At 36.6% G+C, this 144,179-nt stretch overlaps 1 protein-coding gene across 1 annotated transcript; it reads right to left on the bottom strand.

Annotated features, from left to right (window-relative positions):
- Window positions 1-60,845: 60,845 nt before the first annotated feature.
- ARSJ (arylsulfatase family member J) lies at window positions 60,846-128,170 on the bottom strand. The gene is made up of 2 exons (XM_010981099.3): window positions 126,571-128,170; window positions 60,846-63,049 (listed from the first exon to the last, which is right to left on the bottom strand). Exons 1-2 carry the CDS (start codon window positions 126,966-126,968, stop codon window positions 61,651-61,653), a joined length of 1,797 nt encoding a protein of 598 aa, XP_010979401.3. The 5' UTR covers window positions 126,969-128,170; the 3' UTR covers window positions 60,846-61,650.
- Window positions 128,171-144,179: the final 16,009 nt, after the last annotated feature.

The following is a 144,179-nucleotide window of genomic DNA, read 5'->3' as shown; positions in this document are numbered from 1 at the left end:
CTCCAATCACATGTTGAAGACTTGGGCTTCTCCACCCCTACTTTCTAGTCTGAGTTGCCTCTCCACTTTCTCAATCAGGTCCCTCCCTTTCCATGGCTTCTGAATCATCTTGTTTCTAGGAGCAGAAAAATTCAGCCTTCAAGGCGACTTCCAAATCTTTCTGTCACACACAGTGACTACTGGCTTCATTCTTTGGGTCTTTGGCTTTTTGGCTCATGGGGGCTATGGGTTAGGGAAAATACCCTCAGAGTACTATTTAGAAATAGAGGGAGAGAAAATACTCAGGATATACAAAAATAAATACCTTGAAGAATAGTCCTACCATATTCATAAAGCAGATAGGTAGACATCTGGTACAGAAGGAGGAACAGTGATTAGGTACAAGAAAGGGATGAAGTTCAAAGCATCCAGTCAGAGATGAGCCAGTCCATGGGACTGCAAGGTCAGGATGGTAGCAAGATGGATCCATTCTATATAACTACATAACTACATGAATATAGGAAGTTCTAATATGCCTTCTGGGTATCCTAGTGGTTTCCTGTGTCAGGAACAAATCCTATTAGACTTCCTTAGATAGAGCAAGAAGAGCAGGCGACTGAGAATATATAGCAGAGATAGGAGAATGAGGCGATTCAGCTGAAACACTTAGTGAAGATTTTTAAAGATCACATGGTCCCAGATCTTGTCTAAGGCTTTTGAAATTATGACCTTTGATGCTGGATTAAAAGTAAGCTCCTATCTCACAACACTTTGGAAGAGAGAAGACATGATAATTGTACTCAAATAATTAAAGGATTGTAATAATATTCAGAAACACCAGGGCTACTGTTCAAGACTCCAGAGGACAAAGGTAGAATTTTATTCAATAGACATTTTCTGACAGTGGAAGCTGTCAAACTAGAATAGGTTACCATGTCAGGTACCTTGTGGCAAGATTCACGGGCTACATGGCCTTTCGTCAGTGATGACCAGAAATTCATGCATCAATCAGAGGCTTCAAATGAACTCTAATTTTCTTTCCTTCTCCACAACTTCTAGGTTGAACATTCCCAATCAAAAAACAAAACAAACAAAAAACTAACAAACAAACAAAAAACCAAAACAACAAAAACCCCCTTAGGAGGACAGTGGTTTTAAAATACTTTTATGTGAAATAAAATGTTTTTATAAGCATAACCAAGAAATATTTAAGAAGAAATAACACAATTGAAAATTGCATAGTTTCATTTCAAGTTTTATATTGCTATGATGGATTTTTCTGGCTTTACATTGCACATGGTATGCCTTAGGAAAGGAGTTGGGAGTTGAATTAGAAAATAGATTATTTGTTTTTAGCATTTAATGTTTCAAATGATGTTTTGTTGAAATTTGCAGAAGTTCAGTTCTCAACTCCATTATAAGCCAAAAATTCAATTTACCATTTTACACAACATAGACATCATGTTTTTTTTGGCATGAAACATGATTATTGTAGGTAATGCAGAAAAACTTGGAAATGATTGCCTCTCATCTCTCCAATGTTGGCTGTTAAGAGATCCAGCAAATACTCTTTAATTAAGATAGACTCTCCTAAACAAATGCCTTTCTGCCTGAGTTATAGCTTCTGGAAGGTGAATAATTGAACATAGCTACTGATGACTAATGTATATCACTATATATACCAAGCATATCATAAAAATGTCAAATGAAGTTTTACCAACTGTTCATTTCTATGATTTATATGATATATTTTTAAAGATATGCTTCATGTCTGAGTTCCTTGTTCATATTCATTCAAGCAGTAGTTGATCTCCTACTATGTGCAAAGCACTGTGTCAGTTACTCTGGGAAATACAAAGATGTATAAAGTAAGGCATTTTCCTCCCTAGTGGTTGCAGTATTAGAGCAGGAAATAAGACAATCATGCAGAACTAGAATTTATTGTAGTATCAGATGAGCACATTAATAGTGGTATAAACCAAATATTCAGGCAGTCAGAAGAGGATCAGGCCTCTTCTGACTGGGGAGACCCAATTGGGCTTCATGGAGGTGGTAACATTTGACTGAAGCTCTCAATGATGAGTAGGACTTCATAAGTAGAGATGGGTATTAGATTTTTATGGAATGACATGAAAAAAGGCAGAGGAGAGAAATGTTCAAGAAACATTTATTAGTTCAGCTTAGTTGCATTTTTCACAAAGGAGTAGTATAAAATACGTCTAGGAGTAGATCTAGCATATGCTTGCAGCTTCAGACAAGGTGTTTAGACTTGTGTTTAGAAGAACAGGATGACTGAAATAGTGCTTTAAGAGGCTCAGTCTGGGAACAGTGTTCAGGGGGAGAGAAGTGAGGCAGAGTGAACTTTTAGGAAGCTACTGTAAGAGTACGAACATGAGGAAAATGGCAGCAGGAATGGAATGGAAGCTCTGGGTAGGAAAGATAGTGGGAAGAATGAATCTACAGAATTTAGTGTATGGGGTTGGGAGCAATGGAAGGAAGTTGGAGACATTTAGAATAATTCTCAGGCTTTAAGTGTGGGCTGTTAACAAAACATTAATAAATTAATAGAAATAGTGAAGAGAGGACAAAATGTTGGCTTTGGGTTTTTGAATTTAGATGTCTTGATTTTGAGATGCTGATAGTGTATCCATAAGAACAAATTTAAAGCATAGAAATAAGGCGACCAGGCTCTGAAATAAAACACACCAGGGCTTGACTGCTTTCCCTACCTAACCATAAATTGGGTAAGTTACTTTATCTCCCTGAGCTTCAGGTTTCTCGTCTGTAAAGTGGGGATAACTTTTGCACCTATTCATAGGTTTGTATGTGGGTAAAATAATTTATGTAAAAATCTTTCCATGGTGCTTGATAGAGTGTGGCTCAACAACGGCTAGTTATTTTTGCTCATAATCTTGTTGTTAGTTGGCAGGAGGAAATGTGTATCTAGAAATTGTGAGAGAAGCAAGCACTACAAGTATCATTTTATGTCGTCTGTGAAGCATGGCTGGTTGGTGCCATTTTAATGGATGAAAACAGATCATCAACCCTTAGGAAAGTAACCACAGTTAAGAGATGGGAAAGAAGAGGATTCATTAAAAGTATCAGAGAAAAAGTAACAGGAGATATCAAAGAGAAAACTCTCAAAAAGTCGTGGAATCCTAAACAGGTACATTTCAAAAAGAACTGGTAAGCAGAGTCTGATTTTGCTAAAATCTTAAGAAGATGTGGGTGGATAGAAGGCTATTGAATTATTTAGGTCATCAGTACCCAATTCAAAGGCATTTATCAGAGGAGTATGTTTTTGGATTTTGGCCTTTGGCAAGACTGCCTACAAACTGTATTTAATTGGTGCCCTCACATTCCATAGCATTGATTATGCCTGTCTTTCACCAACTTGTACCTAGAAGTCTTAAACATCTTAGTTAAGCCATATTGAGACTTTCTAAAGCCATCTACAAACCTTCCAATGCTATCAGAAACTCTTCAACAGTAACCTTCATTCCTTTGTTTGTTTAAAATTAATGTAATACTCATACTTTGAAGTGGATTGCCACTTTCTACTTTTAATGCATTTTTGCTTAGACTAGTTAATTTTATCCTTACAACTACCTAATCAGTTAGGTTGGGCAAGTGTCATATTTCCCCATTTCATATGTAAGGAATCTAAACTTTCAAAATGTTGAAAAGTGAATAATAAAGAGTTGGGGCATGAATATAATACTTAGTCAAGAATTTGCACCGAAACATACATTGGTGCATTCCTTCTTAATTAGCCCTCTTTCCTTCTTGGAAATCTTTCCTGGTGTTCTCATTTAACAACATCCTTTCTTCCTTCTAACATTATTCTTTTACTTTTCATTCCTCCTCTTATTTTTTATGAATACCTTCCATTGATAGCTCATGTTACTAATCATTTCAGGCCAGAGACGTGAGTCCAGGCTATATTTTTTATTTTACGTGAAGGAGGAATGATGAACTCTCTATACAAACCTGATTTGGCTCTGATAAAGAAAAGACAGAAAGATAAAGGTGGGGAAAAAAAACCCAACTTCATGATTAGGGGTTTAGCAAAAGCACTAGATAGTCTTGGTTGTCATGGAGACCACCACAGCCACTGCTTTATATGCAGATAATGTGCAGGAAGGGTAGACAGGAAGATTAGCTACAGATACAGTTCTTGAATACTGAAATGGTAGCAATAAAAAAAGCTACTGGCCTCAGGAAGTAGAGAGAACTAACACAGGTCACAGCAGGAGGAAAGTCAGAACCACACACTGAGGTAAAGGCTTTGGCTGGGAAGCCTAGACAGGCAATGTCTATAAAAGAGCTTGTATGGTAGCCATTAGTGCTACTTCCCAAGTATTTCTTGCTCTCTTTCTCCAAAGTACATGATAAGACTAACACTTCTGGCACCTTTGTGTGTGGGAGGAGCCACATGACTAGTTCTGGCCAATAAGCTCTGAGCAGAAGTAATGTGTCATTTCCAGGCCTAACATTTAACTGCTGGTACCAGACCCTCCACAGCTCTATTTGCCTTCTAGCTAGTGATTGGCAACCTCTACTGGCTTGACTTCCAGAGTAACTATGATGAGGTGAGCATCTCTGTTTACCCAAAGTGGGCATGCAGTGTGAGGAAGTTATGAGCCTTTGTTATTTAAAACCACTACAATTATTTTTAAATTATTTTAATTTTGATTAATTAACTTACGCATTTATTTATTTAACTGCAGTGTTACCTAGCCTGTCCTAACTAATACAGCTCATGAATGGTAAGGGTAATATTGGCAGGCTATATGTGAGAAGACTTTCCAGTTATTTATTGTTGTATAATAAACCACTCCCAAAACTTAGTGGCATAAAATAATAAGTATTTTATTAAGCCCATGGATTCTGTGGGGTAGGAATTCGAAAGGCAAAGTGGGGTTGGCTTTTTCTGCCCCACAATGGCTGGGATGACTAGGATGGCTGGGGGTTGGAATCATCCAGTGGCTTCTGCACTCACCTGCCTGGCACTTGGGCAGGATGGCTGAAGGACTGGTTAGGCAGGGTCTGTCCGTAAGAGCATCTACATGTGACCTCTTCATGTGGCTTGGGCTTTTCATAGCATGGCAGCCAGAATTTGAGAGGAAGCATCCTGAGAATGAGCATCATCCCAGAAGGCCTGTGGGGAAGCTTTGTGGCCTTTTATTACACATGGTGTCAGACCTGTGCACTCTGTTAGCTATGAGAGAGTCATAGGAACAACCATGAATCCAGTGGCAGGGGGTGGGAAGGAGGTATGGAATTAGACTTTGCTTCTCCAACAGAAGAGTAGCTAAGAATTTGTTGTCATTTGTAACATCATCACGGGAGGGTAAAGAAAAGCTTTCATTATCATGGAAGGGAACAGATGTGCAATGTGGTCAAATCACAGTCCGTTTTGTAAGAACAAGATCTTACCTCTGTACAGTGTTCTGCAGCGTGTAATACACTTTCACATGCCTTGCCTCATGTGAACCTCCCAACAATCCCATGCTGTAATGCAGGACTGTTATTTTTATCCCTGGAGTATAAGAAATTCTGAGAGAGATCTGAAGTAACTTAATACTATACCACTTAATGGATAGCTATTTAAATCTATCTTCTAATATTTCAAACTATACGCTACACCTTATTCTGAATTAAACAAATATTGAATGCTTACTAGATATGCACTCTCTTTGGTGCTGTGAACATGCAAAGACAAGTAAACTATCTTTGTAAGCTAGTGGAGAGGACAAACTGGACACAGAAAATAAGACAAAAAGGGTGACAGTAAGAGTCCAACGACAAGGACTATAGAGGACGGGGCACTCAGTTCAGACTGTGAGGGAGTAGTATTTAAAGTGAGCCTTGAAGAATGAGAAATATTGAGATTGGTAGAAAGGGGTGGCCAAACCTCTCCAGCATGAGCAAAGGCACAAAGCCTCAGTATACACGTTCAGGGCTCCAGAAGAAGAAAGTGGGGCTGGAGTATAAAGCAAAAAAAAAAAAAAAAAAAAAAAGAAAGAAATGAGGGAATCTAACATTGCACATTAGTCAGTTCTCCTTAAATTGTCTCAAGCCTACCTATGATATCTTTATTTTGAGAGTTGTGCAACAGAAAATATGATATATTTCTCATTATACATCACTTTCCATCTCTGGAGCTTAACTCATCATCATTAACCTCTCCATGGCCTCCTAAAGTTCTTCAGAGTCATCTCTCAGTGGAAGGCTTCACTCTCACTGACTGCTACTCTCTTTGGTTACCAACTGTTTGTCCTGCTGACACAGTCCTTATTAGTCCTTTACCTCTTCATATAGACTACAGCAGAAGTTAATAATAATGTAGGTGGTCTTAAATTTTTCCATAAACCCTTCTTGAAGGAATAAGAGGTAATTATTACTAGAACAGATAGAGAATTATTAGCTGATATTATCGAATCACTCCTACTATGATCTAACTCTAAAATAACATTTAAAAAAATGAAGCAAATTGTTTCTAGGCTGGTTTCCACAAGGATATTTTTCTGTTCAATTCTTAACACCCTTCTCTAGGCTACTCCCTCTTGCCTCACCCTTAGCTTCTGCTCTCCTCTCCCCTCTCTCAAATTACTCAAAATCCATTACCTACTTGTCTATTTCCTGTCTTCTACCGTTAAATGCTCTTCTGGTTACAACAACAGGCATTAAAAGCTTTGCACTTACAGAAAAATATTATCTCACCAGGATTTTGCTGTGGTACTTTTCATGACCACTAGGAGACAGTGAGCATGAAATGATTAAATAGAAATGACTTTGAACTACTGTTGCTAAGAGTATTCAATGTATTTCATTTAAAGTATAATGGCACTGAGCCTATGGATCTGATTGCATTTTATGCTCCAAACAGGAAATTACTTTCTCACCTGAAGGCTTTGTTTAAACCCTTGTGAATTTCCCATAGCAGGAAAAAGAATATTGGTCCTGCAGAGAGAATGTAACAATTAAAGCAGAAGACACTGATCTTTGTCCAAAGAACAAGGGCTCACATCACATGGCCAGCATGTTAGAGCATATGTGACAAGCAAAAACCCTTCTGCAGAAATCAACTGATTATGAGAAAATCAACAGATACAGTATCTAACAATAATAGCAGCTAAATAAATATCTGTTAAGAGAAACAGCAATACTAGAAGGTATTTTGGGCAAGTACATAAGCATAATTAAAATTTATTAATAAGAGCCTGAAGGAACAAAAAAAAAAATCAGGTACTCTGGACCCAACTTAGTAGGACAGTGAACTGCAGGTGACTCATAGAAATAGAATTCAGCCTAGCAGCAAAAGTTTTTAAAAAAATCATCAAATCCTTTAGGAGAATGTACTAATATATCCTGTATGTAGAAGTATATATAAGGTTGCGTATTAAACTTGGTGTATTTCTCATTACAGAGTAGGGGTTTAGTTAATTTAAATAAACATTTTGGTCACTTTCATTAAGTTCACAACGAAAAACTCATTGTTTAACATGGATTCCTAAATGCAATGACTCATATTTGGCTATTGGAATTAAGATTCTGGTGCTTTGACTGGCAAAACCAGGAGAGAGGTAGGTAACAGAATTAGGTCTTTATGTTGAATTTCATTCTGTTAAATTAGGGAATAATTTGAGGTTTAGAGAGCTCAGGCAGCTTGACCAATGTTACCCACACATGTAGAGGAAGAACCAGTCTCCAGGCATAAGATTGCCTGGTTCTAATGTACAGGCTGTTTCCATTATTCACTGCTGTTTCAAGTCTTACGAAGTACCTCATACCTTAACCTTGAGCCTATTCAGTGTATAAGGCATTATTCACCATAATTTTCCTAGTAGATGGAAGCAGAATTCTTGTATTTGCTGACTAATTATTTTTGTTCTGGACATTGGCCTCTTTTGATCTTTAGTTTTATTGTAAATACCACACTATGTTTTAAAAAATGTATACACTTATGATGAGAGGCATTTACAAATGCTCAAAATACAACTCTTCACTTTAATATCTAAGGAGAAATATGCAACTCTTATCTATCAGCATTCTTAGAACTTTATTGTCTGGCTAAGTTTAAAGTCTTTTGCTGAATGTCTGACTGAGAATGACATTCAGCAGAAGTATTAAAGATGGTGATAAATGTAATAAATTCTACCTCTGAAAGGTCATTTTGGTTCAAAGGAGAGCATCTTAGCTTATGATTACATAATTATCCCAAAATGTATCTGCAAGAATGAATAGGCAACTACTGCTCCCTTTTAAGAGTTATGACTTTGGCAAAATGCATAACTTTCAGGGACTCTCAGGATCTAAAAGAAAATTATTCTTTAGAACTGAGGGCATTAATAATGTCTAGTTGGAAAGATATTTTCAACAGTTAGCACTTTTAGAATAGGCATTAGCTTAAATGTTTTTAAACTATTCACACAAAAGAAAATATATGTCAAATGCTCAAAGCAATGGTTTTTCTTTAACAGAGGCTTGCATTAGGGAAATGATACAGACTAAAAGACGGTACGCAAAAATAAACTAACCAATTGCCTTAGGGTCTATAGCCTCTCTTCCATCCTTGGCAGCACCTAATTTTATGCAGCTATCTTTAATATTAAGTCAACTACTCACTCTTTTCCACAAATGTGCAAGAAAGCCATATGGTAAATAGTTTTTAAGGCATTTTTGAACTCTTGGGCCAAATTCTTGACAGACTACTCTTGTAATAGTCCCAAGAGCACCAAAGTGTGTCTGCTGTTTTCCAGGGCAATCGGCTTATTAGCAGCAGGGCTGACATGACCAATTTAAGACAATTTTAAGCCAGCCCTGACTGAAATGGGCACAACTGGATTACCTTACTGAATTTTACACAGCTAATTCAAAATACAGTTTAATGACTTAAGGACAAAACATCCCATCTTGTTAAGCATTGCAGTTGGGCACCATTGACTTAGGAATAGTACCATTCAAGGGCAGTCAAATGTGTGTATGTATATCAAGGGAAAGCATTAAGACACTATGATAAAGATCAACAAGTTGTTTTTAAGTCTACATATGTTGCAGACATGTGTTTATATCACTAAATATATTTTGGTTAAAGGTTTTTATATTCATTGAAATATACATAGTAAAAATATAATTCATATACCTATATGTAACTTTAATTAAAAGTGTTGATAAATAGCATCACATTGTATTATAATTTGGACCAGAAGGAACACTGGTCCTCTGTGCTATAGAATAATGGGAAGAGGGAAGAAGCTGGGGCCAGGGCTGAGGAAATTAACCTGGCTTTATGGCTGGGCTCCCGGCAAAGGGATGGCCAGCATCCAATATATAGTGTCCAAAGTGTGATGAAGGCAGCTTGAGATTCTTGCCTGATAGAACAAGGCAGGAAGGGTTTGGAAGAAGAGCAGTAGTCAGTATAGGGTAGATGGCTGCATCATGGTTCCAGATGGTCTCTCCCTAAGCCAGGATTATAGCAAGCAAGATGCCGCCAGGACTCCCAGGTTCTAGTCTCAGCAGGAGATAGTGCTGTTAAAGGCCAGAAAATCGTAGTTGCTATTACGGTGTGTGGGCTTTGGAATCAGCTAGACCTGGATTATAATCCTGGTGCTCCCACTTACTCATGTTTTGTAACCTCTTTCGACTTAACCTCTCTAAACCACAGTTGTATCATTGGTAAAATAGAGCTAATAATATTTACTTCAAACAATTTTTTTTTGAGGATTAAATGATGTATGGTAGAATCTAATGGTTAAGAATGCAGGAATTTAGAATGCAAAGATAAAAGGTGTAGGTTTGGAGCTGGACTCGAGTTTGGATGCTAGCTTGTGTTTGGGGGCAATTTATTTAACTCTCTTGGCCTCAGTTTGCTCATGTCTATGGAAAGAATGCTAAGTGAAACTATCTCTTAGGGCTTGTTGTTAGAACAGTGCCTGGTATGTAATAGTAATCAATAAAGTTAATTATAGTTATTTATAATATTATACCAACATATAAAAGTTCTTTTTTAATTGTTGCTATTATTCTTGTTAATAAAGCCAGTCATATAGATAGCTAAACACGGTGGGGAGGAGGAGAAAGCTGTGATATTCCATCTAGGTTGGTTGTAAAGCCACCAGCCTCATCGCAGATACGTTGGTGGAGTCTGTGTTGTTCATGTGCCATTTGCCATCATCAAGAATGAGTCAGCATCTGAATAGCGAAGCCCTTTGCTAAATAAAATGCTCAGCAAGGTGCGGGAAGGGAGGAAGCACAGACCACATGGGCAGTATTACAGTTTTGAGAAGAAAACCACATGTGTCTGCTTAGAATTTTGTTACATCTTTCTCAGAATTATTGTTTAATTCCTGGCTTGTTCTGTTCTGCTAAAAGGCTCCTGAAGATGTGTCAAAATAAGTCACTGCTCACCAGGACCATCACTTCAATTGCATTTTTCGAATTTACACTAAAGAACATTACTAGACACTCAGTTTCTCAATATCCTAGTTTCCTTACCTATAAAATGGAGGGGTTGGATAAGAAAATTATATAATAACCTTTCAATTCATAAATTATATGATTCTGTGATCAAATACTACATTTGGCTTTCCTTAGAATGCCACCTTCAGAGACTAGGACATATCATAGTTGTAACCACATTTTAATAAAGTCCTTATGGAAGTCCATGTAACTAAAAACTTTTGGATTAGGTCCAAGGTCATTAAACTAAGTTCCGTGATAGAGTGGCTCCATTCCGTAGAGATTTTCGTTTATAACATATGTACTTTAAATGAAGTAATTTATAATAAACTAAAGCCTGAGGGAGATCTATTTTTCAATATGCTCTGTCTTGCCATTTTCTCTCAGACGGTGAAATTGCCTATAAAGGAAGTTGATGTTGACACATCTCAATTCCTATTGGAAGCGTCTCACTTCACCCTATTCTTTCAGTCTTATAGCTGTTCTGAATTCTGTGTCAGGCAAATTCTGAAGTACTCTCGACTTTGTAAATATCATATGTCTCAATAACAGCATTACTCCTTCAAAAGCATTTTGGTTCTTTCTCCTATGATGTATTAGGTCATGATAACAACAGCTGATGTCTCCTGAGTGCGTGGTATGTGCCAAGCTCTGTGCTCAGTGAAATATAGTGCATTTTCTCATTTTATCCTCATGGGAACTCTGAGAAGCAGGGCTATCATTACTCTCATTTTATAGAAGAGCAAATCAAGGCTTTGAAAGGTGGAGTATCTTGCTCCAGGTCACATGAGTGGTAAAGTCAGGACCTCAGCTACCAAGTTCATGTTCTTAATCACAGCTTTCTAGGTGAGCATGAAGGAGAAGCTGACAATGAAAATGTCAAAAGGTTCTAAATGTAGATGTGTGAACTTCACTAACAGAAAAACCTCAAAATTTTCAACTATACTTTATTTGAGCATTGTAGATGTCTCGTAGAACTTGGGGATTCTTTCTTATGGCAAGTATGTTGCTTTATTTAAGTTTGTTCACTGCATTTTTTTCTCAGATGGAGCTTAAATCTATGTTTATCAAAACTAATAATTCATCCATGTTTCAGAAAGTTTGGCAATTATTCCTACTTGGAGATGGCTTATTCAACTTCCCTGGAGGATCTTTGCCTTTTATGCTCTTGAAAAATAAATTATTTTGAGTTCCCTCTGTCCTCAAAGAGCTATTATTACTAACTGAATCCTTATCATCACAAATAGGCCAAAGGGTAAGAGGCTTTTATTGATATTGTTCATTAAAATATTCATAACTAGGAATTTAAGACGTATTCCCTGTTGAATGTAATCAAGCTATTATTGCATGTGTGTCTTTTACTTACTTATTTTTCTTAAAAGTAATTTCCCAAAGTATAGGAAGTATTAGACTTTATATGCATACTTTTGTTTTGGTATCGGATGGAGGATGGGAAGAGGGTACATGATAGAAGCTCCACCTCCCCCCAAGATACACTGTCAATTAATTATTTAGCCAATAATTGAGGTATGGTATAAGGTATTGGGGTAGATACATGGAAATAAAAGAACAACTGGTCTCTAAGGCAACAGGATATATATTTAAAAGAATAAAGTGCAACTTATGAAGTCTCAAAAGAATACCAACAATACTAAATGCTTTAGAGAGAGGAACTTGTATAGGGTTGTTATGGAAGATTTAACAGAACAGTTAAAGAGTTGATTTTGTCCATGAAGGATTAACAGGAATTTGATGCAGGGAAAGATACAATGAACTAAAACCACAGGCAGGACTGTGACATCAAGACATGCTCAGGACAGTGACAGTCCTCTTGGCTCAAGGAGAATGTGTAAGGGTAAAGTTAGAGAAAAAAAATGAGAAGTGTAGCTTGCATTCAGATAGTAAAGAAGTGTGAATGATAATCTAAGAAGCCGGCTCTTGGCCAATAACTCTAGATCAATTCTAATGTGGGTGGGGGTTTCTCATTATATCAAGCAATTTTTTAATACCAGCAGGGTGCTCTACAATTTAACTCAATTCTGGCACTATTTATCTGAAGAACATGTCAGATCCCACAGGATGAGAGCTCAGTCCTACAAGACTGCCCCCTTTCTCCACTTCAGATGCCAGTTGCAAATCCAAGTTGACATCTGTGCTTCTAACTGACCAGCTACAGATTGGAGATTCTAATTATCCCCTCTTGGGTTTGATTAATTTTCTAGAATGGCTCACAAACTTCAGAAACATTTTACTTACTACATTACCAGTTTATTATAAAAGGATATATAACTCAGGAACAGCCAGATGGAAGAGATGCATAGGGCAAGAATGGGGAATGGTCACAGAGCTCCCATGTCCTCTCCAAGTGTGCCACTCTCCTCACATCTCCATGTGTTCACCAACCCGGAAGCTCTCTGAACCCCCTCCATTTGAGATTTTATGAAGACTTCATTACATAGCCATGGCTGATTAAATCATTGGCAATTGTTGATTGAGTCGATCATTAGCCTCTCTCCCTTCCTAGGGAATCGGGGCAGTGGGTGCTGGAAATTTCACCCTCTATTTATAGTCGGTTCTCCTGGCAACCAGTCCCCACCCTCAGGTACTTTTCAAAAGTCACCTCATTAACATCCACTTGGATATGGTTGAAAGGGGTTTGTTATGAATGTGAAGACATCTTTACTGCTGTCATCATTTAGGAAATTTCCTTGGGTTTTAGTTCTGTGCTAGGAATAGTGTGAAAGATCAAATATACATATTTTTATTATAAAGCACAATAGCAAAGGCATCAAAGAGGCACTGATAATTGGAAAGTGGACAACTAACATGATGCTGTTTAGGGATAACTTTATAAAAAAGGTAAAATCATGATTCTCCTACAAGATATAAAATAAACATATATTAAAGATTTTATTTAACTCATAATAAGAGAAGTAGATAGATGTTCAAAAGAGGATCCAAAGAACAGAAAGACATAAATTGATCAGGAATATTGAAATAAATGCAAAAATGGAGACAGAACTGTTTTCTCAGTTGGGGAGGGGGTGTGCTGTCTCTCCACCGGACAGAATTCATTGGCATGTCTATAGGCAAGATTTATTTTTCATTTTAATTAGCTATTTCCAACTTCTAAAATTGTAAGAATCAAAAAACCCAGAAGAGTGTTTAGTGTGTGCAGGCTGAATTCCAAAAAAGACTAAGGGTTTTTACAGGGATGCTTGGGATGTTTATAGTGTCAGTGGTAAGAGAGGAAGGTATGTGAAAGTAAACAAGTTGTCTGGATGTCATTTCATTATCAATCAGGAAATTACGAGGGAGAATGAACAATCCAGGATTAATCTGAGTTTCTAACTTGTATTGCTGGGTGAACAATACTATCATTGACAGAATTTTTAAAATTATAAGATCAGTTTTATGCAAGTTGACTCTGAAGTGTCATTTAAATGGAAATATCTGACTGCATGACTGCATCCTTTTTATTTCCTTCCTGCAGTGGGAATTGCCTGTTCTACTGTCCTTTACTATTATACTTTCCTTAGGAACTTAAACCCTGCTAGAATGGTGAGCCCTTTGGAGAGGTAAGTAGAGTGAGGTAAAAGAAAGTCTATTACACACTAATGTGTAGGATCTTATCATTGGATAATGCATTTTCTTTCTAGAAAGGCCCTGACATGGAACTATATTTCCTTGCAGGTAAGATCTTCCTTTTAGAGGCTAAAGCTATCAGATTACTGTGTTAAAGAAAGAACAAGGTCCAGATGAAATGTGCCTCAGGGCTGGTGAATGTTTGGGTTGGAAAATAGCAAATATTATTGTGTGTTTTTTGTGTGCATGACACTGTGCTATGCACTTTCCAGGCCTTAATTCTTATTATCCTCACAGGATTCATTTGGGGTTGGTGATATTATTTCCCCCATTTACCAAGGAGGAAACTAAGAGAGTTTAAGTTACTTGCCAGCGCTCACAGATCTAGTAACGTCAGAACCGGGACAGAGCTCAGACCTGTGATTCCAGGTACCACACAGATTCCACCCAATCCCACTACCACTGATAGGAGGGAAATCTTTGTAATGATGGCTCTTGAAGGAAAGGCAGACTAAGGATGAGGGTCATAGTGAGAAGTCTCACTCAGAAATTTGAGGGTACTGAGTGTCTGGGGACAAGGAAATGGAGGTGCACAATGAAAGAAAGATTACTTCAAGCAGAGCATCGGGGGGTTTGAATTCAAGAGAAAAAGGATATGACATTTGATTTTAGGATCATGTCTTTGCAGATTATTATTATTATTATTATTATTATTATTTGCTGAGAATTCGTCTAATGATTAGGAGTGTGGGCTATGAAACACCACCCACATGTTCACAAATGTCTCTGCCTCTTACTGAGCTGTTCACTCCTGGGTGGTGTGCTCCCTCTGCTCTCAACTGTACAAGGGGACAGCAGGGGGTGGGGAGCGGTGATAGCTTTATAGCATTTCTGTGAGGAATAAGTGACTTAAATTGTAAAGCACTTAGAACAATGCCTGGAACTTAGTAAGCATTCAAAGAATATTTGTTTTTATAATTATGAATAATTATATTAATAAGGCAATTCACTTTCTACAGCATTTGAATACATTGTGGTTGCCTCAGTCAGGGTTCTCTAGAGAAAAAGAATGGATGCATAGGATGTGTGTATGTAAAGATATTTATTTTAAGGATTGGACTCAGAATTGTGAAGGCTTAGTGAGCCCGAAATTCTATGGGGGGAGGTTTGGCAGGCTGGAGACTTGGGAAAGAGTTGCAGAATGTGTTTAAAGTTGGTCAGGCTGGAGACCCAGGAAGAACTAATATTGCAGTTGAAGTCCAGTTCCTTCTTGTCTGAGAGGTAAGAATTTTGTTCTTTTCAAGGACTTTAACTGATTGGTGAGGTCCACCTACATTATGGAAGACAATCTGCTTTACTCAAAGTCCACCAATTTAAATGTTAATTTTGTCCAATAACACCCTCAAAGAGACGTCTAGAATAATGTTTGACCAATGTCTCAGTCAGTTCAGGCTGTTATAACAAAATACCATGGACTGATGGCTTAAACAACAGAAATCTATTTCTCATAGTTCTGGAGGCTGGGAAGTCCAAAATCAAGGTCCTGGCAGATTCAGTGTCTGCTGAAGGTCCTTTTTCAGGTTTGCAGATAGCTGCCTTCTTGCTGTGTTCCGACATTGTGGGGAGAGGGAGGGGGAGAGGGAGGAAGAGGGAGAAAGAGAAGGAAAGAGAGAGAAAGAGAGAGCTTTCATCTCTTCCTCTTCTTGTAAGGACACCAATCCCATCATGGAAGCTCCATCTTCATTACTTAATTAATAAACCTAATTACTTCTCAAAGACCCCACCTCTTAATACCATCACACTAGGGGTAGGTTTTCAACACATGACTTTGGGGGGGATACAAATATTTAGTCTGTAGCAACCAAATATCTGGACACCATGGCCCAGCTAAGTTGAGACACAAAATTACCCATCACAGTGGTAAATCACCCTAGCCTTTGCATCACAGGGTTTGCTTACTTGGTCCACTGATTTAGTACCATAGAAAAAGGTACTTATAACTGGATGCCATAAGTTAACCATTAATTGATAGAGTAAGTATCTTTCATTCTTTTGTCTCATATGATTTTAAAAGGTTATTTCCTCACCTCTTCAATATTTAACAAGTGGGGCCAGATATTGAACCTGAGGTCCAGGCTTCTGGGGAGGAATTCAAGAGCATCCTCCTTAAAATGCATGCATACCTATAGTCAATGCTCATTCCTTTAAAGTAATTCATAATGAGCCCACCAAGGAGTAAAAGCAAATGAAGCTAATGGAAATTTATTCAGATTAGATTTTAACTTTTCATAAAATCTTGTGTAAAATCTTCCTTCTTTATACAACATTCGAAGAGCACCAAGCCAAGAGGTTATATGATGCTAGCATTGCAGCCATTTAAAAATTTCTTTTGTAAGATTTCTCATTTTTTTCAACCAGGCTCTTTCATGAAATAGCTGTTCTCATTCTTCGACAGAGCCCCTGTTACATACACCATGGAAATGCCGCAGGAGAAGACATGCATCTGTTTATCTATTAATTATCCCAAGTCCTTATTGAGTGGCTCATTCTTCTTTCAGGGATCTCTGGAGTGTATCTCTGTTGCAGCCAGAATGCTGGTTCTGTGAGTGCAGTTTGTTGGTATTTGTCTTACAATGACAGTCTCAGGCAAGAAATTATTTTCTTGTCTAAGATTATTAATAAAAGCGCTTATGATCGAGTTTGTAGTTCAGCTGAAGTCCGATAGTGTGGTTATTTTCTTCCTTATCACCTGGTTGGACGTTCCTTTTCCTGGGCTGTTGTCTTGATGCTAATTTTAAACATCTTTTTCTTTTCGAAGTGTTTTAAATTGTCAAATTAATATCTGCTCACTGTAACTAGTGAAACAATGGCAAAAGTATTAAGGAAGAGCTAACAATTTCCTTCCACTTCCCTGAGGAGACCAGTGCAAATAGCTTGATGTGCATCTTTTTAATCTTTTTCTAAGTTTATAGAAACATACACATAGACACACACACACACACACACACACACACACACACTCTCTCTCTCTCTCTTTAAGTGTTGCTTGTTTTTGTAAGTGGCATCACAGGCATTAATCTGCAAATTGTCTTTCTTTATTTAATGATATGCTATGGACATCCTTCAAGGTCAACAGACATTTTTTCCCTTTTTAAAATAGCTACTGTTTTAACCTGGGTTGATCCCCAAAGTCTGAGATAAGGGCTTGCCTGCAGGCAGTTTATTCTGGAACGTGATCCCAAGGACCAGGAGTGGAAGACTGAAAGGAATGAAACAGAGGAGGAAGAAAAGTCAACCAGTGGTTTGTTTTCAACCTAGTCAGAACCGTGGGAAGCTGGGACTTGTGAGGAGCAGTGTAGAGTGCATGTCAGAATTGTCTGCCCCAGAGACAAAAGAGAAGCCATCTTTATGCTGGTTCCCACTCCCTAGTGGTCAGGATATGCTCTGTGCCCTTTTCAATTTCAGGTTTTCACCTGTGTTGGAATGGCTGTGTTCCTACAAATATCTCAAGTGTTGAGGATAAAAACTCTGGGCACAAAGCAAGAAATATGCAATGCAGCTGAAGGAAGGTGCTGTCAATTATGCCTGCAAGCAAGTGGTTGCTACAGCAACAGCTGGAGTAAAATGTGGACTGAGAAGATGTGAGATGATACCCAGGAGATACCTAAAACTAATGCATAATGGTTCATAGTGGATATGTACCATATTTATTTAAGTATGCACAGTTGGATAGATATTTGTGTTGTTTCCAGTTTTATTATTTGCCACCACCATGTTGCACTGAACATCCTTATACATATATTCTTATTAGATGGTGCTTTTAGGTCTATATAATATATTCCCCGAAGTGGAATTGCTAGCTCAAAGTTCTTTTTATCTGTTAACTCATTCATTCCTTCCACAGCATAATCAGTATTATGGTCCTCATTCTCATTTGTCAATAAATTAGGAGCACATAGGAGTCTAGGAAATGAAGGCAGTTAGAATTTTTTATTGAGTACTGAAAGATTAGATTCCAAAAAGTTCTTGGACTCTAAAAAAGAAAAGATTTTAATATTATTAAATCAATGTGTTTTTATTTCTTTAACCTGCGCATCATGTTTCCTTGCAGCCATTTAAGCATCATATTTCCAAGGAAGGGAGGAAAGTGAGTTCTACTTCCCCAGAGAAGAGGCTTTGACCTAGCAGAACTGTTTTCACACAAGAAAGGGAAGTGGAAGGCCTGACTCTTGCTGGCTCTCTTCCCTGAAAGTCACCACTGGGGTGGGTTCAGGGGAATGACCCTTAGCTGAGAGCTGCAAGGTTGACTGCTTGAGTTGTAGCTTTTTGCAGCCCCTGTCCTTGATAAGAGAATCCATCTTCATGAACCCAGCTTACGCACTAGAACACAGGATGAAAACCAGCTATCAGGCAGACACAGGAATGGGCAAGTTCTAGGGCAGGGCTAGATTACAGAAGTCTTCAGACAACAAAATACCTCAATTTGCCGGAGTAGCCCTCAGTCGAAATATCTGCAATTCTTGAAGGAAACTCAGTATCATGTTCATTTTTGTGACCCTGGTGCTAAGGAGATGCTTTTCTAAGCACAGAAGAAGAAGCGCTTATGTTGAGGTAGAACTAAGAACAAACCAGCCACAATGTGAAGGTCCCTTATGAGAATCTAAAGATCTTCCAGTCAGTTCAATTTAACCTTGACTCTGCCTGTTCTTTGAGTCAGTCATATTAATCCTAAGGATAAGAGCCTCACAGATGGATAACACAAGGTTCCTTGACTCAATGAACTGAATGTCTAATGAGTATAATCAATGCATAAACAACTAACTTGAACATGATTGGTATGTTGTATTAGTTTCTCATTGCTGTTGAAACAAATTACCACATTTAATGGCAACACAGTTTATTTTCTCACAATTTCTTTGGGTCAGAAGTCCAGGTGAGCTCAGCTGGGTTCTTTGTTTAAGACTTCATGAGGCTAACATAAAGATTTTGGCTGAGCTCTCGGGGAAAATCTGCTTCCAAACTTATTCAAGTTGTTGGCTGAATTCACTTCCTCGTGTTTGTAGGATTGTCTCTGGTTTTTTGCTAGTTGTCATCCAAGGGCCACTCTTTGCTCTTGAGCTGCCTGCATTCTTTCTCTTGTTTTCCACGTGGCCCCTTTCATTAATGGTGGACCAAGTCCCTTTCAAGTTTTCAATCTCTGATTTCCCCTTTTCTCACACATTTCTGACTCTAGCCAGAGAAAGATTTCTGCTTTTTAAGGGCTCTAGTATCTCTGCTTTTTAAGGGCGCCTGTGATTAGATTGGGCCCACCTGCATAATCCCAGAAAACCTCTTTAAGGTCCGCAATTTTATCAGCAAAATCTCTTTTGCCATGTAAATATATTTACCCAGGTTTCAGGGATTAAGGTATGGTAATCTTTGAGGTTCATTCTGCCCACTCTAATATAATAATAGTATGAACAAAGAGTTAATGGGAACACAGAGGAAGGACATGGTAATTCTGTCAGGCAAAAGAGGTGGTGCAGAGAAAGATCCCATCACGGAAGTAACATTTGAATTGTGTTTCTAAGGAAGAATGTGATTTCACCAGAAAGTGGGTACATAAAGGTTATTTCAGGCAAATGCAAAATCAGGAAGACATAAAAACACTTGGTCATGTTTAGGACTGGTAAATAGTCTAGTAGATCTAAAATATGTCTGAGTTTAAATCCTACTGTACTGCATGTCCGCCTGCTTAGACAAATCCCACTTAGCCTTGGTTTCTTCTGTGAAATTAGAGTAGTTAGTCACAGTATTTATTTCACAGAGTGTGAGGATTAAATAAGCTAAAATACCAAAAGCATATAACATAGTGTCTTGCACATTGCACATGCAAATCAAAGACTAACAGTATTCACCTTCCTGTTATTATTATTAATAGAGCTAGAGTGAATTGGGAAAGAGTGGAGATGTGGCAGGAGTGAGTGAGTCTGAACATGTGGGCTGGGGTCAGAGTGCAATGCCAGAATGGGACCATATCAATCACTGTTCTTTTTGAGCCGTTTTTCTCTTCCTGTTTCTCTGGCATTGCTCTTCTGTGGGTTTTATTTTACTTTTGAAGATCTCATCTTACTTTTCTTCAGTGGGTTATACTCTGAGTCCTCCAGACTTCTTCTGACACTGTGTCCTTTCTCTAGAAGGTTTAGCCTATTTCCATGGTTTTAATGACTTTATCTCTGGCCCCAACTTCTCCCCTGAACTGAGACCTGCACTTGGATATTTCAACCTAAACACCACCAACTCACCCAAACTCTTCTTGTGTCTTGACCACTCCCTGCCCTTGCCCCGACTCTGCACCCCCATTACCACCATCCCCACAACATATCCAAGGACTATTCATGTTCCAGGGTTCTCTGTCTTGGTTCTTGATATCAACATTCCCAACAATAAAAAATGATTGCAACAAACAGGTCCTGGAATACTGTTTTATTCTTATTGAAATGTTTTATTCTTAGGCACTTTGCATATGCCATTCCCTTTACTTGATATACCCATCCCAAGCACAGACATCCTTCCACTCTGAAGCTCTTAAACTAAGTGATCACTCCCTCCTCCATGCTGTTTCTGTACCTTTTGCACACTCTTGTGGGTGCATATATATTGCATTGCATTGTAAATAGCTATCAATATGTTTGACCCTCTAGAAGTTCACTGTGGGAAACTTAAGAATCCATGCCTTTTCATCTTTGTGTTCATTGTACTTAATAGACTCCATGGCTTTTAGTAGTAGATACCAAAAAATGATTGTTGAAATGGCTTTGAGTTTATCTTACAGGCAACAAGTCAATTTTTAAGTCAATGAATGACCTTATCAGATAAGCATTTCAGCATGATACTTCTGGCAGTTGTGTAGGATGGATTGGTGGGAAATGAGACAGGTGGCAGTGAATCTATTCAGGAGGTTTCTTTATAATCCAAATGAGAGATAAAGTTCCAGCAGTGATGGTGGAAATCAGAAAGAAGGAACATATTTGAAAGATTATTACAGGCAGGATTTCCATGACTTAACTGAGAAACTGGAAGATGAGGATATGAGAGGATTACAGGACAATGCTATGGTTTGGGACTGACCAAGTGAAACAAATATTGAGTTAGAGGGAAGGCTTTGTTCATGGAGCAAAAAGACTAGGTTTGGTTTTCAACATGTCAAGATAGAGGTGCTGAGGGACATTCTGGGAGAAATATCCAATAGAAAATTAGAGACAGAGGTTAGGTATATATTTTGTGTATTTTAAAACATTCTTCCAAAAATCTATGTTGATTCAGAGTGTTTAAACAAATTTATGAAGCATTTCTTCTATTTTATTTTCTAAAATAGAAGCCTTTATCTCCTCCTAGACTATCTAGGCATGCATGGTGAGAATCAGTAGAACTAAGCTGACAAGGTGTTGGCACCTCCTTGCCTCTCCTTCATTCTGACCTCCTCAGTGAGGAGGAACACACACACACCACTGGTCACCATGGAAGCAATGGATACACAGAGGTGGAGAACCGGACTTGCTTAAGGTCCTGTGGGAAATAACAGTGGAACTTAACTACATTTCCTGACTCCTCAAATGTTTATCTCAAGAGAGCATTAGACAAATATAGTTTGAATTTCTCAAAAGATGTTGAAGAATTTATCTCGTCTCTCCCACCTAAGATCCAGCCATAATGATCCTTGAAGTGCTGTCTTAACAACATTGTTTCCAGAGAATATTAGGCTGTTGTGAAAACCTGGGACATTCATCCTTCAGTTTGTTCGGATTCTTGTGATTACAGACAAGACATTTAGGGCCACCTGTCCTCAGTAACCTCTAATGCAATGGAAGAGGCTAAGTGGTACATGTTTCCCTGAACAGGAAGGAAAAGGGAATCATGAGGGATGTAGCAAGAAGCAGAATCATTTCCCTGCGGAGTATGATTGCATCATGTGGGTTTTGTGCCTGCTTAATGTCTCCAAATATGGATCTAATCATACTGTGATAGCATGTTCATACTTACCAGGGCACTAAGAACGAGTGAAAGCTTTCTCACCAGCAAGGCATCTTATTTACCTAGCGCTTACTGGCTGCATAGAAACCACAGACAGTAAATCTCTCTTGAATGTTTGTGAGATTTCTCCTTAAAATGCAGGAAATGTAGCCCTCTTACAGACTGCAAGCAATTCTAAACTCTTTTTCCTATGAGATTTCTATTTAAACTCTTTGTGCCAAAATGCAATTTATTTTGAGTACTCTTGAGTTTTGGGGGGCTTTGATGAGTTTAATGATTGTTTGGCTGTCATTTTTCACATCAATACCATGAGCTTTAGAGGCAAGTTCTTTATTATGGCCTACCGCTCCAGCTCCCTCCCTGGCTGACTGACAGGTGGACATGAGGCCTTAAAAAAACTGACTTTGAATGTCATAAGTACAATATAGTTAATTTACTGTGCTCTACGGTGGATATCAGAAATAGAAATGATAAGTTCATCAAAGTGTTGGCAGCTGCCTGTCCCCCTCATTTGGGTCTCTCAGAGAGGAGAGGCACCCATGTCTATCAAGGATGGCTGTGGACACAACAGACACAGCAGCACAAAGATGGTTCCACACACACACAGATGGCGGGTGGGGTGCACTGCAAAATAACGCATCACCTAGATTGTGGCAGTTGTAGATGAAAGCTTGTATGAGAGAAGTGAGGGGATTATTAATGTAGGAGTGCTGGAGGCTGGCATTCTTCATTTGTTATCTGACTAATGGCTTTGAGCTGGGTGTACTTTTTCCCCAGCTTTATTGAGATATAATTGACAAATAAAAATTGTGTATATGCAATGTGTTGTTTTGATGCATACACTGTGAAATGGTTACCACAATGAAGCTACATTTCCATCACCTTACATAGTTATCATTTTTGCAGTAAAAACGTTTAAGATCTACTCTCTTAGCAAATTTCAGTGTACAATACAGTGTTATTAAATATAATCACTATGCCATACATTAGATCTCCAGAACTTTTCCATCCTGCGTAACTGAAACCTTGTACCCTTTGACCAACATCTCCCCATTTCCCCTACTCCCCAGCCCTGGCATCCAGATTCTACTCTGCTTCTAAGAGTTTGACTTTTTTAGATTCCACAGGTAAGATCATACCATTTTTGTCTTTCCATGCCTGACTCGTTTCACTTAGCTTACTGCCCTCCAGTTTCACCCATGTTGTCCCAAATGGAAAGATTTCACTCTTTTTAAAGGTTGAATAATATTCCACATACCACATTTTCTTTATCCATTCATCCATATATGGACACTTAGGTTGATTTTACATCTTTGCTATTGTGGATAATGCTGCAAAAAAACATGGGAGTGCAGACATATCTCTTTGAGATACTGATTTTATTTCTTTTGGATATATACCCAGAAGTGGGATTGCTCAGTCATGTGGCAGTTCCATTTTTAAGTTTTTGTGGAACTTCCATACCATTTTTTATAATGGCTGTATCAGTCTACATTCTCACTAACAGTGCACAAGAGTTCATGAGCTGGATGTACTTTGTTCCAGCAGAAAATCTTGGTTTTAGTGAGAAAGAGAGTGAAGATCAGACTCCCAGGGCTAGTTTGACTCTAAACTTGAAGGGGGAGTGGCAAGAGGGAGGCCAGGTGGTCCTAGAGTCTCCAGTATTGTCTGATGATTTCCTAGGTTAGGAGAGATGGTATTGATTTGAGACAAAATCCCTAGCTCACAGTGAGGAGTGTACCTTGGCCTGAGCCATCACTGGAATCCAAGGACCAGCACCCATTCAGTTGAGGAGGGAGATGTCCTCCCATGTGACGGAGTAAGCCCAGTGGAACAGCAACATCCACAACATCCTCACTACAAACTACAAACTGCAAAATGGAAAAACAGAGTCAGTTTCAGAAAAAGATAATTATGTACCAGGCCATAGCATCCCGATTTAGATATTCTTGTTAACAAAAAATAAAAAAGGCAATTATGAAGTTCGTCATGTGGTAACTGGGGGAAATCTCCCTGTTCAGCTCTTGTATTCTTCAGGACAATTTGGTTTCCACTTGGCTACCCAAAGAGAATTGCTCGGCTGCTATAGTAACTGTGTCCCTGGATATATGGCAGTTGACAAAAACACTCTTTTTATGCTGATTTTTGTGCTTAGAAATGTAGGCTGGGCTGGTGGGATGGATAAAATTACAAGCTGGATATAAAATTGCTGTAAGACAATGTTATAACATTCCTCTCCTTATCTCACGCCTCACATCACATTTATCACCAAATCCTGTCAACTTCATCACGCCCACCCTGATCTAAGCCATCACCATTTCTCACCGGGATTTTGCAGTAGCCCCCAAATTGGTTTGTTTCTCCTTTTGTCTTTATTCCTTCTACTCTCTAAACAGCTGTCAGATTGATCCTTTGAAAATATAATTCAGATTACTTTATTTCTTTGATTTAAATCCCCCAATGGTACGTTAGTCTGCTCTTGCTTCAAAAAGGTCACTTAACAAACCACCCTGACCCTCAGGAGTTTACAAGAAGAAGTGTTCATTTTTCTTGTCCACAGGTCAGCTGGGGTGGCTCTGCTTCAAGCTCCAGAATGGATTCTGGTTGCTCCATGACTTTTATTCTGGGCCTTGGCTGAAGAGGCAATGACTTCCTGGAGCCTACTCTTCTAATGGTAATCAGGGGAGCCCCAGGAGCCAAGATAACCCATCTGAAAACACTTAAGGCCTCTGCTTGTGTCACGTTTGCTAACAATCCATTGACCAAAACAAGCCACATGCATCAATGGTGGGAGGAAACATTCTCTACACACGTGGAAGGAAGGGTACCACAAGAAACTATCGCCAAGGGTGTGAGTGTATAATCCTATTATGAGCGAGTGAAAAATTGGGACCAACAATCAAATCTCCCCAGAATAGCATCCCATGGCACTCAGCAAAAGCCCAAAACGACAGCCCTTACCACAGCTTACAACAACCTGTATGATCTGGTGTCTGGCTACCTTTCTGAAGTAATTTCCTACCACTTTTCTCCTTTCTCTCTTTGTTGCAGATGCTCTGCTCCTTTTTTAATTCCTTGAACCATCAAGCATATGCTTGCCCCAAGACGTTTGCATCCATTATTCCTTCTGCCTGAGATCCTCCCCACACCCTTGCGCCCCTCCCTCAACTTCCCCTCATCCTGGGCTCTGCTCAAATGTCCTTTCCTAAGAAAAGCTTTCCCCAGCCACACTGTTTAACGTAGTAGCACTTGCCAAACTCTTTCTTTCTTAACCTGCCTAATTCTCTTTTCATAGCATTTAGCACAACCTATCATGTACTCTAAACTATTTATTGGATTTTTTTCTGTCTCTTCCATAAGTTCTGGGAAGACAGGGACACAGAAATCCCTCCATAGATTTTTACATTTAAACTTCTTGCACAGATGGAAAATACTGATCTGAGAGTAATTTTTGACTTGTATTTTCCCTTCCAAGTAGTTCTCGTCAGGTTTTTGAAATTGAAGGCGGCTCGGGGATTTTGTATGAGCTTCCATTAATCACTGCTTGAGTCCATGCGCTTTGGAGTATTCGTGCATTTGTACCAGGTATTGGCCAACTTTGAATATTGGGTGCCACGTTTCCAACTCCTGCTTTTGGGGGTTTTTACTTTTTTTTTTTGAGGTGTGGAGGTTCCCTGTGAATATAGTGTGTGTCTATTTGAGTATACAGTTGGTATTACTCTCCAGGTCTGGGGGTTTAACTGAGAGTAAGTAATCCAGTCCTTGGGAGAAGTATTGAACCAGCCACTTTCAGAAACCAGCTCTCTTTAACAAGAGGTGCATGGGAGAGCTGTAGATGGCCGCAGGCCCAGTTCCTACTGGGCCCGTCCAGCAACAGCATGCACCCCATGGGTGGATAAGCCTCCCCATATGTGTGCCAAACCTACAGTATCCTGTACCTACTCTGCGGGCCAGGCCTAACCCAAAATCATTTGCAAGGAGATGGCATGTGTGGGAGAAGCATTGGAGTCATTTCCAAAAAAAGAGCTCCTTATCAGGGTATAATCTGAGATAAAGTCAGGAAGAAGAACTGTGATTTGGAGTACAGGGAGTGAAGCCAAAAGTCTAGAAATGGGATGGCAGCCAATTGATGTGTCAGGCTTAACAGCAAGGGAAGCAGGGAACAAGTAAGGTTAATCATGGGATAACAAGAAAAAGAGCAAGGTACAGCGGGGTAGTTCTGAGAGTCACTCTGTGACAGCATCATGCAGGCCATGGCGTTCCTTTCAGGCACAGCTTGTAACTGAGCTGGACCAGGCGTATCAGGTTGTGTGCTCTGTATTTTTATAGAGATTATGGTTCAATTAATTAATTTATTTTTAATCACCATTATTATTTAGTAGAAAAGCATAATTCAAAAGTTAGTGTGTGTAGGTTCCGGTGTTTGAAGGAGTCTGAGTTGCAAAATACAAAATTCAAAAGTGTGTTTAAAAGTTCTACCTCAAGTCACATGGTCCATGAACACTTAGTCCTAATACACAGGACTGATGCTACTTCAATTAAAGGTGAAAGAGAAAGGAAGTGAGAATAGATAATTGGGTTTGTTTCTGAACCCCAGTTTTTTCTTTTGGAACGCTAACAATGTATTTAGATCCTAATCGAGGTGACATTTAATGTAATATACATTGATAAATTATTAAAGTATGTACACGGTTTAAGTAAAACATTTTTGTACATAACCAATAAATATTTCAGTGTCTTTCTATTTTAATTTATCTTCACCATCATTGAATCTTTATTTGTAGCTTTAGCTCAGTATGCTGAGATAAAGGACAAACGTTTGAAAATTATATTTACAACGTTAAAGATAATGGTAAGCAAAGAACCTATTCATGTAGTTGTTTGGGGCATCAGGTAGTTTTAAATAAACACTGGATAAAATTGTGCTTCACTAATTCAGGCTGATTTACTCAGTTTTTTCTCTTTGTGGAAATCACATAGCCTAGGGAAAAATCTATCTGAGACACTGATAAGGCACACTTTCTAGGATTGTTTAGGGTTCATAAAATTACTACTTTTACTCTGCCTGATAGCATTTTATTTCTATTAGGTTCCTTTTCTATATTTTCTCTCTAAATTAGTTTTAGGCAGTGGACACTTTCATATCAACTGTTTTAAATAATATAAGTACTTCCTTGCTTATTCATGTTAAGTCTTTATCGTGGTGCCTGGCACAAAATTCTCTAACATTAGTGTCTATACTCTTCCCAGACCTACACATTTCCTTGTCATTTTCCATGTTCCCTCATTCAAAAAATATTTATTGAGTGCCAGACAGGCTCATAAAAAACTGTACAATAATGAACCAGTGGGTTGTGCTATTGAAGAGTCAAAGCCAAGATTCTGACCAAATACTATGGTCCATTTTTATTTCCTAGTACATCTAACAGAATTGTATGTTTTCAGTTTTAGTTTTCAATGGTTCTGTAAGCAAAAGCTCCTATTAATTTCCCAAATCCTGACTAATTTTCTTAAAATAAAAAGTTATTCATTATTCATTTATACTCACATACAACTAATTTTTCATTATATATCATTAATTTATAACAGTGTTACTGTATTAGTTATTTATGACTGTGTCACAAATCATCCCTAACCCCTCACAGCTTGAAACAAAGTGTTTACTATCTGACAAAGTTTCTGAGGTCTGGAATTCAGAAGCACCTTAGCTAGGTGGTTCTGGCTCAGGACTTCTCACCAGGTTATAGACAAAGTGTCTGAAGGTTTGACTGGGCTGGAGGATCTGCTTCCCAGATGCATCTATCTCATGACTTTTGGCAGGAGACCCCTCTGTAGGGCTGCTTGATGTAGCATCTAGCTTCTCTCAGAATTAGCAATCCAAGAGCCAGAGAGCAAGGGGCAAAGCCACCATAGCCTATTCTTAGTGATTAAGTCCAGCCCACACTCATAGTAAGGAGAATTAGTCTTTACCCTTCAAAATGAGAAGTGTTGTCTATGAATTTGTGAACATATCTTAAAACTACCACAAATCATAGAATCATTAAAGCTATCTGAGTCATTCTCCTACTTTCGCAAATCAGGAAACTGAGTCCCAGAGATGTGATGGCATGCAAAAGCTCTTATCCTTCATACTTCTGCCTTATATAGAATTGAATCCTTTCTTTTCCTACCTGAGGTTTTTGAACATTTTGGCTTCTGGCTTTTGTTGATGTTCCTTCTGTCCCTTTCACTGCTTTCCATCTCATAAATAAATATTAATAGATGCTTACCTATAAATTCTTCATAAGTAAAGAACACTTATTACTCACATTTTTATCCCTAATGCCTGGCACAGAGCCTGACACATAGTAGAAACTCAAATGTGTATCAATTTGTACTAAGCTGGTCAATATTTGCTCACCTTCCACTGGCATGCCATTTAAGTTGCTGTGCTATTGTTTGAAGTCTTAGGTTTAAAATAGCCAGAGGATATTTCTTAATTCCATTTTACAGTCCTTAAGTAAAGGATGTGTACATTTGATCATGGCAATGTTGAGGCAGATTGCAGCAATAGTCGAGAAAAATGTTCCTTGCCTGCCATTATTCTGCTAATTCTGTAGTAGGAGATGAAAAGGTATCTTTGTGAAAGGGAATGAAAATATTTAATGGGTTCATTAATGGCTATAGAATTTAAATTGGTAACATTAAATAGAATCTGATTATCTGAAAGATGGAATCAGCTACTTCTCAGATGTCAGGCTTTGCTAACAGCTAGTGTAAACACCACCATAACAGTAACTCGATCAGGGTACAAATTTTATTCAACAAATGAATATGAATGAATGAGTGGTGAAGGAAAGACATTGTGTTTCATTCCCTATTCTTCATACCAGAGTGGAGGAAAGTCATGGAAGTACCATCCCAGTGTTGAAATAAGTCTACATGTAAGAAGTAAATCTTCTCATCTGCTGCTGGCTGATTCCATCCATCCTGTTGCTTTCAGGGGGCACAGTGCATCTCCAAATCGGGTCTCTGAGTCTATTAGGGGATTAGAAGCAATTGGGGCTGGACTCCCACTGTAGCTCTGTCTCACTCTGTTCTCTCTAGTGACATAGTTTCTAATTGCTATGGGCTCTTCACTAATGTATTCATTTAGTCATCATTTGTTAAGCACTGTATACATGATAGACGTTGTACTAAGGACCTTACAAACTTAAAAACTATAAATCAGATATATTCTATGGTACTAAAGATCTAATAATAACATCTACTTGTTTAGTGTTTTCCAAAGGCCAAGCTAATTTATGCATCTGACCTTCATTCATTGACATTGGCAGGGTAGATATTAAACTCATTTTACAGATGAGGAAAGTTAAGACTAAGAGCATTTAAAGGATTTGTACTCAAGGATTGTAGACCAGGAAGTGTCAAATCTGAGCTCAAACTCAGGTAGCCCAATCTTACATAGAACCTGTTTTCTGTACACAAGGCACAGCCCCTAGCCCAGAGCTGATGTTCAAAAATGTCCACTGATTTGAAAACGAGGGCACAATTACTAAAATTCAAGGATGTTTATAGTTCTGGATGAATGTTGCAAACAAATGTTTCTTTGGATACCAAGTATAAAATGTGAGCTCAGTTACATCTCAGGATAATCTATTCAGGCCTCAGAAAAGGAATATGGGAAAAAAGTTTCTGTGGGCCAGTACTGTCTCTTAAGAATCTTTTTTTGTTTGTTTGTTTTAAACACTTAAAAAATATGCATTTGGTATAGTTAAAAATGTATTTAGTCCCACCATCACCTATATTGCTACTTTCTTTTCCTTTTATTCACCATCTTATTTTGCCTACTTTCCCTCATTGTTTTGGTCTCAGTTCTAAAAGGGAAGAGAAAATTAACTTAAAAAAAAAAGGGTGTAAGATGTAAAATTTCTTCAGATGCTTCTTACCTTTGTTAAAAAAGAAACAACAGGCCCGAAAATGGAGTCTCCTGTGCTAAGCCCCACATCCGCAAACCAAAATTTACTATCTAAGCTAGTTTCAGCCTCTCCTAGAAATGGGACCTTTAACCAGGCAATCTGGAATTACCTGGTCAGCACTAATGAGGTAACCTGCCTGTTGGCCCCTGCCTTCCCACAAAGGAAGGCAACCTTGTCTGAAACAATCCACTCTTTGCCAGAAGCTTCCTTTTTCCACCCCTCTTCTACCTATAAAACCTTCCATTTTGTATAGCTCCTCAAAGCTCCTGTCTGTTTGTTAGATGGAATGCTATCTGATTTATTTTGAATAAAGCCAATTAGATCTTTAAATTTACTCAGTTCGAATTTTCTTTTTAACACCTGGTGGCTATTCATGTCTTATTTATGTAAGAATATCAGGTCTGTGGGAAACCATGTTCTCAAGTATGTTTGATTAAATGAGCTACTCACTTTATGGATATATGAGAAAGTAATAGTGTTAAATCCAACACATATATTTGTATTACATAAAGTTTAAACCTATAATTTCTCTAGTCCAGTTTCAGCTTTACTTTTTTTTTTTTTTAATGCTATTTTCCCTGGAGAAGTAGAAATGGCACCTCAAGGCCAAAGGGGAAATTACTTCACAGAAGCTATGTAACTTAATTGGATTTATTTTTAATAATGTGTGACATGAAAAGGTTAATTTGAAATGTTAAGAAGCAGTAAATTCCTTGGAGAATTCACTAAAAATTAGCTTTACTTTACACATTATTTTGCTAGACTATGTTTCTTGCCTGAGGGTCATTTGGTACTGAAGCCCAAACTAGCAAGTATAAAATAATGAGAAGAAATAATATCACATAAAAAAGACAAAATTTCACATTTAAGTGCCTTTTATAATATAAATTAAAGCACCACTTAAAATATTTTTTCATTATCTTCTGTTTTTTTAGTATATCCTCTAAGTTTCAGAGCATTTTTAAAATTCAGTGCCCTGAAACTTACATAATTTAGTTAGTAATCTGACAAAAGACAAGATAATTAGATTTAACATAAGAACAATTTTTACTTGCTTTTCTTTCATTATAGTGAGTTCCTTTTTGATTTGCTTTTTGGATTATTCCTAAATATAGTTTTGAAATATTTCCTTTAGTACATTTAAGTCTATGTTTTGAAGCTGATAAAATAAACTGAGAAATGTTTAACACTCCTGGTCAGAATTTAAATATTTTATATTAGTATTCCAATAAAGTGAAACAAAATAATTATCTTTTATGGTAGACAATTCACTAGCTATTGACCCAGTAATAAGTCAACTTGTAATTAAAATAGTTTCAAGATCATAACTTCAATATTATTTATTAATTCATTCACCTGTCGAATATTAAATGTTTTAGTTCCTTCCAAAATACACAGTTTATACTAATTATCAGTATAAACTCTACTAATATCTAAAGCAAGTATTAGCAGTATCAGATAGGACTACGATTTAGGCTAATGTTTTTGTATTGCAAGAATTTCCTCCAGAATTCAAATTCAAGCAAATTCCTTTAATAAAATAAATCTCTTCACAGCTACCTATAAGAGTGAAAAATACGAGCTGCAGACTCCCTTTAAGTACAAAGGGAAAACAGGGCGATTCAGATCTAACCCGGAAAAGCCAAGATGGAGGATTGCTTAGGGCAAATAACACGTTAGTATTAGTAGTAGTTAGGTAGGGTTAGCCTGCTGAATGCAAACACAGATTCCAACTCCACCACTGGTGTAACTGGGCAACTCAGTTAACCTCTCTCAACGTGTTTCCTTTTTGGGGAACACCAACCCTCCCAGAGCATTGTTTGGAGGCCTAAACAGAGTAAAACTGTCTTTGTTGATCCATTCATTTTTCACTTGGTAAATATTTATTGCATGCCTTTATATTAGGCACTAGACTCCCATATACTAGTGGATGAAGCAGACAAGGACTCTCCTTTTAGGAATTTTATCATAGTGGAGGAGAATGCTATGTGACTAGTATTGGCTCACTGTTGTGGATGGTTATTAAACATCCCTAGAAAAAAATAGGCAAAAATATTTAGGGAAGTTCCAAGGGATAGAAGCATTTCTAGTTTTCACCAGATTTCTGTGCTAAGTTCAAACATTGTTTCCATTTAAGTTTTATTGACTGGGTTTATATTATTATACTCATGTTCTTTGGAGATTCGAAGTGAAGAAAAGACTCTGGGTTATTGATAATTATTCTCCAAATGTAGGAGCAGCATGATGCACTGGCAGGCGTCAGATCAAGAGTGAGGAAATACGATTTTGATCAATTTTTCTAAAACTATTGCAATGATAATTCACTTAATCTCCTTGTGACTTGAATTCTGCAGTTGCTAAATGAACGGCCTGGCCATGGTCTTTTAAAGAAAATCATATCAACAAATATTTATTCTGTGTGCAAAATATGTTACAACATTCTACAGGTTATAGAGAGAGAAGGAAAGATAGTTGAAAGAGAGTTTTCAATCCATCTAGTATTCAAAAGATGATAAGACTTAAAATGAGGCTGAAATAGAAGATATCATATGACAGGAAATGCTTAATTGCTAAAAGAATGATGCATATAATATGTTCTATAGGACATAAGACGGGAAAAATACTAATTTAGACTATAAAGAGCAGGGAAAAATTTATAATAAATAGGAGACGGCACTGATTTTTGAAAGGTGGGCATTTAAATAGATGAAGAATGTCCAACTGGAGAGAACTTCTAAAGACATTTGAGGGTCTATAATCCCCTTTAGGAACTAGCGAAAAAATTATCATCATCTAGACTAAATGGATGGACAGGACATGTTTTCTTAAACAGTGACTAATCTCTCTCTAAAAAGTTCCATTTAGTATGCCTTTAGGAATTCCTTACATGCTACTAACAAAAGGACACAAGCATACACAGAAACGCATACATACCATGTCATTCCCTGTCAGATACTTAGCAGTGAACGATGCCTTAGTTCAGCACTTTTTGTTTGCTGGCTGGTAACTGCCAACTTACTAAAGTCCATTCCTTATTTATAAATGAAATTGTGATCTCCTAAATGTTCTCCACAAGTAGTTAGGAGTATGAATGTTGAAACTGGACTGACTATTTTTACATTCTCGTCTCACCATCTACAACGTGTTTGACTTTGGGCAAGCTACTTAATCTCTCTGCCCCTTAGTTTTCACTTTAATAAAATGAGGATAATAATAGTATCCATTACACAGGGTTGTTGGAAAAAAATTAGTTAACATAAAAGTATCTTAAAGGGAGCCTGGCATGCAGTAAGTTTTATATGCATGTGAGCTACTTATAAACACACACACACACACATAAAAGCATTTACAGATCAAAACCACAATGAGGTATCACGTCACACAGATCTGCATGGCAATCATCAAAAAGTTAACAAATAATAAAATCTGGAGAGGTGTGGAAAAAAGGGAGCCATTGTGCACTGTTGCTGGAATGTAAACTGATATAACCACTATGAAAAACAGTATGGAGGTTCCTTTAAAAACTTAGAGCTACCATATGATCCAACAATCCCACTCCTGGACATTTATCTGGAGAAGATGAAAACTCTAATTCAAATAGATACATGTACCCCAATGTTCATAGCAGCACTACTTTTTATTTTTTAGGTATGTAGTGGTATCTCACTGGGGTTTTAATTTGCATTTCCCTAATCACTTATGATGTTGAGCTTCTTCTCATATCATAGCAGCACTGTTTACAATAGTCAAGATGTAGAAACAACTCAAGTGCTCATCAACAGATGATTGGCTTAAGAAGATGTGGTATATAAATATACAATGGAATATTAGTCATAAGAAAGAATGAAATTTTGCATTTGTAGCAACATGGGTGGATATAGATAATGTCATACTAAGTGAGGTAAGTCAGAGAGAGAAAGCTAAATATTGTATCACTTGCATGTAGAATCTAAAAAATAGTACACGTGAGTCTATGTTGCAAGATAGAAACAGACTCACAGATGTGCGTTACCAAAGGGGAGGTGGAGGGAGGAATAAATCAGGAGTATAGGATTAACAGATACAAACTACTATACATAAAATAGACAAGCAACAAGGATTTACTGTATAGCACAGAGAACTATATTCAATATCTTGTAATAACCTATAATGAAAAAGAATCTGAAAGAAAAAAATATATATAACTGAATCACTTTGCTGTATACCTGAAACTAACACAATATTGTAAATCAACTATATTTCAATAAAATACAAATATTTATATACTTAAATATATAAAACAAATACATTAGCATATATATGACAGTTGCTAGCACCCTTTATATATATAAATTTGTTTATACATGTAAAGAATGCTAGCACCAGAAATTAACACAACATTGTAAACCAACTATACGTCAGTAAGAAAATAAAATAGATAAATAAATAAAAAGACAAAGAAAAAAAGAATGCTAGCAACTGTTAAATTATAACACTGTAATTGTTATGTTTAATAATAATTTTCAGTTATAGAATGATCATTATTGAAGACCTAATATTAACACTTAGTGATAGAGATAAAAATGAAAACTAGAAGCTCTGCAATACTGCATTAGAAAAAGATAAAATTGAAATGTGCTCAGAAACACTTTCAATATTGGCCTTGTAAACCACAGCATGGTTTACATTTCTTGTCAAAGCTGCAGTGTTTCTCAAAGTCAACTCTAGAGCCATCGGAATCACTTAATATGCAGATAACCTCAGGAGGCAGTGTAAACTGATGGAATCTCTGGCTTTGTTCATCTAGAAATGTTAAAATTTCATTGGTTTGGGTGAACTCTGCCGTCTTTAGCAGCTCCTTCTCTCCTATTTACACTTGCCTAGATTAAATGAGGCTACAGACTTTTAAAAAAGTAGGTGCTTTTGCTTAGCAGGTTTGGGTTCACTATGTAAAGTGAGAAAGAAGTCAAGCATGCATTATAAATGCATTTGGCTACTAATGTGCGAAGCAAAATTTCATATTTTATTTATAATTTGTTGTGATGAACGACCTGATTCAAAATACAAATATAGGCACAGAACCACTGTTCATAAAATGACATCTGATTTTTTATGACATTTTGATTCTATGAAAGAGGACTGGTATTATTTGGGAAATGTTCTTTTTTTTTTTTAATTGTTTTTTAAAATACTGAAGCCTAGTGTGAATGAAAATACTGCAACCATATCAGTAAATAAAGAATGCTGAAACCAAGGAATCAGCGGCTGCCGCCACCCCCCAGTGAGGACAGGCCTGCAGCCCGGCCTCAGCAGCCACTCACAATGGTGCCCTCTGAGGGAACTCAGAATAAGAAAGGACAAAATAATGGCCCTAGATAGCTAGAGGCTTATCAAAGGAATGAATTCAATGAGCCCAGACGTTTGCTTCCTCCCATACAAAGAAAAGCACTAAATTCTTTAACTTGAGATGCCTGGTTTTCTTTAGATAACATGTAATCTTTTATTGTTCCAACTACCTGGTCTTTGTTGTAAAGCTCCTATTTATCTTAGCTCCTCCCCTACCTCTTCGGAGCAGTCCCGCAGAGTGATCTGAAAGGCTGTCATCCCAGCTCCAGTCGTCACGCCAAATAAAACATAACTCTCAACTTTAAGGCTGCGCATTTATTTCAGTTGACACTAGGTAAAAATCTACTTAGTGTATTGGTCAACTTTAGTTATTATTTATATTCTTTCTGACTGTCTGTGCTCCCTCTGGTGGATAATATTACATTAGGAAATTCTCCATTTATTTCTCCCTTTATCTCCCCAGACCCTATATATCCAACACAATAATACCAAACCTGACAAATTTAAAACTCTGCAGCTAAGTGATACATTCATGTTCCTTTTATTATATAGTATTGTATGAGTGTAGAATTTCCCCCATCATACTGAAAGCTAAATGAATGATAGCACAATTAACTATCCCAATTTATGGCAATGACAAAAAGTTTTTCAAGCTCATGAGACAACTGACAAATCATGAATATACCAGAATATTTCTTCACAAAAATACTTAGAATATATTTGTTCTACTTCAAAGAATCCAATAAAACAATTAATTTGACTTTATCTCTCATTTTTAGTATGCAAGGAGTACTTTGAGAATCATACAATTCTCTGCTAGTACTAGCCAAAAGGAATGCCCTGGCTTTCCTGTTTAACACACTTTTCAATTTTAAATAAAGCAGACTAAAAAGCTATAGGATCCAAGCTCTTAAATTACCAAGAATAAACTCACTCAGAATTCTACAATTTCATGAGTAAATATCCTTATTTTTTAAAACAATGTAAAAAAAAAACCCAATGTTTTCTTCCTGGCCCACCATTAACAACCATGCAAATAATTTTTCAAAAAAGACCTCCAGTATAATCTTGTTTTCAGCCTGAATAAAATGAGTGATAGTAACATTCATAAATCCAAGAATTAGTCCTTAGAATAAAATTCTTCAGCTATATAATTAGTCTAGAACAGCAGTGGAATTTTAGAGCCCTGTCGGTTCCTTTAAGCCATCTCCTCGCAACCCACAAACGCACACCTGATTTGAAAACCAGTGGTCTAGACTAGAGAATCTATTTTTTTTCTGTCCCTAAATCACTTTTTATGCAAATTCATAACTGAAGTTGTTAAAGACTTTGTTAAAGACTTAGTTAAAAACTAGATGTGTCAAAAACAGTCTATGTTCTTAAATCTCTTAAATTTTGGGATTAAGATTTTAAATGGTGAGTGCACCATTCACATATATAACCCTAGACGTTATTTTGACAATTGGGGCGAAAAAGTAATACTTTCTGCCCATTATTCTCCATATTGATTACCCCTACCATTGCCTCATTTGAACTTCGCATAAAAGTTAATACCAAAATCCTTAATTTTATTTGTGTAGCTATAATGGCTTTCCATTCGCACAATTAACCTGTTACCAAACATCAAAGAGAGTTTGTTCTGAGTTTGCTCCTTAGGGTCTCCTCAGTGATAAGAGAAGCATGAACATCCTGAATACAAGCAGACTAAAAATGAGATTTCTTTGCAAAGCCTCCGTGCTTCCTGCTGCTTTTCACTACCAGATCATTCCCTGGAATAAGTCCCTTCAGTTTAGCTGTACAGCTCATAATATTTTTGTTCTCCAGAATCACAGGTCTTGGGCTGGAGGTTGAGAAAGATTGGTGGGTGGAAATGTTATGCATCTGAATGAACACATCCTTCTTAGCTCATTCTCAATAGATATGGCTCCAACTACATACCTCCTCATCCATCTCTCCATTCATCAAACATCCAGTGAATATCTAATATTTGAATTTGTGTGCTAGGATTACAAAGTCAAAAAAAAAAAGTGGTGAGAGGGATTTTTTCCCATGAAAAGTCTGAATACTGGTATAGGAAACATAATTACAAAAATGGGAGGAGAACTTCACAGGAGCATGGAGTTCTGAAATTTCACAGTGACCCAATTGTGGCACAGATTAGCAGCCAGAGAAGGGCCAATTACTCACTAAAAATCAGTGGCATGAATAAATATATCATATATTATTCTGCAATTATAGCCAGTGTAAGACGTAAAATAGAAAAAATAAGATTTTTATTTTGCAGTGAATGAGACAATAATATTTATTTGCTGGAAATGCAGTATATACCAAGAATTCTGAAGAAAATAATTTGAAAACTCTTAGCACAAAATAATTCAGTAAAAGGGTCAGGTATATGAGAGATATGAAAAACAATAGCTTTCCAGTAAATTATTATCACCTAGCAGATATAATGAATGAAAAGTATTTCATTCCAAATAGCAACAAAATACTACAAAGGGACATATCCTAAGAAGAAATATGATCCACATTAAGGAAATTATGAAACTTTATTGAAAAACAGGAAAAATTCTAATGTGTATAAACATAAAATTTTCCTTGTGAGAATATTTTAATGATGTCATTTCTTCTCAAATTAATGTTTATACTTCTAGGACTCTAAGTGAAAATAAATAGTAGGCTCATTTTAGGACTTTGAAATAAAGATTTGAATATTTATTTGGAATGATTAAAAAAAAGAAAGCCGAGAGAAGCTAAACTTTTTTCTTTCTTCCTTTAAGAGTGGAAAAATCTTGCCCTCATAATTAATAGATTTTAAAAATATATTATAAAACTAGAAATAATGCTATTCATTGCCTTAAGAATTGGTAGATAAATTAAGCAGACCATAGTATATGTATGGAGGGGTGTGTGTGTGTATATAAAAAATATACAAAATATCTTGTAATAGCCTATAATGAAAAAGAATAGGAAAAGGAAAAAAAATATATATATATATATCTGAATCACTATACTGCACACCAGAAACTAGCACAATATTGTAAATTGACTATACTACATTTCAAAAAAAATCATTCACTATATTCCCAATGCTGTACACTATATTCCCGTGACTTGTTTAGTTTATTTTATAACTGGAACTTTGTACCTCCTGATCCCCGTCACCTATTTCCCTCAACTGCTACACTGAGAAGACTTTTTCATGTGTGGTTTCTTTTCCTATCTTTAAAATTAAGGTTAACCTGTATATTTAATTTTTAATCAATCACTTTACATTATTTTACCCTAGGAGATTATACATGTGTGTGTATGTGTGTGGTGCAGAGAGGGAGAGCAAGAATGAGAGTTAGAGGGGATGAGAGAGAAGGAGAGAGAGAGAGAGAGAGTGAGTGAAAGAGAGAGAGAGAGGAAGGGAGAAAGAGAGAAAAAGAGACAAGAGGGAATAGGCATTCCTTGGGGAAAAAAAGGGCTTGAATTAAGGCACTTTGTTGCCTGGCTATCTTTTGACCTACTACAGCTTTTTCTAAACAGTAATTGGAATAGGAGCATCTATGTGCAGTGGATTACTTGCAAAGATGGTCGCCCCAAATTCCTTTCATCCCTGTACATGTATTCCCCTCCTTCCATCAAGAGGTGAAGTCTGTCTCCCTTAGTCCTTGAATCTGGGCTGGTCCCGTGACTTGCTTTGACCAGTAGACTGTGGACGTGATTTAGTTGACTTCTGGGCCTAGGTCTGAAGAGACTGCATCTTCTGTTTTTTCACTCTTTTAGAAGCTGGTTGTCATGTAAAGAATTTTAACTATCTGGCTAGAAAAAGATGGGAGATAGAGCAGGGCCTTGGAGGATGAGAAACTGTGAAGTAATGGAGAGAGACGCAGTTAATCTCCAGTCATTCTGAGTGCCTCGCTGCGTGCCAATTTTGTGGCTGAAGCTCTCGTGGACCCTCCAGCCCCAGCTGATTTGCCCCTGCTAACATCACCTGGTGCAGAGACCAGCTACCCCTAGTGAAACTTATCCAAAAGGCAGAGTTGTCAGCCAGTTTGTTGCTGTCTCAAGCCTTTAAGTATTGGGATAATTTGTTATGCAGCACAGAGTTAACTGAAACACTATATGCTAACGATGAGAGGGGCTTCTGAGGCATACAGCCACGGCCATGACCCTTTTTCTTCCTCCAACCCCCACTTTTTTCTCCTTCCTGAAATATGACAGCTACAGATGCAGCAGCCACCATATGACCACAAGGTGACAAGTATAAGGATGAAGCCCTATATGTTAAGAACAGCAAGAAGAAAGATGGGAAGAGCTGATGGCATCCTTGAACTACTATACCTGCCTTACATCGGCTTATAGCTAAAATTCTTGCAGTCGAATAATTGCTTACATGTTTAAATGTTAAACTTAGCTGTTAGGTTTACTGTCCCTTCCAGCTGAATGTAATTTAAACTGACTCAGCAGGCTTTTAAATTTTTGGTAAAATTTAAAGTCATGAAAAAAAAAAAACCCATGATGTAACTGTATGTGGCTGAATTAGGTTTCAAATATAGCTCTCCTAACAATAAGAAAAGTCTATCTCTCTTTATCCAGCCATCTCTCATCTATCAAAATGAATTAAAAAAAAAGATGCAATATCTCAAAATTCACTTTAACTTTTTATAATGAATGGTCCATTCACTTAATCACTTAATTAACCTTACTGAACTTTGTTTTCTTCAGCCATAAAATAGGATTAAGCAGCGTAGCTACCATGCACTGTTGCTGAGAGGTAGAGAAAATGTGTGTAAGATGCTTAGGCTTGTGTTTACACTAAGTACAGAATAAATGTTAGCTATAATTATTTCCATGAAGTTTTCATTTTCATTGGTCTAGTTTTGGTTTCTTCCATTTTCGACAGTAAGAATAATTAATTTTATAATCAGAAAACAAAACAAAACAAAAAGAGTCTTGTAGAAAAAGCTCTGGATGGTACTTACACAATATTGAGCTCCAACAGAAATATAAAGTTCCATGGAGCAGAGGTTGAATTTCAAAGAGGCTGAGTTTGTGGCTTGGAAATATTTATTCACTGCTTGAAATATTTATTAGTATTATTTAAATATTTTGTTTAATATTTAATGGCAAAAATACATCTTTATGGCAACATGGATCTTTATTTTACACTCATCTATGTATCCTTGATTAAACCTGTATACTTTAAAATTGCCTCAAAACCCCATCCAGTAAAACTGCAGTGTTTCTAGGTAGGTATTCACAAAACATCAAGTTGAACTTGTCTAAGATTTTTCTTTTTCTGAACATATGGCAAAGAGGTGGGAGCTTACACTTTTAGTTACTTACACTCACTGGATTTGCCTGGGCTGATATATTTCTGGAACTTTAATATTACTCAAAATAAAGTAGAGAAAACAGCACAAGGAATTTGATTTTTTCTGACTAGTGGTTGATTGCCAGTGTTGATGGAAGTCTGGCAATTATAGCAATAGAGTCTGATGGCTTTGGATTCTTGAATTTTAAGTTAACTTGAAGGTGGGTGCTCCACTTTCTGTTCTGCTACTGACTGGCTGCCTATAATTATCACATTGTCCTGGTTTTTTAATGTGTAAAATTGGGTTATAATGCTGACTTTTTCTTTGTTTTTCTCTCTTTCAGAGTATCACTATTTTCTAGATTCTTTATAGTAGAGTATAACAATGCATATAATATATCCAGATAAAATTAAACTAGGTAACTAAGAAAATCACCACAAGGGAATACTGAAATGAGAGAAAATGGAACTAGGAGTAGTAAAATGTTTGCCAAGAGATACTGTGTGCTTGTTGGATATGGGCCATGATTTTGACTGCATGTTCTCTAACAGCCAACAAAAAAGAAAAGAAAATGTATTACACAATGTGGAAGGTCAGTAGATAAAACTGACCTTATCAATAGCCGTAGAAAACCCAGAAAAAAACAGTTGCTCTGGAGATAATATGCTCCCCAAAACTTCTCTGCAGGAGATACAATAACACTGTCATAGGGCAATTTCATATAAAATTCTTCAAAATAGACCAACGAGAGTACACCAAAGCACAATTCTCTGTGATCAATCTAGATGGGACTGCAACACTATAAATTCGGGTATAAGCTTTCTGATGGAAGCACCTGGAGACATGGAAGGGTGGCACAACTTTTAAGCAGTCTTCAATCGACCACATTTCTTTCAAATGAGCCTTGTTAAGAACTGGATTGTATTCACAACACACTGCCAGTTACATTTCAAGTTAATTGCCAGTTAAGTTTCAACAGAGCTGGCAAGGAGAACTGACATTCTCTTGTGCAAGTTGAGCTTAGCGAGGACCGTGCCAGAACAGAGAGCCGCTTTACCTCTTTGTGCAGATGGGCTGAGGAGTCACCTGTGGGCAAGGCCAGATCTCCTCATGAATAAGAGCCATGGGATGAGGTTGTCCAAAAGGATGGAAAAAAGTTAAAATGAAATAGTAAGTGACAAAACAGACATTTAATTAGATGAAGTCTAAAAAAAAAAAAAAAAGCAAAGATAAGGTATAATTTTAAGGCAAGAGAATTTATCCCAAAGACAAAATATAAATTTTAAAATATGGAAGAAGCAATTTTAAGAAAATGAAGCCTGAAAATAAATAGATGCCAAAGAAGAAAGGTCTAAACAGTGTAAAGTTAAGAAAGAGATTATTAAGACTAAAAAGTAGTTTTTAAGACTATAAAATAAGTTAAATTATGTTTATTTAAAATATAGGGATAAGCTTTTAAGTTAAAGAAAAATAAGAGGTAGAAGATCTAAAATATAAAAATGAATTAGAATAAAAGTCAGAAGTAAACATTATACAATTATCAATATTATCATATTGATATATCAATATATTATTATTTTTAATAAATTTTAAGTCAATGTTGAGGCGATGAACCACAGAAATCATGTTTTAAGGCAAAAAACTCAGCCATGCTCTAGGCAGGCTAGCAAGAGGAGTCCTTAGTTAAGAAAGATGCTTGGTTGGAGGTGACTTCCCAAGTGGTCAGAAGGTGTGTCCTTCCTGAGAAAGCAGAGCTATGCAAATTCTTCAGCTTATATTTTTAGTAAAGAGCTTCACTCCTGTTATAAACATTCACAATTATAAACAAAATTGTGATACACATTCATGTATCTACATCTTTTCATACATTTTTTGTTTTTTAGGATAAAGTACTGAAAGTTTAGTTGGCTAAAATACATACACATTTAAAAAAGGTTTTTAATGATACATAATGTCAATTTGTCCTCCTGGGGCTGGTAGCAATTTGTATTCAATTAACTGTGCATAAAGCATCAATTTCACTTCCCCCTTCTCTAACACTGTTTTCTTTGGTAATCTGATAGCTAGAAAATATCTTGTCTTAAATTGTGCTTCTTTGTTCCTGAAATTGAACCGATTCTTATGAAAGAAAAATCAGAACTTAATCCTTCCTCTTTCCTCTCTCCGTTAATTTTGATATAAATGTTAGAATACTTCTCACAAGGTAAATAACTTAATTGGCAAATAATTTTGGAGTAGTCACTACATATAAAACATGTTTGCTCGTATTCCTTTTGTTAAACAGGCCTTTACCAAACATCCCGCTTACTGGTTAGTTCTCAAATCTGGCTTGATTCCTACGAATTAGGAAAATGGAAATGATTAATTAGTGACAATAGTTGTTTGAATTCCGAAGGTTATTTGGTAACATAAAACATGCTGACTCGTATGAACTTCCAGCTAGTTTAATTAAAATTTAAAATGAAACAATAAATTAAACTCAAATTGCTCTATTGAACAATCAAAAATAGTTGTCTTTTATGATAATCAAGTTGTATTATCAGTTTTTTTGGTATTTTGGGGTATTATCTGAACTTGAACATTAAAACAAAGTGACATAAAATTAACATGAAATTTAAATTGCAGGTAATACACAATTCAAATTTTATTTTCTAAATATACTTTATGAACTACACATTTATATTCTTGTCTACTGCATACTGAGTTTTTCTTCTTTGGTTTTTAAAATGTTTTCTTATTGCCCATTTAGATGATATTGAATATTCAGAAGATAGGGTCGACATAGAAACTATTCTAAGGTCAGTGAATGGGAAAATTTGATTGGTATATTAAGAAATATTTACATCCCTCACAAAAATAGTTTCAATATTGACAAGGGAAGAGAGATGGCCTCACATTTTAAAATTAGATTTCAGATTGCAACATATACAACGATAGGAAAGATTTAAAATTTCTTAGAGAAAATAAAGATTATAAAATAATTTAGTCAAAATTTTCAAGTAGCTTACACATTCATAGAAATTGTTCAAAATGTACAAAACTATTTGAAAGTCCTAAAAAAAATTCAAAATTGAAATTTCATTAGACACTATTTGAATATTTTTCCCTTGCTTTAATAGAGTTCACTGAGAACAGCTTTCAGTAAGCAAAGAGATATTAAAGTTTAAATCTAAGACTTTAATTTTAGCAAAACAGTTGACTAATTGAGCAGAAAAACCCCTTCCAGCGTCGAATGCCTGAAACAATGGGTTAAATGTTAAAAAAAAAAAGTTTTAAAATCATAGCTGGGGGAGGGTATAGCTCAAGTGGTAGAGCACATGCTTAGCAGACACAGGGTCCTGGGTTCAATCTTCATTACCTCCTCTAAAAATAAATAAACAAACAGACCTAATTACCTCTCTCTGCCCAGTAAAAATAAAATACATAAAAATCACAGCTAAGGTGGTAATAAATTAAGAAAAAACATCAGAGGGCAGAATTGACAAGAAAACACAAATCCAGAATGGTAAGTGAGCACTGGAGTCAGTGTTTGCCTGGAGAACCCCTAACCTGTCAGCAACCTTGGGCCTGGATTGTAAATTCTTATGCACCCACGGAGGTGGGAGGCAAAGCCTGGGTCTGAGTTTCATAGAAGGCTGGGTCAGCAATAGTCTCAAAAATCTGAGACCTCACTTCCCAGAGGACAACACCTGCAGTGACTGAACTTAAGGAGAAATCCCCTTTCAGAGGGAGATGTTGAGAGTACTTGCCCATCTAGCCTTGTGTATTATGATTTTTAGTGTTTTATAATGCTTTGATATCTTGGGGCCTTGCCAATCTGGGAGAGACTGTCCCTCCCAGGGCTACCTAATTCTTAGAGTTAGCAAACAACTTCCCTGTGATCATGCCTTTCATACACAAGCCAAATAATCCCGAGTCCATACCCTCAACTACCTCCTTTGTGTAACTCTCATATACGAAGCCAAAATTCCTCTTGCCCTAAATCATCATAAGACCACAGATATTGGTCATGAATTCACACTACTGTGTGACTGAAAACCCAAGCCAATAATTAAGTTAAAGTGATTCTGGATCAGCAGTGGCCTCAAGAGCCTGGCAAAAGAAAACAGAAATCTGCTATGGGGCAAAGTACTTGAAACACAACTTTCAAACACTTCTCAGAGTTCCAATGAATATCATCTCCCAATAAAATGTCATTTAAAAACATGAAGAAATGAGCCATTAGCAAGGTTAGCAGAAACAAAATACTATGAGCCATACCTGCAAAGCCTGTAGATGTTAAAATAATCAGAAGAATATAAATGAGTACTTTTAAAATTCTTTAAGAGTGAATTAAAAATGTAAACAAAGACCAATATTACTACTAAAGAACCAAACAGAAGTTCTAAAAACTAAAATATAAAATTAGACTCAAAAACCTAATTGATGGATAAAATAACACATTACACAGTTGAGGAAAGAATTACTAAATGGAAGATTGATGCAAAAAAATTACCCAGGATGCGGCAAAGAGAGAGAAGAAAACAAAAATATGAAAGAGATGGCAGAAGGAGAGTGCTCACATACTCCTAATGGTAGTTCCAGAATAATAAAATATTAAGAAAAAATATTTGAAGAGATAATTGCCATTTCAGATACACCAATATCAAATTCAGGAAACTCAGTGAGTCCCAAGGAGGTAAATAAAAACAAATACACAGCTAAACATAGTGAAATCAAGATATTAATGAAAAAGAGGAGATAGTTAAAGTATCAGAGAGTAAAAAAGATTAATCACAAAGGAAGAACAATTGTATTAAAAGTTGATTTCTCAACAGTGGAAACTGAAGTCAGAAAAAAGTGAAATAATACATTGCAAACACTGAGAGAAGATAGTTGGTACCGTAGCATTTCAGATGAGGCAGAACTTTCTTTCACAAATGAAATGTACATGGGTATTTTACACAAGAAAAAGAATTCAAGTTACTGGCTGTTAATATGTAGTCTTGTCTACTTTAGAACATGAATCGTGTAATCAGTTTAAACTCTCCCTTCCCCAGAGTCCAGCCACATGGAATTTGTGCTTAATGATGGGAGTGCAAACAATTCTCTCAGAACCTTGCCCCTCTTTGAGCCTTTAGTGTGCTGGTGTTGAGGCAGTGAGGAAGAAGAGTCAAAATATGTATATACACAACTACCTGTGAATAATTGGCTGATGTTTACTTTGTTCGTTGAAACTGCTCTTCCATTACTTAAACCAAGAATCCTCCATGGGTGGACTGCCCTTCCCTTCCTGTCAGTTGCAGCTACTTCTCTGTGTTAGGCATCCAGATGCTGGTTTTCTCATGGGCAGGTTTTCTGTGGAAAGCTCTAAGGGACTCACCCTTTATAGTTCTGGCTTGGGAAAGTCAGCTGAGGCTGGACCACGTACTACCCCTCATTTCTGCCAGGAGAAGTTTACTTCATTACTTCTTGTGGTTGGGGATTCCTATCCTAGTTTGTAGCTCTCTTAGGGAGTGCTATGTAAATTAACTCAATGTCTAATCGACACCTGTAGTGACTGTGGGAAACACAGATAGCCCACAACACACAGCAGGAGTACAGGCTGTGCCCCCTCGCAGTTTCTCTTCATAAGGTCTCTTGCCCTTCTCTTTTGTCATCAGCAGCTTTACGTCTAGGGCAGCAAGTGCCCCGCTGGTTCAGTTCCTTAGAAACTTTCACAAGACGGATGCTCACCCGTCACAACTTAGTGGAAGGAGTAATGTGTCTGGCATCCTCAACCTTGTAGGATGGGAAAGGATATATTGAAAGCTCCTTCTCATCGACGAGAGGAGTATGGGAAACTGCTCCACCGGCTCTGATTCCTGTAAAAGATGACTTCCAGCCTTCTGTCTCTTCATATGGGGAAGTGGAGGGTTGGGATGGCAGAAGGTTCCAACTGCATTGAAATAGTGCCTCTCAGCAATCCTCTCTGCAAAGTGTTTGGCCCTGATAGTTTTTTGATTTCAGAATTTGACTTTAGAATGTGGATTTTGGACATTAATTCTGGGAAAGTAGGAAAGTATATTTGCACCACTTGGTGTTAGACTGTGGACTCTAAGGCATTAATTCTGGGACTGTAAGAAAGTTTTCCACTGGGACTCTACAACACTGTGTTTTAATAACATAACTTATCATCAAAGACAAACATTGTCCTTTGCCTAAATGTTATGCAAGCATCATTAAAGATCATTGAATTCTCTGAACTATATTAAAAACTAATGTTTGTAGTAAAACAATACAAGTTTTAAAATATGGGCAACTGTGGTTGTTGGCGATAACAGCCAACTATAAATAGCATTAGAAATACACAATGAAAGTAAATTACGTGCAATTAAATATAGATAAGAAAGCATTCTAGTTTGCAGAATTGTCCAGAATGAATAGGATATAGAGCCACGCAATCTGAGAACTTTTCGGGTACTAATTTCCTTTATATATTCAATTTCATACTTCCAAGACTTATTCTGAGTCTTAAACTAACTAAGGCCTGAAGGGAAAACTCATTTTCTATTCTTATTTCTACTCTCTCTATGCTTAGTCAGATTAGCACAATAATAATAAAAAATTTGGATGACCATTTTAATCTAGTTTTAATACAAATTAGTATAAGAAAAAGGCAAGTTCCTTCCACACAGAATATTCAGCCAAAGGTATAATTAAATGAAAAATTGATTCAAGGCCACACTTTCTCATCTGATGGCCAAAGATCAGTTGAGTTTGTTTTTATTTAATGTTTATTTCTTTATAAATTCTTCCTGATTTTATACTAAGTTATTTTCAGACTTTGTCCTTCAAGAAGAACTCAAATCTCTGTCACATCTAGCCTCTTTGAAAGCCATTACATTTCTTTAGAAAAAAAATTAAGAAATCCTAACTTAAAGGTATAACAATAGTCTTATTCACTGATTAGCTTCTTAATAATTAAAAAGCAAAGGGTGGCTGTAATGAATGAAGATTGATTTTGACGTAATGCTCAGCATATATCTACGAAGAAATTTAGCACGCTTGTAGTTGATGTAATTAGGAGAAGTAAAGCTCTTGGAAACACAGCTAAGAAGTTTATGAACTGACTTGTCTGATGCGACACTTAGGCTCTCCAGGGAGAGCTGATCACAAACACCTGCACCATCTGAATGGCTGCTGGCGGAATGAAATTTGGCAATAATTGGTTTAAATAAAGTTTCCATTTACAGTTAAAATAAGGAGCGATACTTTTAATAAATCCACAAAATCACACCCTGGAAAACAGAAATAATTTTTTAAAGTTTCATTTTATGGAAGAAATATATCTTCAAGATACATTCTCAAAACTTCATTTTGGAAATGTCTGTTACCTTATAATCATTCGAAAGCAAACATGGAAAAAGTTTCCCTCATTTACTGATTTAAAAAAATATAATTAACTGGTTAAGATGCATAAGAAAGAATAGGTTCTCTAATCTCTTTCCCAAGCTACCTATTTTAAATTCTTATCATTTATAGAAAAGAACTAACTCTAACGTTTCTCAAGTTGCATTCTTTAGTTTTGAATATATAAGGGGAAAAGGCAGAATATTTTATTGGCAAAAACTATTGTTTCTGATTGTCCCTTCTTTTTGAGAAAACTCCACTGTTGCATATGATTTGTTTCAATATGCTAAAAAAAAATCACTGCTATAAAATTTCACTTTTGTAAACTATTTAACATTTCCATCATTTTGAAAAAGCTAAAATATTATGCTTCATTATGTTATTTGTGAACATACTTTTCTCTTCCAATATTCAATATGCGTTAATGATGCAAGCAGACACTTCTTGGGTTCTCTGGTGTCACTCTTTCTGCCTCTTGAAATCACATGAAATGGTCTAATGCATGATTTAATGTCAACATTATGGCTTCAAATATTCTTCTCTAAAAGAAAACCAGAACTTCTTGAAATACAGATGACGCTACCTTTTAAGATTGGAAAAATAAGAATGGACTTAAAATATCTTAATGTTATCAAAAACAAGGATGCTTTCAGAAATATCTGAGGTAGTATGAAAAAAAAGGAAAAGAGGCTAGTTTGTGAGAGGACTTCCATGGGCCCAGGATATCAACTTTAACATTAAAAAGGAAAAAATGATAATAGTCAATTTAAGCACGTTAATCATGTTAAAAGACACATGATTCTGTGATGAAATGAAGACAGCACAAGTTAAAAAGTGATTATAATCCTCATATAGGCTTCTAATACTTGAATAAAAAGTGCAATATATTAATCTCAACTATTTGAGACAGACACTAAAGTTTTGATCAATGATAGATTTTTAAGATACAGAAGTTGATCCTTCTTTATTTTTTAATGGAGATAAAAATGTTGAGACAAACATACGTAAAAGATGGGAAAATGTCTTGTTTTCAAGGTGGGGAAATGTATTTGAATTAGTTAAGAAAAATAAAATGTCAGTAAATCAAAGGGAAAGAATACAAATCAACAAGACCTTGTAAAAAAAACCCAGGAAAATTAACATGAGGGAAACTGCAGAATGCTTGCATTTTAATGATACAAAAATGAGTCCAACCAAGAACACAGAGGGACTTTGACCCAGTGGCGTGGAAACAAATCGTGCATTTAGGTTGCCTTGGCAACAGGTGTGTCTTCTTATGCTAAGAGATTATAATGAGAAAACCACATGAACATGAAGTAAATCATAAATAGAGGTAGCCCTATCTCCCTTGGAAACAGGGTTGGAAGCGAGTTTGGAACAGGTGTACACCATCAACAAAAGATGAAGTCATGAGAGAGAACATTCGAGTGATGTCCCAGAGGGAGAAGTGGAACCTCTATGCTCACAAGCGTCTGAGAATGGCACAAACCTGTTGTTTTTTCTACTGATTTCAGTTGAAGTCAGGGAAATAAATAAATCATGTACGCACATATGCACATCATTAGAATCACTGCTGGGAAAGAACCTTGCACTGGGAAACTGCGGGAGGTCATTTTTCTGGTTGTCTGTGTAAGGTGGCTTTAGATCCAGACTATTGTAGCAGTCTGGGCTCTGGATGACTCTCCTGGCTCTAATTAACACGTGGAATCTGGATACGTCCCTCACATATAATGATTCCACTTCTATTAGATTTCTTTCAGTAATAGGAAGCATGGTGTCTTCCAAGTCTACCACGTTCCACTGAAGGCAGAACTAATTGCTAGAAAGTTCTTGCTTATATTAAGCTAAAATTTGCCTCTCAGTAATTTCAACCTGTTAGTCCTAGGTTTGCTTTAGAGTCACTTATGACAGTTTCAAAAACACTTTAATCTATTCATGAGCTCCAAGGAGTTTCAGCTAACACTTCTTATAATGTGTTTAACAATGATATGCCTCTTAGCCTGTACTTCTGTTATTAAGAGTAATAAATAATAATAAACTTCTACTATTTATAGTAATAATAATAATATTGTATTATTATTTGTTATTATGCACACATCACTTTATATTTTATAAACAAATAGGAACAACAACTTTCCCTGGGTCTCTCCAGGCTTGAGAGTAAGTATGAGGAATTGAAAGGAGAAGGGAGGATTACCTCATTATTTGATTTCAGACGGTTTATTGTTTGTTGTTCTGTTAACCACCTACAGCCAAAGGATGAAGTGAGACTCAGGTGAGAGTCAGGTGAGACTCATGAGGGATTTGTCAAGTTTAAGGAAATGAGTGACATATATTTTTAAACAGTATAATTTGTGAAAAATCAGTTTTGCCTTTTACTGCCTTGCTTTGATTTAGTCCAAACTTCTCTCTTTTAGGAAATTAAGGCCCTATACAAATGGTTGCTCTAAGAGAACATAGCTCTCCTACAAAGTTCTCATGTTTCTCATCCTGCAAAATAATTTAAAAAACCAAAAAATTAAGGACTTGGATCTTAGTAATACAATTTTGGGGGGTTTTTCCCTCTGTAGAGGATATACACCAGCAATGTGAAGCTTCTATCTATTTTTCTTCCACTTATGTATTAAGACTGGTTTTCTCATTAAGAGAAAGGTAGTAAAGTAAATAAAATGAAGTTATCAATATTTTCTATGAAACAGGCATTTATTCTCTTTTCACACACAATTGTAGGAAGTTCACTCAGTAACACTGGTTTAATTCTTGATTCCTGGAGAATTTCTAAGACAACACATACTGTGAGTGTGAGGTGAGAACTAGGTGAATGGTTTTAATGTGGCAAATTCGATCATATTGCTCATTATTTATTAGGCATATTCATATCTTAAAGGATATGACAAGGTTTTAAAAAGACTTAATAAACAGTAATAGTAGCAATATCAATAATACATTTTGTAAGATAAAGAGATATTAGAACATTTAAACAGTAGCTGAAATCTATAGGTTCAAGTTCCTTCACTCCGTGAAATTAAAAGGTTTTGGAAGTCAGATTTCAGAAATTCATATTTTGCATGTATTTAGTGTGCAAAATACTTTTTAGTGTAAGAGAAAAGACAAGCACTGACAGACGAAATTTTCAAAGATTTACGTGGCAGTATTTCACGAGCATGTGCAGCATCAAAATCAGCTGATGAAATGTCTCAGCTCAACTGGCAGCTTACAAAAAGATTTTAAAGAAAAATGTCAAAAGAGAAAGATGTTTTAAAGGGCAAATAAATTATGAAGTAAATTAGTATTAATAACAAATTATAAGGAAATTAGAATATTTCCATATTGATTTAAAAAACCCCAAGATTTATTTAAAAATTTTAAAGGAAACAAAATAATTCATGGTGGAAAAAATGGCCAAATGATGTTTAGAGAGAAAAGAAGGACTATAATGTATTAATAATCTGAAGTGTATTGAAACTCTAACTTTGTTTTTAATAGGAAGAGCTAGGTGAAATTTAGAGGTAGAATTAGGTAACTCAAAATAGCTATGGTTTCTTTAAAGTTACTAGTCAACTTAAGACAATTTAAAATAATTCAATATAGTAACTAAAATTGCCCTGTAACAGCCTATTAGGTATTTAATAAATGTATCAATGCTCAGAGTTAGTAGGATATAATTTATTAAACTACTTTTTGCTTAGAAGAATTAATGCAGTTTAATAGAAAATGGCGATTCATTTCTTTTGTTCATAAGTACTTAAATCTTACATTAATTTTACTTACAAAAGTGATCATAAACATAAAAATATTGATAATTCAGGCAAATAGAAATAATATAAATATTTAACAATTCATAATCTACAAAGCAGAGCCTTGCTTACAGTTTTATCATGCATAGTAATAATGTGAATCCACTGAAAATTAGTTAATATCCTGCCAGTGTATTACTTTTTCCACTAGGAAATATAGCAAGACAAACTTTTGAGCTGCAAACACATTTCCTTATTTAATAGTAATAGTTGTAATTTGTTCTGGAACCATAATTCAAGCAAACATTATATGATTATGTGATTATAATTAAATATAAAAATATATACAAAGATAGTTGTGAACCTGGTAATAGTAAATAAAGTTATCTATTGTTGAAATATGATCACTACCTTTGACTGTAGGTAAAAAGACAAATTTCAGTCAGTAGTCTTTTTCACTCTTTTTTTAGGTTGGAACTTAAATGGCAATTTGGAACAGCACATCCTAATATGAAAGTTTGCTCAAAGACTTTTTTAAAGATAGGAACACAGAACTAACAGGAGTTAATATTAAATTTCAGGGAGTGGGTTTGCTTAGTTTTTAGAGATATTAAATACATTATGTATTTATTGAAAGTTGAGGAAGGAAAGGTAAGTGTGAGAAGGAGAAAAGAGACAGAGGAGTAGGAAATAAAGAAATGGCAGGAGAAACAGTAGCAGTGGTGGAGTAGGGCAGGGCAGAGAATCAGGACAGGCACTGAAAAGATAAGAACAACAGAAAGGGATCTGAAGGGAATCTATGTTTTCTTAGTCAAGTATTATATAATCAGAAAGCCATACATGCATATATACATGCCTCTTTGTTTATATTTATTAGCAATTTTGGTTAGAATTGAGTTTGAATCATGATTATTAAACATGAATCAATTGTGAATGAAATGCATATACAGATTTAATTGCACTGACCACTCAATATATCATTCACATTGCCTCAGTTTCATGATTTAATTTTAAAGAAGTTGGATTTAAATAATTAAAAATTAGTTACATACAGCTTCAATCAGTTGAAAGAAACCAGTTGGCAAGACGCCTGGTGACAGTCATCTGTGACATGTAATGGGGGAGATGTTTATTTAGGTCCCACTAATTCCCACAGGCTGGTTAACATGGTAGGAAAAAAGATTTAAAATACTGAATGATTATATTAGAACTTTTTTGTTCTGTATTCAACATTAATTTAATGCTTCAGTGTGCAAGACACTTTGCTAGGAATATATCGGTTTTATCACTGGATTTGGGTAAATATCTGGGAGTGGAATTGCTGTGTCATAGGGTAAGCACACAGTAGACATTCCTACTGTCAGCCAAAAGTAAATAATGCAGGAGACTGCAGATAAGAAAAGACTTTATTTGGGGTCTTAATGAAATTGTATAGAAGTCCCCTATATCCTCATCTTTTGAAGTGAAAGGCTTTTGCTTTAGTCTCTCAGGCCTCCCTCTGAGTCTCACATTATGGTTCAAGAGTTAATAATCAGGAAATGTGAACATATAGAAACAAAGAATAGCTGTTGGTTGTGGAAACTGGTAACAATCTAGACTATAAATCAACCACATAGCAGAGTCGCCAAACTCCCAGTTCCCTGAAAGATACAGATAAAGGTCTGACACACATTCCTAAGCTGTTTTTACAAAAACCAAACCCTCAACAGGTGGAAATTGCTGGCCAAAAATATGTAGACCCCTGACCAGTTGAAACTAGAAGATTGATGATGCTCAAAACTTCACCTGAATGTCAACCGATCTGAGAACTGAGCACAAGCTGATTGTGTACCCTGCAGCCACCTCCCTCACACTGCCTTTGAAAACCCTTCCCTGAAAACCACTGGAGAGTTCAGGTCTTTTGAATACAAGCTGCCCATTCTCCTTGCTTGGTGCTTTGCAAATACACACTGTATTTTCTTTCACTACAACCCAGTGTCAGTAGAATGGCCTTGCTGCACTTCAGGTGAGCGGACCCAAGTCTAGGCTCAGGAATGTTAGGAATCGCAGTTAGGGAGACACGGATTCAGGTAACCCTAATGGAAGGAAACTGGTGTAGTCACTGTAGTCAGTAATGGCAATGACAATGACTCTGATCTCTGCTCTAGCAGCTTCATGATTGCTTTTAGGTTGACAATGAAGAAATAGAGACAGTAAAAATGTATCAATTTTGCTGACAAGGATGGCTTCCTGTTTGAAACATGGTTCACTGGAAGAAGCAGAGGAGAACCCCATAGGCTCAGAGGATTTGAGAGAAGTCCACAGAAACAAGTAGTAGACATGTTGAAAGGATTGAAAGACATTTGTTGGCTGAGGACTGGAAGGTAGGATTGGAACAAGCAGCCTAAATATTGCTTTTGGTGTTTGCTCTCTCTTCTAGGCAAAGGAAGAAAGGGTCTAGGCATTCCTGAAATTGGGCTATAGGTGGTAGAGAATGTTAGAAATCTCTGTTGCTCTCCTCTACACTAGATGAGACAGAGCAGGAATCCCCAAAGCTGGGCTTTACATAGGTCAGAAACAGTAGAAGTTACTTTGTTTATTGCTCTATCCTCCAAACAGGAGGGGAAGCATTGATTTAGTTCCCAAAACTAAAACAAGGTTATGGGCATTGCAGCTGTTGAGCTGTTTGAACTTGAAAGAAGATAGAGCTCACTTATTTGTATGGAAACACTTTGTCTGCTTCTCCTGATGGCCCATTCCCCTTCTGCTTGGATTTCGGCTGCCTTAAGGTTTAGGAGTGGTGCTCAGGACTTCTTAACACCAGCAGATAGGGGTAGCTCTATACACCCATCCCTTTCTGCTAGGGAACTTCAGGAGGAGAGGGATTCAAACGTTAATATGTTGGTACAGGTGTCTATGTGCCTAGCGCAAGGGCAGGAAGGGTGTGGGGCTAAGAGATGGATAATAAAGGTGCCAAGAATGTAAAATATGGAGCCATAGTTCTACGTGAGAGGACAGGAAGAAACAGTCTAGCCACAGCCCAGGTGCTGGGAGGTCCACAGGCATGGAGCCAAAGGAAAAAACATAAGGGAAGAATCTCTCCACTGATCCCTCTCACCTCGCCTGTCACTGCAGCCAATTCTCCCAGCACTGAGATAATAGCTTACGCCGGCATCTGTGACTGTAATCTTTGAAATGCTAGTTAACCCTTAGGACTCTGAGCAAAACTTGAAGAAAAGAAAAACAAGTTTAACAAAAAGACTGTACATTTTATTTTTACATATACATGGGCACCGTCCTAGGAAAATAAAGATCCAGAGAAGCAATTAGAGCTGAATGCTTATGTCCTAGGTTGGACAAAAGATGGTAAATTGTGAGGGCATGACAAGGCGGAGGGGTTTGGGCTAGGGTAGTGAGTTGTGGAAAAGTGACTAGAAAGATGAGGGTTAGTTTAACAAGTTACTTTGTAAAGATTTCTCTCAGCCTTGACTTTCTGTCTCTGGTGATAAGAACATCTTTTTTCCTCTTGGTATAGAGAGGGCACCTTTCACCTGGGATTTTTATCTCCTCCTTTCTGGTAGAAAAAAGAAGGTCAAAGTGCTGCTTGATCTGCTGTTTTCAAAGTGCCTTTTACTCACTCAAAACAACCAATATGCCAAGGGGGCATATTTTGGGGTGACATGCTCTGAACCCCTATGTTTTGTTGCTATTAAATCTGAATGTGTAGTAGAAATTAATGTAGGTGTTATATGCTTAAAATTCCCTCCTCCTAGGTGCTAGAGATTGATTATTCCAAGCAGGAAAATCTTAAAATAGAGAAATGTTAGTGGGACATGTATGAGAGACGGGATGGGTCTCCATGACTAGTGAGTTATGCTACCATTTTTGTTGAAAAGGAGCCTCTGGAAGTTCTGGTGATGGTGACATGAGAAGATACAGTTTTAGATTATTAAGTAAAATCAAGGTTTTGTTTTATTTTTTTAACTTTGGTTATAAGAACATTCTTTCTCATAGTTTAGGTGTTCAGTTCAAAGTATTTCCCAGTCATTCACAACTCAAAGCTGAAGAAACTTTAATTCTTAAAGTATTATTTCCAGAGAGATTAATATGTCATTTTGAAAATTGTTTTTAGATTTTTATTCTGAAAGATAAATTTTACTTTTATTTGATTCATTTGATAAGATGCTCTTCACTTATAATTATCACCCAAAGAATTTCTCCAAAGAGTAAATACACAGACATTTTTAATGAGCATATGTTATTTCCTTGAAACTTTTCAGTTGTTGGGATTTATTTTATCCAAAATTGCATAACCCAATTGACAATGAATATTAAAGGATTGTAGCAAATTTTAGAGGAAAGAGATTTCAAATCATAGATATGAAATGGAAAATCAAGTAAATATGGTCAAGTATGACTAAATCTCAAGGACAATATTTTGGTGGCATGTGTTTTATAATGTCATATCTGATCAATGAGTCAATGGACTTCACAAAGAAGTTACAATCACTAAAATGCTTAAGAAAAACTTACCTTTAAAGAAGTAGAATTCTTCCTCTGCCAAGTTGTAGAGCTTTGTAATAAGATACTCAAGGATGTGAGATATAGTCCATTTGGCTTCATAATTCTATGAAGACATAGAGATTTATTTGTTATTTATATATTTCCCTTTTATGGCTTGCTACAAAAATCATTTACAATTTGAGTTCCCATTTCTCCTTTCTGGAAACTCTCAAACTACTGTATTCCGTTATATTCAAAGTAATGTCAGAATAATTTTCTACCCTGTTAAGTAATAAAGATTATATAAATAAAATTTGCTCTCAATTTTGTGTGAGTTTTGCTTGGCTTTTGCTATAACACTCTGTTCCTGTAACTATACATTATTCAAGTTAGTTTTTTCTAATGCCAGAAATTTCTGCTTTTCACATTATTGCTATTATTATGAGGAGTCCTATTAGGGATGACCAGTTCTATTTGTCAACAATGAAATTTCTATACAACATTGGAAAATGGAAACCCAAGTAAATGTAGCTGAACATATGGATATTTGTGATTATTTTATCTATTCACTCAAAATGTATATATACCTATATATATATATAGAGAATGCTGACTGTAAGCCAGGCATTGTTTTATATACTGGCAATACAGATGTAATAGAGCAGACAAACTATTTTCTTAAGAAGCTTATACTCTAGTGGGAGGAGCCAGAGAACAAATAAAATGTGTAAGTAAAATATGAAATATATTAAAGGGTGATAAGTCTATGGAGAAAGATTAAATAGGGAAGCAGAGTGGGGGACAGAAGGGTGTTTGGTTATTTAACTGATGGCTGTGTCTCCCAGGAGCATGTGCACTACCTGAAGACTGGGACTCTGATTTTGCTTGCCACCATATCCCAGCATAAATCATTATGTGTGGCATGTATCAAATGTTGAATGAATGGATGGGTAAACTTGGTATTGAATAAACTCTCCCCTTATCTTGATCTACTCTTTCTTTTTCATGCTACTTTAAAGTATATAATTTACTTATCAGTTAGATTTATTATTTATTGTCTGTGTCACTCAGCTAGAATGTAACCTGTACAAGCAATAAGAATTTTTATCCATTTTTGTCCACTGGACACTGGATCCTACTGGATCCCAAGCACCCAGAACACTGCCTGACAGGCAGGCAGTAGGATTTAATAAATATTTGTTGAATGAATGAATTTTAATAAGTAATTTCACTAAGAGGAAACAATGAAGTTTCTAACTTCTGACACAGAATTTTGTTTGCTACTTCCAGCAAGCCAGCTTCTCCCTACCAACAATACACATTCTGATTGCTATTGATAAATTCACAATGTGTGTACCCAAGAATTCTAGGAATAAAATGCTTAAGAAGCTAATCCTGATGCCAAATTCATGTTCCTTGGAAAATCAAATGTTGCAATGTATTAACTGTCTACTTATTCAATTATCAAAGGTTTTTAAAAGGGGTCTGGTCAAGAAAACTGTAACATTCACTCAATTTTTAGAAAAGTGAGGGGAAAAGCATGTTAATACACATGAAACAAGACTTGACAGCCCTGGGGTGGATATTTTCACTGACTGAAAGACACCACAGAGTTTTGTTTTTTCATTTGAGTAAAATGATTTAGATCCTTTCCCATCCAAGATACATAAACCATAGTCACAATTTATTTTCTGACAAAGCTAGGGGGATACTCATATTTCAGTCCAGGAGTTTCCTTTGTTATCCTAATAAAAAGATCAGAGGTTTTAAAGAGGTGCGATTTACACTTGAAAAAGGCACAGGCAGCTCTAGAAAGGCAATCTGAGGATCGCAGTTCAGAAAATGACACTGAAAATTAATGCCCCCATGTGAACATAGTTTTAATGATTAAGGCACAAAAGTCAAAAGTACAGTATTTTCGTTCCTGGACATCTTTAAATACCTAGTGATTTGCTGACAGCATTTTGGAAATATTTCTGTTCATTATTTATGTATGACTATTACTTTAGACTTAAGTTTCTTAAGGGCACCTTAAATCACAGCCTACCCAGAGCCATGTGCAGGGGGCAGGTACTCTCTTAAAAACAATGAATAACATCCATGAAACTATTTCCAGGTAGAAGACTGTGGGCTAATTTATTTTCATTGAGAAAGTTATGGTCATTTTATAGAGAACTTAAAAATCACATGATATTACATAATACCTACTGGGCTCAAATGTGAGTTAATGTTCTTAATCCTAATTTGCTTCCTTGCTCCTTTTTGTCTCCTAGAAGAGTCTATGTTTACACTAACAATTTCCAAAATCTGTTCCACACTTTGCCTAGTCCTGTGTAGTGTGCTACAGACAAGGGTTTTATGGTGAAGTAAATTAGAAAATACTGTATAAAAATTTCCTTCTGTTAGAGATTTACAAAGCAAACTACAATTTTTGAAACTTTAAGTCTGCACAAAATGACCCCGTTAGCCATGCTGAACTCCGCATTTCCTGAACTTGTTTTTCCTTGGAACTCTTTTTCAATGTAAGAATAACTCTATCTTTTGAATTGTAAGATACCATCTTTTTAAAGTCACCTCATTATTTTATGTGCCACTAAGAAAGGAAAACACTGACAGCATGCCTTTGATTTTTAAGACCCATTCAAATATACAGCTGATGTAGACATTTTTCCAAAGAAGAAATGCGGATGGTCAATAGGCACATGAAAAGATGCTCAACATTGCTAATCATCAGGGAAATGAAAATTAAAACCATAATGAGATATCACTTCACACTTGTCAGAATGGCTATTATCAAAAAGTCTACAAATAAATGTTGGCAAGGGCATGGAGAGAAAAGAGCTGTTGTACACTGTTATTGGGAATGTAAATTGGTGCAGCCACTGTGGAAAAGAGTATGGAGGTTTCTCAAAAAACTAAAAACAGAACTATCACATGACCCCACAATTCCACTCCTGAGAATATATCTGGAAAAAAACCCAAAAACACTAATTTGAAAAGATACATGCATCCCAATGTTCACAACAGCATTATTTACAATTGCCAAAACATGGAAACAGATGAATGGATATATATATATATGATCTTCTTTATCCATTCATCTGTTTCCATACATATATATATGTATGTATATATATATATATATATATACACACACACACACACACACATATACATATATATATACACACATACACACACACACACACATAGATTACTACTCAGCAATAAAAAAGGACAAAATTTTGCCATTTGTGGCAACATGAATGGAGTTGGAGGGCATTATGCTAAGTTAAATAAGTCAGGCAGAGAAAGATAAATAGTGTATGATATCACTTATATGTGGAATCTAAAAAATACAACAAACTAGTGAATATATCAAAAAAGAAGTAGACTCAAAAATAGAGAACAAACTAGTGGTTACTAGTTGTGGGGAGGGGGAGTAAAGGGGTAGGAGAGTGGGAGGTACAAATTTTGGGGCGTAAGACAGGCTCGAGGAAGTATTGTACAACACGAGGAATATAGCCAATATTTTGTAATTGTAAATGGAAAGTAACTTTTAAAAATTATATAAAAGTAAAAAAAAATTTAATAAAAAATTTAAAAACTATAAAGAATAACCATACAGTTGACAAAACACAAACTCAGGAAGTAGTACTTTATCCTATGTAATGAAATGGAAATATATATTCTACACGTGAAATATTAGAAGTTAAAAAACTTAAATTATTTTTGTTCATTTTAGTAATTTCGATAATAGTCCATCAATTCTTTTATGGAGTTCCATAAACTGTGAGAAGCTGTCCTTTGAATTCTGACATAAATGTACTTAATAGTATGCTACCACACCACCACGTTCACTTCTTTAATCACAGTTGTAAGTTCACATATCACAGTTCTAGCTCTCTGTGAATTTTCAAGTGTAAATTATGAGGCTTGGAGGCCACATTAGGAGAGGGCACTTTAAAGAAAACTCCAGGGCTGACAGGAACCACATCAACTCATCCTCACTGAGGACCCATGATAAACCTCATTACATATCACACTCCTTTAATCCTCCTTATGAGGTTTGCATGTGTGAGTTCCTAACTAGATTCTTAACTACTCCATGTAGGGTCCAGATCTTCATTTCTCTGTATCTCCCCATCATGTTGACTTTGTATAAGAGTAGGGTCATTATATATCTTATTTATTAACAAGAGAACACTTTTGTCCATGCCATAGACAAGTGGAAACATGTCTTATTTGCAAAATCCATATTATATCACTTAGGTTGTTAGCAAATCATACCTTCAGTTGCCTACTTGTAAAGGTTTTTGTTTGTTAAAGTGAATAATATAATTTTATATAGACGTCAAATCAGAAAAGCCTCACAACTTGTTAGTGCCATAAAATGTCATTTTAATAATTAAGATACATAAATAAAGTGTTTATGATAGCAACAATAAAGTTGTCTCTCAATTCTGTACAAACATTGAATTCCCAAGTAATTTGTAAGGAATATATTCACCTTATTACATTCAAAATAATGGTTGAACAATGATGATTATCATTTTTTCTGAAAAAATTTCTTTTCATATTCTATGAATTCACACAGTATTACAGTAACTTATAATATTACAGTGCTTGATAATCTTGATGGTATGAAATAAAACTCTTCAAATGACATGTAGAAAATAAAAATAAAATAATTAAAAACCATCTGTATAACTTTCTATGAAACAAAATAATTAATTTTTTCTGTAAAAATAAATTATGTACTTTATGCTGAAACGTAACTCTATTAAAGTGTTTAGAAAACAGTTACATTCACGTTTTGGCAGTGTGCTCATTTTTATTTGCCATTCCCTCGTACATGATAAAATGAGGTGCAAGCTGTTCACGTGTGAGAAAAAAACAGCTTAATTTCACAGGAAAGGAAAATGATATATGAAATGGAATTAATTAAAAACCCCAAGTGTCCTATAACAGAGATAGAAAAATTCACTAAGAAAAAAAGTATTTTTCAAGGCCTTTGAGGTGATGCAACCTTTGACTAGACTTTACCAAAGGTAGTTTTAAATCTTGCTACCCTGTAACTTCCACCGAATTAGCATGTAAATCAATCACAGACTGCAGTCCTATGTTATAATGTAACGCATAGTGTTTGGTCGGTTGACTGAAGCACAGCAGCACTCCTCACTGACTACACCTTGTATAAAGGAGCAAGAGAACGAAACATCTCTGTTATCCTCTAAGGGTGGCTCCCAAGAGTAGCACCTTTGGCACCGAGCAAAAGTTTTCCAGGCAGCAGAAGTCTCTGGAGTGGCCCAACACGAAAACAGTCTGATGCTGATGGCAGTGATCCCACTGAGCCAAATTTTGCTGGTTCACCTAGAATACGGGTGAAGGACTAAGAACTGACCTAAGCTTAAGTTAGGAAAAAATGTGTACTTATCCACGAGTAACACCTGAATGGCATTTTGGAAATGAGCCTGCTTTCTGTTGTTTCTTCTTTGTCTTATTTTTCTTCTGCTTTTTCTTAGCCTTATTTTTGCTTGGCTTCTGTTTTTTGTTTTCCTCTTTATACCAGGGTCCCCAGACGCCTCCATTGAGCCGAGGATTACTTCTAGGGTCTTTGGGGGGGTACCTGACAGGCACTGCGGTTTTGTTGAACTGGGAGAGCCTCCGGAGGAGCTGCTTCACAACTCCGGGGTACCTGTTAGAAAGATCCACTCTCTCGTACGGGTCGGCTGTGATGTTAAACAGCCACACACTTTTGCCAGTTGACAAGGTAATCCGTTCATTGTGCCACCGGTTCGGCCCCAGGTTGCTGAAAGACTGAGGGGGCACCCAGTCACTGTACCCCGGGTTCCCTGTGAGCAGTTTCCAGTGCTGCACCCTGATGGCCGACTGGATGGCAGTGTTCCAGATCCCATAGCCTGCGGCCAAGGAGCCATTTTTCGCTTTGGTATAAATGGGGTCGATGTTGTGCAAAATATCCACTCGGGGAGAACGAAGGCCTTCACTGATGGTCTCCCAGACATCATAGCCATCCAGCTGAATGTCTTCATCAATCTGTCCTTCAGCCAGTGAAATCAGAGTCGGGTACCAGTCAGTGATGTGCACAAGCTCCTTACACACCGTTCCCTTGTTTTTCAGAAGCGGGCTGTGCACGAAGCCAACAGCCCGGATCCCACCTTCCCAATAGGTTCCTTTGCTCCCTCTGAGAGGCCAGTTACTTCCTCCTGCCGTGGGCTGGCCACCGTTATCTGAAGAATATATGATAATGCTGTTGTTATAGAAACCATACGTCTTTAGAGCCAGGGTCACGTTGTTGATCGCTTCGTCTAAGCAGGAAAGCATGGCAGCATACCTGCGCCTGTTGATGTTGATGATAGATCTGTAGTGTTCAAAATACCTGCCGGGGGCTTGCAGTGGGGAGTGCACAGCCTGGTAGGCGATATATAAAAATATAGGCTTTCTGGGGTCATGGGAAGCTAGGATTTGCTGCACTCTCTGAGTGTACATCTGTGTGGAGTATACGCCATTGTCGTAGTCCCAGGCAGCATCGTCATTTTCATACAAGTCATAGCCACACATCCCGGGGCTGTCACACTTGTAGTGTGTATAGTAATCACCACTTCCTAAGAGGGAACCAAAAAAGGTATCAAATCCTCTCTTGGTGGGCATACATTCTTTTCTATAAAAACCCAAGTGCCATTTTCCAACCATATGTGTTGAATATCCGACCTCCTTCAGCTTCTGAGGTAGGGTTGCGTTGTCCAGAGGTAGGCAGTTGGGCTGGGTAGGTCTTATGATAGAATGTTGAAGTCCGGTGTGTATCTGATACCTTGGCAACAGAGTAAAAATTTGTTAGTAGAGGATAAAAGAGAGATTTCACATAAAACAATGATTCTTAAATTAAACAATGTTTCTATGAAGAAACAAATAAAATATGCTCAGTTCAGCATTTCTATTGTTGACCCCAAAGTCCTACCCTGATTAGGTACATATTTAATGTCTGAAAAACATTTCACTTTGAATCAGTACTTTTGAAACTAAGATTTCACCACTTACCTCAGTCTTTTTAAAATTCTTACAGCAGAGTTAATTTGCATAAACTTTAATCTTTTAATTATATGACATAGAAAACTAACATGATAAAGGAAAGGACATAAATTCAGAGTGTCTGTGACCAAGCAGGATCCTATGGGGCCTTCTCAAGGCAGAAGTCCCCTTCCCCACTCCCCTCCCCCATGTCCTCTGCCTGCCTCTTGTTTGTAGAAGCACTGTAGCCCCCTAGGCCTTCCCTGAGTTCCAAAGAATAAACTTAATCAGAGAAGTGAGAAAGTGTAGAAACAAAGGAAAACAATCAAGCAAGACAAAATACTAATAGTTTGGCCATTAAGCAAAGACAAAGGCCTTTTAGTTCCTCCTTGAGGGCTGTAGATAATATTCTGAGCCATATCCTAGAACTATTTTGCAGGTACTGAAACCCCCACCAGGTGGGAGAAGTTAACTGTATGCTGCCCACAAGCACGCAGACCCCAGACTGGCTGGAATAGGAAGGTTGCTGACGATGACTCCCAATTACCTCACCACCAACCAACCAGAAGAATGTTCACGAGCTGATCATGCACCACAACCCTCTCCCTCATGCTGCCTTTAAAAATCTTTCCCTGAAAGCCATTGTGGAGTTCAGGGTCTTTGGGGGAGTTCAGGGTCTTTTGAGGATTAACTGCCTGTTGTATTCCTTGCTTGCAGCCATGCAGTAAACACTGCACTTTCCTTCACCACAACTTGATGTCAGTAGATTGACTTCACTGTACACTACACATGGGTGAGTAGATCCAAGTTTGGTTCGGTAGTATGTTGTTGCTGTTGGTCTAAGGGCCTCACATTAGGTCCTAAATAATTTCCTGAAACAATTTATTCCAAGCAGATTCGGGAGTCCTAAAAATATCTGCAAAAATTATACAAAAATCTCCTGTTTGATTGTCAAAACCTCTTAAATCTCTGTAAAGAGAGAATATTTCTAACTCACAATACATTGTTGTTGAAAAGCATTTTAGAGTAAATATTTTAGCTAGTACTAACGAAGGGATTACATCTTTCCAAAAACAGCAGGAAGTGAGTCCTTTCATATGTTTCCCACAGTGTCTCCTTTTTAAGAAAATTATATTCACTTACAATTCAGTCTAAGAAAACAAGGTAACTCTTTCCATACATTAAAATTAAGGGTATGTTAATTTCTGGCACTGTTCTCTTCCCAAGGATATTTTGCAAACAGCTTTTTTTCTAGAGAATGGTTATTATCACATAAGTGTATGAATTTTCAATTGGGTCAAGATGTGCTCACTAGTTCATGCTATTTGAAAAGCGATTAATTCTATAGTTATTATTTAAGTTCAAAAAGACTTTTTAAATAGGAAATATAGAGATTATGAGAAAATGAAGTTTTCAGAGACTGTTACTATAAAAGTAAAAACATTCTTGAAATCAAATTATAAAGAGTAATATTGAAATTAAAAATGATTTTTTTTCAAATCAATTGAACCTGAAAGGCAAATGTGTTACCCATGCCTTGGGAGAATAGTTCAATTTTTTTTTTGACTCATCTTTTTTTTTCTTAATTGAAGTATATAGTCAGTTACAATGTGTCAATTTCTGGTGTACAGCATAATATCCTTGTCATGCATATATATAAGTTCATTTTCATATTTTTTTCATTAAAGGTTATTACAAGATATTGAATATGGTTCCCTGTGCTATGCAGAAGAAATTTATTTTTTATCTATTTTTATATATAGTGGTTAACATTTGTAAATCTCAAGTTTTCAGATTTATCCTTTCCCACACCCTTTCCCCGGTAACCATAAGATTGTTCAATTTACAGTATAATGCAACAGTGAGTTATTTCAAAGTGTCAACTGCAATAACATGGTGATGGTTTCACAGAAGCTGTAGGGATGTCTGGTCACTAACACAAAGCAGTATTTATATGGGTCCTGTCTACTCTGCTGGTCATTTAGCTGTCAGAGTTCACAATTAACACAGTTGTGGTAGTTTAAAATGTAATAAACCCCCAAGGAAATAAGCTTTTCATAAGCATAACTTAGCACTAAATTCATAAAGTATAATTGCTCTTGATAATTTTTTTTTGCTCTTGATATTTTTTGATCCAGCTCAGTATTGAAAACATTCATTTGTGAAACCACCAATTTTTGTATAAGTACATGACGATTTGGTAACACCCATCAACATAAACATTGAAGATATTTAAAAAGGAGAAATTTGCATTAGTAAGAATTTTGGGAAGGATTCGTTGGCATGGGTTATTAACTAAATAATTATCTCATGCAGAAAATGTACTTGGCCAGAGTTATATATTCAATTCATTGAACAGCTGAACAATTGAGCCTTTCTAATTAAATTGGACATTTTGCACCTAGTACTAAAAGCAAAAGGAATTGGGGCTTTTGAAAAGCATAAAATACAGAAATTGTACACACAAAAGAGTAGGAAAGAAGAGGTCTGATGTTTTCAGAAGATGATACAGTGTTAGCGGTAAATAGGAGAGTTCAGAGCTATTAATCAACTGTGTGGTTTCTGTCTTCTCCGAAGAGTAGAATAGTTTCCATGTTGGAAAATTTAGAATCTAAAGCATAAAGGTTTGGCAGCAGCTCCTAATAGAAGAGAGCTTTTCAGGGCAGCTCCTGCTTAAATGAGTTCAAGCCTCTGGGGCCAAATGGGAGGGAGTTTGAGGTAGAATTGGAGGCAAGGGTTAAAGGTATAGGTTTTGGGGTCAGACGGAGCTGGGTTTGAATTTGTTCCAGTGCTTATTAGCTGTGTGACTTTGGGCAGTACTTAACCCCTCTGATCCTCAGTTTCCTCATTTGTAAAATAGGGATAATAATACATATTAGGTTGCTGTAGCATCGAAAGAGAGCACAGAGTCTGGTAAGGAGAGTACATTCAATAAGTGATGGCTTTTACTATTATTATTCCAGAGTTCTGAGTCATACATTACTAACATATTTATTTAAAGTTTTATAGGCCTTCTTTCACATGCATTATTGCATTTAGTCCTCATCATAACAGTGAGAAGTGGGATTCTTTATGTTCATCATTTTATAGATGGGAGAACAGAGATACAGAAATGTCCCGCAACTCCCCCAACCTACTTTACCAGGCTGTGAATTGGGTTGTGAGCCACAAGGACTAAGGCTGATGCTCTCTCTAGTCTCTTTAAGAGTTACTTTCAGTACTCCTTGAAAAATCAAGGAGCAGAGAAAAGATGCTGTCTTGAGAAGTGAATCTGTTCTTTCTAATTAAAGGTAGGAAGGATTTATAAACCACATAGTGAGGTTTATACTGATCCCAGGGAAAAAATCTGAGAATAATTCTTTAAGGAGAAAATTTGTGACAACTTCAGAACAAAAATTAGGCAGAGTCAAAAAGAAAAATCCTGCCAAGTTAGTTTCCTTTTCTTTTTTAAAAAGGATCAGAATTAGGAAAATAGCTTAGGAAAATGATGGGCATTTGAAGAATCTGCTCATGATTTTTTTGTTTTTGGTAAAATAATGGAAAATCAACTGTATGACAGCACTCTATATTCATGATGAGAATGATAATCTTACATTTTCATATCAGTCAACTGCATTAAAAAATGTTCACTTACATGATCTTCTCTGGCTTCCACAACTGTATGGAACAGGCAAGGAGGTTCCATTTATTAGTTCCCTCTAACAACAATAACAACAATAAAAGGACACTGAACCTCAGAGTAATTCAGTGGCTCACCCACGTTTTACAGCTGTTAAGTTGAATTCTACACTGGAATCCAGATTTTTGGCTTTGGTGACTTTTCCATGGTACACTCACAGCTCCCTGAACAGCTAGACCCATGTAAAGTTTGGGTTAATTTATCTGCATTAATCTTCAGTATTTATTCATTTCTTCGGTTAAGTAATATTATTGAATGTAGAATGTATGCCAGGAATTAAGTTTTTGTTTTGTTTCGTTTCTCTTCCCACCTCTCAAAGTTGTTATCCTAGTAAGTGGATTGTAAGTAAAGATCCTATTACTTTTCATAAGCATTATTTAGCACTAAATTCATAAAGTATAATTGCTGATGGGGTAATGTGAAGGTATCAGTTCTCTGAACCCTGGGATAAGATGGAGACAGTGCTGTCAGTCATGGAGAACAGCACTGAATGCCAACAATTTTTTTTTTCTTTCAGAAAGGAGATGGTTGGCATCTAGGGAAGATCTTGGTAGAGTCTTTGGCTTGTCTGTGACTTTGACTTGGCAACAGCAATCAGCTGGAAGACCAATTAGGTAATTCTTCAAAATTATATTAATTAGTATTAACTGGTTAACTGGTTGAAGACCCCTGATCTGGAAGGCAGTTTCTAGAGCACCACAACTGGGCTCTTCCTTCGGCTTCAACTCATTGATTATTATTATCCATGACTTGAATAAAGAAATATAAGACATGCACATTATCTGGGAGAAATAGTTAATATTAAAGGTGGCATGATGAAGATTCAACATAAGGACTTGAAGGACCTGAAATGTTGTTGAAACAAATACAATGAAATATACATAGAAAGTTAAGAAAGGGCTCAAAGACTGAAGAAAATATGTCAAAAAGATATAGAAGCCTGAATTAAGGAGCTCTTGACTGGCTAAATCTGGGACAATGCAAGTATCAAAATTAATAGTGATAGTAATAACTTATACCTGCTGAATAAAATAGGAAACCATAGTCCATACTAATGTAAGTAAATAAATAATAACAAAAGTTTGATATGGAATGGGATAGTGATATAGTCCCAAAGAACTTCCCACAAAACATTGATTCATTACATATACGGAAAAGAGCAATTGTGCAGTGGAAGTGCTTCATAAACACCATATTAATAAAGTGATCAAAGTTAACATCATCAAAGTTAAAACATCATGTGCCATCAGATAGGATGCTATTGTTATGGATGATTAGGTTCTTGTCTTGTCGCAGAAAGAATTCAGAGACAAGACCTGGAGGTCAAGAAGGTAAAATGAGGATTTATTAAGGGGTAGACAGTATGCTCTCAAGGGAAGAGCAGGCAGGCCCAGGTGAGTAGCTCTCCTCAGTTTCTTTGGTAAGTTTGTTACACAGAGTGAGAAAATGAATGGACAGAATATTCATTGGGGAGGGAAAGGTTTGGGGTCATATGTCCTGATTTTCATCCCAGCTCCACCTTCCCAAGGGGAGGAGGGACTTTTGTCTTTATTTAGTCTTGATGAGAAATGTCATGGTGTTGGTGCATGATGGATACTTCTAATCTGCAAGGCTAATTTTATTGTAATGAGGGCATTAATGAGCAAAAGGTTACATTTGGACACCAGAAATTCCTGCCTTTTCCCACCTTTCTTTGTTGGCTTCCAGGATACTTGTCACCGCAAAATCTGTGATTTCTTATCAGCCAGGAGGTTCCTTCTTCTTTTATGTACTTTTTCTGCCCAAGGACCTCTGTTGTTCATAAGATATACGGTTTTCTGCCATTTGGCTCATGCCCCTTCCTTTTTCTGCCTATTCCTGCTGTTTGGCCTGCATCCCACTTTCTCTGCTCATTTCCAACTGTCTGACTGCTCTAACACTATGAGAAGAACACAGTATTGTTTCTACTGTGTTCTACCCTGAGGTGCAGAACCCAAATCTAATCCTCAGCAAACATCAAGCAAAACCAAATTGAGGGACATTCTACAGACTAACTAGCCCAAATCTTCAAAAGTCAAAGAAGGACTGAAACTATTCCAGTTTGAAAGAGACTAAAGAGACATGACAAATAAATGCAATATGTGATTCTGAATTGGAATGCTTAAAATAAAGGATGTACTTGGAGAACTGGCAAAACTTAAATGGGGTCTGAGGATTAAATGGGAATAATAATGTTGTTTTTGACAGTTGTTTTATGGCTAATGTAAAAAAAAATCTTTGCAGGATATATACACTTAAGTATTAGAGATGATGGGCATCGGGTTGGCAATGAACTCTCAAATGGTTGAGGAAAAATGTTACTTGTGTTGTACTTGTGCTGCACTTGAATTTCTTCTGTAAGTATAAGATGGTTTCAGAATTTTAAAAAAATATGTAAGAAAATCTAAATGGGATAAACTAAAGGCATTAAATTTTAGTTTAAAAATCAATTTTTACATATTAGTTATATAAGACTGTTAATAAATGTGGGAAGTTGGATCTATCAGACTATGAATGTAATATAAAGCAAACAAGAAAAATGAGAGCTAGAATACTAATCAGATATTACATTATATAAAGTCAGTGTGCAAATTTTGAGAAGTAATAATCCTACTCTGTGCTAATCAGAACATATTTAGAATGTAGTATTCAATATTTAAGCATGTACTCCCAATATAAGTGCATTTATTTATTTATAAATTATATACACTGTACTGTACTCTACTCATTTATAAACATTATAGAAACTTACACAAAAATAGAAATTAAAACAGAGGAGATAAAAATAAATATAATTTCTGGTATTTCTTCTTGTATTTCTTGTTATTCTAATGAATTACCTTGTGTTGCCCTAGGGTGTCTGGATTACAATTTGTAGAGCACTGGTATAGATACGAGATTGTAGGGAGATGAATATTGAAACACAAATTTTTTTAAGGCTATTAAAATAGTTTGGGTCAAAGATAATGGTGGCTTGGACTACCATCTAGTGGCAGTAAAAATGGAAGTAAGTGGATGGATCAAATGTACACTTTGGACTTAGGACTGAGAGGACTAAATTGGTGAAGGGAGGATAATGGGAGAGGAAAGGGGAAAAAAAATCAAGAATAACTTCTAGATCTGTGGCTTTCATAATTTGGTGAATGGTAGATGGATCATCTGGTCTCTTTTTTATTTCAAAGTATATAATTGGGATTAATGGGTAACATTAGGAGGAAGTAGATTTCAACTCAATGCAAAAAAAAAAAAAATCTAAAAAAGAAAAGAAACAAAGACAAACAAAATAGGCTAGATGGTCATCTACCAAAGATTCTGTAAAAGATATTCCTAAATTGGAAAAGAAGTACTAAAAATGATCTCTAAGGGTCCTTCTATAAGAATCCATGGGTCAATGACTATAGCTTAGTGTTTGCATAAAGAACTCCTTGCAACCTCAGAGCAGCTTTACAAAACCAAGTTTATAATATTATGTATAGGTATTTGACAAACAAGTTTCCACAATGCATCAATATATATTTAACTTCTTTCTTTGAATAATCTGTTAGATTAAAAATAGGTTTTTCACATAATATATTCTGAATACATACTGTAATCATGTTTGCTGAAAAATAAACTAATTTTGAAATGCAGTAGTTTTTTTTGGTCTCCATCTGGCTACCATGTGAAGAAAATTCCATATGAACAACAGTAAACCTAGACTTGATGCCAAATCAGTCTCACTTTCCTGCCAACTTAAAAGGAAAAAGCTAAGTGGGCCTTTCAGCTTGGCATTAGAATATGAGAAGAGTTTTGTAATCTTTTTAATTATTAATTTATATTACTGGGTGCTGGTAGTGGCAGGTAGTTTTTGAATTCTTCTTCTAAGAGTGTCCAATACAATATTATTATTTTAATCCAATTACATATTTAATGTGCCCTTATTAAATAAGTACAAAATACAAGGATAAAATATGAATTCTAATAGCTTCATGCAGACTCTAAAATCCAGGATGGCTAGAGCACAAAATCAGCCAATAATGCAGCAGAAATTAATATTCTGAAGGGAAAGAAACAGATATAAGCAACAATAGTTTACAAAGCAAATGCCAGGCAGATGTTTATAAGTTAGAAATTTATAACTAATTTTCTGTATTCTGAAAGGTGTTCCTTTATTACTTCCTTTCAAGAGACTCTTTTGTCTCAAAGACTATAATTGCTATTCATAGGCCTCAATTTCATCTTTTAGTTATATCTTCTGGTTGGGGGTTTGGATGGAGGTGGGGAAGGGGTGTCATAACAGGTCTATGCTTAGTTTTTCATCTCATGAACAAAAATATCCACTCACTCATGAGATGAAAACTAGGCATAGTCTAGAATGCATTACTTATTTAACACTCTTTCACCTACCATGAGCCAGACACTGCTAGCTTTGGGTGCCATAAAGTTGAATAAGATGGGTCCTGCTCTCAAGGAACTCAGAGGCATATGACAATTAGAAGATTATCATGACAGGAGTAAATGCTACAACAAAGACAGCCACAGCATTCTGTGTTCATAGCAGGGTCAGGAAATGCTTTCAGAAAGGACCATGTTAGATCTGAGTGCATTCATAAGAGTACCTGGGTGAATGAAAAGAACTAATATTTCAAACACTTGGAACAACATGGACAAAAGCAGAATCACAGGGGGACATGAATCTGAGATGATTTTTGAGGGAGGAAGAGTCATCCAGGTGAAGGGTTGAAAGGAAGACAAAAAGAGCATTTCAGTAAGAGGAAGAGAATGTTTAGAAAGGGAGAGAGTTTGACCCTCTGTGAATCAACAGTTTAGAATATAAGAACAGAGATTCAGACATATTTTGACAGGAGATAAGAGTATATAGACAAGTAGGTGCCAGATTACAGAGAGCTGTATTACAGCCTACAGCTGTACTAAGGTTTTTGTACTAAATGCAGAGCTCGTGGGAATCCACAGAAGTACTTTTGAAAAGAGAATAACATCACAGTAAGTTTTGCATTAGAAACATCACTCCAGCTTAGTGTGAAGAATGGATTGGAATGGAATAGGGCATAGGCAAGGGAGTTTGCTCTAATCTAAGAGATAAATATTGATAGTCGAAACTAAGATGAGTGACAGTGAGGATGCGAGAAGACTAGAGGTTATAAACAGGGACATTTGATAGGTTTTCGGACCATGTGTGAGGAGCATGGGAGAGAGGAATGTTGAAAATGAGTCCAAAATGTCTTGTCTGGGTGGCTGGGTGAAAGGAGGTTTCTTATACTAAGTTAAGAAATCCAGGAAGAGGGACAGGAATGAATCCTGCTCGCATTTAGCTGGAGGCACCAGTAAGGGTCCAATCTGGAGATGTACAGGATGAAATAACAGAGATTTGAGACTCATTAGCATACAGATGGTACGTGAATTCATAGGAGCACACGACCATCTAAAAACAGAATGGAGACTGAGGGCCAAGGAAATGCCATCATTTAGAAGAAAAGCAAGGAGCACCAGTGAAAGAGTCTGAAGTAAAACAGCTGCTGTGTGAACTGGAGTAATGGAGGGGAGTTATGCAGAGTTGACTGCATCCCATACTGCGAAGGAGCCAAAGTACGTGAGAATTGAACAGCATCAGCTGGATTTTGTGCAAGCACATGTGACCTGATAAAGTATATTTTAGTACAATGGTGTGGGAAGAAGCCTAGATTTTTGTAAGTTGAAACATGATTGGAAAATGAAAATGTATAGATGGTGAACATAGACTACATCAAGACTATACGTGGAAAAAGAGAAAAAAGGAATATGGTAGGGCTCTCAGTGCTGATGTGGAGAAGTGCTTATGATGTGTTGCTGAGTGCAAAAACATATGGCTATAGCAGAGTATCTTACTGTATTATTACCTTTTATAATAAAAATGTGTAAGTTTCATGATGGTAGGGTATTCACTGTTCTATCCACATCACCTAAAACAATAGATGGCTCATAACAGTACATCAATAAATATTTTTTAAATAAGGGAATGAATGAATGTGAATTGCATGTATTCACTAATAAAGAAAGAGAAATAAAAAAATGTAAAGTTATATACCAAATCAGACATGATTATTTCTAGGGGGATAACAATCGTGGGAGAAGAGGAAGTCTTTACTTTGTTATATAATTTATATATAAATGAAATTTAGATGAATGAGTTTCAAAATAACTAGCTTATTCTACTCAGACTAATTATTAATATGGGGACTAATTTTACCAAGGCAATTAGTTAGCAATTTAAAGTGAAAAAAGAAACCAAAATGCCAATTGAATGGAAACACTCATTCATCTCATCAAGGAATGTTATTCCTAGTAAGGACATCTACTTGGGAGATTAGCTTTAGAGCAGAAAAAAGGGGATGGAATAAGCTAAATGAATTCTGTAATTATCCACTAAAACCCAGAGAAAATGTCCACATTCACTGAACAAGCAAAAGGATAACTTGACACATAATCTAAAAAAATCCCTGCTTCTGAATGGTCTTTAATGGTCATTAGAGCCTGCTGTTTGTCCTTGCAATTGCCTTACTCATCCACAGTGTGTTAACATTTATAATATCAAAGCTTTTGCTGATAACACTGATAACAGTTTTCCTGGTCTCCTTAGAAACATGGCTGCAAATCACATGTTAAGTGGTTTCTTCCTGAAAACTTTCTTTATAATCTCATCTATAGTGTGTGTGAATTCTTGGTAGTTTCCATCAAAAAATAAGTTTAGACCCTATCTAGAGGGACTTCTCCCTGGCACCTTTTTCCTATGTTCTCTTTTGGAATTATTCCTTTTGAAGATCCATACTTTCTACACTCCATTATTTAAAAAAATTAAAGTTTAATACACAAATTAAAGACTACTAAACATTTATCTAAATGAACATTCACTTCTATAATTAATGGATTCCTTGTCTGTAAAATTATTTAAAGATTAAAATTCAGTAGGGAACTCCAGAGGTGAATTTAAAATTTAACTTACAGAGAGACTTTTTCCAGCACATATTTATTCCATAAAGCAAAGTGTACTCATACTGTCAAAATAAAATTTCTATTTTTCTTGCTGTTCTTACCACAGAGTATTATTAAATCAATTTTTAAAAAATGTTTGACTTATTTCCTCTATTCTAAACAGAAAATGTGCTTAGATGTGTAGAACAGAGAGTAGCTATTAAACCACATTTCATGTTACCAACTTTGCCCTAGAGACGGGATGTGTTAGGGAAAATATCCTTAGTTAATATTCTATTGTTATTAGTTAAAATTCTTCTGGTAAGATTTAGATTATTTCAGGAAAAAATCCTTTCAACTTTTTGGAAGTATGGTCTATTCACTTTCCTCTATGTGTGTCAGTCCATCATTTAGTTAATTCCCTTAGATACAGCACTGCAGTATTTCCAAATGTTAGAAAAGTCCAACATTTTGTTTGTAGTTCTTTGAAGAAAGAAAAGTTAGGAAGAGCTTGACATTTCTATTCTCCAAGCGTCTTCTCTAGAAATTAGCCTGACAAAAAGTGATAACATTCTTGCATTCTTGAATAGGATTACCTCCTCCTAGCCACAGTTAGGAATTATTTCTCAAATAACTGAGTATCCTTGCCCCTGAAATTAGCCGCACATAGGTGAAAGTACTTCACATCAAACTCAAGTGGAAGGCATCAGCACCAAAGCTGCAAGCCATGTGAAAACAAATTGAAACTCAAAACGGCTTAGTAGAGAAAACGATGGCAGTCTCCAGAAAATTTCAAATTCAATTTAATAAAAACTACATTTATTAAGAACCTACAATATTCCAGGCACTGTATTGTGGGGGAACACAAAGGATAGAGAGAATTTATAATAAATAACTCTACAGAACATGTTGTTATATACAAGTATCAAAAGCAGAGAATAATTTTTACGTTTTAGGGAAAGTTTAGGAAAGAATCTACTTCCTTATTCCTCAGGGCAGCTGAGTTTACTAAACTTTCAGTTAATTAGCATTATTTGTAAAGGAAGTTTATAATTCTATGTTATAAAGCAGTTTCAACTAAAGATAAAGGGAATTATTGAGTAAAAATTGTATTAATTGGTATGACTAAATTCTCAGGGCTAGAGCCATGCATTTTCATGTAGGCATTGTTTCAAAATAGAACATAGGTACCAACCGACATGTATTAAATCATTTCTTTCCTAAAAGATAAATTCACAGACTTTGAATCTATCTGTGACTTTGTCCTTCTATTGGTGTCTTTTCTAAATTCCAGCAGTGATGACTATTGATTCTGTCCTCAATACAGATATTGAACTATTTTAAATAGCTTAGGATTTATTATTAAAATGGCAGTATTAATAAGCAATCAATGCTGGCAGATAAGAATGTGGAATTGATGTTTTACATTCTGAGGTGCTGAACTTTATAAGTAGTTAAATGAAAGAAATTTAGCAAATTTAAATGAAGCCCTTGCCCTAATCATTATTGTAGATCATCTTTCTTCTACCCACATGTACAACAGCATGGTTGCAGCTGCCTTCATTTTATGTAATAATACTTTTCGTTCGAGTTTCTTCTTTGTGTAGAAAAATATCCAGAATATTTGCTAAATTATTCTTAAGAAGTTTTAGTATGTTTGAAATAATATTTCAAAAAAATTTCCATAGTGATAATCATTTTAAAAGCTGAACATATGAAAAATATATAAGCCCCGAAGATCCCTCCATAGACTCTTTTTCTTTTTTTGGTCAGAATTACGTGAAATAAAATATAGAAAACATATAGTAAATTGTAAAATTTTATACAAATGCTAGTTATAACTATTTGTTACTGCATCTTCTCTCTTCTGTGCCCTTTTTCTCCACCATCTCTTCAACTCCTCCTACTGCTTTGTTGTGTGCAAGTGATGAAACCAAAACCAAACCAAAGCAAAACACGATGCCATCACTTGGGAATAGGGAACTAGTATCCTGCCCACTGTCTCTCTTCCTGATAGCCAGATTGGAATTCCCCACTGCCAAACCGAAGTTTATCCCATGCAGTTGCTTCTTTCCCCTTTAACTTGACGAATGTGTCAGTTCCTTTAAATGTCTATGGAGCAATGCAAAGAAATAATGCACATTGATCTACAGGGAGACTCATGTTCCTTGCCAATTACTCAGCTTTATTTTACAAAATAAATGTTCTAAATGAAGATAGTTTGTAAAATGAAGGATAGATGCTGAAACTATAGGAATATTTATGGCATGCTGAATCGTAATGACTTATAAACAAAAACCAACTGACCTCTTTGTTGCCTGAGTCATACCTTCCAGGATTAATACATGCATCTTTATATATTTCAGAAGTGAGGATAAACTTGTTCCCCCAAATTTTCTTTGATGTGCTTTAATATTATTAAGTAATGCTTATATTGTCTACCAGAGGAAAGATTTGATAAATAAATCTCAGCTGGTATATTCCATCCAATTTGTTTCTTATTCTTTACTCATACCATAACAGATAGGTTTCCAAAATATCACACAGATACTACATCTATGACCCTGGGAAAGCACACTCATTAGTGATCATAGGTTCCCCAGCTGACTGTATTGTGGAAAGCTCCCAGAAAGTACCATTAAGATTCACTGCAATAAAAACTGTTCTTGAAGCTGCTGCTTCTCTTACTGCCCATGGCCCACTTTCCTGTACCAAGAGGAGGAATCGTGTGTCCTATTAAGCCATGCCTGCCAACTCCTAAAAATCTGTGTTGTAAAGTCCAAGACTGCCACTCTCTGAATTTTTGCAATCCTGAAAAGCTGTTAAATGTTGCTTTAGCTGCATTTCTACTATGATCCAGAACACAGATTCTCAAAATTAGCTTAATGGTATTTTTATAGTAATATATGGAAAAATGATGCAAACATGTATTGATTAGCTAAAAATTATATTCAGAAGCTGTGTTAATGTAGATCTTAGATGTCATATGCAGAATAAAATATTAGAAACAAGTTAACAAAACTAGATCATTCATGAAAATATAATTGGAGGCATACTAAGGGAATAATAAATGATTTTAGCCTACTAAAGGAGGACTATATGATCTCCCTTTGTAATTTACCAGTAAATTATTAGTGTTCAATATGTCATGTGCTTATCAATAACTTTGCAATTCTATTACTTGTCCTTGTCATTAGGTTTATTTTATTTTGAATTTACTATTCTGTAAAACAATAGAGGACTAAAATGGTAAATTCATTCTGAGAATCTCTATGCATAAGTTTCCTCATTTTCCTCATTTCCATTTTTATGTCTCCGTTACTCAGTTGTCCCAGTAACCTCAAAATGAGGTTAATATTAGCATCTGTCTCCTTGAGTTATTATGAGGATTAAATGAGCTAATATATGTGAAGTGCTTAGAATGGTGTCCAGCATTTAGAAACACAATAGAAAAAAACAGAGTTCAATGGGGTTAACACATTTCCCAACCTTTAGTTGTTGTCTGGTCTCACCTAATAATGAGTAAGAATCTCTAAATAACTACCATTGTCAAATTTTGGTGTAGTAATCAAAAAGAATATTCACATATATCTGAAAACATGACTCAAATACATCTTGCTTTTCCATTTATATACCTCTATGAAGCTGAATTTTCATCACATACTTCAAATACAACAACAATGAAAACTCAATTATCTTCTATTAAGCTAGCCATTAAAGACATTAGAAAAATGAAAAATAATGCTACCCTGCTCACTACTATTTTAAATATAGTTATAGTCATAAAAATACCTTATTTATGTTAACATGTAATTGGTTTGTTATTATTTTTAAATGAATAAATAAATAAATATTTAAAGAAATACTCAGTTTTAATTTCTTTTATGGTCAAAAACAATAATTTTAACTCATATAAGCAAAAGCTCCTTGGGGTCCTTTATGATTTTCGAGAGTGCAAAAGGGCCCTGAGGCCAAAAAGTTTTGAGAAACACTGATGTCTTAATATTCTCTGAATTATTGTATGATTAAAATTTTCTGAATAGATATCGATCATTATCAAACTGAAATAACAACTAATTCTATGAAATAGTATTTTGTGGAAAAAAGAACATGAGATTAGGAGTAAAAATTCCAATACTGAATACATTATTAACTCTCTAGCAAAATGAAAAAGTTACTATTGAAAGTCAAAATAGTATGGATTGTCTGGGTAGTATGGATTTTCATGTCAGTGGTAAAAAATTTCTATATTGCTTCCTTCAATTTTTGGAGTAGCTGGCTTTGGTTTTTATGAGAAGTAAAACAAACAAACAAACAAACAAACAAATAAATAACTGACTAACTGACTATTTTTCGTGTCTGGGTTGCACTGAAGCTAAGTGGTATAATGTCCAGGCAAGAAGAAGAGATTTAGATGCGATCAAGGACTCAGCTGTAGGAAGAGGTGACCATGAGACTCTGAACCTCTAGTAATTAACAGAAATCCTTGGGGTACTACTGGACTTCCCACAAGGTGTGGGTTAGGAGATTAAATCAATTTTAGGTAAATGAAATCTCAAAGGAAAGGGTAAAGTCAAGTGATAACAAATAGGCACTGCCTTAGTTAAGTTAATTCTCCAATATCCACATCTGCTTCTTTAAAATGGAACAATAATACTTACCTGAGGGGATTATTAAAGATATTAAAATGAGTTAACATAAATAAAATGTCTCTATGAACTATAATATGCTAAACAAATGATTATTGTTGATATTGTTAAAGTAACAAGTGGAGCCCTGATTCTGTCTTCAGAACAAACTTTCAGGTCATGCTCTATCATTTGGGTCCAACACTTACCCTTCTTGTATGAGGGTCAAGGCATGTCTGACGTCTGTGGGCTTTGGGAAGGTGTAGTTTGTGAGGTGGAGAGCCAGAAAGATGGCAGAAACCTATTGCTATACAACATGACCCCATGTTTTCAGAAAAGTTAGTAATGCTTCAGGAAAGCACTAAGAATCTTGCAGAGAAAAGAGAGGGCAGAGGTTCATAGCTCAGTGTGACCAGGGGAGGAAGCTAGAAGATGGGGAAATGCAGGAGACAACCCGAGAAAGGCAAAGAAATGACAGGAGTGTCCTTGGCCAGCCCTGACTATGGATCATGGGTAACTAAATGTCTGCTCCAAGGGACATCTGACTTCACTTAATATGGTCATAGTCATTACACTTGCCTTTCTCTTCAGGTTGTTGTGAAAGTTAAATAAGATAATATGTATAAGGGCCCTTTATAAAGAATTAAATATTATACAAGTTTAGTAATCATTATTAAGTAAGGTGGGGTAAGACGGAGTCCTGTAGATCCCTCTCAAAGAGGTGGGTATTGAAATAGTTTTGCATCTAACAGGAATCTTGCTCTGTAAAGTGAGTATTGTCATGTTTTATTAAAGATTTCTAGTAGGAACTAGAAACATGCTGTTCTAAGGAAAGGAGGCACTTTCTTCTGTGTACTGAACACTTTGTTCTATATACCCCTTTGTATTTTAATAAAAGTGAAAGTAACTTGGTACTCCCTCATACAAAGCCAACAGCTAGCTTCTGAGAGTTAGTTATAAAAATCAATACTACTACTTTGCTAAAGATCATAATTATTCTCTAGCTCTTATAAGAGGGCAGTTTCAGTATGGATGAAAAGGCTTCCACAGAATGTTCATGTTTACATGAATGTTCAAATCTCATAAAATATTCTCTATAAAAATGTTCAGTAGTTACTAGGTACAGGTGAGCATACTTAAAGTATACATTCATAAAACAAGGTAGCAAACATAAAAATTATCCAGGATCAGTTCTCAAAATCCCTGTGCAGTGTAGCCTATTGATACATTTGCAGAAACAGGTTACACTAAGCATTGGTGATACACATAAAGAAATATACTAGACAACATCAGGAAAACCCTTCCAAAAAAACTGTAAAACTTTTTATATAAAATAGGGAGTCTGGCATTAGGGAGTCTCTAGGGTCTTTCAGTTCTAACATTCTATGAGTTAGGAACTTACCAGCAATTGAAAGCTGAAAGCTAGACTGAATTCTCCCAAAATGAAAACTTTGTTTAAGGAGAAAAATCATAAAGAATCCAGAGGCCTATAAGTTTCTTCAGAGGCTAACTAAAAAGTGGCACAGACTTAGCATAGAAGTCCACATCAAATGTAAGTCCATGTTGGGACATGAGTTATGACCATGGCCTGTTTTGAAGGTCGACGATGAGAAAGTCAGTCTGGTAAGTACTTAATGTACATGATCACATTTTAGAATAAGAATTAAGTTTAAATTTTTTTTTAAATACCCCTGAGGTCTAGGATAACCGCAAATGTCACATTTACATTCTTGAACAATTTAATCTGGGCCATCGACAAGCAATGGTACCAATAATGACATCTTGGGTTTACTGCACAAAATGGGATGGCTGGACTGTGTGGACCATTGTATGGAGCTGAATTTGATACATCAAAGAGAGAGAGCAGAATATTGTTTAAAATTCTCTGAAATAGATGTACTAACATACAGTTTTTAAATGACCATAACTGTGAAACTGCTGGGAAACCAGAGTATAGAAAGAAAAATTATAAGCTTTAAACTTCGAGTCATCTTTGTTTAAAATGAAAAGAAACTATAGAAAACCATGGTATTTGATGACAAGCCTTGAGAGAAAAGAATCCTGTTGACACAAGTGCTTTGCAAACTTCCATAAATGGTGCTGAGAATTACTCATTCCAGTAACAGAAGGAAGAGCACAAAGAATCAGGCTGTTAGGAGACCTGGGGGGTTGGGAGGTGTGTGCAAAGGATTTAGGGAAGATTCTTTTAGTTTACCTACACTTTTTCTTATTATCTTGAATGACTGTCCCTCTATTTAATGTTTTTTGAGAAGGGGCAAGAGGTTCTCAGAGTTATTCACCTGAAACTACAAAATTTGTTTGATCTACCAGGAATGTAACTTTTAACCAACAAGATAGGTTAACCACAAAGCTGATTACACAGGCTTGCTCATCCAGGCTGTATTCCAAGCCACCAGCTAAGTGATTATTAACCCATCATTCTAGGAATAATTTCACCAGCTTTGTGTTAATTAAACCCACCACATGGTATAGCTTTTCTTCTTATAGTCAGAAAGCTGCAGTCACTTTGAGTCCAGCTTTCCATTTTGCAAAGTACTAAAATAAAGGCTGCGCACAGCAGTTTCTAAACCAAATGCAACATAAAATTTCATCTTTCAAAACAGCCACACACAGATAGCCTGGTGGACAACAACCAGGAATGGGCTGCATTGGTGAAAACTTCAGGTGGATGATGAGTCTAAACAAATAGACAAATATCAATGAATTCTCAAAGAGTTCTAAGAAAAAACCAAACGACAACCATTATGCTTGCACATGAACAGGACCGATGTTTTCTTCCCTGTGATCCACCTTCCTCATTTAAATGTGAAAAAGGGCCATATTAACATTATAGTTTGTGAGGAAAATCAAACACTGTTACTCAATTTTACATAGTTCCAATTACTGAGTTTGTAATCAGTGAAGAAGTACAATTTAACACTCAATTTTCATGTTTGAAATGTAAACAGTAGGATTATTACAAATATTCTAATTATTCTTTTATGATTAGCTGTTGTTCCATGTTTAATTATGGCATATGTAACATAATCCCATCAGCTCTAGGTTATGCTTTTTTTCCCCCAAATATATTAGACAGTTCTGTAGGTGTTTGATGGAAGGAATGGTAAAGTCAACTCCCATCAACCACTGTTATATTTTCACTATGGGGAAATGATAACATTTAAAGTGGTTTTCATACTTTTACTCATATACTATAGAAAATAAGGAAGTAGTAGTTGATAATTAGATAGCATCAAAGAATTTTAGAATATTCTGGAACAATGTAACATTAAGTTAGAATGTTCTATCTGGTAATTTATTAACCATGTCAGTTTTGTTTGATTTTATGAAAGCCATTCCAATGGAGTACCAAATTCCTTTCTAGTGTACTCCAAGGAACAATGCAGTTTATGTACTACATACTAAAATGTTGAGTGAACCATGTAATGATTAACTTTTATGTCAACTTGGCTAGGCCATGGTACCCTGATATTTGGTATAATACTCTAGATGTTTCCATGAAAATATTTTTAAAATGAGATTAACATTTAAATCAGCAGACTAAGTGAACCAGATTGTCCTCCATAATGTGGGTAGGCATATTCCAATCAGCTGAAGGCCTTAATAAAAAAAAGAAGACTGATGTCCTCTGAAGAAGGGAAATTTTCCAGTATTCTGCCTTCAGACTTGAACTGCAGGCACCACAGCCTGCTGGCCTACCTTGTAGATTTTGGATTTGCCAATCTCCACAACTGTGTGAGTCAATTCCTTAAAATAAACTTCTCTCTTTCTCTGCATCTATTTATATTAAAAGTAACTAAACTAGATTAAAAGTCAGTTTCTCAGATATTTTAGCCACATTCCAAGTTTTCAATAGCCACATGTGGCTAGTAGCTACCATACTGGGTAACACAGATAGAGAATATTTATATCATTGAATGAAAGTTCTATTGGACTGTATTTCTCTAGAGTAAGACTGTCTAGAGTCAAATTTTACTTCCAGGGCTTATTAGCAATGGGAACGCTGTGCATTTAGTTTCTAGTTATAGAATTTACTAGGGTTGTTTTGAAAATTAAGTATTATAACTTATGTAAAGTACTTGGCTTTTTGTAAGCAGTCAATAACTTAGATTTTACTGTTAGTAATAGTACCATAATCCTCAATTTTAAAATGCACATTTTTCATAGCTTAACAATTCCAAAATTTTTTAGAATTTTAAAATTAACTTGCATATTTAATATAATTGTATTTAATACATTGGGTTCTTGACTATTAATGGCATCTTATAATCAATAAAATATGAAATACATTCCCAGAGCAATGTATGTGTTTGAAATTTGCATATCAAAGTGGCATAAAATTCTAAAAGCACCATAAGATGTAAATTAGGCAGGAAGATTGAGACAAATAGCTTGGAACAAAGATAATTTGTTTTTATTTTATGTTATAACTATAAAGCTTCAAATTTATGTCCCTATGTTTCATATTATGAAAGATTTCCAGCAAATATTTACTTGTCTGTTTAAAGATGGAAGACCCAGCGCTCTTTAGTTTTCCTCAGTTTTATAATTAACTTTCTCCTTCCCTTCCAGTCTCTTCCCCTCCCTCCCTCTCTCCTTAATGAAGGTGCTGCTTAAACAAAGGTGAACAAGATAGAGTGGCTTATCTCAAGGAGTTTATAGCCAAATAATAAAAGATAAGGTAAATTTAAATTCCATATGTTAAGTGCTTAAAGAGGGGTGATGACAGTGTGATATGGAAACTCAAATGTTCACATTTCAAGAAAGTTCAAAGAAATATTCTCTAGGGAAATATTTAAGATGAGATTTGAATATCAGAATAGAAAGGTGAAGAGGGTAGGAAAAAACTTTCAAGCAGAGACTAAATGATGTGAACAGGCACAATGGTGGAATTCTAAGTAGCTCAATATGGCAGGCAAAGCCAGGGTTGAGGATATAGGAAAGGGTTTCATGTGGTAAAAGGATAGGAAAAACCAGCTAACTGGAGTGTCTGCTGATACAACTTTGCAAATAGAACTCTAAAGTTTTCAAGTTCTTCTAGCTTTCAAGTTATAGCAAGAAAAAGTTCCTCTAGTAAGGAATAGGGAGGCATAAAATTTCAAAATATTGGATGTAGGAGAGATGGGCATGGAACTCAGGTGCTGTCCATAAAGGGCAGGACTAGGCAATCAGGTATACCAAGAGGGCACTACACAGTGGGGCAGGGGAGCGCAGCTATAAGGGAGGGAACACTAGAAGCCAACGTCATAGACCTCACTTTTGACAATGTCTGGTCAATCAGAGGAAGTTCTACAGACTGAGGACTAGCTTCACTGCACACAATGCAGCAGTGTGGGATGCTGCAAAGTGGTGCGTGAGAACAGTATCCTCACAAACTCAGAGGAAAGAATTAGACTACAAAATTAACCAGATTAGGGGAGAATTTTAGTATGTATCGAAGTCGCTTGGCGGAGACATCCACTGTTAATTACCAATGACATTAGCACCTATATAAAAAGGAATGTGTAACTCAGAATGAGGACCAATAATCTGCAAGTGACCCAGAAAAAGAAGTCAAAGGGGCAGTCTATTTTTGTGTCTCCGAGACTGCTCTGTCATTTGGGTGCCTCGGCTATTCAACTCTATCTGCCTAGTTATTGTGACAAGTTTATGTCTATAGCAAAGATGCAAGGACCTGGTTAGGGGTCTCTAAACCAGATGTCTCCACCTCAGAGCAGGTAGAAGGCAGAAAGAAAATATTAGAAACACTGTATATATTTTTAAATTTTTATTAAATTTCTGGTTTTGGGTGTATTATTTCTTATAATGCATATTAAATATTATTTATATATTTAATGTATGATTAAATAAATATATACACATATGTTGGGGGTACCTGCTAATTTTTTAATTCTAAGTTGTTTGCAATAAACAAAAATCAATTTTGGAAGCCATAAAACATTAGAATCATTAGCCTGTCCACCAGGTCTAGGCTCACTAACCAGTTTCTGCTTATAATTTGGTTTCCATTCAAGCAGAGAATAAATGCAGCAGTTATGCCAACACAATAGCATTCTATACCATATGAAAATTTATATTTTAGATTAATAAACAATTTACCTGGTCTATGTACTTATTCTTTTTCTAAGAAAAAGGTGCATTTTAAATGTGGTGGCTGAAAACTCAAATATCACACTCTGAATCATGAAAACTTAAAAGTCAAATATCACTCAATTAAGTATTAGCAATTAAGGACTGCTTTTCAGTGTGATTTTCCAATATGGTCCACACATGTTTCTGAGTCTACTAACTGTAGCCAGTAGAAGTATAAATAAATATCCATAAAAGTGAAGACTGTCAATAGCTCAGCTTCCTTTGCTTTGGCCCAAATTCAAGTTTTTGAGCAAGAGGATAAGTAATAAGAGTGAATTTTTCCTGTTCATTAATAACTTTACTCTCCTCTTGGACCTACAGTGATCCAAGATTAAGTGAAAAGAGGAGGCAAAAGCAATTAATGAGATAACCAAAGCAAGGAAGCATAGAGAAGGAGGCCAATTGTGCTATTCTGTTTCTACAGAATATCATCAATTTGTAAATGAGCCAAAGCGAATTTTCTAACAAAAGTTAAGATTCTGTTCTTACTCACATTCTACCTTTCCACTTAGAACATCAAAACTACAGTCTCATTTGCCAAATACACTTGTTTTCCGATAGTATATTCTCAGCTCTGCAGACCATTGGTAAGAACCCTCCTACAATCCTGACAGGTCCCCACCACGCTGTGGCTCAGCTCCAGTTCCATTTGGTTCTTTATTTCTATTTAAGTCACATCCCAGATAAAACCTGGGTCTCCAAACATCTCAGTCTCTGATACCACTAAGCATCTGTATATTCCTTCCTCGTTTTCACTCCCATTTCCAACTCCTCCCCAACACACTGTGTCCTCTGGAGCAGTCATAAGCAAAGTTCTTTTTCACACTTTTGAACATGATCTTTATCTTCTTGTTGCCACTGAAAACCGGCTCTCTTCTGACAACACTCCAGCCTCTCCAGCTCTCTCAAGCAATGGCTCGTCTCTCTTCCACACCACCAGGCCCGAAAATTGGGTAAATACCCTACTTGCATTTCATTGCTACTTCCAAACAATTCTCTTTCTCCTCTCTATAAACTCAAACTTTGAATCTCATGTTATCAGACGATAGAAGATACTGTATGTCATTTTTTCATACCATTCTTCTTCTTCAGTTTTTGAAGATTTTGGCTCTTTGTTTATTGTAAAACACTCAACTCAACTTCAAGATCTACACGAATGATCCTCCAACTCTTTAAACTTGGTTCCTTTACATCCTCTCCTCCCATGATCTTGTCTCCCCAGCTACCAACTCCTGTGATCACATCCTAGAAGATCTTATCATCACCATTTTTGGAAACCTCACTGTAATCACAATTTCAAACACCTAATTCTCTGATCACTGACTCCTTTTTTTTTTTCTTTGACTCATTCCTTCTGGTACCTTAATTTAAAAAAAAAAATCTGTGCCCCCTGAGACTAACAATCAATGTATTCTACTACCTTGTCACTATCCTTGTACCCACTGCCTAGTTTAAATCCCATGTGCCTTCATTGTAATTACCTCCTTGCACATGTGTGCAACTCTCTTTCCTTCCTTCTAACTATCACACTTTTGGTAAAATCTTAATTCTACCTAAATCCAACTCTCTGTCTAAGCCATTCCCAGAAAAAACAAAACAAAACAAACCTACAATGACGTGTACTAGTCTCACTTTAAAGTCATGATCATTAATCTCAAGTGGGCCCTTAGTGCTGACCATCGGTCCTACTTTATTCTCCCTGTTAATCACCTCTCTCATTTTCCTAGATTAACTTTACATGCCATACTTTTTCCCTCAACTCTCTTAACAGTTATTCCCTCATCCTCACTCTCAGCTCATTAAGTTACTTCTTATTTCATGAAGGAAACAGAATCATGCCAACCTACTACCCTTGCCTCTGAGCTCATACACTCTGCCTTCCTTTGAGTGTTCAAAGCTAAGGCCAACCTCCCACCTTGCACACTAGATCTCATCCTCTCTTGCCTACTCATGAACATCTCTCCAGCAATTCTGTCACACTGTCTTCAGCAACAGCAAATTCTTCCTCTCTGTGGAACCATTTCCATCAGCTTACGTGATGTTGCTATTATTTATTCCATCTTACAAAACAGCTTTTCTTGATTCTACTTTCCTTTCTAGGTACTGCCCTATTTTTTCACTTAGCCACTTTTACATCAAAACCCCTTGAAATGTTTGTTGACACTTGCCTCCACCTAGTTTTCTCCCACTTTCTTTTGAACATATTTCTAATAGGTTTTTCTACCCACCACTCCACTAAAAGATCACCACTGACCTCCACGTTTTTAAAGCCAATGGTCAATACTCAGTCCTCCTCTCACTTGATCTGTGAGTAGTAGCTATTGGCAAAGTAGATCATTTGATTCTCCTTTACCCACTTTCTTCACTTGGCTTCCAGAACACTCTCTCTTGGGTTTCCTCCCACTTCACTGGCTGCTTCTTTTCAGTATCCTTTTGACACCCCTCATCCACTAGACCTCTGAACTGTGGAGTGCTTGGGTTCAACTTTGGATCCCATATAGTATCATGGCTTTTAAACGCCTTTCACTTACATCTACAGATACATAATCTCTCTTCCAAACCCCAGTTTCTTATATTTAATTGCTTGCTTGACAACTCCACTCTAACATCTAATCTGTGCCTCATACTTAACAAGGCCCAAAGCAAACTTTTTATTTACTTCCCTCCTCAGAACACATAAGTGATTCAAAACAATAAACAATTTAAAATTGTATATTCTAAACCCTGGAGTTTATCTTACTATACTGGAATAGGAATTGATCCAAGAAAGTAAGAGCAAACAAAACCAGTTTTTCAGTGCAAACCAGACTCAGCAATCCTCTCTGTCCTTTTTCTGACAACTTGTTCAGTCTTTTCTCTACTCTCCCATTTATCCTAAGTGTACAACATGATTCTCAAACTTCCCCTAAAATAACAGCTTAGAGTGTCTGGATTTTATATTATTTTCCTTCTGAAAGTCAGTATCTCTGAAAACTTAAAATGAATTTTGAACATTCTTTCTAAACTTATGTAATTAAGGATACCAACTGAGGGAATGAAATATCACACAAAACCAATCATTAGGAAACGTGCTGCCCACTATCTCCTCACCATAATTCACAGTGTAAATAAATTCCAGATATGACGCTCTAACCTAGAAAAAATATAGTGATCATATAGGTAACAGCTCTGACTTAGTCTGATCTTTTCCTCATTCATGTAATAAAGATGAGCAATTTCTGTGGGTAAGATGCAACTTTTGATATCATGAAGAATGCCAAGATACCTGAGAAATAAAGAGCTAAGTAAGGAGGACAAGACATATATAGAAATATATGCAAGACAGAAAGTTCTTTGGGCCTTCTAATTCTGGCTGGGTAGATAGAAAGATGATGTCACATGGTTTATAATTAACTGGAGGGTAGAGTCTGAGTTCTGGTTTTCTACTTCCTACAAGCACATTGAAATAAAGGCTATGAATAAATGAGTGAATGAGTAAACGAATGAATTTTGTCTACTTATATGTTCATGGATCAGATGGTATTTAAAAGAAAGAGAACGTATCTGCTACCCTTTTAAAAAGAGGACATTTGCATGTAGACCACGGTAGGCAGATGTATTCCAAAGAGCAACTGGGTTTGGTCAGCAAAAAAACAAGAAACTGAAGAACATTCTGGAAACACATCTACAACTTTCATTAGGTAGCTGCTTTAAGCACTTCACACACAGGGGCTCGAGTCTGTAGTTTCTGGCGTATATAGTAGCTACTTAACAAATAAATAAATGGAACGAATGCATGCATGAGTGAAGGCTGAATGTTAGATAGTATTATTCTCCATCACCTCAACCTGTATATTTCCTGTCCAGCATGATCTGAAGTTATCTTACTCACTGGGCTATTTGTTCTCTATTTGCTGCTCACTGGAACTAGAATATAAGTTCCACGGAGGCAAGGGCCTTTTCTAACTTCTTCATCACTGTATTTTTGCTGCACTGCAAAGCACCTGGTGCATACTATGACTGAAATAGTATGTAGCATGAGTGTTTTAATATAGGGGCGTGGCAGAGTGAAGAAGGGAATAAAGTTAACTATTACAAATGAGGAAAGTTACCTTGAAAAACAGACACATTGCTAACAACGGATACTTTTTGACTAGTCACAGTTTATGAGAAGTTGGGCAGGATGCTTTATGGGATTTATACACTTAAAATCAAGCAAGGAATATAAACAATTATAGTGTCTTTAATCCCTGCAAAAAATAAAGACAATAATATAATCTTCCTCACTATAACCTATAAATACAGAAAAATATTTTTTCACTAGACATAGAGAATTGTTTAGAGAATGTTACTATATAAAGAAGATAAAATTTTAATAGCTAGAATTAAAAATAATGTACCAATTAAAAAACTAACTTGGTTACTACTTTTTATACTACTCTGAAATAATCTAACCACAGAATTAGTTATTTTAAAAAAACTAATACATATTACTTTAGAAACATAATCAGATTCACTGTATGCTTTTTTAATCTCAAAATAATTAGAAGGGCACTGTCATTAATCATAGAGGTAAAGACATTTTTTTTATAGCTCAAATACCAAACCATTTTTGTTTTGCAGTTCATAAAAGCAGAATAATAATGAAGCAAAATTAAATTTTCAAAAAACCTCTAAGAATGTAATAAGTATTTGGTTATTTCAAATGAAATATTAGTGTGTTTTTAACATCTTCTATTCATATGTATACTCACATCCCCACTTTTGGTTTTATTGCATTGAAGTCTGTGAACACAAGAACATTAACGCATCGAAAGGACACTAAAACCTTAGTGTAAATCAGGTCTTGCTGGATTAAGCAACAGGATAATCCTGAATGCCTAGAAAGTGGGGATAAAGACAGGGGACCTAGAAAAGGAAAAGGAGTTACCAAAGATGGATTTTTATCTGGCTTAAAACTTGGCCTAGAATTGGCTCTAAGAAAAAGTTACATTAAAGAGTAAATTCAAAATGGATTACAAATTTAAAATAAGAGAAAAACATTTTTCATGTTAAATCCAAATATTTTGACAGTTTGCATACATACTTCTTGAATTTGGGCATGTATATTTAAAGCAGATTACTTTTGGAGTAAGATTCTTAGGGGCCCCTACACAACTGACTTCCTTTTTCTTTTCTAGTTTCTACAAGGCCCTCCTGAAGTAAACCTCCAGGTTTCAGAGAAAAAGGAGACAGCCTTCCAGCTGATTAGCCTTTGAAGGTTTATTAACAAAGAACAAATAGATCTTTCCATTTCATTCTACATTGGAACTTTTGCACTCTTCACAGAGCCAGGAACATTGTAGAAGCTGATAAGTATTTCCAAAAAGAATGAATACCTCCTTTCCAGATGTAAACGTGATGTACACAGCAACATAGGAACACTCCCGACATTCTGAAAGCAAGATGCACTAGTGAGCGTTTCTAAGGATTTTGAAAGTTGTAAAACAAACAAAAAAACCACTTTTAAGTTACATAAAAAAGCAAGCCAACATGTAGTTCTTTGGCGTCTCAGAACATCTTATATGATACAAGAGTTGCTTCTTCTGTGTTCATGTTTTGGTTCATCAAATATTTATTTGGTTCCTACCATATGGAAGAAAATCTTCCAGGAGTTTAAAAGATGGGAAAGCACGGCCTATCTGCCCTCAAATAACTTACAACAAAATAAAGTATCTGATATTGGTGTGTTGCCCAGAAGCCCCCAAATGATCACAATTCAAGACAGATGTACTGTTAAAAATTATAAAATGTCACTTAATTCAAATTAAAAACATGACTTAAAGTCCTAATGTGTAAAGCAGCACACAAAACTCTGTGGTGGAAACAAAAATAATATATAATTTCTACTTTTAATTAAATTATAATATAGATGAAGCAATAACTCATGTACATAAATTATTATAAGCAAGCAAAATGTTAAATTAATTTTACCAACTTAAAACTGCAGCAATTCAAAAACAAGAATGCTCAAAATCTTTTCATTCATTATCTACTATAGCAGAACTCTGAGAAAGATATAAGTATTACAAATCAGAAATTAGAGGTTTTAGAGTTAAGAAATATATAAGAGGTCATGCTTCTAGAATGTGGAGTTGTAGGGATGATGGTGGGAGCGGGTTAGAGAAAGTGTCAAGGACCTGACTTCTTTGAAATACAATTCAACTGTTGAGACAGTGAAGGAGGAAGACTGGCTACAAGGAATCTTGTTAGGTAAATGTGCTGAATTTGAAGAGCACAGGAACAGTCAAGGTTAACTGGAAAATAACGGATGAGTAGTGTGCAATAAAGGCAAAGAAGGATCAAATCCTGGGGGGCCCTGAAGACCTACTCAATCAATGGTAGTAGCTTCTGAATTCACATGTTCACCCCCTCTTCTCACTTCTCATGTCATTCAGCTCAAATTAATTTACTAAGCAGCTTTGGGATCCACATTCTATAAATAAAGCCCAATCACATAATACTGCTGCTAAAAAACCAGTTACCTACAAAATACACAAAGTATAAGACATCTCAGAATGTGAAGGCCTTGAAATTATTGTGAATTTTCAGAAACTCAAGTAACAAGGGCCCACTCTGCCACTGTTCCAAATAAACCCCAAACAACATCACTCCCGTAACTTTATTCAGAATGAATCTTTATTCTGGAACCACTTCCACCGTTAAAGGCCCATTCCGAATGCCACCTCTGTCGTGGAGCTTTCCTCCCTCCTTCAAGCACAAAGTAGAAAACCATCAACAATCACTAGGGAACGTTCTTGTTAGATTTGGCAAGGAGTGGAGATGAGTGATCTCAGATCTTCATTTTAGGGCTGGCATATACACAATGGGCAGTGCTGCTGGAACTTCCAAGTTTTTCCTTAAAATGGAAGTCATAAAAATATGAAAAATATTTACCACATGTTTATTTAAACAGTACCCAAGACATATGTTCCATTATAGCCAGGCATGAATAACCCTCTGGAACAGCTAACAGATATATGGGAAGAAAATATCTGGCCTAATGACTCAGAAATTTACCTAGATAGTGAAAAACACTAACAACTAGGAATACAAAGCATCTTTCTACTAAGGATCCCAAGAAGCTCATTCACAAAGGCAGGCTTTGACCTTTTAGTGTATCCCAATATGTGTCCTCAAACCCAAGCAGTATCAGGGATTTTCTGTTGGCTACTAAGATTCTTTTGGTCAAAGTTCATCTTTGGGGGATCAGAGCTGCTCAGGTACTTTTTCAAAGTTGACACGGAGGAGTCAGCACCTACAATAAGCTCCAGTTTCAACCCTCCCTGCTCTTGTTCCTCTCCCAGGCTCCTATGATCCTGAATCCTTCACACCTTAGCTCATAGCTGAGGACTCGGCTGGTTCCTCTTAGTCCTAGAGTACAGAGACTCTCTGCCACTGTTACGCTCTGCTGGGACATAGAGGACCAGATTCATACTGTGCTGAGCACCTTTCCGTGTTGTCCCACCACATTACATGTAGCAGATTGGTTTCCTATACTGAACAGAAATTCCTGTGTAAATATCTCAAACACATTTTATTGAGGCTTGCCTATGCTTTCTTTTAACACATATTAATTGAACACTCCTTTGGGATAGGCACTAAAGCGTGTGTGAGACACAGCTCCTCATTCCCTACAGGGGAGTCAGATAATTAACAATTCAACCAATCAGCAAATAAGAAAATTCAAGTCGTGATAACTGCTATGGAAAAACTAAAGCTAATGGCAGAGTGACTGGAGAAAGGTACATTAAGTAGGGGGAAAGGGAAGGCTTCTTTGAGGGTGTGGCTTTTGCCCTGACACCTGAATGATGAGACGAAGCCAAGTAAAGATATGGGGGAAAGTCATTCAAGCAGAAGGAAAGGTAAATGTAAGAGAGAGATGGTTGGCTAGAGCATAGCAAAGGAGGGAAGATGGTAGGAAAAAGGCTAAGGGGGCAAGTAGAGGCCAAAATATGCTGGACTTTGTGGGTTGTGTCATAGAATTTGCATTTTACTCTAACTGAAATGGTAAAACCACTGGAAATTTTTAAGCAGGGGAGTGATATGATCTGATTGAAGCTTTTTAAAATCTCTTTGGCTAACCTGTGGAGAATGCAATTTTGGTGGCGAAAGAGGAAATAATGTGAATGCTGCTGTAATAAGTGGCAAGTGATATCTGTGGGTTGGCCTGTGGTTTAGAACCAGGAGACTCAGAGAAATGATATTTAGGAATTTATTTGCTTGTAGACCTGACAGAGCTAGACATGGGATATGTGTGTGTGTGTGTGTGTGTGTGTGTGCACGCAAACGTATGTGTATGTATCTGTGTGGGTCTGTGCCTTTGGGACGGAGAAGATGGATAAACAGAAGCCAAGATGATTTCTAGGATTTGGAATCAAGCAATTGTGTGGACAATGGGAAGACTATAAGAGGAATGTATAAAGAAATTCAAAGCTTTGTCTTCAAGACTGAGGCTGCTAGATTAATCTGATAGTTCCTCATAAGGCAGATTTCTTGAGGAAATATAAGATTTCCTTATAATTTTAGAGTTATCTAGTCACTAAAAGGGATTCATTGCCTAAAGGAAAAATAGTTAAGACTAACTTGCCAAATAAAATTACATACATTTTAAAGGAAATATTGTCCAAGACATGGAAATGGACAAAAGAGATTTCTGAGTGTCCTTTCAGGGCTGTGCTGGGAGGTAGAGTGTTCTATGGGATCTTCTGGGGACTATCAATTCCACAGGGGTATGGGTCTTATTATTGACTTGGCTATTGTACAACTCTGTAGGGGTTAGAAGTTAAGGGGTAGAGAACTGAGGGTAATAAAACGATTCTTGTTCATAGCAATGCAAATGAATTTTGTTCAGTAGAAATAGAAACAACTGCTTTCTGCCTTATAAAAAGGTCATTCCAAACATTGTATTTTATTGCCCTATTAATATTAACCAGTTTTGCACCTATTAAAATATTTATTTTAGCATTCGTGATTGCATATACATTATTCTTGAAATTCTCATTTGAATATTGATTTCTACGTGGTTCCTTCCTTAAACTGATGAGTTCAATAAAACTTTCTACATGTTTAATTTATATTTGAATGAAAGAAAAAAAAATTTATCTTTTGAAATTACATGTGTTAAAAACCAGATAACAAGCCCAAAATGGAGTCACCTGTGCTAAGCTCCATGTCAAAAAACCTAAACACTTAACCTAATTACAGTTTAGGCCCCTCCAGAAATAGAATCTTAAACCAGTCAATTAGGAGCTGCCTGATCAACACTAGTCAGGTAATCTGCCTGATACAGCCTACCATCCCTCAAAGAAAGTAACCTTGCAATAATTAAACCATTCCTTTGTCTAGTATAACTTCCTTGTTCTGCTTCTTTTTGCCTATAAAAGCTTTTCATTTTATACAGCTCCTTGGAGCTCCTATTTATTTACTAGATGGGATGCTGCCCAATTCGAAATGAATTTTGCTCAAACTCAAAAATTTTAATATTCCTCAGTTTATCTTTTAACACATGGTAACAAGAATAACAATAGTGCATTAAAAAATCAAGGGAAGTCTGAATTTTGAAGTCTGAATAGAAAGTTATTGGCTGTGATTAGATCTTTGGTGATCTCTCTTAAAATGCCCATTTATGACAATGAGACAGAAAAGGACAGAAATAAGTAAATCTTCAATAGTTAGGAATATAATTGTCTAGCAGAATATAGGTGATATCATTATTGTGATGGAGTACATATGAACCTGTTTCTGACACTCAAATGCTAAGGAATTTTGAGGAAGGGGCGTTTTTTGATCATCTTTCGAAAAAGGTTTTATGAAGAAGTATGAGAAAACTAGCTTAATTGTCATCATAAATCTCATTGCTACATTTTCATATTAAAATCCTTAATGCAGTTTACCTTTATGTGTCTGACATTTATATACAGAGGTATAACCATTGTTTAGAAGTAGCCTGTATATTTGCAGTTTGCCTGTTCTTTGATTTCTTTTTACTCTCTTCCTTATGAAATGAAAAATAATTCTCCTAAGTAATTTCCACACAGCTTCTTTTCTGATTTGAACGAACAATCTTGGTTGTTGGGAGAGGATCCTTGGGGCATAGAAATATCAGTCTGTTCAGAGTGATCTAGGAAAGTAATTTCTCACAAACTGCCTTCCTTCTACTCTTTAAATTTCCTCCCACTAAGAATCACTTCTTGGTGTAAAATAATGTGCCCTGTGGTTTTGGGGATGAGTAACTTAAAATAAAGGAGGTGTAAGTCACTTCTATCTACATTCCCCAGGTTAGAGAAGAGGAAGTAAAAAGTGAGCTGGAATTTACTCGTTTGCTCTCCTAGATGGCTTTCTCACCACTTTCTTATCTGCTTCCTTCATGCTTTTCTAAAACTGTAAACAAGGGACTGTGCTTGCTCTCCAAAATTAAAGTGAAAACAAATCCTCAATGCTATTACCACCATCTTTGAATGACTCACAAACCACTAAACATAAATACAATGTGATGCAGTCACACAGAGCCCAGAGAAAACTCTCTTTTATAGCAAGTGGCATTGCTAGGAGCATAAAATAATGTACCCAAGGGAAAGGAATGTTGAGATATTGAAGATAACCTAAATATGCCATGGTTTACAGTGGATCAGCATCCCAAATTTCCCACATGGTCTCTACTGAATATTTTAGAGTGAAAAACGAATCAAGAAAGATGGTATTATATATACGCAGCACACACACATAGGTATACACACACGTGTGTGTGCACACAAATGTGTCAGCAAATATGATTTATATATTTAATATGCCAAACTCTCAAGTTCAATTTTGATTCACATAAATTTACATTCCTCCTTAGCCTTAATAATAGCAATAATAATGCATATATAATATTTTATATTTGTATAAATTATACAATTAATTTCCACACACATTATTACAGTTGAGCTCAGTGTGCAGCCATGAGGAAGCAAATGCAGTATTAAAATTGTTTTGGTGATTTGAATTATAGCTATTTTGTTTTCCAGGTTCTTATTTTCTCTTCCTAAACATATTTGCTGTTTTTTTAATTATACAGGTTTTAAGGATATTGTAATAATAGTTAAAAGTTATTTGTGCAACTTAGAAGTTAATATAATCAAATCTTCATCCATTAGAGATGATGCATTAGTAAAATGGAGTAGTATCCAATAAATGATGATTCATTAAAAATTTTGATGAATATCACTTCTTATCAATTCCATAAACTAGGTGGAAAACATTTTATTTTTATTTTTGTCAATAGATATTTTATACAACATTGACACATACAGTAAAAATTTTCAAACTATCATGTTTAGGTACTTTGTGATTTAAAAGTGAAAAAAATCGCTTTTCTTTATTAGGTAGAAAATAAACTGCCTTAATTAAATAAAGAAATTACACAGACCGTATTTTACAAGTTACTTAATAAATTTTGCTTTTTTAAAATCATTTAGCTTGGGAAATCTTATACTTTCTTTGGATAAGTATAATATGGTAAAACATATCACCAAATTTACCTGGTTATAGAATATTTTAATTATAGCATTTGGAAACTGTCTTTAACCTTTTTAATCTAATAAACTATATTAAAAGATAGTGTTTTATTTATTATATTATGAAATGATGGGGTTCAGGACACACTACCCCAAAATATGGCACCTTAGTGTATCGACTATTTTAAGCAGCAGAAGCAGGAAGGTCACTCTGATCTCCCCATTTCTTTCCTGAAAGCAGAAGATAGACCTCCCATGTGAAAGGTGCCCTCCCTGCAGCAGGAGGAAGGGAGGCATTCACATCACCAGAGAAGGGGAATTCAGGGCAGAGAAGGCTGTATAAACAGCTGCTGTTACTTCTTCTCCATTTACTACCCACAGCCCACTTTGTCTTGCCAATTCTTCACAAATTTGTTTCTTTGTCCAAAAAGTATACAAGCTTCCTGCTCTGGTTACTTCTTCCCGTCTTTGTTCTCTAGTGAAGGGTCCAACGTTCATCTAAAAATTCAGTAAACTTTGTATGCTTTTCTCTTGTTTATCTGTCTAATATCAGTTCTTAGGCCCAGCCAGAGACTCACAGAAGGAAGAGGGGATTTTTCCTCCCCTACAGAAGTATTATGCTTGTGAGTTATTTATGGCTTCATTCTGCTGTCTTATCTATAAGAGCTTGAGTAAGGAATTACTTGTTGAAATTTACATTCTTTCGTAACTATAGATCAGTAAACCCAAAAGGTTTATAACCACCAAGAAATGTGAACTAGGGAAAATTTTTAAATTATTACTCTTTACTTCAGAATCTTCTTTACAATTAACATGGTAGAGTTGAACGTTCTCTGGAACCCTAAAGACGTACAAAATGTCATATTTTGTAATATCTAGGCAGTTTCACTTATTTTAAAACAAACTGCTTACACTTTTTATGCTCTGATAATAGTTGCAAGCATGCTACATTCTAGGATTTTTTTCCAAGGATATTGTTAACATTATCTTTATAGCTTTGCATTTTTATTGTGCTTTACTGATTTTATCTATCGATGTCTAGGCAATCATATTTTAGAACCAAATTCCTAAGTGTACTCTGGGAAACGTAACAATTATATCACTGCAGGAGCACAAAGGGGAGAGTGCAGCCCTGTGTCACAAGTGAGCTGGATACAGCTATTCCACATCCTCTTCCAGGCTTCTTGGATATTTGTCTTTGTTCTTAGAATTTTCTGTATCTCTTCATTTGGCTCTGCTCTTAAATTTTTTTTTTTAAATGTATCTCTTCATTGCAACAGATGTTCAAAGAGTTTCTTAAAGTCCACTTTTAAGAAATGTGCTACCTCATCTACAGTACTTTATCTTTCTCGCTAGAATTGAAGATGAGGTAAATACAAGGGACCATCTCTTTCCTCCATGCTTGACTTTTATCAGAGGAAGAAAAAGCACACGGATGAAAGAGGAAGCACATGCTATAATCTGTCATTTCTCAACAAAGTCCATGATCTGCATACAATGAACTAGGACTGGTATTCAATGACCCACTTTCATTCCACAGATATTTACTGATAGCCCCTCCAATGTCCAACTTAAAAGTAGACAGGACTGAAGGTGGGATGGTACAATTCAGGGGTAGAATGCATGTCTAGCATGCACAAGTTCCTGGGTTCAATCCCTAGTACCTCCATTAAAATAAATAAATAAAAGCTATGTAACTCTTCCAAAATAAAAAAATACATTTTTAAAAATGTGAAATAAAAAAAAATAGACAGGAATGATGTTAACATGGAGTATTATTGAAGTTTGACCAGGCCTGTCCCTGTGCTAACGGCTTTTACCTCCTTCTTCCTGTTTATTCCTCATTATGACACCATGGGTTAGATATAGTAGTGTCATTTTAAATATGAAGAAATGAAGGCATAAGGAGAGGAAGCTGATAGTCTCATTATTAATAAAGCACTTTTGAAACATGTAGAGTTACTCTACGTATCATATTAGCTCCTTATGCCTCCCAGCATCCCTGCTAAGCAGATGAAGATCATTGTTACTTGGCTTGAAGCCTCTCCTCCACTTGATTTTTAAAGGTTATTTGGAGGAAAAAAAGAGTATGGGGGCATTTTCTCTCCAAGGTTTTTCCTACTTTTAATCTGAGAATGGAGTCATACGCTGTAAACGCCAAGAAGGTTCTAGGGGTCCGCAGAAATGCATGCTACACAGATGCAAACTATATGGTTTCTCAGGAAATAAAAAGAAGTTCTAATAAAATGTACTGAAAAGTGATTACACAGGAATAGTAATAAGAGGCTGTCTGAAAGGAGAAACCTGCTTCGAAAGAACAGCTTCTCTATTTCCCTCCCTTTGAAGCCATTTCAGCTGTCCAGAGTTGCCCTGAAGGAAATCCATCACAGAGAAGAAAGGACATTTCTATTCTACACCCTCCCCATTCCTTTTATGCTCCCCTTAAGCCTCCCTCCCCTGCACCCTCACGGTTGCTTCACTGCCAGCTGGTGAAGGGAAAGCTATTCCTAGCACAGCAGATGTAGGAAGCACCAGCCAGATGAGCCCTGGACCTGGCTGTTGGTTTGGTTTGGTAATAAGGAAACAGCTCAAGAGAAACACAGGAACAGAGCGCAGAATCATTCTGCTTAGAAGCATTATGCAACAGCTGTGAGATAAATCTTGAAAGAAAGAGGGGAAAAAAGAGGGAGGAAAGAAAGAGGGAAAAAAGAGGGAGGAAAGGAAGAAGGGAATAAGACACACAGAGAGAGAGAAAACTGATTTTGCTTCAAAAGGCCTGCAAATTCTGGAGTTACATAAATTCTATTTGTTCTGTAATAGGAATATCAAAACACTGCGCATCAGCTCCTTAGGCTTAGCTAAAGTGCCTGTGTTCTCTTCGTTTTTATAGCTACTGATTTATAAAGGCTTGTATGTTAAGAGGCTGTGCTCTTCTGATTATATCATAACTGGCCATGGGAATAGGAATTATTTTCTCTGGAGTCTGTTCTGAGACAGCATCCTATTCTTAAAGAAATCTGCATAAAGCTGAAGCACTGGCATACTGGTTTGGCTGAAATAGTATGTGATTCTGTTTATGATACTTCCTGTCCAACTTTGTACAAGTTTGGGAGAAGGAATTGGGGAGTAAAAGAAAATAAATGAAGGTTTCCATATTCAAAGAAAAAATGTAAGAGAGGGAAAGGAACCAGAATCATAGAAGTTAAAAATACATGAGAAAGTCATTAAAAACCCCAAACAGTAAAGCTGTAAAGAACCACATGTAGTCCGACAGCTTGTCCTAGAATGCTTCCAGGGGTGGGGATTTCAGTTTCTCACCAAAAAGTTCATTTTATTTCTGAAGAGTTTGCTAATAGAAGGTTCTTATTTGGTTTGATCCAGGCTCTACTCATCTGGAATCTTAATAAATGGAGACTCTCTTCCACATTACAGTTCTTCAAATACGTGCAGACAGTTACCATGTTTCTGAGTTGTTTCAGCTATTTCAGCCAATCCTCACGCCCTGCGGTTGCCAGATTTCCTCCTTGGCATGCACTTCAGTCTTTCGGTGTCCTTCTTAAAATCTGGCACTGGGAATTGAACACAATACTCCAGATGTGGTCTGAACAGTGCAAAGGTGAGCGGCACTATTACCATCCTTGACGTGAAGTCTATATTTGATGAGGATCCACATCAGTTTATTTGGCAGTTCATCATGTGGTTGGCACATGATAAGCTTGCAGGCAGCTAAAACCTCAAGTTATTATTTTTTGTGTGTGTATGACTTTCTAAAGCCAGGTTTCCTACATCTTGTAGAAGAACAGTTAAGTTGGTGAATCTACACAGAGAACTGCCCACTTCCTGATGTTTTTGCTCATCCTTCCTGCTACTTAATGACTTAGAAGATACTTGATTTTGTCATCCAATATGTTAGCTGTTCCTCCTCTGTTAATTCTGGTAAATATGTGTCTTTATCTGAATCATGTGTTATCGATTTTGAGGGGACAGCACTGACTCTGAACAAAGCCTTATGAAATGTTGCTGGAGACCTGCCCTCAGATCAACTTTGATTTATTACTCAGGTCACCTAGAATGACTCATTCAACTTTTTACTTATCATTCAGTCTAATTTTTTATTAATTGAAAAGGATTGATGTTTCTACAAGTTTTGTTGAAACTAAGATATTGTATACCTATAACTTCCCCTGATGTTGGCATTCCAAAAGAAAATTAAATGATACTTTGGGACATGATTTCTTCTCATTGAACCTGGGGTACATTCTAATGATCACTGATTCCTTTACTAACTTACTCAATAACAATCATTGCCTAGTCAAGTAGAATTTTTAACCAAGCCACCATAATCAGTTTTTCAGTTTTGTTCTTATAATCCAGACTTTTCTCTTTTTGACACCGAGATACTGCACATCTTCAATATTCTGATACATTTGCTTTTCAAGAGTCTTCAACTGTTGCTTCTCAATTTTTTCACACACATGTTAATGTACAAAATATAGCATATAATTTAATCCACTGTGGAGTCTCAATTCAGTTAACCATTCTTAGTCTCTTAACTCAGGTAACCAAGTGCCTTCTACAAGGACAAACCCCTGGATGAGGTAGTGCTGAAAGTAGTCACTAGAGGGCAATAGAGGGCTGAGAAATAGGTACTGGACTGAGTGACAGCAGGTTAGGATCCAGAGACCTACCTCTAGGCTAGAGAGGGCCAGCCCTCTGTAGAAGAAGCGAATATTTAGGCTTATCCAAAAATTCCAGTTTAGATATACAGTTCACATAAGAACTAGGATAGAACTGGGACATGATCAAGGTGGATCTGCCAGTCAGCACTCAGATGGAGAACACAGCAATGACAAACATTTTTAGGAAGTTGGTATCAATGTCAGAAAATGGCCTTGACAACAGGAGTCTTGTCATGGTCAAAGTCTGCATTCAAAGAAAAAAGATCAAAACAGCACAAACTCAGCAATAATAGCTACAGTATATTGAGTGTCTACTATATGTCTAGCAATAAACCAACAATCTCTCCCATTCTTGAAACAACCTTTGGAAAGTAATAGCATCCCCATTTCATAAAAAGGAAACCGGAATTTAAGAAATTAAGTGGCAGAGCTAGGATCTAGAAAGGTCTGTTGAGCTCCAAAACATGCATTCTTTATGCTGAAAGGCTACAGAGTATCCTGATTCAATAATTAGAAGTCTGGGAAGAAGGCATGGTAAAAGCTTGTGACAATCTGCTTCAAAGACCTGGCTTTCTCTCAGAATTTGTGGAGAGTAGACACATCCCATTTATCTTGGGCTTCTATATGTTAGTAATCATATCCCATCAACTCTTCACAGTTTGAAGTTCATTCTGCTTTTGAAGGAGGATGAAAACAAAATACATTCTATTTTCTTTAAAATCTTGAGGTAAATGTATATTTTGTAAACATATCACTTTTTTAGTCCTATGGATTAAAAAAAAAACTTAGTGTAAAAAAGATTCTCAGTAATAATTTGAATTTCAAATAGAACCTGCACCTTTTGGCCTCAAATACTGGCCACGTAAGTGTAGCACCAGCTCATCCTAGTAAAAATGCATACTAATTAATTATGGGAGGAAGTATTTAAAAGGATAAAAAAAGATTTTCAATTTTAGTATCTGTAAAACCAAAGAATAAGATAAGTGGTAGCATAAAGGTTATTTAAAGTGCTGAATGCTAAATAGCTTAGATGGAAGTGAAGTTAAAGTGCTCTGGGGGAAAAAGATTCAAAAGGTAGCAGAATTGATGATAAGGTCACTGATGTCAAAGATGTCATGTCATGGACTGATGTCATGTCACTTATGCATGACATAAGTTTGAATAAAGTTGTTTTAAGAAATGTGAGATTAAAAAAGGCAATGTTTTTAAATGTATAGGAAGCATTCTAGAACAAGCTCTAGGAGTAAGTAAAGAAGTATGGTTCTTTATAGCTTTACTGTTCTGTGTTTCTAATGGCTTTCTCAGCAAAGAAGTAATTAAAATAATATATTAAAACCAAAATCTATTTTAGGCTTTCTGAAAGGATGTCCTCTGGTTTCCCAGAGTCACTGACATCTCATTAGATATCTGAATATATTCATTACATATCTGAATATGTGGAAATTTGTTAACAATGATCTCCCTTCTCTCTGCCTCCCTCTTTCCCAGCATTTGAGAATATTCCTTGCAATTAATACAGATTTCTTCTTGACATTAATATTAATAGCTTTCTTTGATCTTAAAGAATATAATCTGCAAGGAGTATGAAATAGAACAAAATTTCAAGTTTATGAACATAAATCCATAATTCATATTATTTCCTTGTGTTTCCATCCTTTATGAGGATACAGATTTCAAATATTTGTAAAAGAAAATAAATGAAATGCTTAATTCAAATTCTGCCTTAAACAAAATCCTAGGAAGCTCTATGTTTCAAAAAACTAAAATACCTTCCTTTGTTTCATTTAAAGTTAAACATAGATTGTACTTTAGAAGTCCACATCAATCTCCTTTAACTCTCACTGCACAAACTGTCCCACGGACAAAGATTTCCAGTTATTAAAGGCATTTTTCGATGTATGGAGATTACCAATAGGTGGGAATGTATCTCACAGCAGCGAGAGAGATGAAGCCAGCTGGTCCTGGGCAGCAATCCACCAATGGTCCACTTGCTGAAAGTAGAGCCATGCCTTTTAAATTTGCACTGTTTCTAAAATGTCCATGGACATTCAACACCTATACCCCAGGAGCCAGATGTCTGGAACCTCTTAGAAATAATTTCCAATTTGTTCTAATGCAGTAATGCTTCCTCTTTGTTATTCTCTGTTCACGTATCTGTCTTACGTTATTTTGGTCCCCTTCGTTCCCCTAACAAACAGAGCTATGTTCTTCTCTATCCCCTTCTCTCAATTTCTTGACTGTTTTCTTTAGCATATGAGAGCACACAGCATCTGTTTCTGAGTCTATGCCAGGTGGATGAAATTAGCTATTGGAGAAATCTGAGGAAAAGGAGATCAAGGTACTTTTAACATAGGCAGGAGATAATGGAAGGGTAGAACAGGAATTGAAAGACGGAGACGCTCATTATCAGGAAAACACTAAAGCCACTTAGAGTTCTGTCAGACCCAGTGGCACGGACATCTCGTTTGAGAAAGTCCTTGAGATGGTTACGGCAGACATACTATATCTACCTCTCCCTACCCCAAATTCTCATTAAAATATATCAAAGTAAGTGGACAGACTGGTTATCATTTACATGTTAACTCAACTGATTAACCAACTTCTTTTAGGTCCTAAGTCTACATGGACTCATGGTAATCTAAATCATTATATAAACAGGAAATTTGGGGAAAAAAATCAACAGAAATACTCAGAAGCCAAAGTTCCATGTCATCCTTCAGGGGTAGTGCCAGGGTTTTTCTTATAAGAGAAACCATTAGGATGCAGTCTGTTTGGTTTTTCTAAGCACTAAATTTATATGAGTGGAGCTCAATAAATACCATGAAAATAATAATGTCAAACATCTGTAGAGTACTTTCCAGTCTACACATTCCTTTGTTTAACCTTCATAATTGTTATAACCCTCATTTGTAGATAAGGGCACTAAATCTTATGGAGGTAAAAAGAATTAGTTAAGATCACATTGGTAAACGACAATGTTTTAAACCATAACTTTCATATTCCAAAATGAAATTTTCTGATTCTAAATCTTGTTTGTGGGTCAACATTTGCTTCTGTGGACCAACTTACCCTTGACCTAGCCCAATATTCAAGTGACTATGAGTAGAGGAAGCAAATCTCACTCTATCCTAGGAGACACACTCTCCTTAATTTGTGAGATTGTAGTCCTCTGCTTCATACAGTCTGAATGAGGCACTAAAAGTGAGAAAATCATTTTGAAATATGAATTAGATCATGTCACTGCTCAAAACCTTTCCATAGCATCCCATCACCTCTGGGTTAAATTTTAAAGTCCTTACCATGGGCTGCAAGACCGTATGTAGTCTGGCCCCTGACTCTGTCTCTGTTCTCGCTCCCTACCACACTCCGCTCACTCACTCCACACCAGCCTCCTGACCATTTTGCAGCCATGCCAAGCTGGCTCCAATCCCAGGCCCTTAACACTGTTGCTCCCTCAGCCCAGATCAACTGGTTTACCTTGTTCCTCGTTTCATTCAGGTTGCAAATGTTTCCTCTTCAGAGACACCCTCTCTGAGTGCCCTATAGAAATAGTTCCTCTCATTTTCTTTTTCCTTAAGTTGCTTTATTTTCTTTTAATAGTATTTACCACTTCCTGACATTGTATCATCTTTTTATTAATGTATGTATTAGGTACAAAAGCGCCATTTTTACAGGTTAAAAATGTTCAAATATCAGAAATTTAAATGATACCACTAGTAGATATACATGCAACCTGTTCATCTTCATTGATGTATTTTTATTTATGTGAAAAAATTTCATGTAAATTCACTTCTGTGAGGAAGAATGCAATGTTGGTTGGATTATTGCATTGTATCTAGTCTATACTACATTATTTCATAAGTTTTGTTTATTTTATAAGAGTAGCTATTGTCACAAAATGTTCTTTTGGAATCATAAACATGCATTTATTATATATAAACTAGAGTATATACCTACACAAACCATTATTCAGTTTATGAAAATTAAAGTGCTTTGCTAACATTTACTTTACATAGAGTTCTTATTACGTGTGTAACCCAATCATGATGAAACAGAAAAACACTCCACAAAAACAGAAAGTCAAGGAAGTAAGGCTAAGGAATGAATTAAGGTATTTATAAGTTATGAAAATGACAGCTCATGGCAAGTGTTCTAATCCCACTGAATATAAGGAAGAACAGAAGCAGCTTAACCGGAATTTAAAATTGGTTGGGAAAGGGAATTTTCCTGCTTATGTGGTTAGAAATAACCATGACTTTTTTAAATCAGAAAAGGCTTTGGATTTTTTTTCTCTAGTTTTTTTTGTTTTTTTTTTTAATGAAAATTACCTTGGGGGATTGTTTAGCTATCCTGTAATGTCAACTTAACATGTGGACCATGTCCAAAGCTGCTATAGAAGGAAATAAAACTCATTCCCAAATTGTTCTGGGATAATAATACATCCTTTTATTTATAAGAAGACAAAGTACATAATTTAAACTCTGCTTGTTGGATCCTGAAATTAATATATTAAGGAAATAGATAATAAAAAATCTTTCCTCTTATAATAAGTAAAATTAAATTATTCAGTAAAGGCAAAACAATTTTAAAACTTTAAAAGATTTGACTTAAAATTCACAGTAGCAATAAATGGTAGCTATTTGGCTTACAGTCTAATGATAACTTCTCCTTTTCCCTTTCTCTTCTCTTTGTCTCTTTATTTCCAACTAACTTGATTTAGGCTTCTCTTTAATTATCTGGAACAAAATATAATTTAAACTATAACCAAATATTCAATGAAGCCCATTGATAACCTATGGAATGGGAGAAAACATTTGCAAACAATGTGACAGACAAGGGCTCAATTTCCAAAATATACAAACATCTCATACAACTCAATAACAAAAAACAAACAACCTAGTCAAAAAACAGGCAGAAGACCTAAATATTTCTCCAAAGAAGACATACAGACGAGTAACAGTCACATGAAAAAATGTTCAACATCTCTAATCACTAGAGAAATGCAAATCAAAACTACAGTGAAATACCACCTCACTCTGGTTGGAATGGCCATCATCAAAAAGTCTACAAATAATTAATGCTAGAGAGGGTATGGATAAAAGGGAATCCTCCTACACTGTTGGTAGGAATGTAAATTAGCATATCTACTATAGAAAACAGTATGGAGGTTCCTTAAAAAACTAAAAATAGAGTTACTATATGATCTATTAATCTATGCCTGGATATATATCTGGGAAAGATGAAAGCTCTAATTCTAATAGATACATGCACCCCAATATTCATAGTGGCACTATTTACAATAGCTAAGACATGGAAGCAGCCTAAACGTCCATCAACAGATGAATGGATAAAGAAGATGTGAGTGTATACACACACACACACACACACACACACACACACACACATATATATAGAATATTACTCAGCCATAAAAAAGAATGAAATAATGCCATTTGCAGGAACATGGATGGACCTAGAGATTATCACACTAAGTGAAGTAAGCCAGAGAAAGATAAATATTATATGGTATCACTTAAAGGTAGAATCTAAAAAATAATACAAATGAGTCTATACACAAAACAGAAACCGATTCACAGACATAGGAAACAAACTTATGGTTACCAAAGGGGAAGTGGGAGAAAGGGATAAATTGGGAGTATGGGATTAATAGAAGGACACTACTATATATAGAATAGATAAACAACAAGGATTTACTGTATAGCATAGGGAACTATACTCAATATCTTGTAATAAACTATAATGGAAAATAATTGAAAAAAGAATATATATATATATATATATATATATATATATATATAAAACTGAATCACTTTACTATAAACCTGAAACTAACGCAATATTGTAAATCAGCTATGCTTCAATAAAAAATAAAGATAAATTTAAAAAAGAAGTATTACAAATATACTGGAAATTAGTTAGACACCCATTCATTTAATAAATATTTATTGACTGTTTACGCCATGTAATGTCAGATATGGGGAAATTTAAATTTTTAAGATAAGGCATATGCCTTTGAAGAGCTCAAAGTGCAATGGAGAATATGGTGATGAGAGCTGTAGTACTGATAAGTGTAAATAAAATATGTGAATAAAAAAGGAGACACTTATCTGCAGGAATTAGCAAAGGAAGTAAAATTTGATTTGAGTTCTGATGGATAAATCACATATACACAGGATGAGAAAGGGGTAAAAGTCACTTCAAAAGAAACAGCACAAAAAGGCACCAAAGTATGAGAAAGGGATAACTTCATGAAATGGTGACATGATCAGGCATGTAAGTAGATTATAGGATACTTCGAGGAGCAGTGAGAAAGGAGTCTGGAAAGACAGCGAGGGGCTGGTTTGTGACGGGTCTTTTGTGCTGAGATGTGGGCTCCCCATGGCCAACAGCACCATCTGATATGCAATTTAGTAAGACAATTCCAGGAGCTTAATGGAAAAAAACGGTGGAAGGAAGAGAACAGTGGCCAAGGACCATTTCACAGACTGTTGCCACTTCACAGGTAAGATGAACCTACATAATTATGTATGTTGTCATTCATTAAAGAATACATTTTACTTTAGAATAATTAATGTCTTTAATAATTGTGGGCAGCACAGTTCTCTCTCAACTGTTGAGCACAAAACCATAATCACAAATGTACAACATATGTTTTCATAGTTATGGCCACCAATTTGTTTGTATATTGAATACAACAGTTTGCTTCTTTTATGCCTTTTTTTTTTAAATAAGTAACATTACCTTGCAAAAAAGACTCCAAATTGCCTATGTGAGGAGAACCTTAAAAGTCAGATAGAATATCATCTACATGGCTTAAATACATCTTTTTATTTTATGCAATGTTTTTAGGCAAGGCTAGGTTTGGGAAGGTGGGCCTTGAGGGGAACTCATTACATAGTAAGTTAATAGCGATCAAGGCTTCAATGTGATGTCTGATGCTTTGGGATAATGACAATTCTTATATTCAACTCTCTCAAAGGTATTTTTAAAATTTACACCTTGTATTTACATATCTTATTTCCACTTTATTTACATATCTTTATTACCGTCTTTACACATCTTTTCAAAAGTTAATTTCAGAGACCTCTCCTGAGAAAAGTGAAAACAAAAATAAATCCTGTATGACTATAAAACTAATAAGAAATACATTTTACTGAAAAGTAAAATTCAAAATTAAGTCAACTGTTTATTTGAGAATGGCAATAGGTCTTTAAAGTTCTTCTGCAGCAAGTGTGATTTTTAGCTCCACTGAGTAGGAAAATTTTAAATCAACCTTTCCAGGATACAACATTGAAAAACAAAACCCAACAACTTCCAGTTCTCTCTCTATTGCTGAGCACAAAACCATAATCACAAATGCACAACGTATGTTTTCATAGTTTATGGTCACTAATTTGTTTGTATATTGAATATAATGGTTTGCTTCTTTTATGCTTTTTTTTTTTTTAAGTAAGTAACATTACCTTGCAAAAAAGACTCCAAACTGCCTATGTGAGGAGAACCTTAAAAGTCAGAATATCATCTACACGGCTTAAATATATCTTTTAATTTTATGATGTAATGGCAGTCTTAGAAATTTTATGCATAAATAACAAGTCAGTCAAGCACACAGACCTTCTAAGACATCCTCTTGGACAACACCTTCTAAGTTAGGAGTCAGCGATTACCATTCTATGTTCCATACTAAGGTGCTCAAGAAAACAGCTTCAGATTGAGTGACACATACAAGTGCAACAAATCTTTTTAAATTTGCATGTTGTTTTGGGAACTTCTTAAAAGAAACTATAAGCCAGCATATGGAAAGTTATAAACGCAGCCCAAGTCCGCCTGGAATCTAATTAGAGATGCCTTCCAGCTGTTGCCACTGCCCAGAGCCTCTATTTCCTCTTACCCTCTCCTTCCAAACTACCATGGAAAAGAAAGCTGAACAGCAGTTCTCCTGATGCAACTTGAACTGAGTGAGGCGGCTGAGTAAAAAAGATGAAAAGCCAGCCAACTTACTTAATGTTCCTGTACATAAAGCACTGCACTCTGAAAATCCAGTCAAACTGGGGAGAAAGTTACAGAAGCAAAATTATAATAAAAAAAATTATGTGCGTAACCAGGAGCACAGTGTTATCAAGGTTAGACTAAAGACTGATTGCAGTCTAATATTTCCCTATGTGTCGAGAAATTAAGGAATCAATTAATTATGTTTCTAATTATATCATGTTACCCAAACCAGACACCATTATGATAATTAAAATTCTGTAAACCATTAGCTTTGATAAATATCAGGCCCCTACATCATAGATTTGCTATTTTTTTCTCTCTATCTTTTTTATTCTGGATATTTTACCTTTAGCTGTTATCTATCTACCTATCTATCTATCTATCTATCTATCTATCTATCTATCTATCTATCTATCTATCACAGGGCTTAAGGCACAGCAGATTTGGAGGACATCGATCTAGATATTTAAGTATAAATTAAGATTTCAAATAGGCTGAGAAGAGGACGATTGTGGTACACTTTTACCTCTCATTTGTTTAATCATTTACTTCCTACTTAATGCCCCTGTTTTCTGGTATGCTTTCACTCACATCTTCAAGCGTTTGTCTTTATCTTGAAAATACCCTCTCTTTGAACCTGCTACTTTTAAAATTACCACACTACTTCTCTCTTGCTTATGTTTCAAGGCCAAACTCTTCACACAGGTTACACAAACTCTTTTTACTTCTACTCCACCGACCCTTTTAATAACCTCTCCAGAATCAAAGCCATTTTAGTTTTGGGAATGAGAGGGATAAAGTGATGTCTTTTTTCTTAAAATAGTGACTTTAAAGCACTATAAAAATTATACTAATAACTAGAACTGTCTGAAAAGAACATTTCTTTTTAGGCAAATGTTGTTAAATTAAGTAATCTGCCTCAAATTTCTGTAGACATCTTTTTGAAGGCTCCTCCAGAACATATACCTCATAAGCCAACAGCACATTGAAGGGGTGCCAAGGTAGAGAAATAATTTATGTTTACCCTCAGTCCAGTGTTCTCTCCCATTAACAGCTTTACCTCTAAATATGCATGACATTTCCTTTTAAAAAATCTCCTGTTTAACATTTCAAATGCACAGACCAATCCTGACCTAGTGAATCAGTTCCCTAATATTGAATCATCTGGTCAAACATGAGTCAGAGTAATAAAGCTCCCTCAGACACTTAGCTATTAGGACATAAGGGACATATGTGAACCTGTGAACAATTTCACAGTCTCAAGGGAAACAGAATTTTTAGCTTTCATGAGAGGCCAGGATAAGAGAGAAACAGCACTTCCTTTGTTTCATGTCTTTTTTTAAAATTGAAGTATCATTGATGTACAATATTCTATGTTACAAATGTATAATACAGTGATTCACAATTTTTATGTTTCATGTCTTATGGTTTGTGAATTTCAACATTAGAGACTCAGTTTGCTATCTTTTTTATTTATATAGGTACAATGATCATGTGTAGTATTTAAACACAAACATTATAGACACTTACTATATTTCACTTTCTATTTATTTACCTTGATTTTTTTAGACTTTGACAACTAAAATAAACATAGGATTAACTGCGTCACCAGAATGTTGTATATGGTTGCATATTATCAAATGGCATTTGGTTTCTGAAAACTGGAAGGCAAATATGAAGCCAAATAGCATGATTTAAAGTCATAATATTCCACACTTTGAACTTTGATTAATGTCTATTTTGGTAATGTTACTATGGTCTACCAGTCACCTGAACAGAACTTTTGGAAGGTCTTCCAATTTCTCCTCTATTTCAAGCTATGTTCATTCAGGTATTAAGTAATGTCCATTCTATCACTAACTGTCTAAAATTTTTGTTTTCTTTTCCATTCTTATTGTTATTATGTCTTTTCAACTTCTCATTTCTCACCTGAACAGCTGATACCCCTGCTGTAGAGGTAGAGAACTAATAATGAGGCAGTAGAGTTATAGTGAGCATTTTATAAAATGCACATAGGAGAACAAATTTTAAATGTTAGTTCTCAATAACTTTTCGGCAACATGCTTACCTACAACTTAGTTATTGAATGATAGTTTCCTCCTACTCTTTTCTCTCTACTGGGATAGTGAAACGATATTTTATGACAAGAGAAAAGCTTGAAAGTTTGACACCTGAAAAGTCTTCTCTGCTGTACAGACGTTGTTTCATTATTATTTTCCAGGTAGCTCCACGACCCCTCCTTTGAATATTAAAGTCTTCCATGCCCTCACTACTATAGTCCCACAGTGCCTCAAGATTACTACTGAACTGCCTCACCTTTGAAAGCTGTCATCGATTCTTTAAAAGCATAAAAATGAACATCATAGTTTGTAAAAAAAAAATGTTGTAATCAAAGCTTTTCTTTAAAAAATGTGTTTAGGAGCTTGGTGGCTTTTTGTCGCTGATGCTGCTGCATCATTACTTTCACATTTTGTTTCTTGATGCCTGTATTCTATATTCTTGAGAATGAATGCATTATTGAAAAGGTACTCATTTGTAGCATTCAGTCAGTAATTTATCTTCCTTGACATGTGAGAAAATTACTCCGAGAGATTAAAGAGGCCTGAGTTTCTTGAACAATGACCCAGGAGCCCTGGAGGTTGGGCAGAGGGGCCCTGAGCCTATGTTAGATAATGAAGGAGTTAAGGCTGGGAACCTCTACCAGCAGCTCTGCTTTCATATGTTTTGTATACTGGGCTGCTCCAGCAAAGAATTCATTTGAATAAAAAGTTCCACAGTAAAAAGAAAAATGTTTCTAAATCATAGAACAAGTTCCAAGTACAACAAGGAAATAAATCAATTCACCTACGGCAGACAAACATGTGTGAACTGGCCAACTCCTCAAGGTCAAAAATAAGCAATGGAGAAAGAGACAATGGTGCGGTTTCTGTGTAGACAGCCAGGCACATGATACTAAAACCCTGCTCTCAGAGACAAGGGGAAGGCCTCCAGCACTTGGGAAGTGATGTAACACTTACGTGACAAGACAACAAGGCTTGACTACAGTTTTACACTAAGATCTAAAATTAAGAGCCTTAGAAGAGGAATTTGAAATTGTAAAAAAATGTTCTTTAGATTCAGCATTCTTTAAGAAATAAACCATTAAAAAGTTTCTTTTGCATCAATAAGAGATTTTTTACAGTGCTTGCCTTTAAACTCCTAGAAAGGGAAAGTGTGGGCTCACTGTTATATCAGAGGAGGTTGAACTTTTTGATCTCAATAGCATGGAGGGTAACTAAGGTGAATGCACAGAAATAAACATTCCTCACAAGACAGTTTTTCTCAGTGTCTGAGCAGCTGCTCTCTGGTCCAGAAAACAACAGGGGAAGTCAGTGGGTTGGTTCATAAACTTAGTAAAGCTCATAAGAGCTTTACCCTCAGTAAAGCCTTCCATTGACTCCCATTCACTCATAAGAGCTTTACTAACTTGAAGAACAAAAAGAAGAGATCGCCAATGTGGAAAGTTTTTTTAAATGGCTCTTTTCAAAAAAATGAAAGCAGACATTCCATTTTTAGCTATTTTAAACTGAGAACCAAAATGGGTGTACCTTCAATGAAAAACAACATATTACCAGAAGTAAAGCCTTAACATCATAACTCTAAAATTACAGGTACAGAGCCAGTCACCAACTACTGCCCAGACTCTCTGGCCTTGCCATCAATCCAAGAGAGAGGGAGAAACATGTGGGTGTGTGCATATTTGTTTGTGTACACATGATATTTAATCTGCCTGAAGTAGCAGCATTTTCAGCATGACGGAAATAGTGAGGAAAGTTGAGTTCATACAATGGTTCTTCTGGTTGGTTTCCTTTTTTCACCAACCATCTAAGAAACTCTGGATATGCTAATAGTGGGCGGGGTTTGTGTCTGTAAGCCTGATGTGGTAAAAGTGATGGGGATGGCAAATTCATCTAGTCAATGCCATCCTTGCCCTGAACAGCCTTCTCCTCCACATTTACCTGTGCTACTTTGTCTTTCTTCAGAATATTAGTAAGTAGCTGAGCCAGAAGGCAAATGTAGATCATCTGATCCCCATCCACCACTCTTTCCCCAAACAATACTGTGAAATGAAAAAAAAAAAAATATATATATATATATATATATATATATATATATTGCAGTCTTTCAAACTTTAGGAAGTCAGGCAAAGGAGAATGGAAAAACAAAGGCTATTTTTCATTGGTGGGCTTTGAAGTGTAAAACGTAATTGTCAAAGAAGTTCCTGTAATTTGTGATCAGTAGTAACTTTATCTGCTTGAGCGAGCATGTACTGTTTTTGTTTTTGTTTTTGTTTTGTTTTTGTTTTTTCTTAGAGCAGAATGAATGACCTTGAAGTTGGCCCTGATTCCTCTTTTTCTTCCCAACCCATCCAACCCATTTGGAGTTCATCCAGAAATCCTGTCTGCTCTACCTGTGGAATGTACTCAGAATCCATCATTCTCCATTATCCCTCTCCGCACGCCATCATATCTCACACAGGCACACAGGTTAGTGCGATTGTCTCTTTGCTAGGTTTTCCTGCTGCAGACCTTACCTCTAGGATCTATCCTCAACACATCCACCAAAGCAATTCTGTGAACACACAAGTTGGGTCATGTCACCCCTCTGCTCCAAGCCTTCCATTGGCTCCCATTCACTCAGAGTGGAAGTGTCCCTGCCTTGGCCTGCACTGCGCTACAGGATCTGGCTCTCTTTTCTGCCTTGACCCCACCTCCTCTTAATCTCCCTTGTCTGCTCTCTAATCCAGCATAGCTGGATGGCCCCTTGATGGTACCTGAGCACACCAGGGGTGCTCCTGTCTCAGGGCTTGTGCAGTTACTGTTCTGTCTGCCTGGAACAGCGACATACAAGGCTCCCTCCTTCATCTCTTTTCTTGGTGAGGCCTTCCCCAGCCTTTGATATTGCCCTCTTCACTTTGAACCCTTAACCTTTTAACTCCCACCCCTATTCTGCTATCCTTTCCTTTACGGGGCATATTGCCCTGTAGCATACTATGTATTTTATTTGTTTGTGTCTCCTTGCACTAGAATATACGTATCATGAGAACAGGGACTTTGGGAGGTTGTGTGGTCTGATATGTTTCCCAGGGCCTAGAATGGTATCTGGGAAAGAGTAGGTGCTCAATATTGAATGAATGAATGAATAAGGAATGAATTTCAAGGAAATAAAAACAAGAAGCCCAATTAAATCAAGGGTTATTACCTCATGAACCATTAACTGGTAATGGGAAGCTTCACGAAGGCTTATAAATGAGTTTGACAAATTAGTCAATGCATTGTTTTCTCCCCTATAGAACCTCTAAGGATATGCATTTAACTTTGGGAGTCTCCTTTACAAGACTGAGAAGTAATAACATTTATCTACACCATAGATTTATGGTGATGATTAATTGACATAATGCAAACATTTGCCTCAAAAGAAAAAACAACCCTCAATTTTAAATTACTTCTGTTTTTTGTTTTGTTATTTTGACATCTGAGATCATTCAGAGCCACATCAGAAAAGAAAAGAGATTTGAAAAGTTCTATTGTTGGAACCAAATCATTGAATTATTTTAGCAAATCTCAGACTACTGATAGAAATGACCCAATTTGCTTTTAAAGGTAAATGATGAGAATGAATTCCCCAGCTAATTCAGACTACATAAAACACTACAGAAAATTAGGATATATATATATTCATCTGGAAATAGATGCAAATTAGATCAAATTCATAATTTGATCCAAACAAGGCCCTGAAATAAATGTCCACTTTCTTCAAGTTGGCATTGTAGTAGAAAGGTTCTAAAAGAAAAGAGCATTGTGCCAAAATGTCTATATCTCCTAGTACTTTGAATTTCAGGATTTAGTCCTCAAAAATTCAGTTGTTCTTTTGCTCTTGAGCCAACTGCGTTGTCCAAAATAGGAATCTTTTTTATTGTTCATTCTATAGGAGAGGAGAAACATATTAATAGAGAAGATGTCTCTTTCAAAAGTTTGAAAGTCTTTGAAGATGTCTCTTTCAAAAACTATGTGACCTGAAATAAACTTTCAATTGTAGAGTATATGAGGAAAAACAGTCAAGGGACTTGTTACTTGGATAGTACTTAAATTAAATAGTCATATGCATATAGTAAGTGTTAAATAAATGGTAAAAAAAAAAGAGAGAGAGAGAGAGATAAAGATGGTAATAAACAGTCATGGAGCATTAAAGGCCAAAACTGTACTGCAGTGTCACTCAGTGTGGTTCCTACATAAGCAACTTCATCATCACCAGGCAGCTTGTTAGTAATGTAGACTCTCCAGCCCCACCCTAGACCTTCTGGAACAAGACTTCTGGGGGAAGGCCCAGAGGAATGAATGCTTTAACAAATTCTCCAGATGGTGAATAACTTGATTAATTTAAGTATTCTTACAAATTCTGAAAAGTAAACTAGTAATGTCATCCTTAATTTATATATGAAACAAAGGAAGAACAGGAAAGGATTAGTTTCCCCAAATTGAATGGGTAAGCCAGTCTGAAATAAATTTCTGATTCTTAAAATAACTATACCTTAGCTTTCTGTTCTTTTACTTTAATAAGACAGTCATTTATTTCTCCTCTAATGATAAGCTGTTCAGCTATACCAAACCCATTCTGTCAACCTTCCAAGTAATGTAGTGGAAAATTATAGTTTTGGGGTTTGAATTCTACTTTCATTACTTACAATGGGATTTTGTCCAAGATACTTTACTTTTGTGAGCTTGATTTCTTTTTATGTAAAATGTGGATATTATTAATTATCCCCAAGTTATGAGGCTTAGAGTATATATACAGAGACATAGACATATACATATATAGATAAAGAATATGTATTAGAGAATAATATACATACATATAAATATATTCCTTAATACTTAACTGCCAAATAAATGTTACAATTCTACTCCCAATGTTTTATCTTCAACTAAGTCCTTTAGCTAGAAAAACGTGTGATTAAATCAATTTTATAGCATTACAGTGACAACCAAACAAGGATCAAGGTAAAAAACTGATTTCAAGTATTTGAGCTTATATTTTAAACTGTGTTAAAAACTCTAAACTAAATCAAACTTTAATTTGATAAGTATGAATTACTCAGTTCACATACATTTTTTATGGCCTTATCTTGTGCTAGAATCTGGTATGTTAGAAGGATATAACAGTCTTTAACCTCATGATTGTTCAATCTCAAAGATAATTTTTAAAAGTATAATAAAAGTTTAAAAATTCTTAAGTTCCTTGAATTCAAGATTATGGCACAATCTTTTTATAAATTTCTAATAAATTACAGGTTTCTTAAAAGTCTTAAGATTATTGATCATGTATAATATTAATATTACAGTTATATTATTATGATACACATTAATACAGTTACTATTATAAGATATTACAAAAATTATAGTATAGATTGATAGGTTAACATAGTATAAATTACTAATTAGAATTGAGTTAGCAAGTACAGATAACTCATGAATTTTTGCTAGGTAGGAGAGCAGAGAAACTGGATCAATTAATTTTTTGCTTTGCTTTTGTAGATAGAAGGAACTTAAATTCATTTACATGCAGAGGGGAATGATTTTTTAGAGATACAAAAATTAATAGTGAAGGAGACAAAGGGTAAAATTGTAGGAATCAGGTGCATGAGGAGGGCAGAAGGAGCTCTGGAAGGTGTTGATCTTTGACAGATGTGAGTACTTCAATGCCTGCTGGAGGATGGATTGTAGAAAACAACGCTGGTAGGTTGGTAAATTTTATATTGGTAATATGAAAGAGAGAATATGGAATTTTGAAGCAAAGTAATGAGCTGGTGAGGGGATACTGTTAGTTTGAGGGAAAGAGAAATTTTGAAATAGGAGTCCTGAAGAATTGGACACATACTAGAGGAAGGTTAAAGGATGACCAGGCATTTTTGCATGCCTGTTTTGGATTTGTGGTCATGAATTTAATTTAATCAAGTACTGGCTGCCACTCAGGCACTTGCTTCTGTGTCCACCTACTGGCTGGACCTTCTTGGACAGTAAATGTTGCCAAACCATCCTTACCCAGCTAGTTGGGACACTGTGAGTGGGACAATCCAGTACTCTCATAGGGTCCTGTCAGTTTCCCCAGCCTTTTTCTCCTCCAAGGCTGGTTCCCTTACCCTCTCCAGCAAGCGTAAGCACAATTAAATATTGAGAAAGCATATCAACGTATCTCCTTAGCAAGAGACAATGACTTAGTGATTATTTTCTGGCTTTTCTCTCCATCAGGTCCAGGTGATTGGTCAACTGCTGTTGGTGATATGATAAAAGACATGGTATCGATTCTATATGGTCAGTGAAGAGAAGAGTCCCATTCAATATTATAAAATGTTCAGCTATGTTCACTGTTGGAAAAAACAATGTACAACATGCTTTTGAATTCTAAGAATTTTATCACTGTATGTTGACTGCCGCATCTTATCAAATCTAAGAAAATGTGTATAAAGCCTGTGTATAAAGGTGTAAAATAATCAGAGAAGTATTGGAGGGAAGATGAGGGGAGTAGAGGGTCAGGAAGGATGCAATAACATTTTCCCAGAGGAGAATGAAAAACATTCCAGCAAAGGGAATTCTGCATAGAAAGGACTGGGGCGGGGAGGTTAAGGGGCAGAGCCCTTGTAGGAAGTACAAGTACCCTGATAATCCAAAGAGGGTATAAATGGGAACATGTTGGGAGTACCAGAATCTTGTTAGAGGCCAGATTTTGAAAGTGTTTATATGGAATGCTTAAGAATTGGGCTTTTGTTCACAGGTAATAGCAGCTTCCAAAAGATTTTAAGTAGGGAGTGGCATGCTTTTCACTGTGTTGCAGAGATTTCACTCAAGTCTTAGTGTGGAATGTGGATTCAAATGCTACAGGCAATATGATCATTTAGGAGGTCAATGAAATAGTAATCATGGAGCCCATGAAAGTCCACTCACTGTGAAGCCTAGAACAATGTCTTAATTCAGAACTCTTTATTGCACACCTACTGAGTGGTAGTCCCTGGGGTGAGCTAACTTCAAAATTGTATAAGATATATTAATCATATTCAATAAAATGTTTTAAAATTATTGTTGATTACAGGAATTTGAAGTGATTAATCACTGGCCTTTCCATTACCCAATTTTTAATTCTTCTCATTTAGTGTGGTACTTTTAAATATACATCTGATTTTGCTTGTCACAAGATTAGCAGGGTTCCAACAGATTCTGCCAAGCATGACGGCAGCAACATGCCAAGCGTAACAACCACCAGCAACACACACAATCTTCAAATGTAGAAACTTAGAAACTATGTAACTTTAATCACCTTCCTGGACATCTCAGAACTAAAAATATGTGAAAAATACTGATGGATAAATTTATTAAAATTGAAACATATGGAGTTTAATTTTAAATTTGTGTACTTACATATTGAAATTGGAAAAGAGATATGACTATACTCACAGAAAGCTTTTAAAAAGAACAAGTAGTTCTTATAAAGTTAGTATGTGATGAAACATTATGGAGATGTCACTCTAACTTTATAAGAATTTTTACTTAAAATGATATAATAAAAGTTTGCAAACTATTTTCACATATGTTTTCTCAATTAAGTGTTATAACCTTTGAGGTTATCATGATTACTATTCTACAGATGAAATCATGGCATCTTCAAAAGATTAAACTACTCATTCAAGGACATAGTCAGGAATTTGCTGAATTAGTACTGTAATTCAGATTTCCTCACTATATATTCTATGTTATTTCTGCTCTGTCACAATGCCTGCCAGAGGGAAATAAATAAATGTTTATTCATCTTTTCACTCATTCATTTTTCACATGTATTCTTAGTGCTTATTAGTACAAGGCACTGGATTGGGTACTGTGAAATTTATGGAGGTAATAAATCAGTCTTGCTGCCCAGAGGACTGGCATGGAGGTAAGAGATTCAGTAATAACTGTGAACGAGGTGGAAAATCATGCCTAATAAGACAGTAATAGAAAGAATTATGTAAGGTCATCACTGCGATAAATATTTCTGGCTAAGGAATCATGGAAACCTCCATAGAGAAGGTAATATTTTAGCTGAGTCTTAATGAATGGCTGGCATTTGGGCCAAGAGAGATAGACCGTGAATTCCAAGGAGTAGAAACAGTATGTACAAAAGAAGGGGGACAGTCAGGTGTAAGATGTGCTTGAGAAACAGTGAATCAGTCTTTTCTCTGGAGTAGAGAGTCTGAAGATAGGGAGAGAAAGGTAAGGCCAAATTTGTTTTGTTTTTTTGAAGACTAGACTAAAGTGCTTACAAATTTCATAGTAGGCAGAACAGAGTGATGAAAACAGCAAGGGTTTTGTTGAAGCCACAAGAGTTTAGGTTTCCATACAGGCTCTATTGCTTAGAAGCTGTGTGACCACCAACAACTTACATGATTTCTCTAAAACCTTCATATGTCATCCATAAAATGAGGACATTGTTAAATATTTCATAAATATTTCTTCAAAATAATAAAAACATTTTACCTTCAGCATGGATGTGAAGATTAAATTACAGGATGTTTGAAAGGTGACTGGCACAAGAAGGCCCTCAGTAAAAATCACTTTCTTCCCCATTCTGTGCTAGTCTGTGGGAACAAGGGATGGTGTTTGCTGAGGGTGGTGATGTAATGAGAGTCATGAAACGTGGGGGGTGAATTAGAGACAGGGAGTAAAGGAGTAGAGATAAAAAGTCTGTTTTGCAGCTGAGCACACAGGGAAAGGAATATCTCAATGAGGTAACACGCCTGGGAATATTTAATATCTAGAATGATAAAGGAACGCGGCAATACTCTAATCACATCAAAGTAAAATATAGAAAAAGATTACATAAAAATTAATTCCATAACATGGTTTAGGAAAAAATTCAAATGCAGCCAAATGTTGAAATAAAAGTTTTCATACTGAGCTCCTATTAGAAGCAGAGGTCCCAAGCCTTTTTGGTCCTCCCATCTTGGATCTCTGAGAAAGGTCATATGGATGAAAGAAAATGATCTGAACCTTTGGCACCTGGATACACTTCCACCTTTCAGGACAGCTCAACAGAATTACCTGAATAGGGATTCACTTCAAAGTGCGTCTTTTTAAAAAGACTCATTCAAAGTAGGGACTTTGATCATAAAGGTGTGCCAATAGCTTAATTGACCATGATGCTATGGCCAGAAAAATCCATACAGTCAAAAAGGAAGAGGCAGCTATTTGTCGAAAGGTCTTGCCTATTGAATTCTTTTTGAAATGGATATGTGAGGTTTTAAAACTACCCTCTCCATTTGTTGTTACATTCATTGTCCAAAGCCAAAGTGAGGCTTGGAAAAACTCTTGTTTCTTCTAAACTTCTAACCATAAATATTTTTCTAAATGTTTATGTATTAACTAAATATTTATGAATGTAAAAGGTGAACTCTTAGTAACTGATATTGTGTACTCTGAGGGTGTAGAACACTACTTAAAACCAGCCCTTGGATAAAAGAAGTGGATGGAAGAGGAAGCGTGCATGACCCTTGATGATTACGAACTAAGTAGAGGAAAAATGTGTCTATGTGCCACAGGCCTACTCCCCTTCACTTCCTTGAGTCTTTCTCCCATGATAGTGGCTGAAAGAATTCAATTACTTTTCTGAGGTTTTCAACACTAGGGTAGTTGTTCATTGATAATTTCGTATTTAGAAACACTACCTTTCAAACTCCTGGAAGACACATTCCCCTAGCTTCTAGAGCCCACTGCAGTCCTCAGAGGCCTCCATGGATCCTGTCTTCCTGGACCAAACCCCCAGCCCTCCTGACTGTGTGCCTGACTGTACACAGTGTGGATGCAGAAGTTGGCTATGGACAGGCAGGAGGTCCAATTCAATCAGTCTCCAGAAAGAAGCTGTAATTAAAACTTGACACTTAACCATTTCCTAAGAGATTGTCTGGAAAAAAATCCCACTATGCTTTTCAGCCCTTTTTATTTGAGTCTTCATCATAACGTCAATCTTTCCAATGTATCTGCTTTAACTCAGATTCTAATCTCTATATATCTCTATACATTTCTCAGCTCTGATTCAGTCATTCTCCCCTGCTAACTCCCTCTTTCCATAGAGCCTTCTGTTACTGAAAGTCTGTCATTAGCAAAATCCTCTATGACCTCATCTTTTTCCTGGACATTCCTCCCACCTTCTTCCGCTAGCTGATTGCTAGCTATTCTCTCAGCCTGGTGCTGGCTTGGTGATAACCCCAATTATCACAGAGTCTGAAGCAGGGCTGCGTATCCCTCTAGTTCCTCACTGGCACTTCTACACAGTTTGGCTCCTGTCTCTTTTTAAAAGTTCAACTTTTTTGAAAAGTGAGGCAACAGACTATAGACTCAGTATCTTCCCTGTTAGAGTCTTTTATCCAATTCTAGGCCCTGCCCTCCCAATCCTCTGTTATAGATGATTTCAGTAACTGGCTCACTGCTTTTTTTTAACTTCAACTTCTCCCATTATTTTTAATGATTTAAAGATCCACCTAAGTGATCTATCCAACTCCCTGCCTTTCTAATACCTCACCTTCCTCACATCTAAAGATGTTTTCCTCCATCTCATTTTAGGACCCATTCCCCTATCATTTCTAAAAACCATACTACTTATAAAATTTTGATCCCAAGCACACATTACCCCAATTACCATTATCTATCTTTTCAGCTTTCCAAGTTTATTGTAATGTCCTCACTTCAACCCTGGACAGACAGTCAATCCATTGACCATGGCACTTTTTTTGAGAACATAAACCCCTTAAAGTCTTCTGCCTTTCTTTGCCTGGTTTAGAGTGCACGATCCTACTCTATTCATTTGTCAAAGCTCCAAATCTAGTTAAAGCCACCTCTTCACACAAGCACCTGAACATGGAGTGGGAAAAACAAACAAGTGATGACTGGTCTCTGTTTAAACTTATGACCACAAATCTCAAATAGGCTCTCATTGCTGCCCGGTATTTTTACAGCATTTCCCTACTTAATTCACTTTCTCACTCTCCTAGAAGAATATTTTCTATCTCTGTCTTTAAACCATCAGATCCTTATTCTCATCTAGTGACCTCATTTGTTATTTCATATAGAAAGTAGGATAATTCAGAAGAGAATTACCTCATATTCTCCAAAATCAAATCTTTCAACCTCTTTGAATCTGTACACCCATACCCTCATGTTTTTCATATTAAAAAGAATAAACTGGTACAAGTAGAAGGACTTACATTCCGGATATCAGTATTTATTATAAAACTACAGTAGTTAAGAGAATGTAGGATTGGTAAAAGAATAGACAAAGAGACTAATGGAATGGAATAGAGTCCAGAAACAGACCCAAATATGTGCATTTATCTGATTTATAAAAAAGGTAATACTGTAGTAAAGTGGAGAAAGTATGATATTTTTAATAAATGTGTGGATCAAATAGATTCACAGATGGAAAAAATATTCTTAAACCTTGACTTATATCATACTACAAATTAATTCCAGATGAATTGTAGATGTAAACAGAAAAATAAAACAATAAAACTTTAAAAAGGCCATTGTCATGATCCTAATTTAGTCAAAGATATCTAAATAGGACCTAAAGAAAAAGATTATAAATAAGGCTACAATAAAAATAAAACCCTCTGTTCATCAAAAAACATAATTAAGAGACTAAAGAAGCAAGTTACAGAATGGGAGAAGCTATTTGCAATACAAATACTTGACAAAGGAAAAGAATATAAAAATAATCACCACAAATCAATAAGGAAAAGCATTCACCTAATGAAAAAAAAAGGCCAAAAAACTGAATAAATAACAAGGAGATATCCAAATAGCCCATAAAAATATGAAAAGATGTTCAATTTCTTTAGTCATCAGGTAAATGCAAATCAAATCATGATGGTATACCAATGCATAACAACCAGAATGACTAAAATGAAAAAGACAATGCCAAATGTTGGCCAAGATGTGACACAAACAGAATTCTCCATGCCTTGCTAATGAGAGTGTATAGTGGTAGAACCACTTTCAGTAACTGTTGGGCATTATCTATAAAAATGGAACATACACATCCTGATAACCCAGTAATCCTATTTCTTGATAGATACCCAAGAGACATGTGTACATATGCTCACCAAAAAACATATACAGGTATGTTTATGGTAGCACTATTAATAATGGCCAATGGCCCAACAATGGAAATAACCCATATGTCATTCAAGAGAATGGATGAATAAATTATAGTAGATTTATACGAAAGAATACTATTCAGTAATGAGAATAAATAAATTGTATCTACAGGCAACAATATGGATATATTTTCCAAATATTATGTTAAGAGAAATAAGCCAAATATGAAAAAAAAAACCTTCTCTATAATCCATTTATATGAAGTTCAAAAACAGGTAAAATTAACCTAAGTTGTGAGAAGTTGGCAGAGTGACTGCCCATGGCGAGAGGCAGGGATTCTTTTTTAAAAAGAATTAATGTATCAAGTATCCTATTACAAATACACACTATTTGAGTTACCTTTGCACTTGTTAAAAATAATCATTGTGGTATTTCAAGTGGGAAAAATGAATAACAAAATAGTAAAAACACAAAATTTTTGCCAAAGATATAAATTCAGCTCATACTGCCAATCTTTCCTACTCTAAAGTCTGCATAAAACACATCTAAATTTTGCAAAACTTGTAATTCTCTTTCTGAGGCCTTCACTATATTCTCTTTAAAGAAGAAATGATGTCATTTCTCCATGTCTTTATTTTAAAAACTGTAAAAAAAAAAAAAAGCTGAGAAAAGTACTTTGTACTAAATCAAACGTAGGCAGCCACTTTCTCAATCAACCTTTATATCACCAGTTCAACTTTGAACATCTATAGTGTTGTTTCTCAAAGTCCAGTGTACAGAAACTCTGCATCACTACCTTTCTTGGACTCTATTGGCACATTCACATAAAATGGGGATAACAATAGTAACTACCTCCAGGAACGTTGTAAAGATTAAATGTGATAAAAATGCATTATTTTGGAACACAGTAACTGCTCAGTAGATGCTAGCCTTTAGCAGTAACACTCTTAATTTATATTAGTGCTATTATTAGAATAACCTGACACATTTGTTAAATTACTATTAATTTCTGGGCTCAACCCCAGACCACTGAAGCTGAATCATTGGTTAGGCTTGGAAATCTGCACTCTAGCTAGCATTTTGGCTGATTCTTTTTGCACACTCAAATTTGAAAATCACTGTCCAGACATTAGGGCTTGCTTACTTGTTCCTCACAGTTCCAATACAGGGATCTGCACACAATGAATGCTTACTGACAGGCTGACTTATGTTCAATATTGCCAGACTGATATGATGTAAATTATTAAGGAATCTGTAACTTATTATAGATTTATGCAGTATAAGGGAACAGATTTTTACATATTGACTCCAGCAAAATATAAAAGGAGGGTTGTTTTGTTTAAAGTAAGTATCAAAAGTAGCTCCAGCTTCAAAGACTTAAATTCTTTCTTTATAAATGTGAAGATATTTGAACCCTATCATATTTCACATAACCTATTCTTGCCCTTCATATCCCTTCAGTCCAGTTAGGTATTTTATTGCTTTTCTTTTTAACTTTAGAGGATCCAGGAAGCACAGACACGTGCTCATGCAGAGCACAAGTGACCACATCCCCAGCCTTGCATTATTACTATTAGGCCCAGGACTAGGTGTCCATAGCCACTTTCTTTCTTACAGCTGTGTTCATTTAAGAAAAGTTCCAGCAATTTGTTTAAAAGGAGAACCTAAAGTGCAAATGTTTAATTCAACTGTTTAATTCAAATAGAAATTTAAGTCAAATCACAGTAGCTATTTGATCTCTTGCCTGTAAGACAGTTACACAACTTGTTGCACTGAACAGAAAAATTTAATAGGAGAATAAATCTTCTCGTGAGATGTTTGCAATGAAAGAACATGAGATTCAACCTTTGAGAAAAGGGGAAAATGAGGATTTACTTCCACCTTCATTTCTGCTTCATGTCATTAAGTAAACATAAAGATTAAAAGATAAAACCTAAATATTTTATCAGCACAAGATAATGTTTAGGAGTTAAATGTTCCTGTTTGCTGAAAAGTCTTAAACATATGCTCCTTTGTGAAAGATAAATTCATATAATTCAGTTACATATTTTTCAGCTACTCTTGGCTATCTGAATAAATCTAAATTCTATAAATTTAGTTGAAGAGGTTCAGGGAGACTTTATGGCACATTTATTTCGTAAACCACATATAAGAATGTTTGGGATTAGACATGAAGAATTTGACCCCAGGCCACTGGATGGACTTGCTACTTTCCAGCCAACAATCTGCTCCTTTATAAACATAAATACCCTTGACTTTCTGATGCCACAATTAACCTTTAAAATGACTTCGAAGTACAGTGAGACTTCTTTTCTCTCTCCTTCTCAAGAGAGGGAAGGATTGGATTTTTTAACTTTCTGGCAATGATGCTAAGTTCTGACAGTTTGCTAAGCAGTGGAAATCATGTAGTAAGCAAAAGTCTCTGCAAGACAGAGATTCCTACAAAATAGTCTTTATTTTTCCAATGGATACTGGCTACTTTTATAGGATCCAATTCCAAGAACAACTTCACTGAAGCAGGGGTTCCTTAAACTGAAAATCACAAGATTCATACACTGAAATCACTAAAGCTTTTCTTCTACCTCTGTCCAGTGGTAGATGGACCACTAGTCTACTGGTCTCCTAGTTTATCTCTATTCCATACGCTGAATTTGCACTTTCAAATCATTCACAATAACCTATAATTCTGACAGGATAGAGTAAAAATATGAAAATGAATAACACTCTTAAGTGGAAGATTTAGCTATTTAGCAAAGCAATAATAATATTAAAAACACTCTGCTTAAGCATCCAACTAATCTGACTTTTCTTAGAGCTAATCAGAAAATTCTCCTGGAGGAGCAGCAGAAAACTTACGAAGTTTGACTCGTGTTGAGCATTTACCATTGTATTTGTCCACATCTGAGAACTGCCTTACTAATTACATATTGCCTTTCTTAGTGATCCTGTATGAGGAAATTACCTATCAAAGACTCAAACAGAGTCGTATATACAGTGGTGAGATTCTTATACTGCCTTCCATATGTTTCCTTGGCCCCTCTTTTCTCTGTGATTACCTGTAGCTTTGATTATTCAGTTCTAGATTTAAGAATGCACCAAGAGTCATGGAAGAATTTTGGTCTCTTTTTCTTATCAATGATGGTGACAGTGAATTCTGTTGTGACACCAGAAAGAAAACCTAAGCATGCTCAAAAGCCAAAATAGATTTAGAAAAGGAGAACTCTTCTGGAGATCTCTGGTTGGTAGGTGAGAGTTTACAAGTTCTGATCTCATTTTAAAACCCCCAAAGGCATTTTTACAGCAAGCTCTAAAAGCAAGCTGAGACTAAACTAGTAAGGAGACTTTCAAGATCATTAAGAGGGCATGCGTTTTAATACCCATCATAACTAAATACATTTTACTCATTCATTCATCCATTTATTCATTCAGTTCCCCATATTTTCTGCTACTTCCTTAAATTAGGAGCTGGATCTTAATAATATGCTTAAAATATCTTCAAGGAATAAATACTGAAGCAGTAATACTTACTTTCCGGTAATAAGCTGACTCCTGGACGGTGTGCAAATAGGCTGGACATAGTAGTTCTCCAGTTTAACTCCTTCCGCAGCAAGCTTGTCAAGAGTGGGAGTCTTTATCTCTGATCCATGGTAACCCACATCTCTAAATCCCTGATCATCCGCTAGGACGAAAATGAGATGAGGCTGGGAGTTGGCAGTTATGCTGGGCTCTGGGCTCTCTCCAGCTTGAGGTCGTAAAGCCCCTTCCTCTTCCTGCTCCAAGCCCTGGCCCCAGGACAGGTAACCATAGGTGAGGAGGCTGAGGACCCAGAAGCCTGCCAGCGCCCCCATGGCTAGCATCTTTCCCGGCCAGACCCAAGCCTGCGAGGGTGGCGGAGGCAGAGGCCCCGCGCAGCCCCTGGGGGCCATTCACTCGGGTCGCAGCTGAGACTCCACGAGCAGAACCAAGTACCCTGCGCCGCAGCTGTCGCACACATGCACGCAGGAGGAGTAGACCCAACAGGCAATGGAGGGTCTCCACCTGGAAAGAAATCCTGCGCTCAGCTGTCACCACGTCCAACAGCTTTAATCTTCCAGAGGTGATGGCTTAAGGTATGGGAAGAAGGCAAAACAAGGAGGAGTCGCTCTGCTCCATCAAATTTCACTTTCCTCCTCCTCCTCGCTCGCCAAAGCAGCTTCCGTACAAAAAGTTAATGCCTCTATCGAAAAGTTGTCAGGGGGAAAAAATCAAGTAAGGAATTGAGAACCACCTGGGGCAGGAACTTTTCCTGGCCAGACGTGACCAGAACTTTTCGACCTCGATGCTGAGGAGCGAGGTTCTCCCAGGCTCGCGAGCACCGATGGCTGTGAGTCGAAGGTCGGCAGTCGGTCGGGCAGTCCCCTCACCTGGAAAGCGCTGGGAAGCTCAATCCCCGCACCTCGCTCTTAACCGGAGAGATGAAGAGCTGCCCGGAGTGGACCGGCTTCCCGATCACTTTTCTCCACTTTTCCACGGCTATTTCTTTCGGTTCTTTAAGAGGTATTCGCCAATCTCCCCGACACTCACCAGGCGGCCAAGTGAGGAAAAGCACCCCGCTCTACTGATCTCCCTCCACTGACCACCCCCGTTCTCTGCAGGAACTTCGGGCAGCGGTTCCTTCTCCCGGCCGCTGGATCGCGTAGGGACCGAAGTTGGCCCCTGACTCTGTGCCCACTCTACGCCAAGCCCACTTGGTCTCCGCGGGGATGGTGCACCCGGGGATGGTGCCAGCTGCGTGCGTTTTGTCAGCGAACTTACTTAGTTTTGGCACTCGGAGTTCTTTGCTGCCTCCACCCTCTTTTTTCTCCAGTGAATCACAGAACGGTACTTTCTGCTTTAGCTCCCCTAGGAAGAGGGGGAGGGATAAAGCCAGTTTAGAAGCTTGATCGTTCCGTTTTCCTTTCTGGGAGGAGGATGGAGGCAGGGGAGGCTTTGCAGGAGAGCTAGAGAGAGCTGCACGCTGCTTAAGCCCTGCGGGATCCAGGAGGATCCGCCTGGGCTCCGGCTTCCCTGGGTTTTCCGGGCTGCCCTCCAGCTTCTGAAGAAGGGAAAAACAGCGGCGGCGGGAATGAGGAAGGGTGAAGGGAGCTTCTCTTCGTGGGTCTGTAAATGAAGAGCCCTCTCACCCATCCCGAATGCTGCGCGTGCAAACTTTTTCCAGATTCTTAAGGGAGAGAAAAGCAGGAGAAACAACAAACTGCGTAGCACTCTCTCCTTTCTTCCTCTTCTGGTTTTCCTTTCAGTCCCCCCATACACACCACCCCGCTATTTTTCCTGCTTCTTTTATCCCCGCCTTTTTTTTTTTTTTTTTTTTAAAGTCGCGACTACAAGTTGAATTTCCTTTCCCTGTTGCTGGCCCTTACTGCCTGACTTCCTCCTTAGCGTGTCCCTACGTGAAGATATTGAAATCGCCTCCTCCTTCTTACCTCTCCCCAAACTTACCCACAGCGTGTCTCCAGCCAAGGAAGTTGAGAGGAAGAGGAGTCACACATTTCACCCTCAGAAACCGCGAGGCCAGTCTGCACTCCTGCAGTAAAGAAACCACCATTTCCCACCTAGAAATCTGATGAACTTCGTCCCGCTCCCCTGACGTTTTTTTAAAATAACTATGTGGAGTAAAGCAAAAGTTTGTCCTGATTGTGAAGATACGCCTGCTTTTGCTAGAATTGTAGGTTTTTAAAGCCCTGCTCAAAGTCAGGAAGGGGATTTATAGGATCAGTAGGGGAGGTAATTCATGCCAAGAGCCACCGAGACTTCCCCTTTTCCCTCCCTCAACTTTATCCAAGTTATTTATTGAGCACCTACTATGTGTTGGCACAAAAAACGTCAGATACTCCCAGTTGCCTAAGCATAAATCTAGATTTCACTTAGCTATTTATTTATTTATTTATTTATTTATTTACATTTATATTTATCTATTTACTTACTTATTTTATTGAAATGTAGTTTATTTACAATGTTATATTCTACCCTGTTGCTAAAATTCCTGTTAAGTTTCTGGGCAAAACATTTGTAAAATGGAAACTTAACACTTTTGAAATTTGCAGTGTGCTCCTTACAGTTAATTTTGCTAACATGTGTAGCCTGCTACTAGTCTGTTCTCTTCCCTGAGGCCATTCTGGTTAGTCTGTGGAGAAATGGGCAGTTTTACAAGTCCTGCTTGGAAATGGGATCTTAGCAATTCTGTGAATTAAATCACCAAATATGTAATGAGTAAACTGAGTATTGGGAGACTGAAAGCACTGTGAGGTAATGCTCCTGGTTTTGTGGGCCTAACCAGGTGCTTGAGTAGAAAAGATGCAATAAATATTCAGATCAATCCAGCTACTTTTATTTGGGGAGAATCAATGATATAACACAAGAAGTGTCCATGTGGCTATGCAGGAAACAGGTCCATTTTCAGTTCAGATTTCAAACAAGAGTTAAAAAAAGAAAGTTAATATTTATAAAATACTTACCATGTGCTAACAACAGTACTCTATATACTGATAAACATATGTATATATGCTTTAAGTATTTATATACTGTTTTAGTGTTTTATACAGTTTACCTCCTTTCCTTCTCCACCAACCTTATAAGGTATTCACCGATTCAACAAGTATTTGAGGAGCTGGGCCAGTGGTAGAGGCTGAGAACATAATGGTGATCTAAGTCAGGCACAGCCTCTGTTCTAGTGAAACTTACACTGTGGTGGGAAAGAAATATACTCATCAACTAATTATCCCCAAACTCCATTACCTACTATGCAGTACTACTACATACTACAAATACTACAAATAAGTATTCAGACAAATACTCAAAAGAGAAGGAACAAAATTTAATGAAATTTTAAAGCTTTAAAGAAAGCTGACTTAGACTGGGTGTGGTTAGTGGGTGAGGTGGTACTGAGAAGTGACCTTTAAACTGAGGGAGATATTATTTTCTTTGTTATCCCCCTTTTGCAGGAAATTTAGACTTGGAAATCTGTCTGACTTTAAAACCCATGTTTTTCAAAAGCTGTTCTTCCCACAAGTGGCTTTAAGATCTTTTCCAGCCACACAGCACAGAAAGAACACAGCTGCTAGAGTCAGAGAATCCTATTAATCCCCATAGAAGGAATGCAGACTCTCCACACTTATGACAGAAAGGCAGGACTCAGCCCTCAAAAAGTCATTTCTGGAGTAAATAAGACTAATGCTAAGGAAGACTAAGAACTACTTACAATTAGTAATAAGAGCTAAGAAATAAGAATGGTCATGCCATGGTAGACCAAATGACATGTAACTCAAAGAGGAAAATTCAGCAGCTGGGTGCCCAATCCACAGTAGGAAATAGGGAAGGGCTGTTCCCATGTCTGTAAGGAAGACTTGAGAACAGTATCAGAGGCTGTTGAATGCTCTATGCTTTCTTGTACATATCCTGATATTATAAAAGTACAAAAATTCACATTTTTAACTATAGGATTGGTTTTCATGCACTCTAAGCAACACTCTTAACATCCTCATGAAATCCCAAGTTAAAGACCCTCTGTAACCAAAGAGTTCTTTCCTGACTTTAGAGCTAGCATTTTGGTGTTCAGGCATCAGTTTCCCTAGTGGAATCACATCTTAGGTGTATTTTGGCACTCCTCTAGTTAAGAAATGACTATATAAAAACTAAAGGTAACCTTTGATTCAGTTTTTAAAAATAAGAAAAGTAGAATTGCTTAGAGATGTAATTAGTGTGGTCTGATTATTCAGTTGAAGCTTAATCAGGAGGTGGGAACTGAAGTCATGCTTTATAAAATGTGATAGAAATTTAGGAAGGAGGAGGAGAAGTTAAAGGAAGGACATTTTAGGCAAAAGAAAAGAGAAGACCAACTGGCTGAGACACATTTGTGCTGGAAGAGTTTGGGAAATAATACTAGGAAGTTCAGGTGACACCAGACATTGAGGGTCTTTGACATTAAGGACTGGAACTTGATTTTGGGGGAATTAGGAGTGATGAGGTTCTTTAAACAAGACATAAGATGATAAAATATTCTATTAAATCCTATTAAATCATTTCTGGGATTTACAGAGATTGAGGGCTGCAAGTGAATTGCCTCAGTCTGTAGAAGTTTGAAGAGTTGTAATTTTAACCTGAAAGTATGCCATCTGATGGGAGATGGGCATTCATTCAAAGTTTAGAAAGGAACACAAAGAACAAAGAAATAAGGGACACAAGACAGGATGTCCTTTGATTGGATAATGTTAAAGAAGAAAAGAGTGGGTAAATTGGCAGGATGGTCACTACCAGAGAGGGGAGATCAGAATAAGTCAACACAGTGTGGCCTGGGGCTTCTCAGGGGACAGACCAAGGGTAGTGGATGGTGAGGGGTGGAGGGTGGAATGAAGGAGTGGATATGAGGAACCTAGGGGTAAAAAGAGAAGCTAAGAAAATCACAGATGAGCTGTGAAATAGGTAGTTGCACAGTATTTCTTTGAAACATTTATGTTACTCTTCAGCATAAAGATATTTCCTCCCATTTTGAATGGACAGAATTGCCCTACCTTACAAATTGCATACACCAAACATTTGTTTGTTTGCTTTGCCTAGTGGGGCAGCATGCCTGCTACACTATATTCTTTTCTTCTGTAGGTATTTGCTTTCAATAAACATGTTCTCAGATGCTTACAAGATACAGCTATTTTTTAAATACAGGTTTAAAAGAATGTGACAGTGGTCAATCCAGGGATTTATAGACTATTAAAAAGATTTAAAATCCTAATTGCTGCTTGTTTGGGTATACAAAAATGAAAGGATGTCACCAAGTTTAAATTCATACACAAAGTGTCTAAAACATATGTTTGTCCTAAAACAGAGATCTTAACATTGATCCCATATAATAAACTCCTCATTAATCATTATTAACTTTTTATCACACTATAGAACTAAGGCTACTTTGAGCCATTGAATTATCACAAGAAACAACGGGTCTCTGAATAAGATCCGGTAGGATGCTTTAAAAAACATGGTTTGGTAATTAAGTTAAAATCACCTCCCTTTTTTTGAAAGTCTGTTGAAACAAGCTGTAATAATTTATAAAGGAAAGGTGAGACACTAAAGTTTCAATTATGTATAAATGTAGCTACCCAAAAGTAGCAAGGTTTTCAACATTAGAAACTCAGAAAATCTGAATTGTCAAAGAAGGGATCTTTCTTCCATTCTATAAACATCTTTATGTGAAAGCAGACTTTTAAACAGAAGTTTATAATGGAAAAACCTGATAATTTCTATAATTTAAAAATCTGTTTTTATTGTTTAAATTGTAAATAAAATTCTGTATTATTTACATAGCAATTTTCTGTTTAGAATATTATATTAGTTCCTAAGCCTAGCTGCTTCTAAGAACCCTTTAAAGATTTTTATTTTAAGGAAATTCACAGTTCCACCCAAACCGTAAATTCAAATATCCAAAGTCTGAAAATATCTATGTTAGAAAAAACTTTCCAGGTAATTCTTGTGTGTATTGAGTTTTGAACACCACTGATCTAAAGCATCAAAAAGTTTTAATGCGATTGCTTAATGGATAATGGTGCCATCTACCAAATATAACATGGGAAACACAGCTGAAAAATAGGTGGGTAAGTCTATAGTCAGAACATCTGAGGACTAAGCACCTAGTTTCTGTACAGTTGGGATATGGCTAAGCCACCAGGATCTAGAAAAGAAGGGTGAGGAATTAAAGCCTAAGTAGGTGGGTGAATACCCACTCAGGGACAACAGTCTGTGCAGGCATTGCTGGATTTAGAGACACTCAAAGGGAAGACCAGCAGGAAAAGCTAAGTCGTAAGTCCATCTCCTCCATTGTGATTTCTTTGGATAAAATTCCTGGTACTCTCCCTGTGGCATGGGCCAAAGGTGTAAGGTGATGACCTGCGATTGGAGTAATCTGGTGTCTGGTCTCAGTGGGCTGAGATGTGAAATCCGGAGTCAATGCTAATCAGTAAGAGTAAGTGCCTGACCTGGAATCCAGGAAGTAGTATATTCCTGACCATGGATTTTATGAATTTATAACAGTCATATGAATTTAAGAATATAAGAATCATAAGAATCAAAGAATAAAAATTGTATGAATTTATAAGATAATAAATAGTAAAATCAATAGAAGTTGGTGACTAGAGAAAAGAATGAGGGAGGAATGAATGATTATACCAAGTTTCTGGTTTGGAGACATTGACTGAATGGTGGTACCATGTGTAATGGTAGGAGTCATGAAAGAACTAGCAGGTTTGTGGAATAGATGGCAAAAAATTACTTTAGTATTGGTGAATTTGAGGTCTGTGAAGCATCTCAATGGAGGAGTGTGGCAGATAGGATATGTGGGTCTACACTCCAGGGAACAGGGCAGAACAGAAAATTTCATTCATGTCTAGATAGTGTGGGTAAAGTTTCCCAGGGAAAGGAGTACAATGGGAGCATGAAAGGGTCTAGGATAGAACTATTGAAGGATAGGGAAGATGAAACAGGGTCCACAAGGAGATCAAGAAGGAGCAGGAGAAATATAACTACAAAGAGGGCAACATTTATTGAATGTTACTTGGTAATGGCATGGTGCCAGCGCCAGCATTTTATGATGTGGTTTTCCATGAACTGTCTGAGTGCTCTTCACAACTGTATCTTTACTTATGCAGATAAGTGCTAATATTACCACTTTATGTGTCAGGAAAACAAGGTTGAGCTACACCAAGTGGTTACACAAAGGAGTGGGAAGTAAGAGAAGGACATCAAAGAGAATAGAATATCAAATAGCCAAGGGCCAGAGAACCAGCACACCAAGAAGTAGGAGGTCAACAGAGTCAAGAGTGAAAAGGACAGTGAGATGAAGAACACAGTAGGTGTTAGTTCACTGCAGTAAGTAAGTACTCTTTAGTTTACTAAAGTTTTTTTACCTATCTGTGTGTACCAACACTGACAACAGCAGAGTTCTAAGATTTTGCAGTATTGATGAATAAAGTAGGTTTGAAAAGAAAACAAAGTTTTAGTTCAAAATCTATAAAGAAAACCCCCGATAATCATCCAATAATATAAATGTTAGAATGACTAAATGAGACCTATGTAGAGTTCCTACAAAGTACTTACATTGAGATAAAAAAAAAATTGGAATAAATGGTTTGAATAAACTTTCTTCAAAACTAAGGACCAAATGTTGTAAAGAAAGTAAAAGGCATGTACTCTGGAGCCATTCTGACCACTTGCTAGCTAATAAGTTAATCTCTCTTTGCCTCATTTTTCTCATTTGTAAAATGGGGGTAAGAATAGTACCTACTTGATAGTGTATGTGGCATATTACTTAGTTGTTGTGAAACAATGCTGCTTAACAAACCACTCCAAAACTCAATGGCTAAAAGCAACAGTTTCCTAAGTTTCGTGTCATTCAACCAAAACTTCAATTTGTTGATAATGCAGAACTCAACATAAGGCAATCCCCAAAAGAAGAGTAACAAGAAGTCCCCAGCCTTACCAGATAATAGAACATATTGTATTACAATAATTAAATGCTGATTAATGAAAGAAAGAAGAGATCAAAAATGGATCTGATGTTATCGGAAAACAATATGGGAAAATAAACTTTTTGAAATGAGAGAAAGGGTAAGCATTCAGAGTGATGACCATAACATTTGGATAATTATGTGACCATACTAAAAAAAAATGAATAATTATCACACACCAAGAGAAAAAAAATATATCTAGTTGATATTGGAGAGCTTAAAATATATATTTAAATGAAAAGAAACCCCAATAGAAAATTTAATTGACTATATGTCAGATGTGGGAGGAAATTATTCTCTTTTCAGTTTTGAAGTGATATAGACATCACAATGGTAAAAGATTGATTATGAAATACTTTTAACAGACTATTAAATCAGAAGTTTCAACAGAGGTGCCAAGCTTCAAGCTGGGATTTTCCGAAGAGGTATGCCAGAACAAGATACCAGTTTTCAAAGGAGATTATTAAAAACCAGTTTGACAACTCTTAAAATTCTTACTCATGCCAAGGTAGTAAAGGGCCAGAGTGTGTAGAAACTGGAGAGTATTTGTGAAGACATTTTAATAAAGTTGTTGGTGTGCCATGAGAAAGCCTAAACCTGCCTACATGGGCCTGAGGTGGAAGATACTGACTCTGAGATTCTGTGGTCTGGCTGCTGCTTGAGAAAGCCCAAAGACCAGCTGCCAATGAACCAGAGGAAGAGAAGAGTTTACAGGGGCTGGTCAGCTCTGTAAAGGTTTGCTGGGGCAAAGGATGATTGAGTGTTCCCTGAGAAACAGGTGTGGACCATATGTGAAAGGAAGCAGGTCTACAATTGTCTCAGGTCCTATTCAGGAAGGCCTCTTACAGGCTCAGGCAGACTTCCATAAAAAGAATCAATGGGTAGCTGTCCATTCTGAGGGGCTGACTCTTGAGAATATGCCTAGAGATGCCTGTTCCCATGTCAAAGGAATTGCAGATAAGATTGTCAAAGGTTGGTGAGGGGCTCATGTGAGAAAAAGTCACCCCTGAGCACCTGCCAGGCCCAGATATATCAGGGGGTCATTCAGGAACTTACTTGACTCCCTTACCTATTCCCATGCCACCTCTCCCTGCACACTGATCCTAGAGGAGTAGAAGTTGAAGCTAACAAACTAGGGAAGGAGGAGTGGAAATACTAGGCAGGGAACAGGGAACCAGAGAATCACTCTAGGTTTCCAGGCTGAAGTAGTACTGATCTGGGGAAGGAACAAAAGATTTACTTTAAATGAAGGTTAGCATTTTCCTAATTATATATGGCTGGGCATCCTAATTTTGAATTCAGATTAGGTTTTGTGATATATGGCTTCCAGAAGACTATTTGTTATTTGGGGATGACTCCAAAAGTCTGAAGGCAAGAGAAGTTAGGCCCACAGAATTTAAAGGGACACAGAAATAAAAACAAAGTTGTAAAAACCTGCTATTTGGGCAGAAATTTTAACAGTATGAAATTTTAACAGTAAGAAAATTTAACAGTATGAAATTTAATTACAAAACTAAATCCTAAAGGGAAATAAACTGGTAAGATATTTCTCATACTATAGCAAGAAGAGAGATCATATGTTTTCCATATAAAGAGTTCATTCAAATTTATAAGAAAAATACTTTGACCACCAATAATAAGTATGTAAAGAATTAGGGTAAACAATTAATGCAAATAGAAGTGGATCAAATGAAAGTAAAACTATTTATCTTATTTGTAATAAAAAGAATATAAAGTAAAGCAAACTATCATACATTTTTATACTTACTAAGTAAAAATAATGGTAATGATATATAACATTAGTAAGATTGTGGTTAAACTGGCACTTGCTGAGGGCATTGGTTTGGTATATCCTTTAAAAAATTAGCATGGCAATACATAACACAATCTCATGTCACAAAGCACACAAATATCTCAGCGTGTTAGCTCAGTAATAGTATTTTTTGACACTTATCCTAAGAAAATAATTCAGTAGAACAAAAAAGGTATATTGATGAAAACAGTCATGGGACCACTATTTATAGTAGAGGGAGTGAAGACAATTTCGCATGACACAAAGAGAATGGAAACCTAGAAGTTCTGAATCAGCTGTGGTTTCATGGTCAAGTTCTTCCTTCTACCTGTTTGTGATTTTCTGAGCCTTGGTGACCTCAAGTAAAAATAAAGAGTAAAATGAATTCTAGCCCTAAAATTATATTCTTTGTTTTACCTTTATATTCCTTTTCTCTCTCTTTAATAAAAGTATAGGATTTCCAGGCCTTAAGCCTGTTGGACACCAGCTAAATAGATGAAGTCATATTTCAAAACAGAAGACAAATGGAAGAATTTGTCTCTTCAAAGAGTACTATAACGTCTTCTCAGAGCGAAATTACACATATGTATTCACTGTAGGTTCATATATCTTGTTTTGTTAAAAAATATCCTCAAATTTTGTAAATATGTTACTTCTTTCCTTACTTGAAAAATAAAAGGTTATCTGAAGACTAGATTCAGGTTCTAGTTCTGCTACCCACCATGGTGCAAGGTCTTTGAGTTTCAGTGTTCTCAGCTGTCAAGAAAGAAAATAATACTTTCTCTATCTACTTTCAGAGGGTAGTTTAAAAACCAAATTGAGATTATAAATATGAAAGTGTTTTGACATCATCAAGCACATATACGTGTTGGTCCTTCATTTCCTCCCAGTTTTCTTAATTTTTCTGACTTGAGAAAACCCTTTGCCTCTGAGGACTCCTGAGTAAATGAATGAGTCGGTGTCCATTTGAAAAGAATGGGTGGAACGCTAAACCTAAGCCAGTGGTTGTAGAATAGTCTGGTTAACTTTCCACATAAAAATAAGAGTTATGGATACTAATCCACCACCAGCCAAGAGCAACCCGTAGTGAAAAGGCCCACCCCTAACATAGCAGAGCTGGTGTCAAGATTGAAAACAGAGGCTAATATGCCATATATCTAAATACTTAATAGTTGTAAGTCAAGCTAATAAATTGTTAAATAAAATAGGTTCTACTCTCCCATCCACAATAAATTCCTCTGGTTGGCTTCAGTTTGAAATCTCTGACTTCATCAACTCAGCTGGTGTCTAACTTGTTTCTGCTCTAGATATCCTGCATTTTCATATTATAGAAAGACCAAAGGAATATACATGGGAAACAAAGATATCATTTGAGAGCTGGAGGGTATATCCACCTTCAAAATGATCTGAAGCCTATCAAGATAATAATTCCTGCACTTGTCAGAGTTCCCTGTCATTAGTTGTGGCTTGGGTGGTCCCCAGTTCACACACCTCTTTCTGTCCTTGCTCTTGCACCAGAAGGCCCTTAGATACCTAGTGTGCAGATACAACAGACCACATGATCAAACTGTCCAAAGCTCCCCCAAAAACAGCTCTGTCTTGTTTACCCCTTGATCCTGGGAGCTTACTATAGCTGTGGGGTCCACCCTCAGAACAGACCTAGAGAAGGGATCTTTTTTGGGGCCTCAGACACTCCAAATGTGATCTAAAAGAGGGCATGTGGACTCTGGGTGGGCTTCCTGCTCTCTGGGAAGGAGCAGAACTGGAGGAGGGCCAGAGAGTAGGCCCTTTACAGGGTAGGATCTGGGGCAGGTGCTCCTCTTGCCTAGGTATAGAGTAGTATTTCTGGCTTTTTGATTTATCAACTTCTTTAATTCCCCAATCTACTTACCTCAACTTTAACCACCCTTAGGCTCAGTTTCACTTTGGGCCTCCTAATTCCTCAAAATGGGAAATTGTTGCTCATGCCCTACTTCTAATTTCATTCCTACCAAATATATTTTTATTTGTTATCATTCTTTCAGTGGATGATCATTTCCTTTCTTAACTTGTTCAGGCAGGCCCATCTACTATTTTTCCTTTCACTCAGCTCACAGTCTTTTGATTCATTTCAAAGATACCCTCATGTCTTTACATCTTTGCTCTTTCCTTCCTCCTGCCTTGCCATTCGTTCAACTATCCCCTATTGAGGGCCCACTTTTGGTCAGCCATTGGAGATACATACAAGGCATAAGACATGCATGGCCCATGCTTTCATGGAGATTGCAGTTTACTGGGAAAATGGTTACAATCATGATGAGTGCTATGAAGGTGGTGTGTATAGTTCTATGAGAGTCTAAAACAGGAGTTTTAACCTATATGGGCGCAATCACACCCCAACTTTAGGTAAACAGTTCTCTTTTTCTTTTTGTGGCTTCCATGATGCTGAGTACTGTTTTATTTCATGCTATTCAGTCTCAGCAGAGTCTTTCTTGCTGTTTAGTTATTCTTTTAATCTTTTTAAAGGTTCTCTCCTATAGCTTTTGAAGGCTAAAATGTAATCAATGTAAGATAGGCTGTGATGTAATTGTCACTGACATGTGGTAATCTCATGCCAGAAGGATATAGCCAAATTTAACAGAGAAAACATAACATATGTAGGTTTTCTCCATATTGGAGCCTAGATATCCATCTTCTATTCAGACCTACTTGAACTGTCTCCTAAGAATCAACACATTTATTTGCCTTGATTCGTATCTTATTGATTGAACTTTCATTAGTAGTCACAGTATAAGGAAAAGAGAACGCAATTACCGTTACTAGCAAATGTAACCTATCTGGCTACTGAAAATATAAATACACTTCAAAATAATAAATTGACCTTCTGATTTTTTTATTGCTTTCTTGTAGTTTTGGTTAGTGTAAATTACTCTCACATAAATTGCTAATATGCTCACGCTTGGATGAAATAATGCAACAGAGCTGGAGTTTCTGAACCTAGAATGTTGAGAATGTACCCTGAATCCATGGTAATATTATTGATGCCATAAAACTAGGATGAGCTGTTAAGCTTTAGGTTTACTTCTGAAACTGCTTCTTCTAACACTGTATCAACTATGGATACTAAGAGAGAGGAGAAGGAGGACTGAGGGAAGATCCCTAGGGTTTCTAAGTGCTATGATCACCCCAAAATGCATTTGTTGAAATCCTAACCTCTCAAAGGCGATAGTAGTAGTAGGTGGGGCCTTTTGGAGGTGCTTAAGCCTTGCAGGTGGAATCCTCATGGAGATTAGTGCCTTATAAAAGAGGCTCCAGAGAGACCCCTAACTGCTTCCACAATGTAAGGACATAGCAAGAAAGCGCTGGATATGACCAGAAGAGGGCCTTCACCAGAACACAACTATGCTGGGACTTTGATCCTGAACTCCTAGTCTCCAGAACTGTGAGAAATAAATTTATGTTGCCTATAAGCTACCTAATCTGTGGTATTTTGTTATAGCAGCCCAAATGGACTAAGACATTAAGTAATGAAAAGAAGTTGATGCCCATCTTTGTTCCACATATAACTTAAAACATCAAGATCCCATATCATTATAAGTATAAGGAAATTCAACTTAGTAGTGATATTTCCATTATAACCACTTTAATGCCTTCTGAAATTTCAAATACCAAAAATTTCATTTTTTCTGCAATAATAGTGATATCTTGACTTTTTTTTTTAGGCTTAGCCTCCTGTGCAAACTGGTCATAAATTCTTCTCACTTCTGTATGCTGCCCTTTGCTGAGCTCCTCCCATCAAGAGGAGGAATCAATTTTTCCCTCCTTGACTATGTGACTTGCTTTGTTCAATTAAACACAAGTACACTTAATGTAAACATAGGTTTAAAAAGTGCTTGTACTTTGGGACTTGCCTTTGCTCTTTCTGTTTTTCAGAACCTTGAGATGCTAAGGGTAGAAACCAGAACTAACCTAGGGAGGATGGGAAACTACACGAAGCAGAGATGAGATGTCTTCATTCCAAAGATGAAGCTTGATAGACCTAACTAGCAATGAATGAGGCCATCCTAGATAAGCAGCCTCAGCTGAGTTAACTTCTAACCACAGAGATCTACCAAGCTGGCCCAGACCAGGAGAATTGCCCAGCTTACTCAAAGAATCATGGGCAAATAAAATGGCTGTTATTTAAAGTGACTCTGTTTGGGTGTTGTTTGCTATACAGCAGCAGTCACCACGCCATGGTTAATTTGGCTCTGCCCATACCCAGACCATGATACAAAGCCTGACAACAAAGGGTCAGGATCAATGGATGCTCTTCCTAAAAGAGAACCATCCTGTAGTGAGAATGGAAAGACCAACAAGGACTGATTCCAGGGACCAAAGTGAGGAAAAAAACAAGTTGAATGGCTTCTTAGAAAGGAGATCCAAAACTAGAGAAAAAAAGTCTCCTGGAAATAAAAGTTATGAATCTCATGTACATGGTAGAAAGTCTATTTTGACCTTAACTTTTGACATATAATAAAAGGGCTTATTTGAAAGAAATCCCTTCAATATTATGCATACAGAGTTTCAACATATTTTTGGCACATATCAATAAATACTTGTGGAAAAGAAGTGAATTCAATGAATATTTCTCCATTAGGATTTTTTAGGATTTAATAATACCATACTGTCCAGTGCTATCAACTTTTAAAAGATTATTTGATGTTAGATTTTCTGAGGGTCATAAACATAATACCATCCTCATGATATCTTTCTTTAAGGGATTACAGATTACTATGTAGCATTTTTTTGCCCTAGAGAACATGAATTGGGCATGGAGAATGAGATGATTTTATGAAAGCATCGTGCACAGTACCTGGTAGGATGTGATATGCTCACCAACTCTAACACTCATTGAATGGCTTACTGGTACTGGGCTCTTCTTTGCGCTACGTGTGTATTAACATATTTAATCCTTCCATCAGCCTTATGAGTAGGTACTTTATTTATCTCCATTTTATAATTAAGGAAACTGAGACAGAGGGAAGTAAGTCATACCGTTAATATATTGGAACAGAGATTTGAACACATTCAGTCTGGCTCCTAAGCCACCTTTCTAAAACCAATTTTTTTTTTTGAGCACTTTCTTATTTTAGGAATTTCACTAAAGTTTTTCCAATAAGAGACAAGCTCATCAATGCTCACAACGTTCTCTGAGGTGCCACTGCCATTTGCATTTTACAGCAGCTGCTCAAAATGTGCTAGTTTTGTGTCCCTCCTTCCTCTCTTTTCTCCCCCCTTTCCACTTCTGCTCTCTCTGCTCCTGATTCTGCAGTGACTGGAAGAGAGCCTGTCTCCCAGTGCACCCAACCTTTCTCTGCGTGCTCTCACCTGAGCTGCCTGGCGCCATTCCTTCTTCTGCTTCATTTAGTCTGCTGTTGAACCCCTGCAGTGTATTCTTCAGTTAAGTTATTGTACTCTTCAGCTCTGTGACTTCTGTTTGGTACTTTCTTACATTTTCTCTTTGTCGAAGTTCTCACTGTTCATCCATTCTTCTCCCAAGTGCAGGGAGGATCTTATGACAATTATGTTGAACTATCTACCAGGTAAATTACTTATCTCCATTTCATTAAGGTTTTATTCTGAGGTTTCCATCTTGTTCTTTTGTTTGGAATATATTCCTTTTCTCATTTTGCTTGATTCTCTGTGTTTGTTTCTATGTAGTAAATGTAACAGTTGCATCTCCCAGTTTTGAAAGAGTGGCCTTGTGGAAGACGAAACTTATCATTCAATCTTGCCCTAGCTCTTGGTTGTCTCCTCGAACCTTTGTGGTTGTCCAAGCAGTCTATTTTACTTTTAATAGCTCCCAGTTGTTGAGGGCATGCCAAAACCTGTCAGTGTCCCAAAGAAAAAGATCTCAGCACCTAGTTTCAGGCTGATTGGAAGACAGACCCTCAGGCAACAGCTTTTAAAGCATGCAAATATATATAGTCCTGCGGGGCCGTAATTGTAAATCTTGCTACCTCCAGACCAGGCAATCTGGAGGTGCCCCTGGGTGACAGGTGTGAAAATCTGGGCTCCAAATGAGTGTATAAGCTCCTATCTGGGAGATGTGAGCCAGCTGGAATGGGGCAGAGGAAAAGCACAAAATTGGTGTCCCCGAGCCTGTGTTTCCTGAGACCACCTCCATAGCTTCTAGATCTGTGGCAAACCTAAAGCCTGCCCCTCAAGCTGGAGCTCCAGGACAAGTAAACAAGCCTTTCACAGAAAGGCTGGGGATGCATTTCAGTCTGTAGTCTGTGCAGTGTCCTGGGGGTGGTAGCCTGCCAAGAACTCTCTCCAATTTTTACAGTCCCCTGGGGCCCAGGAATGCAAGCCCCACGGGCCACCAGAACCAGGTGATAAGGGGCATCCCCTGGGCAGCAGCCTCAAAAACTGGGAAACCAGACACACGTGAGAGTTTTCTCCTGGAGTTGCTGCTGCTCTGGAGCAGGGCAGAGGGAGTGAGGACAGCGCCCACCCTCTGAGCTCCCAGGGAAGGTCACAGTACGCCCTTAGATGTGTGTTGAATTAGAAGCCTGCCCCTCAAACTGCAGCTCTGCTTATAAGCTTACAGGCCTCTTTTCACAGAAAGCTGGGCTCCTGGCTCTGCTGCCTCTGGCCATGCCCTGAGAGTGGTAGCGGTGTAAGAACTCTTTCTCCCTTGGTCATAGTCCTCTGAAACCTATGAGAATAAGCCCAACCGCTCACCAGAGCTAAGTGATGTAGGGGTGTCCCTTGGTAGCAGCTGTAAAAACCAGGGCGCCAGACAGGGGTACAAACTCCTTCCTGGGAGATGCCAGGGAGCTGGAGTGAGGAGACGGGAGCACAGAGACGGCGTCCTGGCCTCTGTTCCCTGACAGCACCTTCGTAGCCTGTAGAAGGTGCCGACCAGAAAAGCCTGCTCCTCAGGAGAAAAAAACCAGGCCTCTTTCCCAGAAAAGCTGGAGGTTTGCTTCAGTCATCACCGTGGGGGTGGCAGTCAGCTGAGCAGTGTCTCTCCGATTGTTGCAGTCCCGTGGGTCCCAGGAACACAAGAATCCTGGGCCTCCAGAGCCAGGTGATCAAGGGATGTCCCCTAAACTGAAGCCGCAAAAAACCGGGGCACCAGACGTGTGTAAAAGTTCTCCCGGCGCCCTGGAGCGCGTGGAGGGACAGCCTGAAGATGGCGCCCACCGAGGGGAAAAATGGCGCCAGGCGGTGTTAGCAAGGGGGAGGGGGCGCTCCTCCGAGCCCGGGGGGTACCCTGACAGGCCCTGACCCTCTGGTGGAGGCTTTAACATCAGCAACTGAACCTCCACCTACAGTCCGCTGCTTCTGCACTGGGTCCTGGGGCGAGTGGGTCTACGCGGGACCTTGAAGAGCATTTTCTAACTCCCTGCAGAGTCCGGGGTCTCATGGACGTGACCCCATTGGTTTTCAAATATGTTTCAGGGGTTCATCTCTCAGGTGCAGGCCTTAAGAAGCTGAGAGGCCTGATGCGGTGAAGGAATCCTTTGCTCCTCAGACCGACGCTCTAGACTTCTGAGCTCCTTCGTGACTGTGGGTTCCGGAAAAGGCGTGGTTATCGCGAGACCCGTGCTTAGCCCCTCCCAGTACCTCAACCTGGCCCTTTTCTCACTTTCTGAGGGGAAGGAGCCATTCAGCCAGTTTTCAGGTCTCTCTCAGAGGGAATTATTCCATATGTAGCTGTAGATGTGGTGCGTCCGTGGGAAGAAGATGCCTTCTTGGACGGACTCCAGCCTGGCGCCTCGTGAGTGGTGTCCGGCTGGGCCTGAGGCTTGTGCCGGAACCCACCCTTTGGTTATGGCCCGGTTCAG

This window comes from Camelus dromedarius, chromosome 1, assembly GCF_036321535.1.
Source record: "Camelus dromedarius isolate mCamDro1 chromosome 1, mCamDro1.pat, whole genome shotgun sequence".
NCBI lineage: Eukaryota > Metazoa > Chordata > Mammalia > Artiodactyla > Camelidae > Camelus > Camelus dromedarius.
This window is presented reverse-complemented; position numbering and strand designations above follow the sequence as displayed.

Excerpts from the sequence above, each read along its gene's own strand:
- ARSJ (XM_010981099.3), bottom strand. The coding sequence starts at position 126,968 with ATGGCCCCCAGGGGCTGCGCGGGGCCTCTGCCTCCGCCACCCTCGCAG. Across the intron at positions 63,050-126,570 it reads AGTCAGCTTATTACCGGAAA|GTATCAGATACACACCGGAC; the intron begins GTAAGTATTACT and ends TCTGTTGCCAAG.